Raw genomic sequence first — 144,179 nt, 5'->3', positions numbered from 1 at the left:
GGACAACAAAGATGGTGGGGAAGGGCAAGTTGAGGCAGTGGAGGCTGGCGAGGATGCATGGTTGGTGATGATGGTGGTGCAATAGGCTTGATAGTGATGGAAAATCTTTGATCCCTCATAGAAGAATGTGACTGGGCCATCAAGGCCACACAGCTGGGACAAAGAAGCCAGGTTAGACTTATACTACCCTGCTAGGGCTGGGGAGCCAAATCCACGATGAGAAGCTTTATTCCAAGTAAAGGGCAAGCTGTGCACTGTAAAGTTAGTTATTCTGGTGAAGTGGATTGAGGCGCAGCGTCCTCAGGATTACTCAGAAAACTCTCTGGCCAAAAATAGATGAAGAAGAGAGGCTATTCCAATGCACACTGTCTCTCTTCCTTCGTCCAATCAACCCCACGTCCTGAAGATGCTCCCTCCTCCAGCCTTCCCAATGACTCCGTCTCACTTCAGGCCCCATCTTGCTCATAATGACACCCAATTCCCTCTGCTTCACAGTCTATAGTCTTCCAGTCTGTGGCTTTCCACAGCCAGAAACCCAACTCTTTAAGTCCAGAGGCTTACAGAAAGATCTAGAGAGGGAAAGGGGCTCCTTGCGTGGGGGTCATAAGGCACTTGCTGAGGGAGAAATAGTACCTGGTGCCTATTCTGGGTCTCTCCATGAGTTACAAACCTCATAGCCCAAAGGATCTGAGCCGAAGCCTGGAGATTCTAGGGTTTGACTGGGCCTGCCCCACAAGGCCAGTGGCCTCTGAGCAAGCACACCTTCATATTAACTGAAATTGGCTCCTATGTGGCTCCCATGAACCTCTCTGGGCCACACAGAGCCAGCCTGCCTTCAGAGCATGTAGCTGCAGCTGAAAGGAACAGCAAGTTCAGTCCCAGGGCTCAATGGCTGGCGGATGTGATAACATTCTTATCATCAGGAACTGGGATTGCCAGGTTCTCCTATGGCTCAGGTCCAGGGTGGTGAGGTGCATTGGCTCTGGGGAGGCTGGGAATTCTGGGTAGGCAGAAGGCAATCAGCAGCCTCCCTTAAGGTCTAGTTATGCCTTCCCAGGAAGCTTAACCCCTAGACATTTTGGTACTGACATAGATGGAGTCATTTTGGTTTTTGTCCTCAGAAAATTGCATATTTTCAGTGGTATTTATTAAGTATTATAATGAATTTACCTCTTACCTTGAACAAGTGAGACTAAAGAGAATAGAAGCAGAAAACACCTTTATTCCTGCCTCTAGTAAAATCTTCAGTAGGTCCCATGGCTTTCTGATCACTCTTGAATAATAAAAAGCTTGTAGTCTCAAGAATCCTATAATAAATATGACCACTCCAGTGCAATAATCAAATCCTTCTCTTCACTGTCAGCTTCTCTGTCAGTGCATGGAAAACAGTGCTGGTCTGTAAGTGCTTGTGGAATAGATTCTCTGAGCCCCAGTTTCCTGATCTGTGAGAGATATTTCACACTGTGCTGCTTACCTTGTAGAGCTGAGGTGTACAATAGCAGAATAAAGTGACCCCGTGGTGTCTCTAGAACTCTGCATACCATGCTCTCTCTGGGAAGACTCCTCCTAAATCCCCCTTCCTGGCCAGCTCTACTCTTCCTCCTGACTTAGCTCCTGAGAAGCCTTAGATCCTGGGATAACCCAGGCTGAATTTGGGGTTCCTCCTTCATGTTGCCCTCTCTTGGAGCTTGATCACACTGTTTGTGCTTGTGTTTTCTTATCTCCTCTTAGATCCACCACCACAGTCTGCAGTGGTGTTTGCTGAATACACAGAAAGAGAGGGGAAGAGAGGAGTGTAAAATCCCTGATTAATGGTGATGAGAACTTAGCAATGTGAGGCTGGTATCAGATCAGATCAGTCACTCAGTCGTGTCCGACTCTTTGCGACCCCATGAATCGCAGCACGCCAGGCCTCCCTGTCCATCACCAACTCCCAGAGTTCACTCAGACTCATGTCCATCGAGTCAGTGATGCCATCCAGCAATCTCATCCTCTGTCGTCCCCTTCTCCTCTTGCCCCCAATCCCTCCCAGCATCAGAGTCTTTTCCAGTGAGTCAACTCTTCGCATGACGTGGCCAAAGTACTGGAGTTTCAGCTTTAGTATCATTCCTTCCAAAGAAATCCCAGGGCTGATCTCCTTTAGAATGGACTGGTTGGATCTCCTTGCAGTCCAAGGGACTCTCAAGAGTCTTCTCCAACACCACAATCAGCAATAAATGAGAGACAGGAGAGGTAAGGGATGAAAGCAGGAAGAAGAAAGAGGCAGGGTGGGAGAGAAAGGAGAGTGAGGACCAGAGACAGAGCAGCTACCAACTCACAGGCTTCCTGAGGTAGTTCAGGGGGCCAAGGGGTGGGGCCAGCTCATCCCCATCTCCTACTGAGCTGCTGGAGGAAGGAGAAGGTAACAGCATTAGCTGGCTGCTTCCCTTTCCCTGCTCCCCACTCTAGCCCAGCCCTTCTACAGGTGGCCTGTAGGCAGGGGGAGGGGGTAGGATTTAGAATAAGATGATCTCCAAAGAAATTCTCCCATCTTCCTTGCTCTTCCTTTGTTTTCTTGAAACAGAACATTCCTTGGACATTTTCTTTCAAGTTTTGTGTGTGATGATCTGTCTCAGACTCGGTGGAATCTGATTGTCTATCACGTTGGTGACTCAGATGAACTGAAGAGTCCCGTTTTAACACTGATTACACTAGTTTAAAAAATGGCAAAAGGAAATATAAATTACAGCACTAAGAATGGGAGAGGGGCCACCAGAAGAGTTTGAAGAAAATCATATGGGACCATCCTGATGGGCAGAGCAGAGAGGCAGCCAGAGATATAGATGCCTGGGAGGTGAGAACCGCTGCTCATGGGGACCTGGGAAAAGTCAGTGGTCAGAAGTACAGGTACAGAGGTCAGGAGACAGCAGTGAGGAGAAATCAGGGTGAGTCCTTTGCCCACCTGGAAAGAGTTGTGTCCAAGAGAACATCCACTGTATGCTTGCCCTCTGTATTGAAGGAAGAACAGTAGGCCAAGATGGTACCCACCCCAGGCCAAACCAGAGGGTGCCTTATAGAACAAATTAGAATTTTGGGAGAAGGCTGGGAGCTCCTGCAGCCAGTGCTACCATCCCAGGAAAAGGCTTCCCCATTTTATTGAGGACTGGGAGAGAAGTGGCCCTGGCCATGACCCTTAAATGGAATCTTCCCAGTTGATATGCCAAAGGTTCCAACTTGGAGGAGAGGGCTGTTGAAGAAATAGATTCTATGATGGTAGAGAAGATAAATACCAGCCACCTATATTAAAACACAAATCCTTCATTTGCAGGTATAAATGTATAGCCAAGGACCCCCAGATCTTTGAGTAAAACCAACAACCCATAAAAAAAAGAGCTGAGATAAACAAACAGAACCATGAACCCAGAAGAAACAGAGATAGTGTAGGGAATAGAAAATTTAAAAAATCTACTTGGTATCCTCAGGGAGATTTTTAGGAGGTTTTTCTTTTATAGACAAAGAAAAAAAGTCATCAGAAAATAGAAAACAATGAAAATGTTCTTGGAAATTAAAACTGGAATTTTCAAACTTAAGAAATGCAAAGAAGTAGAAGAAATACCTGCAAATGGTAGGTCTCAAAATGTGAAACCCGACTAGCAGCATCAGTATTACTGGGAAATTTTTTAACATGAAAGTTTCTGAGTTCCAGTCCAGACTTACTAAATCAGAAACTAGGGGTGGGGCCCAGCAATCTGTGTGTTTTCACAAGCCTTCCAGAAGATTGGGGTACACCTCAAGTTTGATAATCACCGTGACCTAAGACATAGGAAAAAAAAACAGAGAGGTGAGAAACATGAGAGAAAAATCAAAAGATCTAGAGAATGAATGGAGGAAGAGTCATCGAAAAAGAAAACAGATTTCTGGGGAGTACACAATCAAATACATAATTTCAGAGAATGTCCTTAAACCGAATAAAGATGTAGAACTTTAAATTTGAGAGTCTTCAGAGTTGTATCTTCTCAGAATTGCTGGGAAGATTAGAGCTAGTACATGTAAAGAATGTGTAACATCTCACAGCACAAAGCAAGCACTCAGTAGCTATTATTCCCTTCTTGTTCCTTGGTTACTTGCTATGTGCTCTTCCAGACCTCTCTCTACACCTTTATAGAGTCCTGCTTGTAGTTTATTTTTTTCATAGGTTCATCTTACTGTACATCAGATCAGATCAGTCACTCAGTCGTGTCCGACTCTTTGCGACCCCATGAATCGCAGCACACCAGGCCTCCCTGTCCATCAACAACTCCCAGAGTTCACTCAAACTCATGTCCATTGAGTCAGTGATGCCATCCAGCCATCTCATCCTCTGTCGTCCCCTTCTCCTCCTGCCCCCAATCCCTCCCAGCATCAGAGTCTTTTCCAATGAGTCAACTCTTCCCATGAGGTGGCCAAAGTACTGGAGTTTCAGCTTTAGCATTATTCCTTCCAAAGAAATCCCAGGGCTGATCTCCTTCAGAATGGACTGGTTGGATCTCCTTGCAGTCCAAGGGACTCTCAAGAGTCTTCTCCAACACCACACTTCAAAAGCATCAATTCTTGGGCGCTCAGCCTTCTTCACAGTCCAACTCTCACATCCATACATGACCACAGGAAAAACCATAGCCTTGACTAGACGGACCTTTGTTGGCAAAGTAATGTCTCTGCTTTTGAATATGCTATCTAGGTTGGTCATAACTTTCCTTCCAAGGAGTAAGCATCTTTTAATTTCATGGCTGCAGTCACCATCTGTAGTGATTTTGGAGCCCAGAAAAATAAAGTCTGACACTGTTTCCACTGTTTCCCCATCTATTTCCCATGAAGTGATGGGACCGGATGCCATGATCTTCGTTTTCTGAATGTTGAGCTTTAAGCCAACTTTTTCACTCTCCACTTTCACATTCATCAAGAGGCTTTTGAGTTCCTCTTCACTTTCTGCCATAAGGGTGGTGTCATCTGCATATCTGAGGTTATTGATATTTCTCCCGGCAATCTTGATTCCAGTTTGTGTTTCTTCCAGCCCAGCATTTCTCATGATGTATTCTGCATAGAAGTTAAATAAACAGGGTGACAATATACAGCCTTGATGAACTCTTTTTCCTATTTGGAACCAGTCTGTTGTTCCATGTCCAGTTCTAACTGTTGCTTCCTGACCTGCATACAAATTGTATTTAACAAACAAGATGTTCTCCAAGGTCAGCTCCTCCAGATTTACTTCAATGACTAGGCAGTATCCACACTCCACCTGCCTCTTGTTGATAAGTTTATGTCTACTTTTTTACAGTTATAAATAATGCTGTACTAAGTTTCAGGTCTTTCAGTGAAGGTACCAGTTTCCTTCATCAACACTTGATATTAAAAATGAGTTTAATTCTTGACACATGTTATTAAAAAGAAAAAATCCTCCTGCTGCATTTCACTGCATCTCCTTGACTTCAGAGGGGGTGACCTCTTTCTTGTGTTTGTTGAACATTTATGTTTTCTCTTCTATAAACTTTATGTTCATATTATTCATCTAGTTTTTTTTCATATCAAATTCTTGTATTTATTGTTTCATAGAGTAGGAAAATTAACTTTTTCTTCTCAGTTGGTAAAGAATCCGCCTGCAATGCAGGAGACCCCGGTTCAATTCCTGGGTTGGGAAGATCTGCTGGAGAAGGGATAGGCTACCCACTTCAGTATTCTTGGGCTTCCCTTGAGGCTCAGCTGATAAAGAATCCACCTGCAATGCGGGAGACCCGGGTTTGATCCCTGGTTTGGAAAGACTCCCTGGAGAAGGGAAAAGCTACCCATTCCAGTATTCTGGCCTGGAGATTCCATGGACTGTATATTCCATGGGGTTGCAAAGAGTTGGACACAATTGAGTGACTTTTACTTTCACTTCATGTAACATATTTAAATTTACAGCACAAGGTTAATATTAATTTTTGAGGTGATAACTTTCTAATTTTATTTTTTTTCATATAGATAATTTTTGAAAACTAGCATTTGAATAGTTTTCTTATCCTGAGAAAATGTTGTTTAAATCATTCCCCTGTTTTCACATGTAAATACGCCCATTTCAGGGCTCTCTATTCTGTTTCAGTGATACATTTTTCAAATCCTTAGTAATCTTCCCCACCCTAACCACCATCACTACTACCAATCACCATTATTCTGTATCTTTTCCAAAATATTCTTATCTCTTCTTGAACATTTTTCTCCCAAATTTTAGAATAAGCATGCCAAGTTCATTTTATTTTACACTCACTTACTACTTTTTCAACATTCTCCCTCTGTGTAGATCCAAGTTTTGGACCTATATTATTTTCCTTCCCTCTAGAAGAACTTCCTCAAATATTTCTTGTTTAAAAAGGTCTACTGGCAACAAATTTCCCGAATTTTTGTCAGAGAAAGTCTCTACTTCTCTTTCACTTTTGAAGGAAATTTTGCAAGGTAGGGAATTCTAGGTTGGTGAGTTTGTTTGTTTTTTCTCTTGATACCTTAATTTCACTCCACTGCCTTTTTGTTGAAGTCCGATGTTAATTTTTACCTTTGTTCCTCCGTAGGTAAGGTGTTTCTTCTGTCTTCTTTCAGAATTTTTTTATTTTTGATTTTCAGTACTTTTGAAATGATATGCCTAGTTTTTCTTCTGTTTTTCCTTCCTTCCTTTCCTTCTTTCTTTTTTTAGCATTTATCCTGCTTGATGTTCTCTGAGCTTCTTCCCAGTTCTGTGGTTTAGTGTCTGACAGTAACTTACAAACAAAAATTTTTGTAACACAAACAAAATTTTTCAGTAATTATTGCTTCAAGTATTTCTTCTGTTCCTTACTTTCTCTTCCGCTGGTCCTCCCATTACACGTATACTACACATTATTGTTGTCTCGCAGATCTTGAATACTCTGCTCATTTTTGATTGTTTGCTTTGTCTTTTAGTCTTCGTTCTCTTTGCTTTTCAGTTTTGGAGGTTTCTATTGAGATATTCTCTAGCTCAGATTCTTTCCTCAGTTGCTCCAGTCTACTAATAAGTACACCAAAGGAATTCTTTATTTCTGTCATGCTTCTTATCTCTAGAATTGGTTCCTCTGCTTACATTGCTCATCTGTTTTTGCATGTTGATAATCTATCCATTAGTTTCCTTAGCATATTTGTTGCTCTGAATTTATGGTCTCATAATTCTAATATCCTCCCCACTCCATGTCCAGTTCTGATGTTTGTTCTGTCATTTCAAGCTGTTTTTTGTCTTTTAGTAATGTTTAGTAATGTTTCTTATAATGTTTCTCTTGAAATATCCAACTCTGGTCAGCTCTAGTCTTCCACAAGGGAGAAGGGAAATTCCAAACTCCAGCCCCCTCTACCCATTCTGTCCCACTAGAAGTGCCCCCCCACCCCGCCCAATTCATTTAAAAAGCCCTTGTTTATAACTGCATTGAACCTATTAGTTAATTTGGGAAGAATTGACATGTTTATAATTCTGCATCTCTGTACCCAGGAACATGTTTAACATCTCCTTTTATTCAGGGTTGCTTTTTAAAAAGTTCAGTAACTTCTATAATTCTTGATAGATTTTTATATAAGTCTTGCACATTTTAAGACTTGCTTGTTCCTATTTTGTATAATTGTTTATAAAGCTATTTTTATAAAACTCTTTTTAAAAAGTCAAGTACCCTGTTAATGGTTTTAGTAAGCTATTCTTTACTAGGCCTTTTTTTGGGGGGGGGGGTTGTTTTTGCTTTTTTTCTTACTTCTAATAGTTTGTCTAATAGCTTTATTAGTTCTAATTGTCAGCTGAGTCTCCTGCATTTTCTAGCTACTTGATGAAAAAACCTGGTGATGATTTTTGTCACCCTTCCTGCACCACCACCTGCCTTCCTATATTATTTCTTATTCATGTCTTACTGTATCATGAGATTTTGACAAATAAGGCCTGCAAGAACATGAAGTCACAATCCAAATTTATGGACCACATGAGAAAAGAAACCACCACAAATGAAAGTCAGCAAAAACATGAGCAGCTTGAGACTAAGAAATGTAAGAAATGGAATTAATAGATCCAGATTATTAAAAAGGAATGTGTAAAATGATTAAAGAAACAAAAGGTGTAGTGAAAAACATAAGCAACTACTTACGTAAAAAGAGATTTTTTTTTTCAAAAAAAAAAAAGGATAACTTTGGGAAATGAAAAAAAAGAGACACTGAACTTTAAAACTCAAATTCCATTAGAGAGCAGAACAACTATAATTGAAAAAAAGCTGGTAAATCAGAAGCTAGGTTACAAAAATCTACCCAGAATGCAGTGCAGAAAATTAAAACGAGGAAAAATTTTAAAGAGAGGTTAAGAGACATGAAAAGGGGAATGGGTAGGTAGGCAGGTTTGGTAGCTCAGTCATGTCCGACTCTTGTGACCCCATGGACTGTAGACTGCCCAGCAGCTCCTCTGTCCATGGGAGTCTCCAGGCAAGAATACTGGAGTGGGTTGCCTTTTCCTTCTCCAGGGGATCTTCCCAACCCAGAGATTGAACCTGGGTCTCCTGCATTGCAGGCAGACTCTTCATTGACTAAGCCACCAGGAAAGGGCAATAGGAAAAGACAAAATTAGACTTCAAGATATTTTTTTCCCCTCTTATTGTTAAGGATTAATCTAACACTATACTCTAGTCCTGTATCCACAACTTGGCATTTCCTCCCAGATAACAGGAAGTTAATCAAATGCTTACTGTAGCAAGTGCATTTACACACAAACATATTTTCCTTAGATCTTCTAAAACAATTTCAAGGCTGCTTCCTGGTATCCTGTGCCTAGATGAGAAAGTATATTTGTAACAAAGGTACTGTGTGCTTTCAAATTTTGCTGCATAAATTTTTAAAAAATAAAAAAATAGATCAAGGAATCTAATTCCTGGGTATGAAGGAGTGAGGGAAGGCATTTGTCATGAAGTCACCATGGTGATTGCTGGTGCCTCTCTTCCATGGTAGGTCAGCCAACCATGTCAACTCTTCAGGATGACATTCTAAGTGATGTTTGTGCTGGTGAATTAGAGCAGAGAGTGACGATGTCTAGGTCATGGGTCATTTCCTTAGTGGCTCACTACCACAGGCAGCAGCCCAACCCCAGTAGGCGCCTTGTGGTCTCAAGTCTGGGTCCAGAAGTCAGGGCCATTGGGCCGAGGTTGCTATCACTACTAGAAAAGCAGCTCCAGGGACTCTACCTGGACTGCGCACATGCTTAAATATAGGTTGAGTGAATGCATAAACATATGAGCCAGCACGATGCTATGCAGTGGAAAAGGGACCCCATCAGTGGGTCTCATGCAAAAACTTCGTACACATGACCATCTCGCCCAGTAGATTGCACTAAGTGCATTCCATTCTTCTGTTTCTTTCAGGAGGGTGTGTCTTAGAAAACAACCTTGTCTCTCACATACCTTCCTCCAAGGCTTTTGAATACATTTAGATTTTTTTCTGCCAGTAGGAACTCTTAGAATAATGAATTCCATATGTGCATATTTCTCAGTGGGAAGATTACCTTTATTTGGTCAGTAAAAATTTACTCTTTGCTCCAATAAATCATTATATTTCATAAGCCCTAAGTGCTAGAAGAAGTTGCAGACAAGAGGGTGGAGTGATCCTTCATCACTTAGGAAGCTTACAATGTAACAGACTCCAAAATATATATCTTTGCTATGCATCCATATTTGTTATCGGAAAACATTTCTCATACCAGTTTTTCAGAATGCTTGAAATAAATGCTTGAGTGATTTTCAAAAAAAAGAAAAAGAAGGTTAACTCTGGCAGCCAAGGTAACAGTGGGAAGGAAATGGAGGGGGAGGGAGCAGAAGGTACAGGAGAGGTTGGCCTACAGACAAGACACTCTTAGGAGGATGGGGGCTGGAGCAGGCTTGGTCAGAGAGATCCAAAATTCTGCCCCTGGTTGACTCAGTAAGAACCACAAGAGAAGGAGTGAAAGTGGCTCCCTGGTCATGCCCTGATGGAGGACCGAAAATGAGGATGAGTTTTGTGTTGTCTGTGTTGGTTTGAGGTAGTTGAGTAACATCCAGGTGGGAATGCCCAGGAAGAGATATTCAAAAAGGCCTAGACCAGAGCTCCAGGTGGGGGCAGGGGGTGGCTTGGCATGGAGCAGTTATCTGAGGATAGATGGAACCACAGAGTAAGACAATGGAGAGAGAAGGCTGGGCTAGGAGCCTCAGGAAGTTCCACATTTAAGTGAATGGGAGAGAAAGGAGCCTGAGTAGAAGGCTAAAGAAAGAGGAAGAAAGGGCCCAAGAGAGAAGCACTGAGGGAACAGTGTTTTGAGCAGGGTGATGTGGCTGAGGGGTCAGGAGGAGGACACTGAGTCTTGCTGCTTCAGGAGCATTGGAACCTGCTGAGGGAGGCATCCCAGAGAATAGACACTGGTCACAGGTTGGGGTGCTGACACCTGAGCAAGCCAAGAGATGGCCCAGGGGTGCTTGAGCCGCCTCTTCCTGTGATGCTACCCAGCAGGGGGCACTGAACGGAGAGCAGAGGGACGTCTGGACAGAGGAGGGGCCATTAGAGACGGGAGAATCACAGGGGATGAAGACCACCCTGAGAGAGGACCCAGGGCGGGAGGGGACAGTAGTGTTGGGAAGAGCGAGAGATGAGAAAGCTCTTCTGAGAAAGGGGAGGGGCATCCGAGAAACACGAGAAGGATTTTCTCCTAGGGCTAAGTCAGGGAGCTGCCGGGAAGGGTCAGCAGGAGGGAGAAGGTAAGATGAGATGGGAAGACAAGCAGGGCCAGAGGGAAGGAGAGGACAGTCGTGGGACACCAGCTGGACAGACCATACACAAAGTGGGTCCAGACAAGTGAGGGAGAGCTAGACTTCTGAGAGGTGCCCTGGCCTAGCCTGCAGCTTTGAAAAGGAGCCCAAAGTCATGCCATGGTCAGTCTTCCTTTTTCCTGAGCCCCAGGGAACTCAAGGCTTCCAGGTGACCACCCAGACAGTGGTGGCTTCTTTTCTGGGAGCACTCCAGCCCAAAGGTCCTCTGTCTAGTATAACCTGGCCTTGCTGTGTTTCTGTGGTTTCCTCCCTTCACTCACAGCTTCCAGGGGAAGGAGGTGATACTTCCTGTGCTATTCCTTCTGGAAATCCAACCCAGGCTTTTGGGGCCCAGAGATGTTCTGGAGAATCAAGTTGTGCCATACTTGCCCACTGGGATGATCCAATGGGCCTTCAGCTCAGACAGCTGGGAGGACTATGGCCTGAAGTAAGGGAGGCTGGAGGGCAGCTTCGTTAGGAAGGGGTTGAAGTGTTCCAGCAGGAGTAATGGAGGCCCGGACAACAAGGTTGGTGAAGGAGTGGAGAAGTGGTGGCGGCAGAGTCGGGGGTGGGGGGTGGGCATGGAGGGTGCAGGGGCACATTTTAGAAGGAGTAGATTGAATACGGGGGTGAGAAAAAGAGAGGAACCAAGGCTGGTCTCTCAAACTAAGTGGCACTGAATGTTGTCATCTGACCAGCAGACTTCCTAGCAAGAAAGGTACTAACGACTGCATGGCAGCCCAGAGGGTTTTCCACAAAAGAGCAGGGGTCTGTTTTCCTGAGAGGGCCAGAGGGTGGGCAGGGCCCATCGCTGAGGGCTTGAGAGGGGCCACTTCTCCTGCACAGTCATGCAGGGACTTCCCTGAAAGGTTCAGGATCAAAGTTTCTGAGCCAACTCTGGGGAGGCTGGGGGAGGTCCAGCCTCGTGGGACCACCTCAGGCCTGTGCCCTCAACTTCTCCCAGTTCCTGCCCTGGGTGCAAACATGCTGTGTGGGCTGGGAGGCCAGGCTAGACTCCGCTCACCATCCTAGGAAGAGAACTGACCTAACGTGATACAGCTTCCTACAAGATGGACATTTTTGGTTTTTATCTCTGGGAAATGGAACATTTGTTTCGCAACAAACAGATTTTTGTATAGAAAGAACTGGATTTGCAAATAAAAGTTTTAATAAAAATGGGGGGAGTGGGGGAGGAGGTCAGCCAGACCATTTCTAGCTGATGCCATAAATGATCTCCTTACCGTGAGGATGAGGCTCAGCCTCAGGGTGTGTGTGCAAAACTGCAGTCAGACTCTGGGACCTCAGTGGTCTGAGCTACTGGGTTTAGAATATAGGCTCTCCTCACACCAGTCAGAAAACCAAACTCCAGGACAGAACTGATGGCCACTCAGACGGACAAGGGCCATGCATGTCCATGTAACCCACACACTAGCCCTTAGCAGCATTCCAATCCCACAGGAGTGGCTTGAGCAGTTCTCTCTTAGAACAGGAGCCACTGCCCCTCCAGGGATCACCCCACAACTCTGGAGATGCTGGCGATGCCCTCCCCTAGAGTTCAGGCTTTACTGGTTTTACTGGGCCCTGGGGTAAGGCTCTGTGGGGCTGGAAACCTGGGGGTGCCTCAGCTTCAGAGCCTTTCCTCTCATATACACTGTACCATAACTGGCTGGTTATCTGCCCTGCACCCCCTCTTCTGTCCTCCCCTGCCACCCACACCAGACTGTGAGAACAAGATGTCTTCCTAGCTTTCTCCATTCCCAGGGACTGGCAGAGCTCCTCAGTGTTCTTGTGGAAGGAACAGACCAACAACCCAATACTCAGCCAGCTCATCCCATCCCTTTGGTACAATAAAAACTTTATTCCTAAGGTGAGGACAAACAACTTGTATCTCCCTAAAAGCCCCTCTTACACCCAAGGCCTGGCAAGACAACAAGGCAATGAGGAGCTTGCCTTTCTTCCCATTACTGTGCCCATGGCCACAGCCGCAGCACTGAGCCCAGCACGAGAAGCAGCCGGGCTAGCTGTGGGTCTCCTTCTGTTCTCCTGCACATGACTGGTTGGCTGATGGCAGGTAGCACACAAGTTAGCTATGCTGTGGCATGCAAAGATGAGATGGGCAGGGCCAAGCAGATGGCCTGTCTTCGAAATTTGACATGAACATAAGCAAAGAAACTGCCAGTTAGTTACAGATGTGCGGTGTGTACACAGAGGGCTGGAATGGCCAAACTGGCCATATGCAAGCTTCAGTTATAAACTATAAATAAGAGAGGAGGAAGCTAGCTGGTACCCAGACAGAAGCCAAGAGGAGGCTTTAAAATTCTAGGGTTCAAGAACAGCCTCTTGGATAAGGGAAACAAAAGCAAAAATAAAGAAATTGGACTACGTCGAACTAAAAGCTTTTGCACAGCAAAGATTATGATTAACAAAACAAAAAGGCAGCCTGTGAATGGGAGAGGATATTTGTAAACCATAAGTATGATAAGGGGTTAATATCCAAAATATAAAAAGAACTCATACAAGTCAACATCCAAAAAACAACCCAATTACAAAATGGGCAGAGAACCTGAATAGACATTTTTCCAAAGACATAGAAATGGTCAACAGAGACAAGAAAAGATGCTCAGCATCATTAACTGTCAGGGAGATGCAAACCAAAACTACAATGAGATAGTACCTCACATCTGTCAGAATGGCTATAATAAAAAAGATCACAAATAACAAGTGTCGGCAAGGATGCAGAAAAAAGGGACCCTTCATGCACTGCTGGTGGGAATGTAAATTGGTGCAGCAGCTACTACGGAAAAGAGTACAGAGGTTCCTCAAAAAATTAAAATTGAACTACCATACAACCCAGCCATTCTACTTCTGGTATTTTTCCAAAGGAAACAGAAACACTAATTTGAAAACATATATGCATCCCTGTGTTCACTGCAGCATTATTCACAATAGCCAAGATATGGACGCAACTGAAATGTCCATCCATAGATGAATAAAGATGTGGTGCATACACACACACACGAATATTGTCCAGACATAAAAAAGAATATCTTGCCATTGCAGCAACATGGATTATACTATGTGAAAAAAGTCAGAAAAAGATAAATACTATGTGAATTCACTTACATGTGGAACCTGAAAAACAAACAAACGAACAAGAGAAACAAACTACAGATACAGAGGACAAACAGATGGTTGCCAGAGGGGTGGGCAGTGGGAGTGGTGAAAAAAAAAGGTGACTGAAATAATGCATGTTAAGCCGCTTGACTGTGGTGATCATTTCAAAATGTATATTTATATGACACCATCACATGTATACCTTAATCATATACAACTTTTGTCAACAAAACTAAAGAAAATTTTTTTAAATTAAATTTTAAAAGGACAGTCTCTTGGGAGAGATGAAATGTGTGGTGGTTTCTGCAGGTGAGGCTTTACCTAGATGGAAGGGAAGTATGGTGCGGTGCACATTTACAGGAAGGGAGAGAATGGGAGAAGTCACATAAAGGGTGTATGTGTCAGAACAACTGGCTTCGTGTGGTGGGTAGAAAGCAAGGGAAGGGAAGAAGGTGCATGTGAGCAGAGGGCAAGCCCAGATGGTGGAGGGTCCTGTGTGCTGGTTGCTGTGCAGGGTTGAATATGCTCTGGGTGGCCTCACCTCTGGGCACCACCATGTCACCATGTCCCCCTCCCAAAGCCATGGCTCCCCCATCCCCCAGAACTAAGCCACTTCTAGACCCAACATCAAGCCTACTCAACCCACAAAACACCAACTCCTATTCCAACCACTTACTACTTAATCTCACATCTACTCTGCAGCCTCTTTGATGCAAGCCTCCAGGCCCTTAATATCCTGGCCTAACTACTTTGCCCAGCTGGGACTCAGCTGACCATGTGAAATAGATCTCACCAACACCTGAAGCTTTCTCACACTGCTGCCCTTACGCCTGTCCAGAAAAACTACAATCCTTCATCAACCCCACATTCAGCCTTCATTCCTATGGTGGGCTCCGAGCTGGCCCCTAAATCTATTCTCTTCTCCCACAATAGTGGAGTTTCATTTGGGAATGGTGGAGTTTAGTTTAACTAGACCCATTTCCCAGAATTCCTTGCAGCCGGGTGTCTAAGGTCCCACCAATGGAATGTAAACAGAAGTGATGTGCACAACTTCCCTCTCTCTTACCTGAAAGGAAACTATTTGCTTTCCACTTCTGCTCTCAGGAGCTGGAACACTGATGTGGCCGAGACCTGGCTGTGGCTACACTAGCAGTCGATGGAATGGTGGAACAAGACAGAAGGACTGAGGACCCTGAGAGGTTCTGGAAAATGAGTCACTCCACTCTCCTCCCTTTGGATTGCAACATGAGAGAAAATCAATGTTTATCGTATTTAACCCACTCCTTGTTATACAGATTCAAGTACAGTCAAAAGTGTGCAGAACAATGCTGTAACCGATCAGGGCAGTCCTGTCTCCAGGCCTCAGCTAAGATCCACCTTCACTTGATTCTGATCGGCTCCCTTGCGAATTTCCCGTAGTAAAAGCTTCCAGCTCTCATGTTTATCAGGCCCCCATCTGACTTTCACTCTCAACAATCCTGTCCCTTATGCACGACAAATGTGGAGATGAGCAAGCAGGGTCCACCATGTCCCACGCACCCATGCAATACTCTCCTCTATCCCAGTGGGTGGAGTCCTTTTCCCTGGGCTCCGATCAGACTCCCTGGATGGAATTCACAGCTCCACCACATACTACTTGTGCAACCCACCTCAGCATTCCTTTCCTCCACTGCAAAATGGAGATGACGGTACTACTTAATAGGAGATAACTGAGATAATGCCCCGTGTTAGTCAGCAATGGCCACCAGCCACTAAAACAAATGTGACCACACCACCTTTGATGGAGGCCTTTCACTGAATCTCCATCACCTACAAAACTCAGTCTAAACCTTGCAATAAATGAAGTCCTTCATGACACAGTGGCCATTTACCCCAGAAATCTTTCTTGCCATTTTTCCTTGAATGTTATGTTCCAAAAATACCAAAACTGCCCACAGATCTAAAAAAATAAAACATTCACTAACTAGACAGACAGATATTAAAATGCCCACTTTTGGAATATTAGTGACTACTCCAATATTAGTGTCTACTCCCCTTGCTGGAAAAAAAAAACCACCCAATCCCTAAAAATCACCATGAGAAAAAGCCTATTTTTTATCCTGTGTCTGGGAAGTGATACTGAATTCAGTTTCCTAAAATAGAAGTTAGGATATTCATTTTTCAGCTCTAAAGTGTGATGATATCATCAGCTCTACGCTAAGATGACTTGGGGAGGGGAAGCAATCTTTCCATCTACTTTTAAATCTTATTCTATTGTTTACATACATTTGAAATGTTGCCTCCTGTGGAAAGGGAAGGATGTTCCTTTCAGAGGGACATGACACATGCATCTGATGTTGAGGCTGGCAGTAAGATGGCCAAGGTGGCCAGCAAGCGCTGTGGGGACGGGGCAGGCCCTCAGGGCAGAGCCAGCCCCAGGTTTCCACAAAGCCCAGCGGTGCCTGGCTGCAGCCTTCTGTCTCTTCCTCTTCCTGCCTTCCCAGAAGAGGCTGGAAGGACCCCCTAGGGAGTACTTATCCCGAGACAAGAGTCTGATGAACTGACCAAGAATGCCTGGCAGGTCAAATAAAGCTGCCCTCCTTTCAGTCAGGTCATCTTGTGGGTATCTAAGAGGCGGGGAAAGATCAAAGGCCAGAGGGACACTGCCTAGAGATTCCAACACAAAACTTAAAACACAGTTTTATCAAGACACTGCACTTGCTGATGAAGAGATTACGGTCAAGTCAAACCTATTTTGGCCTGAGCAGGTAAGAGTTAGATGAGCTTCATTCAGAATATGAAGTCCAGCACTTTTCTGGGGCCAGGGCCTATGACCAATTCCTCCTCGAGTCCACCAGTGTCCAGAATGTCCTGTTCTCTGAGTTATGCAGACAACATCTAAGATGTTCTTTAGATGTATATTAAGTAACACTGTCACCAAATACTTTCAATTCAAAATTAACAAACCTTACATGAATGCAAATAGTCTTTAAAAAGCATATAAAATATAGTCCAATAAATTCACATGATATTTCATTAAATGAATAAACAAATGTTTAAGCTCTTTTACTAAGAATTTTTATGGACAGACAGCTAATCCCAAAGGCTCTAGGTAGTGAGACTGAAGCTAGAGGAAAGGCACCTGGTGGGAAATACTGCAGGCCAAACACTGAGAACAAAAATATCCCTGCAAGGCCAAACCTATAAAGTGGCGGCAGAATTATGGACTGGTGGAAAATAGTAGGGCTGAGGCCAAAGGAACAGCAGTCATGATGGAATAGTAGGGTTTTCTGTATATAGAGGCTCAAATGTTAGGCAGTTGTCCGGATCTGGCTTTCTCAAGTAACAGCAGCACTCACCAACCCAAAAACAAGCTGACTGGGCCGTCCTTACACTGGGCAAGGCTTTACAACCACTGTACTTCCTCTCATACTGACAGAACTCTGAAGCAGTGATACTGCTGCTAAAGGAGCCCAGGGACCAGCCCCCTTACCCCATTTCTGCACAGGGGCAGACATTGCTAGCTGCCCACCAACAGCCATCCCTACTTTCTTACCAATGGAAGGTAAATCTTGTTCAATATATGTGCTCAAATGTGCATAAATTGATGAATAGTATATGTTTACATACATGCACGCATACATACACACATATACATACATATATATTCATTACAATGAAAAATTTTGCATAAAATTTTGCATAAAAAGAAAGTGAATATGCTAACATACGCATGAACCCCAAAATGTTATGCTACATGAAAGAAGTTAGACGTAAAAAGTTAAATGTTATATGATACCATTTCCATCAGAGGTCTAGGACAGGCAAATCTAAAGAGACGGAAAACACACTTGTGGTTGCCGAGGGCAGGGTAGGAATGGAATTAGGAGTAACTGCTGATGGGTATGTGGTTTCTTTCTTTTCGCATTGGTAAAAATCAATTCAATTGTGGTGATCACACAAGTCTATGAATATACTGAAAATCAGGGTTGTACACTGGAAGGGTGATATGTGAATTAAATCTCAATAAATCTTTGAAAAAAATCCAACAAAACTTTATTTCCCAAGATGGTGGACTGCTGGGGTGTCCATGTGCTACAGCTCTGGCCAGTAAGATGCTGGTCGAAGTATACTACGGGTAAGTTGTCTCCTCAAGAAAAAGACTCAACTAACTCATGCCTTTTGCCTTTCATCCTTCTCTCATCTTTCTGCCTACTACAAATCTAGGCCTCGGGGGTCTCTCACAACAAAAACATGTTGAAGCTGACAGAGTAGCCAAAACGGAGGTAGTGGGTAACGGGTGATATCCTGGGATCCCTGCACCAGCTCTGGCTTCTCTCTCTAGTTGTTATGTGAGAGAAATAAGCCTGTATTTCGTTAAGTGATTATAATCGTGTTTCGATCACTTGCAGCCAAATACTATTCCTAATGATGCATGCTAGCTAACATCAGCAGGACTGATTCGTGGAGCCAAGAAGGCAAGGAAAAAAAAAAAAGTTCAGAAAGACACAAAAAAGTGGATTCCAAATGGAACGTTCAGATGCCATGCAGTGGGCCTTAATTTCTTTTAAAAGGGTAAATAGCTATTTTATTTTCAAACTATATGTGTTTTTCCCAGTTTTATATATCCCCATAAAGAAAAGGGTTAGGGTTAGGGTTAGGTGCTTATCCCTCTCCAAAAACAAATTGCTAAAAAATGTTTTAGTTTTGAAATATAATTGATAAACCAAATATGAACAAATGGCATACTACTATTTGCTTAGAGGAATAATTTCAAATATAATCAATTTCCATCTTTTAAAAAAAAAATAATTTTACTTATTATTTTGGCTGTACTGGGTCTTCATTGCTGCAAGGACTTTTCTCCAGTTGCAGTGAGCGGGGCTCCTCTCCAGCTGTTGTGTGCAGGCTTCTCAATGCAGTGGCTCCTCTTGTTGCAGAACACAGGCTCTAGGGCATGTGGGCTCAGGTTTTCACGTGATGGAAATGTTAAAGTTCTGTGCACCACTTCCCTTCACCCTCACATTCTTGCTGCCCCCCTGCCCCCCAGTAAAAACATAACCTTTACCATAAGGAAAGAGATTGGTGGCTAGAGAGGTTTTCATGCTTGCAGATCAAACAATAAGAATGAAGAGGACTCCACACCCAAGGGATTTTTCCTCCCTCTGCTTAGTCATTCCCACGAACAGGGAAACGTTTCCTGATACTGTATCTTCACCTGGAAAACAAACATGCCCGTGCCACTCCCCGCATCCCCTTACCCCAATACTCCTCTGATCTCCTCTAATTACAGCGCCATTTCCCTTCACAGCAAAACATTCAAGTAAGGTCTCCACTTTCCCTCCTAGTATTTACACTTCAACTTGCTCCAAGCCCTACTGCTTCTGCCAGTAATTCCATACTGCCAAATCCCACACAGGTTTCTTCCTCCATTTTGAAACACTCTCCTTTTTCCTTTTGTTGTTGTTGTTGCTTTTTCCAAGTACAGTGGTTTCTTCTCAGTCTTTTGTTATTTTTTCTTCTTTCGCTAGACCATTACAAGTTGGAGTGCTCAGGACTCAGTCCCAGGATCTTCCCTCCATCTGTAACTGCTCCCAAAGCAAGTTCATCCAATGCCGTGGCTTTAACTATGATGCACATGTTACACTGCTACATTTACATGTTCGCTAAGACCTCCTCCCGGAGCTGCAGGTTCTCTAACTCCTTAACAATCTCCACTTAGATTACCAATCGGCATCTCAAACATGGCTTACACAAAGTTACTGATTTCCCCTGCCAAAGCATAATCCTGTTCTGAGGTTTTGGTGTTTTTCTCCATCTCAGTGTATAGTTTGGCCATACAGATTCAACTATACATTCAAGTGTCAAATTATCATTCCTGATTATGCTCTTTCTTTCTTCACCCTACCCTCCAACATCTAACAAATCAGGTCCAGTCTTTCCCTCCTGATTTCCTGCACTACTCAGATTAGTCCCAAACCACTATCTTGTCTCTCCTAAACTATGCAACACTTTCTTACAGTCTCATTACCTTCACCCTTGCCTCCCTACAGTCTAATCTTCACAAAAAGTTGGCATAATATTCTGTAAAAGCCAAGCAGACCATGTCACACCCTTATTTAAACACTCCTTGAATGAAATTCCATTGTATTAGAATATAAATGTGTCGCCCGGCTTACAATCTACCCTCCCCACACAGGTCTGTCTCTGCATCTCCTCTGCAGCCCTCTTCCCTAACAACATTCTGGCCACACTGGCCTTTACTCTCTTCTTCCAGTGGCAGCAGCTGGAGAATGAACAGGGATGGCTGACACTGGCGGTCAGCTCGTTCCTGCTTTAAGGCTTCTAAGGATGTCCCTTCTGTCTGGATTGTCTCATAGCTGGCTTTTTGTCATTCAGATCTCAACTCAAATGCCAGCTGCCCAGAGAGGCCTGACTAAAGACATTTAAAGTTACTCTCTATGATACCACCCTGTATTTTTTTCTTTTATAACACTTAACAAAATCTTGCTTGCCAAGGTCCAGCCCTGGTGGAGTCAGGGGTTAATATTGTTGCTAAATCCCCTTACCATTCTGCTTGGACATAAGAGAAACATTTTTTATTTGTAGAATCATTTTCTATTACCATTATTTTTCTTTCCTTTTTTTCTTTTTCCTTTTTTTCACTTTTTTTTTCTTTTTTCTTTTTATTTTTCTCTCTCTTTTTTTTTGCTTGGGTGAGCCCCACCCTCCCCCCAGGGGGTTTTCTGCAAGGAGCAGGCTCTGTATATTGTGTATTCTTTAAAAGCTACTTTAAAAGAAAACTTTATCTTTTTTAGCCTTAGGCAATGCTCTGGGAGGCTTTGGATGTAAACTGGGGAATTCCTAGGCCCTGGGAGGTGCAAGTGGAGGTGGGGTAGTCGCCTTAAATAAGAAATTGTTGGATAAATTTTTAAAGGTTTGTGTAGAGGGGGAGGGGGCTCGCCAGGGCGCCCAGGCGCAGCGTCCTGTAAGCCCTCTCCTTCCTCGGGAGGTAGAGCACAGTCTCCCTCCTTTCCTTCATGAATGGCAGAAAATATGATCTGTGCAGAAAGTGGAGACCCACTACCATTAACCGCTATAGCCTCTCCCATAGGCTATCCAACAGCCTCATGACAGGGGTCCAGAACATTTTTAATCATATTTGTAGGATAAGTTTTTAGTTGTTGTGGTTTTTTTTTTTTTTTTTTTACCTTCACCCAAGTATCTAAATTAACAGTACCCTCTTCTGGAAACCAAGGACACTATTCTTGTACAAATGAAAAAAATGATTGAATGGTAGATTTTTTAACTTTGATTCCTCTCTTACTTAATAACTGCAAAATTACTCCTATAAAGAGCTGTCTTTCATTTGATTCAGTGTTACCCATGTCAGAAAATTAAGTATAGCAGAAGATATAGTTTTAGTTTTCAAAGATCAGGTTTTCCTTCAACCTTTTAACTCTAGAAACCGGGTTTTCTCTCTAACCCGTTAACACTTTCAATACTTTCCACTCCTACTCGCCCTGTCTATCCTACAGGGGGGTCCGTGGCACCCTGAGTGGGGTCCTAGCCGTCCCGAAAACTCAACACTGGGGGAACACTAGGGCTGATGACCCTAATTGTTCCGAGCAGGGAGCAACAGGGCTGATGACCCTAACTGCTCTGAGGGGGGAGCAATAGGGCTGACGACCCTAATTGCTCTGAGGGACCTACCTTTGAAAAGCCTGTTCAGGCGCCACTTGCCAGGGTCCAGCCCCGGTGGAGTCAGGGGTTAATAGTGTTGCTAAATCCCCTTACTGTTCTGCTTGGTCATAAGAGAAACATTTTCTTTTTGTAGAATCCTTTTCTATTACGATTTTTCTTTCCTTTTTTCTTTTTCCTTTTTCTTTTTCACTTTTTTTTTCTTTTTTTCGGTGAACCTGCGCGGGGTTCACCCAGAGTTCCCAGAGAGACTGCTTGAGAGATTGTGCATTCTTGCTTTCACTGCCCCACTGTTTATAATAGTCTACCTATGGGAGTTAACCCTTGCGGTCTCAAACCTAACGTACTCTGGCAAATGGATGTAACTCATGTCTCATTTGGAAAACTGTCCTTTGTTCATGTAACTGTAGATACCTTTTCTCATGTTATTATTGCAACTGCTCATACCGGAGAGGCAGTTAAAGATGTGATACAACATCTCTTTACTTGTTTTTCATATTTGGACCTGCCAAAAGTTCTGAAAACTGACAATGCTTCTGCTTACATTTCTAAGTCTTTTCAGGAATTTTGTATAAAGTTTCAAATTAAACATAATACAGGCATCCCTTATAATCCCCAGGGACAAGCCATTGTGGAAAGAGCACATCAAACATTAAAAATCCAAATTCAAAAAATTAAAGGAAGGGGAATTTAAGTATAGTTCTCCCCATCAAATCTTGGAACATGCTCTTTTCGTAATAAATATTTTAAATACTGATTCAGCCGGAACTACTGCAATGCTTCGCCACTGGTGCCCGGAGCAATTGAATGCAAAACCATTAGTCAGATGGAAGGACCTCATTTCCGGACAATGGAAGGGTCTTGATCCATTATTAACTAGCGGTCGAGGATGTGCTTGTACTTTTCCACAGGACGCAGATTCTCCAATTTAGATCCCCGACAGGCTGATTCACCATACTGCAGTCCCCCAGACATATGGTTCCCCCATTGCTTCGATCACAAAAGAGGAGCCCACCGGAAGGGTAGGCAAGATAAACATCGAGATCCTGGCGAGACTGACGGGGCTGCTGCAGCGCGAACTCCAACCAGAAAATAATTCTACTTATTCTGTTTTGGCTTCTCTACCCTCTCCTTATGTTTTCCTCTTTACCAACGATTCTGGAAAACTTAGTATACATATGACTTTCACTGGTGGACCCAATGTAGTGACTTGTGAACAATGTATGCTCTCATCTTGTTTAAACCCTCAATATAATGTTTGCTCCTTTGTAGTGTTACAATGTCCACCTTATCTTATGATGTAACCACTTATTGACAACTACAGGATTTAATGTGATCGTGATGGTTTGTGGGCTTGCTTATCCTGGGAATAGCAGCTTTAATAGCAGCAATTGCTTCTGTTACTGTGGCAGCAATATCATTGACTCAACAAGTGCATACTGCCCAATATGTTGATACCATGTCTAAAAATATTTCTTTAACTCTAGCAACACAGGAAGTTTTAGATAGAAAACTGGAGATGAGAGTAGATGCCTTAGAAGAGGCAATAATGCATATTGGGACTGAGTTACAGGCTTTAAAAGTGAAAATGGCTCTGTCATGCCACGCTGATTACCGGTGGATATGCGTGACATCTTTAAAGGTAAATGAGACAGATTATGAATGGGAAAAAAATAAAAAATCATATCTCAGGTGTTTGGAACAGCTCTGACATTGGCCTGGACTTAGGGAAACTTCATAATCAAATACAGACCTTGGAACACTCTCGACTGGATTTTACCGCAGCTGGAGCAGCTAATGACTTTTTTCACACCTTCTCTAACTTTATTTCTGGAAAAAACATTCTGTCTAATCTTCTCATAATCATTCTTCCTTGTATTGTCAGGATTCTTCGACAGAACATTCAGAAGCTCACAACTGAGCTGCATCTGTCTGTTTTAAGAAATAAAAAAGGGGGAGATGCCGGAAGCCAGCGTGAGGAACTCCGCCCGTGGCAAAGCTCATGAGGAAGGAGGTCCGGCATATGCAAAGGCGGGATCGAGCCTCAGGAGTCCCCCTGGAAATTCTCGAGCATCTACCCCCAAAACCAGAGTCTGCCTATTTTCTGCTTTGTGCTCTCACCTACACCTCTGACTTTACATGGGGCTGTCCCCCACCACCATCTCTCTCCTGAAAAGGTTCTTCCGGCCACATGTGATTGTTCAGAGCCTCTCAACCATGAGAGGGATGAGATGTTCTAAACTGTCTAAATACAGATTCCTTTGAGCAGTTAAAAGATAGATTAGAAATTGTATTGGTGAAGGGTTTTTCACTTGTTGGGCCAACGTTTGCTGCTAAGTTTCCATATCCCTTACCTGCTGTGTCCCTGGCAGTGTATTAATATAATTGGTGTAAGTAGTAGCTTTAATGTTTGTAACCTTGGACCCTTGAGTTAATTCTTTTTCTTGTTATAGCCCACCACACCTTTGCCCTATAGGAATGCAAATTTATCTAATGCTTTTGGAGGGTGGCCCCTGAATAACCACCTTTAGAGAAAAATAAGTTTTCTGAAGAAAGGGTTTTAAAATGTTAACAGGCCTCTGGGCCAGAAGATGATGCAAATCACCTAAACTTTTGCATATGATAAGTTTGCAGGAAGAAAGCCTGGTTTACTGCATGACTCTACCCCTTCGCCAATTATCCTCTATGCATAACTTAAGGTATAAAAACTACTTTGAAAAATAAAGTGCAGGCCTTGTTCACCAAAGCTTGGTCTCCCCATGTCATTCTTTCCCTCACCTTCTGGCTGAATTATTCAGCCTCTTTTCTCCACTGAATTTTCCTGCTGAGCTATCCTTATTTAACCACTCTTTATATCCTTAATTAACATTTAATTAAGCAATTGTTTCCTGATCCTCGCCGACGCCGTCCCCGCTTCGAATTCCCTGGATCCACCGGGGCTGGACCCCAGCACTTGCTTATGTTCATTATCTGAGTCTTCTAAATAGAATGTGATACCTAAAATGGGAGGGACATCAAAGTCTTATTCCCTGCATATCTTGAAGGCCAGATGTATAGTGGGCTCTCAATAAATATAAACTGAATGAATAACCCAAACTTCCTTACTTTTAGAAAGAAAATTTTCTTACAATGGGGTTGTTACAAGAAAGGAGAGAATGTAACAGCGCTCTTGGTCACTAGAGTCAGCTTATACCACATCAGCGCTTTGCCAATTTGCTTCTTTCCTATAAAAATTACATTTTCTACAAAATCTATTCAGTAATATCCACAAACCACTGGAACGAGACCAGCCATGGAAATCTTATAACTGCTGTTTGCGTTGAAGCCAATGACTCCAAGCAGTTCGGCAAGAAAAACCTATCTAAGTCTTAAACCACCTCTAAAACAAATATACATACATAAAATAACCTATAAACAGAGATACGGTTAAAGGCACTGCACATCCAAGCAAACTGAGAGCACCTCTTACTACATGCCAACTTAGGGTAGAAGTCAATGACAGCACTTTTTTCTCTGAACTGATCTTGTGTACCGAACTGTGATATCTAAACAACATACTATCCCGAACACTTAAAAACATGCACTGAATGTTAGAAGTGATGCCAGAGCTTAACCACTCACTTCATGTGCATAATAATATACAGTAAATGCTGTAAATATTTGTTGACTGACTGCCTTCTAAGATTGCAGGTTGTGAACCCAAACTTCTATGACTTACAAAGTTCAAAGAGCTTTAAAAGAGCTGGCCCTTTAGGGGACTGAGTATTTCGTAAAACCGAAGAACCAGTATTAAAAAGAAGCACACGGAGAGACCATGATTTTGGCTGCTTATAGCAGAGCACAAATCATGTGAGCTATTTTCCCAAATGAACTGCTGATTCATAAAGCTCCTTTTAACAACAGCAAAAGCCTTCACCTGCTACATACTCTCTCTACTCTCTTTCGTGAGGATGGGAGCAGAGGCAGGCACCTGCAGGCCTAGCTATTAACATTTAAGAGGCCCATTCACCTCTGCCTTAGGCCAACTATAGCCAAGCATAAACACATATACCCTGAATTTAATGGCTCTGGAGAAAAGCTTTAGCATTTTAATACTGTCCTGTAATAATAATCTCAACTTTTTATTAGAACCTGGTGGCTGAGTACAGTCAACTGCACTTGTGTTGGGAGCCTGAGTGAGACATGCATGAAACGAAACAGGGTATCCAGCTGTTGTGTGTTCAGAGACTTATCAGACACAAACAATCATTCATTATGAAGAACATTTTCAATACTGTCATAATATAAAACAAATATTTTAATTTTTCAAGTGTTTTCTTTAAAAAAAAAAAAAAATTTTATACTTAAGTCAGCCTTGAAAATAAGCACAAAATCTACCTGTTTACATTTTTTAACTCACAACAACTCAAGCACCCATTCTGTGCATAGCACTATTCTAGGTGCAAGAAAAGGGAGTCTTAACTATAAAAACAGGATTTCACTTTCTGGAATTTTGTTATCTCCTTTTCCAAAGAGTAAAAATAAATAAAATCACCACTGTTTACTGTTGACCTGCCCCCAAGCCCACTCTTGGTTCTCAGAAATGCTAGGTTCTGCCAAATTTAAGATGTTTCAATGAACTCAGTTCCTACTTCCCCCAAAATAAGAAAGCAGAACCCTTTTTCATTAAAAAAAAAAATTAAAAAAGAAACAATTTTCCATGAAAGGCCAGTTACTATTTCTAGTAAGTATTGTTCTTTTTTCCTCTCTAGCTTTTCTTTAAGTCTTCTTCCTCCAACATTAGCTTTTCCTGTACAAGGCAAACCAACATCTTTTTGTGTTTTTCTTTTCCTAAGAAAAAGTACTGCATCTTGAAGACAAACCATTCCCAAGACTGGTGATATTAAAACAAACAAACAAAAAACTTTAAAGGTGAATCACCTACATTGATGAAGTAAAAAAATAAAAAGCAGTTGGCACTAAGATAGCTATTCCAAATATCCATGTTTAAACAATTTTAAAAACTGTTTATTTATTTTGTAACAATGTACCCTAGTCCAAAGTTAACTATGTTTAAAAAAAAATTTGGCCAAAAAATTTACACAAACATTTTCAGTTCAATCTAATAAAAGTGATATCTAGAAAATATTCCGTATCATTAAGTCTGTCTTATAAAGTTCAAATTCTAAAGCATTCCTAAGGCACGGTGTTCTGGAAGACAAATGTGCTTCTGTGGCACTGCGTGACGTATGTGGCATCCAAGATTGGCTCCAAGCAGGCCCGGCAGGCACCTTCCTCCTGACGCTGTGAGACTGTGACAGCAGAGTCAGACATAGGCCCCCAGGGCTGCATGGAACTCTGTGAGACACTGGACCAGCTGCTGGAACTTGGGCCTCTCCTCCGGATCTAAGGCCCAGCAACAAGCCATCACGGCAAATCTGCAGTGACAAAACCAGAAAATTTGCCTATTGACGATATACTGGGTTGGCCAAAAAGTTTGGGTTTTTCCACAAGGTGTTACTCTTAACCTTTTGATCAATATGATACCAGCTACGTTTTCAGTCTAAATGTGGGTGTGGAGAGGAAGACATATTAAAAATCAATCTCTTTGCAGAGCAAAAATGAGTTATCTGGACATTACATGTGGATTTCAATTCTGAAACATGTCAAAATATACTAGCAAGTAGAGATTTTATGTAACTATTTAAAACACAGTCAAAATAATAATCTGCTTTATCCTGCACAGTTGATTCTTGAAGAACACAGGGGTGAGGGGAGCTGACCCTCTGCACAAGTCAAAAATCTGCATATAACTATAGTCAGCCTCATATCCCCAGTTCCTCCACATCCACAGACTCAACCAGCCAGAGGCTGTGTGACACTGCAACATTTATCACTGAAAAAAAGATCTACATGGAAGTGGACCTGCAGAGCTCAAACCCACACTGTTCAAGGGTCAACTGTACGTAAGTTGTGAGAGAAAAAACTTGGAGGAAGAGGAAGCTGTAACTAAGCTGTAAGAATCCTGGATCTATAGTAAAATCTGTACAAAGCTGCCCCCTCACCACAGTATAAAAACCTCAGGGGATTCTGGAACTGAGACTTAATCAGTGTGCACTGCATCACCCCTGAAGAGCCTCCTGCCCACTCTGATCCCATTATATGGGAAGACTAGCTATGTGGTAAAAGCGGGAGACAGGAGGTATTTCACGCACTAGACCAGAATTTCTTCCTTACACGTATATCAATTCACACCAGCTGTCAAGGCCAGATGGCAAAGGGAAAGGCTCTATATAGAAGCAGAAGAGGGCGTCAGATGATGAGATGGTGGGACAGCATCACCAATGCAAAGGACGTGAACTTGGGCAAACTTCAGGAGATGGTGAAGGACAAAGAGTTCTGGCACGCTGCAGTCCATGGGGTTGCAAAGAGTTGGACATGACCAGGCGTCTGAATAACTAACAGCATGTTCAGTGTTTTCTCACTATGCAAATGAGTATCTTGGATTAATCACTACAAATATGAGACAAAAAAGTCCTAATGTCAAACGCACTCAAGAGTGAATGAGTCTGGCTGACGTTGTGGTTTCTCTGTGTGTATGCTCACTCAGTTGTGTCCAACTCTTTCTGACCCTTTGGACTGGAGCCCACCAGGCTCCTCTGTCTACGGGATTTTTCAGGCAAGAATACTGGAGTGGGTTATCATGTCCTCCTCTTCCTCACTGAAGGATTGAACCCGCATCTCCTGCATTGCAGATGGATTCTTTACCACTGAGCCATCAGGAAAGCTTACGGTTTCTCTACAGGAGTATAATTCAAGTCCAAATAGGCATGATTCTCAGAAGAGTAGTCTCTGTATTAGTATGGATACCTGTTCTTATTGCTTTCATCCAATCATTGTAAATGGAATCTAACCCATGTCTTCAAGCCCAGAAAGAAACTTACAGTTCATCAGGACAGTTGATTGGCTGGGCTATCCGGTAACCATCTTTCAAGTATGCGGCCATCTCAAACGGGTCGATGTCCACGTAGGGTGTCTGGCCCAGAGTCATGAGTTCCCACAGCGTCACTCCAAAGGCCCACTGAGAAGAAGGGCAGCAACACCATGAGGGGGTATTTAATACAGTTGTCAGAATGCTGCTACTTGTGGCCAGGTACGGATAAAAAATACCAATCAACTCTTGACACATCCAGTTAGATTCTCTTGTTGAACAGAAAAGAACACTTCAATGAATGCATCCTTTAATATGAATATATTATTATTGTATATTCTAAAGTAATTAGAACCACTGGAAAGAATTATTGTTGATTACAAGCCCCACCACTCAAAATCATTAATTATTTTTAAAATTTTCCTAATATTTAAATGTGTTACTTTAAATACCATGGCTAGCCTGCATAGTTGATAAGTGGAAATGTAAATCGTGTAAAATACAATGTCATGGATTTTTACTCTATTCAAATAATTTAAATTAACAGAAATTCAGGAAATTTTAGTATCCGGAAAGAATATCTTTCAACCTTGCTTGCGTAAAAGACCAGATTCATTTAAAATCAACACGTAAACTATTGGTAGGAGCAGAAATCATAAGCAGTGGCAACAGTGCTTAGTCATGGTCCAACCGGGCTCCTCAGTTCAGCTGCGGCTTCTGGGGAGGATGGCAGGAATGTGGGGAGTGCTGGCAGGAATATGTCTACATGCAGCTGCTGCCATGAGGCAGGGAAGGACTCAGACTGGGATACCCACTCATCTGCTACTACGCGTGAGCCTTGAGGTCAGGGGAGCTGAAGCTGCATAAGGAGGATGATATCTGTGTACCATGCTATCATGTTTATGAATCCCTTCAAGTTCTAGACTTTCTTTTTTTCATTTTTTCTCATTTTTTCATTTTTCCTTCACAACAAACCTATAAGCATCATTGGTAGCCTGACATTACAGATGAGGAAACAGGCTCAAAGAAATAACTTGCCACAAAATACACTTTTTATAAGTGATGGGGGGAAAAAAGGAAAGGAAAAAAGAGGAGAGGAAAACACAAGAACTGATCTGTTTAAAACATTTAAGCACAATGCATTAAATTTTAAGCTATTTTTTAAAAAATAATAAAATCTAGAAATATTCTAAAGTATACAGATTTTTTAAAGATGTATTAGTGAACAATAGCTTTATTTTTTATTATAATCTAGACAAACAAGAAAACAGTAGAATGGTATCTTTTAGATTATTTTTAAATTGTCGAAGAATTCTATACTAAGCAAAAATATACTTGAAACATGAAGACAGAATACAGGTTTTCAAAAAAAAGCTGAGAGAATATGTCACTGGCAGAACTACACTGTGAGACACATGAGAATAGTTCTTCATGTGGAAAGAAAAAACACCAATGGGAATTTGGATCTAGTCAAAGCATGAAGAATGCCGAAAACATATGAACTAGGTATTTTTTCCTCATTTAAAAATTTCCTTAATAGACTGTTTAAAGCAAAATCTCATGTACTGTGGGGTTTATAATATAAATGGAAGTTTTAGGTTGATGCAAAAGTAACTGCGGTTTTTGCATTGTTGAAATTTACCATTTGATACTGGAATACACTGTTAAATAAATGTCGTTATGTTATACATCATTTTAATGTACATTTATTTTTTTTTTGCTAATGACTTATTACTTGCTGTTTCATATTTATTTTAGACTAGGGAAATGATGTTAGATAAAAAGCAAATTCGAGTAGTTTTCTTATCCAAGTTCAAAATGGGTTGTAAAGTGGGTAGAGCAGTAGAGATAACTCGCAACATCAACAACACAATTGGCCCAGGAACTGCTAACAAATGTGCAGTGAAGAAGTGGTTCAAGAAGTTTTGCAAAGGAGATGAGAGGCTTGAAAATGAGAAGTGTAGTGGCCGGTCATCGTCAGTTGACAACTACATGAGAAGCTGCTGAAGAACTCAACATGGACCATTCTACAGTTATTTGGTATTTGAAGTAAATTGGAAAGGTGGAAAACTTGTTAAGTGGGTACCTTGTGAGCTGACCAAAAATCAAAATAACTGTCATTTTGAAGTGTCATCTTCTCTTCCTCTATGCAACAATGAACTATTTCTCGATTAGATTGTGACATGCAATATAAAGTGGATTTTAGACAAGAACCAGCAACGATCAACTCAGTGGTTGGACTAAGAAGCTCCAAAGCACTTCTCAAAGCCAAACTTGCACCAAAAGGTCACAGACATTGTTTGCTGGTCTGCTGCCTGTTTGATCCACTACAGCTTTCTGAATCCCAGCAAAACCATTACATCTGAGAAGCATGCTCAGCAAATCAATGAGATGCACCAAAAACTGCAATGCCTGCTGCTGGCATTGGTCAACACAAAGGGCCCAATTCTTCTCCATGACAACGCCAGACCTCACGTCACACCATCAATGCTTCAAAAGTTGAACAAATTAGGCTACAAAGTTTTGCCTCATTTGCCATATTCACCTGACCTCTCACCAACCAACTACCACTTCTTCAAGCATCTCTACAACTTTTTGCAGGGAAAATGCTTCCATAACCAGGAGGAGGCAGAAAATGCTTTCCTGAGAGTTTGCTGAATCCCAAGGAATGGATTTTTACATTACAGGAATATACAAACTTATTTCTCACTGGCAAAAATGTGTTGATTGTAATGCTTCCTATTTTGATTAATAAAGATGTGTTTGAGTCTAGTTATAATGATTTAAAATTCATGGTCCAAAACCACAATTATGTTTGCATCAACCTAATAAAATGTATGTCGAGAACAGCATAAAGGATGGGTAGGGATGAGTGTAAACAATGTATTGTAAGCTGCTTATATTAAATATGAAGTGGCATAATATTTGAAAGCAGGATGTGTACACTGTAAATCCTAGAACAGGTTTCTTAACCTCAGCACTACTGACGTTATGGAGTGACTGAATTTCTGTTGCTAGAGGCTGCCTTGTGCATGGCAGGATGTTTAGTTCAGCAGCATCCCTGGCCTTCAGCCACTAGATGCCCCAAGTAGTGATAACTGAAAATGCCTCCAGAGACTGCCAAATGCCCAAACCCCCAGGACAGAGGGTACAAAATTGCCCCCAAGTGAGGAAACCCTAAGCTAGACTGACCAAAGAAAACAAAAAGACAACCAAAATCAGGAATAAAAAAGGAAACATCATTACAGACCCTACAGACATCAAAAAATATTACAAGTAGCTCAACTTTATGCCAATAAATTCAACAACTTAGATTAAATGAACAAATTCCTTGATATACACAAATTACCAAAACAGACACCAAAAAAGAAAATATATATAGCTCAGTAATGTTTTTTAGAGAAACTGAATTCACAATTTAAAATGTTTCCACAAAGAAAACTCTATATCCAAACAATTTCACTGGGTGAGTTCTATTAAGCTTGAAAGAAAAGAATAATACAAGCCTATTATTCGTTTGCTGCTGCTGCTACTGCTGCTAAGTCGCTTCAGTCATGTCTGACTCTGTGCGACCCCATAGACGGCAGCCCAACAGGCTCCCCCATCCCTGGGATTGTCCAGGCAAGAACACCGGAGTGGGTTGCCATTTCCTTCTCCAATGCATGAAAGTGAGAAGTGAAAGTGAAGTCGTTTGCTAGGGATGCCATAAAAAGCACCACAAACCAGGTAACTTGAACAATGGTATTTATCTCACAGCTCTGGAGGCTAGAAGTCCAAAATCAGGGTGTCAGCAGGGCTATTCTCCCTCTGAAGCCTGTAGGGGTGAATCCTTCCTTGCCTCTTCCTCGCATCTGGTGGTTTGCCAGCAATCCTTAAGTGTTCCTCAGTTTGCTGCTGTAGTACTTCAATTTCTACCTCTATTTCACATATCATTCTCCCTTTGCAGGCCAGTGTCTCTTCTTATAATAACATCAGTCATACTGGATTAAGGTTTACCTTAATTATGACTTCATTTCAACATTTTATCTCTAACAATTCCAAAAAGTCACTTTTTGAGATAAAGGGGTTAAGAGCTTCCATGTATCTTTTGGGGGAACACAACAGAAACCACAGCACCATCATATACAAACTCTTTCAGAAAACAGGGGAGGATGAAACACTTCTCAATTCTTTTTTAGACCAGAGTTATCCTAAATAACCAAACCAAAGTGTTAAACTTTTCGGAACTTAATATCTTTTTCATTAATTATTACCACTAGGTAGAGCATGGCCATCCTTGAGGTCTATACTTTGGGAGGAGGGAAAAGAACAGGATCAGATGCAGATGGGTCTGTATTTTTAAAATCTCCACAGAGACAGAGTCTATTGAAATTTCCATAAACTTACCAGTTTAAGAGTAATATTCTATTCTGCTTAAAAATGGAAAAATGATTTCAAATTAATAAAGTTAAAAGAAAGTACCTGCTTACACACAGGTATTTTCTACCTTTAAACTTTATATGGCAAATACATGGGGAAACAGTGGAAACAATGGCTGACTTTATTTTTCTGGGCTCCAAAATCACTGCAGATGGTGATTGCAGCCATGAAATTAAAAGATGCTTACTCCTTGGAAGGCAAGTTATGACCAACCTAGACAGCATATTAAAAAGCAGAGACATTACTTTGCCAACAAAGGTCCATCTAGTCAACACTATGGTTTTTCCAGTGGTCATGTATGGATGTGAAAGTTGGACTGTGAAGAAAGCTGAGCGCCGAAGAATTGATGCTTTTGAACTGTGGTGTTGGAGAAGACTCTTGAGAGTCCCTTGCACTGCAAGGAGATCCAACCAGTCCATCTTAAAGGAGATCAGTCCTGGGTGTTCATTGGAAGGACTGACGTTGAAGCTGAAACTCCAATACTTTGGCCACCTGATGCGAAGAGCTGACTCATTGGAAAAGACTCTGATGCTGGGAAAGATTGACGGCAGGAGGAGAAGGGGACGACGGAGGATGAGATGGTTGGATGGCATCACCGACTCGATGGACATGAGTTTGAGTGAACTCCGGGAGTTGGTGATGGACAGGGAGGCCTGTGTGCTGTGGTTCATGGGGTCGCAAAGAGTCAGACACGACTGAGCAACTGAACTGAACTGAACTGAAACTTTATATAAACTCTTAATAATGACAGTAATTAGTCAATGCAATGATTAATTTTTAAAGTAGTGTCCTATTTCCACAGGGAAAGTAGTTCACTACACAGATGGAGCAGAGCCTTTACAAGATGAGACGGATCTGTTATTCACTCATTGGGGCAGCAGCTGTGGGGAAGGAATAATCAATCCAAACAATCTTGGAGGAAGAAACAATGAGAATTGGTAAGAAGTGGATGCTGCCACTTCAGTAACCCCATCCACTGACAAAAGAAGTTCTAACAACTTCTGACTCTAAAACAGTAATGCTGGTGGTATCTGTGACCTGGAGTGTACACAAGTATCATAACAGTATAACATGTATAAGCTGACTTTTAAAAAGTACTTCTTTCACATTGTTTTGTCCACATTATCACTAAGCACCATCTACGGTTCCTGTATTACAAACTGCAGCACTAATAAACACCAAAAAAGAACAATAAAGCCAAATGGAAAGTTGCAGTTTCATTTCCTTAGAAGCTAACAACAACACAAAAACTGATTAATTACATGTTGGCTCACCAACCCTCTTTTAAAAAAAAATCAAGAGCAAATAGCACAAGGATGATTTGTGGAAAACTTGTTCTCTCAAGTCTTCTGACAACTGAACTACTTTAAATTTAGACAGACATTCTATAATTTTCACTTGTTTGATGTTGTTGGAAAGGGCACAGTAAGAAGGCCAGGCTGTTTTGCCCAGAGTTTTATGTAAAATGTATTGCTATGTCCATTTAAGGAACATGTAGAGAGCAACAATGTTCTTCTATTTCTCTTAATCCTCTTCTCCAACTTGTGTTATTTTATAGCTTAATACACAAAAGATATAAAATACCTTTTTTCACTAATAACATGTGATGTTCACTAACACACTGATGTGACTTGTCAACAGGTATATAAATAAAATTCTTTTTTACTCTTTGATGGAATGTTTACTAATGCTGGGACTATTCAGAGATTTTCACTTTGTTACTTCAGGTATTTATAATGCAAGGCTGATCTCAATATATTATATATGATGAAAAAAAAATTTGTCCAATTCTGAATGATCTCATCTGACCACAGTAGAGCATCATCAAGTGTTCTATGGCTAGAAAATCTGTTAACACTAGAAACTTAACATCCTTTTTTCATATATGGAAATAGGTTCAGATGACCAAAGTAGCATTAATTTAATCTGGGACAAGTGCTTTCCAAGCTTGAGTAATAAGAAGAGTCACCTGGAGTGTTTGTTAAAAATACAGATTCCCCAGCCCCATCTTAATAGTTTGGAGGCCTAGAAGTCAACATTCTTAACAGATATTTAGACCCATCTATCTTTAGACCTAGCTGGGTCTAAAGATCCTGCAAATTTAGGAAATAGTCTCAGATGAGGTAGCAGTGATGGTCAGACAGCAAAGACAGATGACAGTTTTTATTTTTACTGTAGTATGGCCAACATATAATAAACTGATTTGCTATAGTCTCCCACATGTATATACCTCCAAAACAAGTCCCATAATCAAGACAATAAACAAATCCATCACTTCCAAAAGATTCTTACAGCTCTAATCCTTTTCCCCTAGTCCTCTCTACCACCACCCCTACTATTTCCAAATAACAATTAATCTGCTTCCTGTCATTAATATTTGTTTGCATTTTCTACTGCGTGCATGCTAAGTCACTTTAGTAGTGTCCAACTCTTTGCAACCCTATGGACTGTAGCCTGCCAGGCTCCTCTGTCCATGGGATTCTTCAGGCAAGAATACTGGAGTCGGTTGTCATGCCCTCCTCCAGGTGATCTTCTTGACCCAAGGACTACAGAATTTTACATAAATGGAATTATTCAAACTGTACACCTTTCCTAGCTTCTTTCACTCAGAATAACAATTCTGAGATTCATTCATGATGTTGCATGTATCAACTTTTCATTGTTGAATAGGATATGAATAAAGCTGTTTTTACCTGTTGATAGACATTTGGATTATTTCCTGGTTTAGCTACAAAAACAAAGCTGCTATGGACATCTATGTACAAGTATTGGCAAGGACACATGCTTTCATTTACCTAGGAGCAAAATGACTAGATGTGGTATATATATGTTTAATTTTTTAAGTAACTGCCAAACTGCCTTCCAAAGTGAATGGACCATATTACATTCCCATCAGCAGTGTAAGAGAGCTACCATTTTTCCATATCTTTGCAAACACTTTGGTCTTCAATGCTAGCCACAGTTAACGGGTGTATAATAGTATTTCATTGTAGTTTTAGTTTGCATTTTCCTAATGACTAATGATGTTAATCATATTTTCGTATGCTTATTTGTCATCTATGTATCTTCACCGGTGAAGCATCTGAGATATTTTGCTCCCCTCCCTTTTTTTTTTACATTGAGTTGCTTTTTTTTCCTTTTATATTTACTTATTTGGTCCTCCAGCCAGCATGTGAGATCTTAGTTCCCCAATCAGGGATCAAACCCAAAACCCCTGCACTAGAAGCACAGAATCTTAACCACTGGCACATACACAATATAAATCAAGATAAATCACAGATGTTCACAAACACAGTTAAAAGCTATGGTGGCTAGATGCTGATATGCTAAGTGTAGTGCCTGGGTAAGAAGCTTGGCAAGGCCACTCTTGGTTACGGTAGTTAGGGTGAGAGATGCCTCTATAATCACTGCTGCAAAACACTTGAAAGCTACTTTGATTTTTACCTTTTTTTGTAAAACCAAAATCCTCTTTGGATTTCTCTTGGTTTGTGAAAATCAGTATACTAACAAAGGTCTTTTGTAAAAGCAAAGTCACATAAAGCAAACTTCTGAAAAGTAGGGAATGCCTGTACTGAATTTCTAGAGTTCTTTATATATTCTACAAATTTGTCCTTTACCATAGATATACGATTTGCAAACATATTCTAAGTGTGACTTGTCTTCTCATTCTCTCAACACAATTTCAAAGAGAACAAGTTTCAAATTTTTATAAAGTCTAATTTGTTCTTTTACAGATCTTTACTTGGTGTCTTATCTAAGAAATCTTTGCTTAATGCAAAGCCCCAAAGATTTTCTTCTACTGTTCTCTTCTAGGAGTTTTATAGTTTTAGGTCATGCACTTAGGTCTGTGATTTACTTTGGGGTAACTTTCGAACATGGAACAAGTTATTCATTGACGTTCATTTTTTTTTTTCCTGGTAGCTGGATATCCAGTTGCTCTAGGACCATTTACTTAAAAGATAATCCTTTCTTCACTGACTTGCCTTAGCACTTCTGTTGCAAATTAACTGTCCATACATATGTAGGTCAAGTTTTAGACACTCTATTCTACTCCACTGAACTACCTATCTTAGTGCCAATACAACTGTTCTGATTACTGTAATTTGAAATCAAACCCATAATGTCCTTTTTTCAAAGTGTTTTGTGAAGTGAAAAGTTATCTTTTCATATCAATCTTACCAACTTCTACAGAAAACATTTAAAGTCTGCAAATATTTTCTTTGAAAATGTGTTGAATCTATAGATCAACTTGGAGAACATCTCAATATTGAGTTTTCTGGCCAAAAAACAAGGTACAGCATTCCATTTATGTAGGGTGTTAATTTCTCTCAACAATGTTTCCTAGTGTTCATCATAAAAATCTTTCCCAATTTTTGTCATATTTCTAAGAATTTCATACATTATGCTATTTTTTTCCCAAAAAACTCTAATATCTGATTTTTATTAGTATATAGAAATACAACTGATTTTTGAACACTGATCTTGTATTTTTCTAAACTTTTCTAAACTCATTTACTCAATTTTCTTCATAGACAATTAAGTTGTCCACAAATAAAGTTACTTTTTCTATCCAGTCTTTTCTTGCCTTTCGTTTCCTTTTCTTGCCTCAGTACACCGGCTAGAACCTTGAGAACAATACTGATGAGAGTAGGTGTCCTTGTCTTGTTCCTGGTATTAGGTAAAACGAATTCAGCCTTTAAGCATTAAGTACAGTAATAGCTATAGTGTTTTGTTTTGCGTAGATGCCCTTTACCAGACTGAGGAATTTCTGTGTCTATTCCTAGACTGCTAGAAATTTTTATTAGAAATGAATTTTGGATTTTTTTTCTAATACTTTTTCTGCATCTACTGAGATGATCATGTGTTTTTCTTTTTTAGTATGTTAATATGGTATATTGCACTGCTTGATTTTTCAAACGATAAAAAAGCTTGTATTCTTGGGATAAAGTCTATGTGGTCATAATATTATTTTAAAATATACTTATGGAGTCTAAACTTTCAATTTTTTACATTTGTGACCATGATAATGATATGTAGTCTTCTTCGGTGATGTTTCAAGGTATTGCTGAAGTCAGAGAATGAGTTATTAGTGTTGCTCAGTTGTGTCCAACTCTTTGTGACCTCATGGACTATACAGTCCATGGAATTCTCCAGGCCAGAATACTGGAGTGGGTACCCTTTCCCTTCTCCAGGGGATGTTCCCAACCCAAGGATCAAACCCAGGTCTCCCGCAGTGCAGGTGGATTCTTTACCAGCTGAGTGACAAGGGAAGCCCCAGCATGAATAGTAAGTATTCTCTCAACTTTCTGAAGGAAATTGTATAGAATTTGTATTATTTCTTCCTTAAACATTTCAAGGCATTCACCACTGCCCCAGTTTAATACAAACCTAAAGTTTTCTTTTGGGGCAGGCTTTTAGCTAAAAATTAAATTTTGGGGAAATTCCCTAGCAATCTAGTGGGTAGGACTCTTGAGCTTTCACTGTTGAGGGCCTAGGTTCAAGACAGTGCAAGCCACACGGCGTGGCCTAAAAAAAAAAAAAAAATCAACTTTTAAATAGATATGGGGTATTCAGATTATCATCTTTTAGGATTTTAAATAGCTCTGCTGGAATTCCATCACCTACACTGGCAGTGGGGGAACTCTGTTTTAATTATTCTCCTTTAGCAGGTATTCCATATTTACAGGATTGAAGTTGATAACATGTGTTTGTGCACACACATGGGCATGTGCCTTCTGCGGCATTTATTTTAAGATCACTCACACCCAGCAGTGTTAGTCTTATCCTTGGAGAGCCGCATAGTTGACTCTATAAAAGGATCTCAGAGGGCCTCACACTGTCCTCTTCTACCCTCTATTTCCACGTTGAATCTTCCTCTTTCTCTTTGTATCACTCCCTTTGTCAGACTTCCCTTCAGAGATCCCATCTGCTCCCTCAACTACAGTTGTTATTTATGAGTAAATGATTTATTAATTGACCTCTGTGGCCTAAGGTGTCCCTCTTAACTATTAGATACATTGCATAGATATCTACTGTGCTTTTGTACCCAGGGCCCATGTTTCTGAAAATGTCAGTATAATATTTGTATTGTGAAGATGCAACTCAACTGAGGACAACAAGTAGACTGTCTGGTTTTGGGAGAAAACATGATTGATTTGCTATGGGGCATGTTGAGTTCAAGATACTGATGGGTGGAGTGTAGGTCTGGACTTCTAGAAAGACACAGAAGCAAGATATTATAAATTGGACATCAGCTTCATGAAAGTGGTGATTGAATAAACAGAGAGCTTATGGTTCTCAGAGGTATAAAGAAGCAAATAGAAAGAGAAGAAAGCCAAGAGAAGAACATAGGGAATGTTGACTTTTAGTTAGTGAGAAAGGAAAGATGAACAGTGAAATAAAGCAGAAAATTAAGAAGAGAATCCAGAGAATGCTGTGTCTCAGAAACCAAAGAGGGAAATAATTTCAAGGAGATTCTAGTCTCTAAACATACCTGCAATGGTCAGAAAGGATGAAGAAATCATTGGGGGCTTTTAAACAAGCAGGTTTAATAAATCAATAAAGATAGATACGATTGTCATGGCCCTGTGGGGATGAGAAAGTGGAGACAATAAGTAGATTACACTTTGAAGAAGTTCAGTTATGAGGAAGGGTGGAAGGATTGTACCTTAATGGGCTGGTAAGAGAAAGAGAGGTTTTATTGTGTTTTCTTTTATTGACTTTGTTCGGGTTTTAGGCAAGGAAGCAATAGAGACAAAGAAACTGGACATATGATTACTTGAAGAGAGGTCCAAGCAATGATAGGTGAATGGGCCCAGAAGTCCAGGTAAAGGTATAGTTTGGCATAGGAGGAGGTATACCTCGTCTGAGATGGGATTAGAGCAAGAGATAGGACAGAGAAGATACGGAAAATTCTTAAAGAAGGATCTCTCATTGACCTGTGGGACAACTTTAGGTTGCTGAATATATTTGTAAGTGGGGTCCTTAAAAGCATGCAGTGGAGATATGGGGCAGGGGACAGTGGACAGAAAGAATGATGAAGAAATAGCAACTGAAATGTTTCCAAATTTGATTAAAATTATAAAGCAACAGATCTAAGAGCTCAACAAACCTCAAACACTATAAGCATGAATAAATTTACGGAATATATCAAACTGTTCAAAACTACTGATAAACAGAAAATCTTAAAAGCTGCCAGAAAAAACAATGCTAATATACAGAGGAACCAAGATACTTTCTCAAAGGAAGTCATTCAAGGGGGAAGACAGTGAAGCAACATCTTTAAAAATCTTCAACATCTACTGTATGAAAAATACCCAGCTAAAATATCTTTCAAAAAATGGAGAAATAAAGACTTTTCCAGAAATAAAAAAGCTGAAAGAATTTATCACAAGCAGATACACACTGTAAGAAATGGTAAAGGAAGTCCGATAGGAACCAATAATGTCAAATGGAAATATGGCTCTAACAGAGGAACAAAGAGTACCAGACATGGTAACTGCATGGGTAAATATGTGCAACTTTTTTTTTCATTGCTTAAATCCTTTAAAAGGATCATTGAACATATCCCCATGCCCTTTTTGCAGTAATTGATAAAACAGAAAATCAGTATAGATTTGAAAGACAGTATCGACCATCTCGATCTAACTAACAATTATAGAACATTCCATCCAACAACAAAAGAATGTGTATTTTCAGGTCCACATGGAATATTTACTACTAAGGTGGACCATTTTCTTGACCATGATGAAGTCAATAAATTTAAAGGATTTAATTCATGCAAAGTAGGGTTTTGTGAACACAATGGAATTAAATTTAGAAATCAAAAACAGAAATCTAGAAAATCTTCAAATATTTAGAAACTAAATAATACATGTCATCCAAATAGCTCACATGTCAAAGAAGTAATCAAAAGGAAAATTACAAAGTACTTAGAACTGAATGAAAATAAAAACACATTTCAAAATTTGTGGGATGCTGCATGTATACTATTAAACATAAATATTAGAAAAGAAGAAAAGTCTTAAATTAGTGACTTTCATTTTCACCTTAAGAAACTAGAAAAAGAAAAAATTAAACTCCAAGTAAGTCGGTGAAAGGAAATAATGAAGATTAGATGGAAGTCAATGAAACATGAAACAGAAAAATTAGTGAAAACAATTCTTAACTCTGAGAATATCATTAATGATAAATCTTTTGCCAGATTAAAGGAAATAAATGTTATAAATTAACAATATAATGAATGAGAAAGGTGATATCATTAAAGGTTCTTACAGGTGTTAAGCAGTAAGAGAATATTATGAACTTTTTCTCAGTAAGTTTAGACACTTGGATGAAATGGACAAATTCTTTGGAAGATAAGATTCTCAAAGCTCAGTCAAGAAGTAGATAATCCGAATGTTATTCAGCTGTCAAGTCATGTCCCCAAAGACTGCAGCATGCCAGGCTTCCTTATCCCTCACCATCTTCTGGAGTTTGCCCCAGTTCATGTCCATTGCATTGGTGATGCCATCCAGCCATCTCATCCACTGTCGCCCTCTTGTCCTTCTGCCTTCAATCTTTCCCAGCGTCAGGGTCTTTTCCAATGAGTCAGCTCTTCGCATCAGGTGGCCAAAGTATTGGAGCTTCAGCTTCAGCATCAGTCCTTCTAATGAACATTCAGGGCTGATTTCCTTTAGGATTGACTGGTTTGATCTCCTTGCAGTTCAAGGGACTCTCAAGAGTCTTCTACCGCACCACAGTTTGAAAGCATCAATTCTTCGGTGCTGAGCCTTCTTTATGGTCCAGCTCTCACAACTGTACGTGACTACTAGAAAGACCAGAGCCTTGACTATATGGATGTTTTCGGCAAAGTGATGTCTTTGCTTTTTAACATGCTGTCTAGGCTTGTCATAGCTTTCCTGCCAAGAAGCAGTCATCATCTAATTTCATGACTGCGTTCACCATACGCGGGAGACCCAGGTTTGATCCCTGGGTTGAGAAGATCCCCCGGAGAAGGAAATGGCAGCCCACTCCAGTATTCTTGCCTGGAAAATTCCATGGACGGAGGAACCTAGCAGGCGACAGTCCACGGGGTTGCCAAGAGTCAGACACGACTGAACAACTGAACTTCACTTCACTCACCATATGCAGTGATTTTAAAGCCCAAGAAGAGGAAATCTGTCACCAATTCTGCCTTTTCCCCCTTCTATTTGCCATGAGTGATGGGACTGGATGCCGTGATCTTAGCTTTTTAATACTGAGGTTTAAGCCAGCTCTTTCACTCTCCTCTTTCACTTTCACCAAGAGGCTCTTCAGATCCTCTTTGCTTTCTAACCATTAGAATCGGTATATCTGAGGTTGTTGGTATTTCTCCTGGCAAACTTGATTCCAGTTTGTAACTCATCCAGTCTGGCATTTCTCAGAATGTGCTCTGTGTACAAGTTAAATAAACAGGGTAACAATAAACAGTCTTGTACTCCTTTCTCAATCCTCAACCAGTTGTCCCATACAAGGTTCTCTAACTGTTGCTTCTTGTCTGGCATACAGGTTTCTCAGGAGAAAGGTAAGATGATCTGGTATTCCTATCTCTTTAAGAGTTTTCTACAGTTTGCTATGATCCACACAGTCAAAGGCTTTTAGCGTAGTTGATGAAACAAGAAGTAGATGTTATTCAGGAATTCCCTTGCTTTCTCTATGATTCAGCCAATGTAGGCAATCTTGACACCTGGTCCCTCTGCCTTATCTAAACCCAACTTAGACATCTGGAAGTTCTCAGTTCACATAATGCTGAAGCCTAGCATGCAGCATTCTGAGCATAACCTTACTGGCATGAGAGATGAGTGAAACCGTCCAGAGGTTTAAACATTCTTTAGCACTGCCCTTCTTGGGAACTGGGATGAGGATGGACCTTTTCAGTTCTGTGGCCACTACTGGGTTTTCCAAATTTGGAAAGCCTTTCAAAGGAGGCTTTACAAATAGCTGAAGAAAGGAGAGAACTGAAAGCAAGGGAGAAAGGGTAAGGTATACACAACTAAAGGCAGAGTTCCAGAGAATAGCAAGGAAAGACAAGAAGGCCTTCTTCAGTGAACAATGCAAAGAAATAGAGGAAAACAACGGATCTCTTCAAGAAAATTGGAAATATCACAGGAACATTTCATCCAAAGATGGGCACAATAAAGGACAGCAACAGTAAAGACCTAATAGAAGTAGAAGAGATCAAGAAGAGATGGAAAGAATACACAGAAGTACTGTACAAAGATCAATATGCCAGCAGATTTGGAAAACTCAGCAGTGACAATCTGGAAAAGTTCAGTTTTCACTACAATCCCAACGAAGGACAATGTCAAAGAATGTTCAAACTTCCACATTATAGGGCTCATTTCACAGGCTAGCAAGGTAATGCTCAAAATCATTCAAGCCAACCTTCGTCAGTATATGAACTGAGACCTTCCAGATGTATAAGCTGGATTTAGAAAAGGTAGAGGAACCAGAAATCAAATTGCCAACATCTGTTGGATCATAGGAAAAACAAGGGAATTCCAGAAAATATCTACTTGTGTTTCATTGACTAACAACTTTGTGTGGATCACAAAAAACTGTGGAAAATTCTAAACAGATGGGAATACCAGACCACCTTACCTGCCTCCTGAGAAACCCGTATGCAAGTCAAGAAGCAACAGTTAGAACCAGACATGGAATAACAGACTGGTTCCAAGTTGGGAAAGGAGTACGTCAAGGCTATATACTGTCACCCTGCTTATTTAACTTATATGCAGAATACATCATGAGAAATGCCAGGTTAGATGAATCACAAGCTGGAATCAAGACTGCCAGGAGAAATATCAATAACCTCAGATATGCTGGGCTTCCCTGGTGGCTCAGATGGTAAAGAGGAAAGAGTTCACCTGTGATGTGGGAGACCTGGGTTCCATCCCTGGGTTGGGAAGATCCCCTGGAGAAGGGAATGGCTACCACCTCCAGTATTCTGGCCTGGAGAATTCCATGGACAGAGGAGATAGGCAGGCTACAGTCCATGGGGTCACACATGACTGAGCAACTTTCACCTTCACCTTCAGATATGTAGATGACATCACCCTAATGGCAGAAAGTGAAGAGGAACTAAAGAGCCTCTGGATAAGGGTGAAAGAGCAGAATGGAAAAGCTGGCTTAAAAGTCAACATTCAAAAAATGAAGATCATGGCCTCTGGTCCCATCATTTCATAGCAAATAGATGGGGAAAAAATAGAAACAGTGACAGACTTTATTTTCTTGGGCTCCAAATCACTGTGGATGGTGACTACAGCCAAGAAATTAAAAGACACTTGCTCCTGGGAAGAAAAAGTACAACAAACCTAAACAGCATATTTAAAAAGAGAGATATCATTTTGCCAACAAAGGTGCATATAGTCAAACCTATGGTTTTTCTAGTAGTCATGTACAGATGTGAGAGTTGGACCATAAAGAAGGCTGAGTGCCAAAGAATTGATGTTTTCAAACTGTGGTGCTGGAGAAGACTCTTGAGAGTCCCTTGGACAGCAACAAGATCAAACTGGTCAATCCTAAAAAAGGTCAACCCTGAACATTCATTGGAAGGACTGATGCTGAAGCTGAACCTTCGATACTATGGCCACCTGATGCAAAGAGCAGACTCACGGGCAAAGACCTTGATGCTGGGGAAGACTGAGGGCAGAAGGAGAAGGGCTGACAGAAAATGAGATGACTGGATGGCCTCATCAACTCAATGGACTCAAGTTTGAGCAAACTCTGGGAGGTAGAGGACAGGGAAGCCTGGCATGCTGCAATTCATGGGGTTACAAAGAGTGGGACACAACTGGGGGACTGAACAACAACAGATAAAACAAGAAGATAAGGGACAGGAAGTTCTGAAAACCACAGGAAAGGAGTTTGGATCTCGCTTTACCAGTTCTTTTACGAGTTCACTCTGAAGATCAAAATAACATGAAGTAACATTCCTGGAAGTGGAGGCTTGAGTTAACTCAATTTTCATAGACATTAACTAAACAATTTTCACAAATTTCCAAAACTAACACTATGCTGTTTTCAAGGTATAGGTTTTATTAATATATACCTTTTTGAATATCCAATTTTTGAAGTTATAATATTCTACCAAGTTTAATTTTTCAGACATATTTTTAACCCCTTTCCAACTAACCACAGCTGAAATATGTATCTATAGCATTGTGTTACTTTAAAAAAGCTTTACTGGCAGCAGCATGGCAGCCATGGAGGATGAGCGGCTGGATCTCCTATGGGACCAACACGTGCAGTTCTTCCAGCGTTGCCTGCAGGAGGTAACTGGTGGCCACAGTGAGTGTGCGACATAGGCTGGTCCTGTGGAAAGGTGCTGTGGAGCCAGGCAGCACCCTCAGGGGGCTGCACAGCCACCCACCTGGCACTGTCTCTACTCCCTGCCAGCCTGTGGTCACCCACGTTCCTATGAGGTAAGGTGCAAGGGCTGAGGTGAGCAACTGACTATTGCATTTTTTGCAATAGTTTGCATTTTGTTGTTGCAAAAATGCAAAAATATTGCATTTTTGCTCTCCATGCTTGAAACGTTGGACGCCTTGCATGTGGTGAACAAGGATGATATAATTGACTGGATTTACTCCCTGCAGGTCTTTCCCACAGAAGACACATCAAATCTAAATCACTGTGGTTTCTGAGGCTCTTCGTATCTGGGTATTCATTCAATCCATCAAAGAATCCTTGAACAGTTCACCCTCATGATAGTGGCCACATAGCAATGACCTACATTGATCTTTCATTCCTAGTTACTCTTGGAGACTGACTTAAGCCAAGTAAATAAAGATGCTTGCTTAGCAGGTTAGAGAACTTCAGCTAAAAGATGAAAGTTTTTACCTGAAGGCAGTAAAAATGACATGTAATTTGTATACCCAGGCTTCAACAATACGTGAACCGAAAACTTCCAGGTGTTCAAGCTGGATTTAGAAAAGGCAGAGAAACCAGAGATCAAATTGTCAACATCTGTTGAATCATAGAAAAAGCAAGAGAGTTCCAGAAAAACATCTATATCTGCTTCACTGACTACACCAAAGCCTTCAACTGTGTGGACCACCACAAACTGTGGAAAATTATTAAAGAGAAGGGAATACCAGACCACCTTACCTGCCTCCTGAGAAATCTGTATGCAGGTCAAGAAGCAACAGTTAGAACCAGACATGGAACAATGCACTGGTTCAAAATTGTGAAAGGAGTACATCAAGGCTGAATATTGTCATCCTGCTTATTTAACTTATATGCAGAGTATACCATGCGAAATGCCAGGCTGGATGAAGCAGAAGGTGGAATCAAGATTGCAGGAAGAAATATCAATAACCTCAGATACGCAGATGATGCCACGCTAATGGCAGAAAGTGAAGAGGAACTAAAAAGCCTCTTGATGAAAGTGAAAGAGGAGAGTGAAAAAGCTGGCTTAAAACTCAACATTCAAAAAACTAAAATCATGGTTTCTGGTCCTATCACTTCATGGCAAATACATGGGGAAACAATGGAAACAGTGAGAGACTTTAGTGAGAGACTTTATTTTCTTGGGCTCCAAAATCACTGCAGATGGTGACTGCAGCCATGAAATTAAAAGACACTTGCTCTTTGGAAGAAAAGGTATGACAAGCCTAGACAGTATATTGAAAAGCAGAGACATTTCTTTGCTGACAAAGGTCTGTATAAGTCAAAGGTATGGTTTTTCCAGTAGTTATGTACAGATATGAGAGTTGGACTATAAAGAAAGCTGAGTACCAAAGCATTGATGCTTTTGGACTGTTGGAGAAGGCTCTGGCAAGTTTCTTGGACTGCAAGGAGATCAAATCAGTCAATTCTAAAAGAAATCAAACCTTAATATTCATTGGAAGAACTGATGCTGAAGCTGAAGCTCCATTACTTTGGCTACCTGATACAAAGAACTGACTCACTGGAAAAGACTCTGATGCTGGGAAAGACTGAAGGCAGGAGAAGAAGGAGACAACAGAGGATGACGTGGTTGGATGGCATCACTGACTCGATGGACATGAGTTTGAGCAAACTCCAGGAGATGGTGATGGACAGGGAGGCCTGGTGTGCTGTAGTCCATGAGGTCACAAAGTGTCAGACACAACTGAGTAACTGAACTTAACTGTGCTTCTTGTATTTGCCATATACTCAACAACTGGTCTGGCATGGATATGAAAAAAGCCATCAACTATACTGAAAGTATGTCCTATGCAATGAGTTTGCACAGGGAGCCGGACTTAAATCTCATGGAGGGTCAACTTTTTGTGGCATTGCATCACTGTGCCTGATGGGTAAACTAGAAGCTTTTCCAGAAATAGCACTGAACAGGATGAAGAGGTGGTGTATAATGAGACAACAAAATGGTTATCATGAAAGACCTAATAAGCCAAAAGATACCTTATTTTATTTTATTTTATTTTTTTGAGTGGGAGCAACTCAACTCTAAATTTCCAGTATTCTAACTTTGAGGTAAACAAAAAGTACATCTCATCAACTCAAGATTGACTCATAGGGGGATTTGTCAAGTGGCCAGATAATCATTTAGATGCTTTGCATGTACACTTTGGAATCTGTGGCCTGTCACTAATGGAGGAAAGTGGCATTCATAAAGTTCATCCTGGTCTGAATGTAAGCACACGGACTTCTGAGCGCCTTTGAGATCTCCATCAGAGCTAGAAAACCAAGGACTGTCTGAAGAGTGCTCAGAGAATGTACACATCTCCACTTGACTAACTTTGATTGGGAAATTGCTCAGAGAATGTACACATCTCCACATGACTAACTTTGATTGGGAAACTGCTCAGAGAATGTACACATTTCCACATGACTAACTTTGTGAAACAGTGCTCAGAGAATGTACACATCTCCACATGATTAACTCTGATTGGGGAACAGCGCTCAGAGAATGTACACATCTCCACATGACTAACTTTGATTGGGAAACAGTTCTCAGAGAATGTACACATCTCCACGTGACTAACTTTGGGGAACAGTGCTCAGAGAATGTACACATCTCCACATGATTAACTCTGATTGGGAAACAGTGCTCAGAGAATGTACACATCTCCACATGACTAGCTTTGATTGGGAAACTGCTCAGAGAATGTATACATCTCCACATGACTAACTTTGATTGGGGAACAGTGCTCAGAGAATGTACATATCTCCACATGACTAACTTTGATTGAGTATCAGTGCTCAGAGAAGGTACACATCTCCACATGACCAACTTTGACTGGGAAACAGTTCTCAGAGAATGTACACATCTCCACATGACTAACTCTGATTGGGGAACAGTGCTCAGAGAATGTACACATCTCCACATGACTAACTCTGATTGGGGAACAGTGCTCACAGAATGTACACATCTCCACATGACTAACTCTGATTGGGGAACAGTGCTCACAGAATGTACACATCTCCACATGACTAACTCTGATTGGGGAACAGTGCTCACAGAATGTACACATCTCCACATGACTAACTCTGATTGGGGAACAGTGCTCAGAGAAGGTACACATCTCCACATGACTAGCTTCAATTGGGAGGGTAGGAAGGATTTGTAGCATAACTGTAGCTCAAGGCTAAAAGCCATGTATAACCAAGTGTAGGGCTTCCCTGGTGGCTCAGTGGTAAGGAATCCACCTGCCATTGCAAGAGATGCACTTTCAATTCCCGGGTTAGGCAGATCTGTTGGAGAAGGAAACGATAACCCACTCCAGTATTCTTGCCTGGGAAATCCCATGGACAGAGAAGCCTGGTGGGCAACAGTCCAAAGGGTCGCAGAAGAGTTGGACGTGAGTTAGCAACTGAGTAACAACATAACCAAGTGTGCTCTTTTTTAAAGAAGTAGAGTCTTACACCAGAATCTTGTGCTGATGTCACTCTGGAATATGGTCTTGAACCAGTAACCTCTCTACTAGGTTCAAGAAAATCTCCATTCAAGTTTGAACCACAGTGGACTCTGTTGTGGTTCTTAAATGTTTATACTGTATCTCTAAATTCTGTGAGGCAAATTAACTATATGTACTGTAGGTTATCTTTTTTAAAAAAATTCTTCAGTACAAAATTGTATCATATTAAAAATGTACACAAATCTTCAAAAGAAGTTAACAGCTTACACAGTATTGATGAACTTCAGGTATTTGAATACTTAGTGATCATTTAAAAAGCCTGGCTGCTTATGGTAGAACACTAATATAATGAACAAAGTATCTGGGATTGTTCTTTGAAAATGGAATATCCCATAATTTTTAAAAAGAAGAATGACTTACTTTGTCTTATTCTTACGTAAAATGTGCCAATTAAACTTTTGTGGCCTATACAAATGAAACTAACTTCACAGCAAGAATAAACAGCTTAACTAATACAATAATTTTCTAAAGGGAGATTTTTGTGCTGTGTGGTTCATGTATTTTTAGATGCTGCTGGGGTAAATAATAGTTATATTGGATTATAGTTGCAAATCATTAGTTGCTTTTTTTTTTTTCCTTTCTGCAGAGAAAACAGTCTTATCTAGAAGACATTTAGTGGTTTTGTTTCTTGTACTGAGATAAATGATACTGTAAATTGTACTTTTATAACTGAGTTATTTTTAGCCATTTGATTTTTTTTTTAGTTTGTTGCCCCTTTGTGTTAACTGCTCTAATTCAAACTGATGGTTCTTTAATTTTTTCTAATTAGATAAGTAAACATTTAAGTAAGAAAAAAATAAAACTACTCAAGTAAATTTAATGGTACAGCTCCATACACAGTCATTCGTATATTTGTATATTCAGGAAGCTGGAAGGAAATGTAACATTTAGAGGTTAAGTACTGGGGATTTGCTTTGCTTTGCTTTGCTTTCTTCATTCTGTGACCTACTTGAATTGTAAGGAAGTTAGTATAAAACTTACTTTTATTAGTGATCAGTTTATCAATAAATCACATCCATCACTGTTAAAACAAAAAATAAAAAAGCTTTACTGGATGCACAGTGGTGGCATGTTGAACAGAGAGAGAGAGGCAAAGGACAGAGGCAGGGATCTGATTAATAAATTTATACAAGTGAGCTTTAAAGGGATCTTTTTAATAACTCTTCAGTGTAAACTATCACCTAAAAATTTTAATAATCTTTATATTAATGCCACAATATTTTATATTATGGCAATATTATTCTACCACAGTTAAAAAAAAATGTCCCCAAGTGTACAATGACCGTATATAAAATGCATTGACAAAAAATACACACTGACTGCAACAAATCACATTTAGTACATGTCGTTAACTCAGCTTCAAAAGTCAGCAATCTTTGGGCACACAGTGTCACACATGACTGAAAAGAGACCAAGTCTACCATAAATCTGTCCTCAGATCTAATATTGGATGCCTACCAAGCCATCACATATATCTGCTATAGACAGTACTTTCCTCCATGGTATCAGATGCTTTGACATTGCTCCATCAGAACAATGGGGCCATTTGAAGGGAATATTAAATAGAACAATAAGGATAAGGCAGGAGAGGAAACAGACGTTCACAAGATCTCTTAAGGAAAATATCTATTCTCAGCTCAGTTCAGTCGCTCAGTCATGTCTGACTCTTGTGATCCCATGAGCTGCAGCACGCTAGGCCGCCCTGCCCAACACCTACTCCCAGAGCCTACCCAAACTCATGTCCATCAAGTCCGTGATGCCATCCAACCATCTCATCCTCTGTCGTCCCCTTCTCCTCCTGCCCTCAATCTTTCCCAGCATCAGAGTCTTTTCCAATGAGTCAGCTCTTCACATGAGGTGGCCAAAGTACTGGAGTTTCAGCTTCAACATCAGACCCTCCAATGAACACCCAGGACTGATCTACTTCATGATGGACTGGTTGGATCTCCTTGCAGTCCAAGAGACTCTCAAGAGTCTTCTCCAACACCACAGTTCAAAAGCATCAATTCTTTGGCGCTCAGCTTTCTTCACAGTCCAACTCTCACATTCATATATAACCACTGGAAAAACCACAGCATTGACTAGATTGACCTTTGTTGGCAAAGTAATGTCTCTGCTTTTTAATATGCTGTCTAGGTTGGTCATAACTTGCCTTCCAAGGAGTAAGCATCTTTTAATTTCATGGCTGCAATCACCATCTGCAGTGATTTTGGAGCCCATAAAAATAAAGTCTCTCACTGTTTCCACTGTTTCCCCATCTATTTCCCATGAGGTGATGGGACCAGATGCCATATTCTTAGTTTACTGAATATTGAGCTTTAAGCCAACTTTTTCACTCTCCTCTTTCACTTTCATCAAGAGGCTCTTTAGTTCCTCTTCACTTTCTGCCATAAGGGTGGTGTCATCTACATATCTGAGCTTATTGTATTTCTCCCAGCAATTTTGATTCCAGCTTGTGCTTCCTCCAGCCCAGAGTTTCTCATGATGTACTCTGCAAGTAAGTTAAATAAACAGGGTGACAATATACAGCCTTGATGTACTCCTTTTCCTATTTGGAACCAGTCTGTTGTTCCATGTCCAGTTCTAACTGTTGCTTCCTGACCTGCATACAGATTTTTCAAGAGGCAGGTCAGGTGGTCTGGTATTCCCATCTCTTTCAGAATTTTCCACAGTTTATTGTGATCCACACAGTCAAAGGCTTTGGCATAGTCAATAAAGCAGAAATAGATGTTCTTCTGGAACTCTCTTGCTTTTTCCTTGATCCAGCGGATGTTGGCAATTTGATCTCTGGTTTCTCTGCCTTTTCTAAAACCAGCTTGAACACCTGGAGTTCATGGTTCACATATTGCTGAAGCCTGGCTTGGAGAATTATGAGCATTACTTGACTAGCATGTGAGATGAGTGCAATTGTGCGGTAGTTTGAGCATTCTTTGGCATTGCCTTTCTTTGGGATTGGAATGAAAACTGACCTTTTCCAGTCCTGTGGCCACTGCTGAGTTTCCCAAATTTGCTGGCATATTGAGTGCAGCACTTTCACAGCATCATCTTTCAGGATTTGAAATAGCTCAACTGGAATTCCATCACCTCCACTAGCTTTGTTCATAGAGATGCTTCCTAAGGCCCACTTGACTTCACATTCCAGGATGTCTGGCTCTAGGTGATGATCACACCATCGTGATTAACTGGGTCGTGAAGATCTTTTTTGTATAGTTCTTTTGTGTTTTCTTGCCACCTCTTCTTAATATCTTCTGCTTCTGTTAGGTCCATATCATTTCTGTCCTTTATCGAGCCCATCTTTGCATGAAATGTTCCCTCGGTATCTCTAATTTTCTTGAAGAGAGATCCAGTCTTTTCCATTCTATTGTTTTCCTCGATTTCTTTGCATTGATCGCTGAGATAGGCTTTCTTATCTCTCCTTGCTATTCTTTGGAACTCTGCATTCAGATGCTTATACCTTTCCTTTTCTCCTTTGCTTTTCACTTCTCTTCTTTTCACAGCTATTTGTAAGGCCTCCCCAGACAGCCATTTTGCTTTTTTGTATTTCTTTTTCCTGGGGATGGTTTTGATCCCTGTCTCCTGTACAATGTCACGAACCTCTGTCCATAGTTCATCAGGCACTCCGTCTATCAGATCTAGTCCTTTAAATCTATTTGTCACTTTCACTGTATAATCATAAGGGATTTGATTTAGGTCATACCTGAATGGATCAGTGGAGAAATAACTTAAGAAAGAATGAAGGGATGGTGCCAAAGCAAAAACAACACCCGATTGTGGATGTGACTGGTGATAGAAGCAAGGTCCGATGCTGTAAAGAGCAATATTGCATAGGAACCTGGAATGTTAGGTCCATGAATCAAGGCAAATTGGAAGTGGTCAAACAGGTAATGGCAAGAGTGAAAGTGGACATTCTAGGAATCAGCAAACTAAAATGGACTGGAATGGGTGAATTTAACTCAGATGACCATTTTATCTACTATTGTGGGCAGGAATCCCTTAGAAGAAATAGAGTAGCCATTATAGTCAACAAAAGAGTCTGAAATGCAGTACTTGGATGCAATCTCAAAAATGACAGAATGATCTCTGTTCATTTCCAAGGCAAACCATTCAATATCACAGTAATCCAAGTCTATGCCCTGACCAGTAACGCTGAAGAAGCTGAAGTTGAATGGTTCTATGAAGACCTACAAAACCTTTTAGAACTAACACCCAAAAAAGATGTCCTTTTCATTATAGGGGACTGGAATGCCAAAGTAGGAAGTCAGGAAACACCTGGAGTAAAAGGCAAATTCGGCCTTGGAGTACAGAATGAAGCAGGGCAAAGGCTAATAGAGTTTTGCCAAGAGAATGCACTTATCATAGCAAACACCCTCCTCCAACAACACAAGAGAAGACTCTACACATGGACATCACCAGATGGCCAACATCGAAATCAGACTGATTATATTCTTTTCAGCCAAAGATGGAGAAGCTCTATACAGTCAGCAAAAACAAGACCAGGAGCTGACTGTGAATCAGATCATGAACTCCTTATTGCCAAATTCAGCCTTAAATTGAAGAAAGTGGGGAAAACCACTAAACCATTCAGGTATGACCTAAATCAAATCTAGTCTCAAGGAGAACCAAATACAAAAAATGTATTGAGGGTAACTACTTGATCACAAGACAAGAACTGGTCACTTTAAAACTATATTAACTGTTCCAAAAGTAAATCCACTTATTCCTCTTTCTCAGGAAATATCAGAACTATTTCATAAAACTAAACAATATTTTTCGTAATGTTAATATTAAACTTTAAATCCTTATTTCCTACTGTCTCAAAGATCTTTTCATTTCTCCAGCTTTTTCCTAACATCTTTTAACCAATTCATCTTAATATAAATTTAATATTTAAATAATAAGTCCAGGATTTCCCTGGTGGTACAGTGGTTAAGAATCCACCTGCCAAAGCAGAGGACACAGCTGCCATCCCTGGTCTGGAAAGATTTCACATGCCACAGAGCAACTAAACTCGTGCGCCACAACTACTGAGCCCGTGTGCTGCAACTGCTAAAGACCATGCATCCTAGAGCCTGTTGTCTGCAACAAGAAGAGCCATCTCGGTGAGAAGCTTACACGGTGTGACTAGAGAACAGCCCCTGCTCACTGCAACTAAAGAAAACCTGTGCAGAGCAACGAAGATCCAGTGCAACCAAAAATAAATGAAAAACACATCTGTAAGATTGTTGATGTATAAAATGTCAACCATAATGGAAACAAAATAAGTAATGGGACTCTTAAGTATTATTTAAAAATTAATAATGAAGGAATAGCATAAAATGGAACATTTTCTGTTCTTTTAAAAATAATAAGCCTTCTCTGAAAACTACAGCTCTCTCTCTGATACCACAGTATCACAGCAGTTCAGAAGACCACTCTTCCTGGGCATATTACAAACATGAGTTTCTCCTGCTTGAGTCTGTTCAGGATTGTGGCAGTGACTTTCCATGGCACTGGGCAAACAGGAGTAATAAGAAGCACTCTGCACCAAACAGAATATCTGGATAACTTAACAGATTTCTCTTCTTCTTCTAGAAATAATCTCTAACGTTCACAAAAAAAATTATGTCAATGAATACATTTTCATGTGTAAAAAGTGAAAGTGTTAGTCACTCAGTCGTGTCCAGCTCTTTGCAACCCCATGGACTGTAGTCTGCCAGGCTCCTCTGGCCATGGGATTTTCCTGGCAAGAATACTGTTCCCTTTTCCAGAGGATCTTCCCAACCCAGGGATCAAAGTCAGGTCTCTCATACTGCAGGCAGATTATTTACCATCTGAGCCACCAGGGAAGCCCACTTTTCATATGCCCTGCACCCTAAAAACTGTTCAAATACCTTAAAGGATCTCCTCATTGCCACAAACTACACTGCTAAGACTAGCAAGGAAATCATTTCCTTGATTTGTTTTTTTCCAAGAAAATGCTTTTTAAACACTATGTAATACCACAAAGACAAGAAAACTACCATGAAAAACTCTTAATTGTGCATTCCTAATTGCATTTGTCTCTTAATAGAAGGTAGCCTCTTAGAAGAATTATGTTAGCTACTATAATTAGCTAAATAATTCAAAGAAGATATAAATCAAGAAATCTGTTTTCAAATAAAGGAAAAGAAAGTCACCAAAAAAAAAAAAAAACTATGGCAGTACCACATCTGATGAAAACAGAATAAAAACAATATCCAGAAATTCTTAAGAATGGTTAGGATGACATCATATCTTAGAATAATATTAGAGATTTATAACTAGTCAAATCTAATTGTGCATATTTCCTACATTCAACAGTTAAAAGCTTATATTAACATTCTAAGAATGTCGACATAGTGAAATATTGAATCCTTCCAGTAAAAACTGTTAAAACACAAGCCAGAAATGCAATGTATTATTTTTAAGATGGAAAACATTAATGTATTTACAAGGAGAACTTTTAAATATAAAGGAACGCAAAAATATTAAGGGTCTTTTAAAGGGCAGAGAAAATGTCCCTTCCAAGGCAGTAATATCATTTGTTTGATGTTACATTAATAGCTAAAACAGGTATTTTACACGCATAGATATTCTGGTGGGAATGGAGGTTACACTACTTATTTTGCATTTGACTCTGAATGAAGTTTTACAGCCCAAAAGTAGACTGTTAAATGTAGTTTTTTAAAATCCCAACTCCAGGAAAATGGACACATGTATATGTATGGCTGAGTCCTTTTGCTGTCCACCTGAAATTATCACAACATTATTAAATGGCTATATGCCAATATAAAATAAAAAATTTCAAAATTAAAAAAAAAAAAAAAAAACCAACTCCGTCCTTAAAGGATAAGTGGGATCAGAATACATGATTATACATTTTCAATACCAAAGTTAAAAGGCAATTTAATACGTGTGCTTTAATATAAGAATTCAAAAAATATTCAATCTCACCAAACTGAAAGGCGGGATTTTTACACTAAATAAGTCCCATCAGAGTCACAGGAAACGGAAAGGTATTTTCATTCCTTTCAATCTCAATTATCCAAGACAAAAGATACTTAAGGGAAAATATATCTATCTTAAAAGAAATGACATTATAAGAATCTAAAGAAGACAAATCTGAACCTTTTAGGATCTGACCATGTTAAATGTAAATCGACGGGTATGTTCACTATCATGTTCTAAATACTGCTCCGAAGAACTTGGGTCACACAGATATTTCAAGTTTATGCTGACACACTCAAAGTAGAGATGATTTTAAAGTAATCTTCCTGTTAAGCTTCTTACCAGTAAGACTGTGGTGATTTTTAAAAATAAAGCCATCAAGTGATCAAGTAACAGGGTATTTGGTATGACTATATCCTGACAGAAGGCAAGTTCTTATATATGAACTCTTGTAAAATTTGTAAAATATAGTAACAGTAAGAATAACTGATCCTAACTATGACTGCAAGGAGATCTAACCAGTCCATTCTGAAGGAGATCAGCCCTGGGATTTCTTTGGAGGGAATGATGCTGAAGCTGAAAACTCCAGTACTTTGGCTACCTCATGCAAAGAGCTGACTCATTGGAAAAGACTGATGCTGGGAGGGATTGGTGGCAGGAGGAGAAGGGGACGACAGAGGATGAGATGGCTGGATGGCATCAATGACTCGATGGACGTGAGTCTGAGTGAACTCTGGGAGTTGGTGATGGACAGGGAGGCCTAGCGTGCTGCGATTCATGGGATCGCAAAGAATTGGACACGACTGAGCGACTGAACTGAACTGAACTTAACTGAACTATGATTTTGAAATATTTGCTTAACTAAGCAATGTATGCTCTACATGGACTCTGCCAGCTAATACAGCACAGTCTACCAAGCTGAAGAGATGTAGATCATATTGCTTAGAAATATATTATTAACTGAAACCTCATTAGTGGAAGTGTATCATCTAATTTTTGCTCTGGAGTTCCTGTGAAATATGTGATAAGTGTTACTAAAAATATCTCCTTAAAAAATTTCCTAATACGGCTTAAATATACAATGGAATACTTAAACAGAAATAAGCAGATGCATTAAGTTAAGCATGCATATTTGGGGATTTTCATTGTACAACCAAACAGTACCATCATGCATACCCTCTGAAAATTTTTCTAAGAGAATAATCAAACAATCCCCAATCCCTTGAAGTTATATGGCATTCCTGAAGACTGTAATCTCAGAAATATGTCCAGGTTTCCTGCCTGTTAGACTAGTTTTGAGTTCACCATGACTGCCACCTCATGTCTGCTAAGGCAACTATGCTATATTTCAATGAGTAATAAAATCATAAAATTTTAACATCAACCACTGAAAAGAATATTAACATCCAAAAGAGATGAATAAATTAATCTTTTAAATCAACTATGGAATGATATTTTCAAAGAAAATGTAAGGAAAGTTTCTTTTACTTTTCTACATTCAAAGTGTTCATATGTAGGCTTTCCTACTACAGGGGTGAATTTGAAAACCATACAGCTGTAATTCAACCGATATTATGTTTTAGAATTATGTTCTAATACCAAAGTTAAACTCAATTTTCGCGCCCATGAGAACAGTTTTGCTTGGTGTAGAAACTGGTATTTCATTTCAGAACTTCTGAACATGGGTTTTGCAACCTGAAAAACAAGCACTTGAATATAACCGGTCTTTACTGTCATTCAAGGTAGCAGCTGTGTGCTGGCCTAAATTCTACCTTCCTTTTTAAAAATATCATTTGAGAAACATAAACATAAAAAACAAAAAAGCCACCCCTCCTTCCCTGCAAAGAAGTCCAGGTTCTCTTTACGTAACTATGGAATTATGTAAGCTGCTTTGTGTATCTGTACTGCTTTACTTGGAATTTTAACTCTGTGACATTAATGTTAGAGAAGTTTTATTATCACAGCTCTGGAAGAACAGACTAGACCTAGTTCCCCGCTGCATACAAGCTGAACCCTCAGGGCTCTGTATCTAAGAATCAACATTTATTTCTCCCACTTCCACCCATTCTCCAGCAGAACCCACGCCTCTGGCAGGCAAAGACTGTCGCAACATGAAGCTAGTTTCTATCCACTATTAACCTTAGCAGCTGCTCCAAGAAGCAGAAAACATCCTTCTTATCATCATCCATATATTTTTTTAATATTCATTTTTATTTGGCTGCACTGGGTCTTAGTTGCATCATGTGGGATCTTGAGTTGTAGCCTTCGAACTGTTAGTTTCGCCATGTCGGATCTAGCTCCCTGACCAGGGATCGAAACTGGGCCCCTGCATTGGGAGCACAGAGTCTTAGCCACTGGACAACCAGGGAAGTCCCCATGATCAATATTTACTCTGCCCATCTGACAAGTGTCAGATAAGCTGTTTTACTTTATTTTTCCAGAGAGTAGCTGACTTTAAATTAAATTAAAACAGAATTTTGTAGATATGCATAATGAAAGACCTTCATTTACAGGAAAAAAAAAAAAACCTTTAAAAAGTACATATGTAAATTGTTCATTCACATCAAGTGAGTACATTTTATCAAGACACCTGGTTTGCAGAAAGGCACAATATATCAAATAGCCAACCTAATTTCTGACAAAGAAAAAACAAATTTTAAGTAAAAGATTATAATAACAAGAGAGGGTTTCTCCCCAAATAAATTATTCTCATTTCAAAGGGTTTAAACTGGAATACCTGCTTTCAACAAGGAAATATTAAATAACTTCAATTACTGAGGGGTGGATTGAATGGTGGCAACAAAGATATGTCCACATTCTAATCCCTGAAATCTATAAATATCACCTTATATGACAAAAGATGTGATTAAATTAAGGACCTTGAGAGTAGTAACTTCTGGATTTTGAGGTAAGTCCTAAATGCAATCATACATATCACTGTAAGAGAGGTAGAGGGAGTTTTGAGAGACAAGCACATGGAGGATAAGATGATATGAACATGGAGCAGAGAGATGTAACCACAAGCCAAGGAATGCCAACAGCCACCAGAAGCTGGAAGAGGCAAGGAAAGTTTCTCCCTTAGGAGCTCTGGAGGGAGCATGGTCCTGCCTACACCCTGATTTCAAACATGTGACTTCCGGAATTCAATTGTGAGAGAATAAATCTCTGCTGTTTTACCACCAAAGGTGTAAACAACAGCAAGCACAGGACACTAATACACTGAAAAAAAGTGTGTATTAAATGAGAAGTCCTTAAACGACACAAACTTAGTAAAAGGGTAACCCTATATTATAAATAAATCGCTGAGACCCAGGATACAATGATATGGTAAGTCCAATTTGTACAGCTGAAACTTTGAAGCAAATTACCCTACAAAATTTTACATGCAACACTAACAGATCCTGGTTGATACAGGGGACTTGGAAGCAGAAGTTTTACCTAGTCTCTAAATATTCAGCTATAATAATAAAGCACAGTAAGGGAGAGACAGAAAAATAATTTTCTAAATCAAACTAAAATGTGACAGAAATTAAAAACAATTAAAATATCTGCAAAATACACACCAATAAATGTGGCTTCTGAAACTATACATTGCTAAGTTTAAAGGATCCCACTATATGATCTCCTTGAATAAACAGAACCACCTAGACACTGACAAGGGGGAAGAGAGTGACATCTGGGGAATTATAAATTATACAGGCCATAAAACCTGGAAGAGGTCATTTGAAAAAAAAAGAAAACAATAAATCTTTACTATCTGACAGCCACTTGCTCACTCTGAGACTTAAATAGCCTATCTTCAATATCATTACCTTTAAAACTGGGATGGTGTCTACCTCTCTCTCACAGGTTATTGTGAGGATGGAATGAGATTACACACAGTGATGGTCCATGGTTTGGGTTGCAGCTCGTCTCCACAAATTAGCTGACAGGGAGCTAACTACACTTGTTTCTGAGTAAAAAATTTGGGGGAACAGATACTAGATTAAAAAAAGTGGAAAACACTCAAAGTGTTCAGAGCCTCTTCTACATTTTGTTGCTATATGGGCGTCTCAGCACTTACCACATCACTAGCGCTGGAGAACTCATTATTAACCAGACTTTCAAGAGCCATCCACCTAACCGGCCTGTTTTCGTTGTCTCCCAAACAATGATAGTCCATGGGGAACAAGTCTCTAGAGAGGGCATTGTCTGTGATCTTAACTTGAAGAGTGTCATCAATGCTGAAAAGGAAAGACATGAACATCAAATACAATCAGCATACTGAAAAAAAATAAGGAGCACAGTCACTCTTAAATACAACACAATCCCCACTGTGACTCCTCGAGAGAACCCCAAATCCAGGGAGCGCTGAACATCAAACCACAGTGACAAGTCATGGCACCTACACGCAGTTCCTAGCAGCCAGGTCTTTGTGGATGACTTCCCTTCTGGCCAGATAGCTCATTCCACAGGCAATCTGAATAGCCATGTGGACCAGGTCTTGTTGAGAAATTGCCTGAGGTAACAGAAAATGACAATGCTTGTGGTTAGCACAAAAACATTAATGGTAGTTGTTTATTTTATCCCACATCTTACTCCATCCCCAAATACTTTCTTTATACCTGCACACTGAGTTTTAAAAAGCTACTTCTTGACTAAGAATATGTCCCCATAGCTTCTTATATCTACTATAGTCCTTATAGTTGACCATTTAGTTTACTATCTCTCATTTGTTAGGCGTATCACCCCAAAATCCAGAATATACAGTAGTGGCTCAATAAACAACTGATCAATGAATGCTGAATTCTCCATATTTCTAATGTTTATAATTCAATAATTTGTTATTTTATAGGAGGTTATCCCCTAGAGACCATTTTCAAACTAATGCAAGTTTACAGCTAACTCTGATGTGCTCTCTGAAGCCAGTGTGCCTGAATTGTAGGTTAAGGAATGAAATTTTTCCCCAGATGATGCTGAGGGACACAGCCTCCAACAACTTGTTGGAAATCCTGGTTATCACCTTATTCCCCACAATGTATACCTCTGGCTATCACCAGATTTTGGGGGGAGTACGACCTCTGTAAGGTCTATTTTCATTTCTAAAAGGAAGATCTAGTGCAAGTACCTTCAAAGAATTATCAGGAAAATGACTGAGATGGTGTTACAGAGGGTCTGAGGTGGTTATGAATAACACACAATGGGAAACCTTCAGCACCAGCCTCAAGACAAGAATCACAAACCATCTTCCTCTAAATCAACAGGTTAGCAACACCTTCTGGTTCAGTGTGAGTTTCTTTTTGCAGTCTTCTAAACAGTTTGTATGTTAACATCTACTTTCAAAGATATTTAGAAGCTACTGGCAAATAATTGGTATTTGGGCAAATTTTTCTCACCTGCGGATTATTGGCCTCTACTAATTTGCACTGCCGTAAAAACAATTTAAGATTCCCCCAATTCATGTAAGGCAATATCACCATGGGCTTTTCTCCTTCTTCTATACACACATTGGTAATAGGAAGAAGATTTCTATAAAATAATAAGAAATCAGGAGAACACAAGTGAAATCTGAAACTTCAGGGGGCTATTTTTAATTAAAAGTAGTAAAATAAAGATAACCTAAAAGAAAACAAGAAAATCTCAAACTTATTTAAAAATATATAACCATTTAAATTGTAAAATTATAAAGCTCTTTTGGAATAGACTTTAATGCTTCCCATGTATCCACTTTCTTGATAGGGAAAAAACTCAAAAGCTATTTCCTGTGGACTAGATTCTTCTAAGATACTACTCTAGCCAGACTAAATCGTTATTCTAAAGGGTAATCAGAGAGAGACCCAAAAAATGACTTGATCATGAGCATATGATAATAGCTTAGTTGGTTCATTAGCAACACTTAAAAAAAAAAAGGGCCCCAATGCAGTCTACAGAAAAGAATGATAATCAAGAGCCTAAAACTATCTCACAAAGCCAAAGAGTTCTTAGCAGTTCACATGAGATTTCTAAATCCTAAATTTACCATTTACTGTCTGTGTGATCATCTTTCTTGGCCTTAGTTTCCACATCTCTAACATAGGGACACCCCCAACCATACAAAGTTGCTGTGATATGCAAAAAGCCAAGCATGTAATTAAAAAAAAAAAAACAAAAAACTTGTTCCTTTTAAAATCTCCAGGGCAGACATAAATACATACATCCTATGCCTAGTGACATCTCTTCCACTGGTACTGGAAATAATTTTTCCCAAAGTTACATAACTTTTTACATAATTATTAATACTTCATTTCCCCCACTAAGCTGAAAATTCCTAGATGGCAAAAACGAAAGTGAATTTTTTAAAATACCCAATGCTTTGTATTCTGTGTCACAGAAATAAGCATTTAATAAATATCTAAAAAATAACACCAAATGACAACCTTAAAAACACTTCTCCTCCTTAACTTAGAAAATTGTCTCTAAGCATATAAATAAGGAAACATTATTTAACATAAAGCTATATGAACAAGGATTGTTAATGCAGGATTATTACTAAAAAGTTGCAAACAACATGACTGTCCAAAAGTAAGAAAGTACAGCCAAATAATAGGCTAGTATACAAAACAAGTAGTCACAAAGAGATGCTATGAGAATATGAGTAAAAGCTTACATTATAGGAAAGCAAGATACAAAATTCACACGTTTGCAGGATAATTACAAATATAGTAGAGAAATAACAAAACTCTGCACAGAAATGTGCTAAGAGTTGTTGTCTGAGTTGTGGGACTTTAGATTATTCCTACCTTGCTTTTCTGTATTTCCTAAGTTGTTTCAATTGAGTATATATTTATTAAAACCGCAGTCACACAATTTTGGCCTAACAGTGCACAAGTGAAAGCTATGGGCCCCCCTTCTGCTGTGCAGGAGCTACTAAGACGGAAAGCACTGATCCTGAGGAACCAGGAAAATGAAGACTAGATCAGTAAACTTGTATGTGGTAACCTCTCTGTAAGGCTTCTTGCTTGTATTACAGCCTGGGAGTGGCAGCGATGATTAGTTCCACTTTACAGAGGAGGTAATCCATGCAGGGGTAAGTGATAAGGTTATCTGCCAAGAACAACTGCAAGCACATGAAGGAAAAAGTCAAGTCTTCATCTGATTCTAAAACCCTGTTTTCCCCTGGATCACTGGATATTCCCTACCAGGGAAGCAAGACAGAGATTCTTTTCACACCAAGTCCCATACATCCTAAAATAACTGCAGCAGGAGGATTGGAGAGAGGTGATCCAAAGGCAAGGACTTCTCATTATAAGTACTGAAGTGAAGTCACTCAGTCGTGTCCGACTCTTTGCGACCCCGTGGACTGTATCCCACTAGGCTCCTCTGTCCATGGGATTCTCCAGGCAAGAATACTGGAGTGGGTTACCATTTCCTTCTCCAGGGGATCTTCCCAACCCAGGGATTGAACTCGGGTCTCCTGCATTGCAGGCAGACACTTTACCCTCTGAGCCAACCTGATGACTACAGCTAACACTGCTGTAGAAATGTACAGGAAAGTGGTTAAGAGAGTAAACCTAAGAGCTCTCATCACAAGGAGGAAACTTTTTTCCTTTATTCTTACTTTCCCTTTTATTGTATCTATATAAGAAGATAATGTTAGCTGAATGTACTGCAGTAATCATTTCACAATATATATAAATCAAACCATCATGCTTTATGTTTGAAACTTATACAGTGATATGTCAATTATTTATCAATAAAAGTGGAAAAAATGATGAACAGGTGTGCACTCAGGTTTAAGTGAACCTACTATGACTTCAGAGGTATGTGAAGAGCTGTTCAATCTCTTTAACTTTCAAAATTATTTTTCTGCTCCTTTGCTCATGACTGAAATTCACTAAGCAGAGTTAAAGGAATCTGACTCAAGCACAGTAAGTTTGCTGGATGAGATCAAAGCATTTATTCTTGATTTAAAAGCCCTCCAGGAGAAATAACACGCTGCACAAAATTCTTTCAAACAACAGATGGCTGCTCTTCATTTTTCCCAGTTTATAAAGGGAAGGATGATAAAGAGGAAGGTCTGGGATCTATAAAAAGAGTGGATGGGAGCAGAAGCAGGTGTATAACGGAAAGGTAGGTTCCGGGGGGAGTAGAGACAAGAACTAGTACAATTCTCCGTCTTGCCGAGTGGGCCTGCAGCGTGAGAGTCGAGAGGCATTCAGCAAAGTGCCTACCATCAGGCACTCTTGGGCCAATGGAGGGTCAAACCACAAGAAAAATAGCTCAAGTACTTTTTATGAAGCAGTCCTAATGGAATTTAAGTAAACTGATAGCTATCTTTTATTTATACAGCTATTTTAACTTACAATAAAAATTATTCTCAAAAATTCCACTGGAAAAAGGAGTGAACAGAATTTCAAAATGCTTTAAAATATTTCAGTCCTTTACAACTCTTAATCATAGAAGGTAAATAATGAAGTAAATATGATGAATTACACATCTAGTTTTTTAAAAAAGGTAAAATCAGAAACCAGGCGTCATTTGTTGCTGAGTATATTGAATTTGCTTGATAAATTCTATAATCTGATTACTGAAGATCATTATCTCATTTTTAACCCTCATGCCTGGCAGTGTTCCAAGTGCAAAATGGGCACTTAATACAGGAGAACAAAACAATGAATAAACAAATGCACACACATAGCCACGAGCAGTCTAGACAGTTCAGTTCAGTCGCTCAGGTGTGTCTGACTCTTTGCAACGCTATGGACTGCAGCACACCAAGATTCCCTGTCCATCACCAACTCCTGGAGTGCTCAAACTCATGTCCATCAAGTTGGTGATGCCATCCGACCATCTCATCCTCTGTCATCCCCTTCTCCTCCTGCCTTCAACCTTTCCCAGCATCAGGGTCTTTTCCAATGAGTCAGTCCTTCACATCAGGTGGCCAAAGTATTGGAGCTTCAGCCTCAGCATCAGTCCTTCCAATGAAGAACCAGGACTGATCTTCTTCAGGATGGACAGGACTGATCTCCTTCAGGATGGACTGGTTTGATCTTCTTGCAGTCCAAGGGACTCTCAAGAGTCTTCTACAACACCATAGTTTAAAAGCAACAATTCTTCGGTGCTCAGCTTTCTTTATAGTCCAACTCTCACATCCATACATGACTGCTAGAAAAACCATAGCTTTGCTAGACAGACCTTTGTCAGCAAGGTAATGTCTCTGCTTTTTAATATGCTGTCTAGGTTGGTGACAGCTTCTCCCAAGGAGCAAGTCTTTTAATTTCATGGCTGCAGTCACCATCTGCAGTGATATTGGAGCCCAAGAAAATAAAGTCTGCCGCTGTTTCCATTGTTTCTCCATCTATTTGCCATGAAGTGATGGGACCAGATGCCATGATCTTCGTTTTCTGAATGCTGAGTTTCAAGCCAGCTTTTCCACTCTCCTCTTTCACTTTCATCAAGAGGCTCTTTAGTTCTTCTTCACTTTCTGCCATAAGGGTGGTGTCATTTCTATATCTGAGGTTATTGATATTTCTCCCAGCAATCTTGATTCCAGCTTGTGCTTCATTCAGCCCAGCATTTCGCATGATGTACTCTGCGTATAAGTTAAATAAGCAGGGTGACAATATACAGCCTTGACGTACTCCTTTTCCTATTTGGAACCAGTCTATTGTTCCATGTCTGGTTCTAACTGTTGCTTCTTTACCTGCATACAGATTTCTCAGGAGGCAGGTCAGGTGGTCTGGTATTCCCATCTCTTGAAGAATTCTCCCAAGCTTGTTGTGATCTACACAGTCAAAGGCTTTGGTTTAATCAATGAAGCAAAAGTAGATGTTTTTCTGGAACTCTCTTGCTTTTTCGATGATCCAATGGATCTTGGCAATTTGATCTCTAGTTCCTCTGACTTTTCTAAATCCAGCCTGAACATCTGGAAGTTTACGGTTCATGTACTGTTGATGACTGGCTTGGAGAATTTTGAGCATCACTTTGCTAGCATGTGAGATGACTGCAATCGTGCAGTAGTTTGAACATTCTTTGGCATTGCCGTTCTTTGTGACCAGAATGAAAACTGACCTTACCCAGTCCTGTGGCCACTGCTGAGTTTTCTCAGCATTCTCAGCATTTGACTTCACATTCCAAGATGTCTGGCTCTAGGTGAGTGATCACACCTTTGTGGTTATCTGAGTCATGAAGATCTTTTTTGTATAGTTCTTCTATGTATTCTTGCCACCTCTTAATATCTTCTGCTTCTGTTAGGTCCATGACATTTCTGTCCTTTATTGTGCCCATCTTTGCATGAAATGTTCCCTTGGTACCTCTAATTTAGGGGTCAAAAAGAAATGTAGACCCTAGTCCCCTTATAAATGAAATAAATTCCTACAATGAGCAGAAAGAACCATATACATTCTACATATTAACAATGAGTTTTGCTAATTTAAAACCTAGGAGTCCTGGTATCACTTTATGACTGGAAAGAAAAATTAATCAGGATCAAACCATAACCTATCTTTAGAAGACTGTTCCTAATCACTGAATGTTCAGTAACAAATATCACTAATTCAGTAAGTCATCCCATTCCACCATCTAAGGGTATCTTGCTAAGTCACTTCAATCATGTCCGACTCTGTGTGACCCCATGAACAGCAGCCCACCAGGCTCCTCTGTCCACAGGATTCTCCAGGCAAGAATACTGGAATGGGGTGCCACTTCCTTCTCCAGAGGGTATCTTGTGGCTACTAATTCATCCTAGTTGGATGCTGGAAAATCCTGTAGCTTAAAGCTGCCTGAGAAAATGCTACAAATGCTTGCTCTGAACATTTTTCAGCCAAAGCATTTTTGGGCTACCATGGATATAAAACTGCTTCATGAGAAAATTCTAGCTTTGTCTATTTTTATCCCTGCCACCCACTTTTGTGCTGATGTGGTGTAGATCTTTCATCAGGGTAAGAATACTAGCTAAGCACCTAAGTATTAGGTTAATATTATACACTAGTATTTAACATTTTGCTTCTTCCTCCGAGGGTCAGCATGATAAATCAAGTACTCCCAACACTGTCAACAAGAACATTTCCCGGGTCATCATTACCCAGTTCTTATCTTGTTACTCAGAGGAAATAAAATGTAGCTTTTTTCAGAAAATATAATCTAAGGAATGAGTTATCTATCCATTCCTCTTCAAATGAGTTCTATTCTTAGACTAAATCAGTGAATCAGGCCAATGGAAGTTAATATTCTTAAAAGTACACGACTTTTAATCCTTCAAAAGGACATTTTTAGCCCTCCATTACTGTGTGGTCAATTTTTCTCAAAAGTCTCTGGCTGCTTTATTTTCAATGTTCATTAACTTAATCAATGTCCAAAATATATGATAAACCTAATGAGACATTTGTCTCAGAGTATGAAGCCAGAAAATCTTTTCTCCACCAGGAAACATATACATTTCCTTCTCTTCTAATACTGAGATTTAACAAATTTTAATACTTCCTTCAGCCTTGCTTGCCCAGAAGCTAAGAGTTGCTTTGTCTCCTTATTGTTGGCTTTTCCAGCATCACAATGCCAAAAACCTCAGTTTCGTTTTCATTACCATTTTTTTGATCTTACTATAGCTGCCTTTTTAGGTCCTCAAATTCTTTTGAATATGAATTGAAGTATAAATAAAATTCAAAAATAAAACTGCACAGTCATTTTTTTTGCAGATCAAGTAACTGCTCAAAGTACACAAAAATTACACTGTATAATGCCTTTTACATATATTACTTTATTTTTTCCTAGAAGTCTATAAATATCTTCCAATAAGGATGGTCACCCTCCCATTTTTCAAACATATGTGACCAAACTTCCAGTAGGCACACAAATTAAACTGACTCTGTACAGTGCTTTAAAACAACAAACACCTTGCCCAAACACTGATACCACTACATAATGTGATACTATAATTATGCCCTTTTTGGCTCAGAAGTTAGAATATCTTGTTATAGCTCTTGAAAAGGACTGCTATCAAGCTTTTAAAAAAAGTTCTTCATATAATAGAACTATATGTATCTTTTAAAAAAATCATACTGAAAACTAATGATAAGAGTCTGGTTAAATAAAATTTGATGCACCATTTAATGAACTATAAGTAGTCTTTTTAAATATGGATATGAATCTATAGTTACTTACATGAAAAGTTAGACACATTGTTTTGCTATAAAGAAGGATGCTAACCTTATTAAAGATAATAGTATTGTGATTTTGTAGGAAAATATTCTCAACGTTTTGGAAAAATGCATGCTGGAAATGCATTAGAAGTGCTGAGATATCCAATTTAGTTTAAAATATTTCCACAATCACAACTACCTATCTAGCTATATGTATCTAAATAAATGAATGATACATACACATGCACAGCACAAACGGCAAAATGTAAACTATCAATGAATGTAAGCTGCGGGCTTACTGGTGTTTATATTCTGGTCTTTGGTACTCTACATTGGAGGTCCCCAACCTGTTTGGTACCAGGGACTGGATTTGTAAAAGACAATTTATCCACAGATGCGGCAGGGGCGGGGGGATTCAGGTGGTAAACCGAGCAACGGGGAGCGGGAGATGAAGCTTTGCTAGATCACCCACCATTCACTTCCTGCTGTGCAGCCCAGTTCCTAACAGGCCTGGGGACCCCTGCTCTATATGCGCAAAATTTCCTAACAAATATGTTTTTAGCATACGTATATCATTAGCCTACTTTTTAAAGGGAGATATACACATAAATATAAGCCTTTTCCTGAAAGCTCAGCTATAATTATCTAGATGTGGGCTTATATACTTTTCTTTACATTTTATTATGTTTTTAAATTTTGTGCAATGAGCATGCATTTCATTTTTATATTTAGGAATAAAATTAAGCTATTCCAAAAAGGCTTTCAATTAAGAAAACATTACAACATTTTTTAAAAACGTAGCATACTATGTTATAATATATTAAGTGTATTTAATACTTAAATGCTGAGTGGTTTCTCCTCTCACCTGTGATGAAGACCTCGGAGCTTACAACTTTCGGTGAGCATCATTGTCACCTGAATTTCAGAAGCTTGATCTGTATATAAAGAAAAAAATATTGTCATATATGGTATGATAATATTACACTTATGACACCAATATTTTCTGATATTAATAAGGAACTATCTCAAAGAAGGCTGAGAGCCAAAGAACTGATGCTTTTGAATTGTGGTGCTAAAGAGGACTCTTGAGAGTCCCTTGGACTTCAAGGAGATCAAACCAGTCAATCCTAAAGGAAATTAACTCTGAATAATCACTGGAAGGACTGTTGCTGAAGCTGAAGCTCCAATACTTTGGCCACCTGATATGAAGAGCTGACTGACTGGAAAAGATCTTGATGCTGGGAAAGATTAAAGGCAAGAGAAGAAGGGGGCTGCAGAAGATGAGACGGTTGGATGGGATCACTGACCCAATGGACATGAATTTGAGCAAACTCTGGAAGATAATGAAGGACAGGGAAGCCTGTCGTGCTGCATTTCATGGTGTTGCAGAGTGTCAGACACAACAGAGCAACTGAACTGAACTGAATCTGTTCCATCGATCTTGTCTATATAACACTTCTCTTGATTACTGTAGCTTTCTACTATATCTGAAAATCAAATATAGTGTAAATTCTCCAAATTTGTTTTCTTTCAAGATTATTCTGGCTGTTTTTTTATCTTTAACATTTCCACATTAATTTTAGCATCAGTTTTTCTATTTCTATGAGAAAAACCTGCTGGAATTTTGATCAAGATGAATTTGAGCCAACTCCAGGAGAGAGTGGTACACAGAGGAGCCTGGAGCGCTATAGTCCATGGGGTCACAAAAAGTCAGATGTGACTTACTGACTGAATAACAGACTATATGGTAAATTTCCATTAAAAGTTTTAGGTAAATCTAAACAGGTCTAGCCTAAAATTCTATTGTAGTACATAGAATCTCACTGACAAGGTTAATATTTACAAATGCCAGTAAGGATAAGCTTGACTACATAAAGCTGAAATTAAATAAGGTTTCACAAACAAAGTAGAGAAAGTAATAGGCTGGATAAATATCTGTAACACATAAGGCATGCTGCTGCTGCTGCTGCTGCTAAGTCACTCCAGTCGTGTCTGACTCTGTGCCAATTTCCTCCCCTTAGAGTTCATACAACAGGGAAAAAAAAAATTGAAAAATAGGCAAAGGATATAAACAGTTTACTTAAAAAAGAAACATAAAGAATCAGCAAAATTAAAAAAGGATTTTGTGCCTCATTCCTAAATAAAGAAATGCAAATTAAACTGTGAAAGTCACTCAGTTGTGTGACTCTTTGCGATCCCACAGACTGTAGCCCGCCAGGCTCCTCTGTCCATGGAAATTCTCAAGGCAAGAATTCTCAAGGGAGTGGGTAGCCATTCCCTTCTCCAGGGGATCTGCCCAACCTAGGGATTGAACCCGGGTCTCCTGTATTGCAGGGGGATTCTTTATGGTCTGAGTCATCAGCAAATTAAACTAGGAGATGCCATTTTCCTCTTAAGATTGGAAGAGACAAAAAAGTCAGCTACCTGCCAGTTTGGGCAAGAGTGTAAGGAAACAGGCACAAGATGAACAGCATCTTGGTTAGGTAGAGGAAGCAACATCTTAACAAAATTTTTAAATACATATACTATGTACCATCATCAATCCCACTGCTAAAAGTCTACTCACAAAAACTCATCTATACATAACTTAACAAGAATACTGTTCAGTTGTAACAGCAAAAAACTCAAAACAACCAAAAACCAAAGTGCCCATCAACAGAGACCTAGTTACATGTTAGCATGCAAGAACATTAGGCAGATATCTTAATTTTAAAAATCAGACTTACATGCACTGACACAGGAATATTTACAAGATACATTAAATTTTAAAAGCAAGGTAAAAAACTATGTTTATGGGATCAGCTATATTACAAAATCAAATTTATTTGGATGTCCATCAACAGAGGAATGGATAAAGATGTGGTACATATATACATGGAATATTACTCAGCCATAAAAAAGTATGAAATAACACCATTTGCAGCAATGAAGACGGACCTAGAGTCAGTCATACAGAGTGAATTAAGTCAGACAGAGAAAGGCTAATATCACATGATAAGGTGGAATCTAAAAAAAATCATACAAATAAACCTCTTTACAAAACAGAAATAGAGTCACAGACGTAGAAAACAAACTTATGGTTACTAAGGGGGGAAGGGAAAGAGGGATAAACCATTGACTTACACACACTATTATATATAAAATAACTAACAGAAACTTACTGTATAGCACAGGGAACTCAAATCAGTACTGTGTAATGACCTACATATATGGGAAAAGAAGCGAAAACGGTGGACATATGTGTATGTATAACTAACTCACTCTGCTACACAGCAGAAACTAACACAACACTGTGAATCATCTATACTCCAATAAAAATTATTATAAAAAATGGTTTTTGAAAATTAGATATATTTGGATGTTTTTCTTCTTACTGGTAAAGAGTCATAAGAAATTCTTTAGGGTGGCTACTTTTAGAGGTAGGAGAGCTATATTTTGTACTTTTCTGTCCCGTTTAAATTTTCTAACTTTACAAACAAACTAGAAAAGAATGCCCACAAGAGACTGTGGTGCATTTTATTGTTTCCTTCTTACCTCTATGTAGCTAGACAAACAAAAAGAACTACCACTACATTAGTATAAAAAGATTTAATTTTCATATACTAGTCAAAATTAGTAGGATTATTCCATTTTATTTTTAGCTTCTGAACTCATGGTTTTCTCTCCAGGTAACAAAAAGAACTAAAATTGGCTTTTAGTTCAATGTTTTAGAAATAAAACACAATAATGCAATTTATTAATACCTTTCACCTTCAAAAGAATCCAAAGCCATCAAATATTTGTACAAATCTATAAGGATTCCTCTATCTTAATAGAATAGAGGATGTTCTTTCCTGTTTGAAAAGAACATTTCCATTAAGTGAATAGTATATTTTCATTATGTAACTGAAAATGAATTTTAATTTTTTAAAATGGTTTTTAGATACTAAAAACAAAGTCAAGAGTATATCTTTAAAAATAATTTCAAAGAAACCAATAATGTATGTCAACAGTAAAAAAAAAAAAATAATTTACACATCTTATGATCAATCCAGTAGGAGGGAGAAGAAGATACAAAGACTGGAAAAGCCAACATCCAGCTCCCAGTCCTACCTAGGAAAATGTTGAACCATCAGTAAAATCCAGACCACTAAACACAAGCACCGTGATTACATACACATTCCTTAAAAGTGGAGCTGGCAAAGCTGAGAAATTATTAATTTCACTTACTTCCAAGACTAACCCATGGAATCACTCCAGATGGCTTCACTTAAAACTTCTGTAGGTATACAAAATGGGTAGACACAAACCCAAGGACTTGAAACACTTGCTACTTTGGAAAAATCACTTTACCCCAATGTCTGTTGAAATAAATTTTAGTTGTTTAGAAACTGTTTAAAATTTAGGATCATTCAGTAAATGGCAGGATATGTCTTTTTTACTCTTTTTGTAATATAAATAATTTTTAATGAAATTATGGTCAGAACTATCAGTATTTGGGGGCTGGAAGGATTTTTTAGAATTTAAAACTAGTAATAGTTGGAGGTCTGCACCTAATTGGTAAGAGTTTATCTTCCTGCCAGCTAGTACAGAGATCCAAGTAAAATAAGAAGTAAATTTCACAGTGTCATGTTTTGCATAATTTTTCAAGTTCTTAACTTTGATAAGCATTCTATTAAGCAAGGGACACTTGAGCTGGATAATGAGCTAAGAAAACTTTGAGGGAAAATAATTTTATACATTTAGTAAGGAAAAACCACTTTCCTGGATTCTTTACCTAGTTTGGCCCTAGCCTTTTAACTTTAAATACTGAAAGGTCTAACTCAAAATGAATGTATTTGAAAAGAAGACTACACAATAATTTACATTCTAAAAGTTTCAAGAAAGAACAAAATGATTTTTAAAAAGCCTACTTATTTCTAAGAAGTTACAAAAGAAAATAAGAACTTAATTAACCTCAAATTAATTAATTTATTTTATGGAATTCAATTTCACAATATTCAATGTGTGAAATTCAGATTCCTAATTTCAATCTCTGGAAATTTATATTAGCATATCCATTAAGTTTCTGTGAAAAACTATGAACTTTTTAAGAAGCCAAACTCCAATTTTGTGCTTATGCCTAAAGGAAAGGTCACTGATCTTTTAAAAACTTATTTTTGTATTTTTAGCTGTACTTCTAATTATACAGCATGTAACAAAGCACACAGATTTGTGAGAGAACTTTGTCAGCTCTATGCGGCTTCAATTAAAAAATAATAACATTCCAAAAGAATAAATCTCAGAGACAATCATGTGGAGCTATAAAACAATTTTAAAGCAAATACTGTCGTCAGTACACTTCCTCTGTGTTTCCCACACAAACCATGACCGTATCTTGGCTAAGGACTCACTGTGCTTTCTCTGGTTTCCGTATAACTCAGAGAGAACATTATAATTACAGTGGTAAGATACAGAAACAAGCAAGTGACTACAATGCAAATGTATACAGACAGAGAAATCTTATCTTGTGAAACAGTCCCAGTATCTGCATTGTGTTTTCTTATCACTATTATTTCCTTCTCTCCCCTATTCCAATCCTAAATCAACCCAATTCTATATAGAAACCTCTTTAGTTAATTTTACATTTATTCAGAACAAATTAATATTAGCTCAGTTCTAAATTATCCATAGAATATTTACAAACCTCAGAAGAAATATTAGAATTAAGGGGAAATGTTTCCTTTAACAAGTGGAGAAAGTGTAACAAAAGACAGATGTTATTAAAATTAGGGCTCAAATTTTACATTTACAAAGAGTAATATGTAAAGTATCCTTCAACACTAGTCAGAAAACCTAGTGGGACCAAATTTAAATATCCATTTTTAAAAGTGTTTTTCGGTTAGGAGAAGTGAATGAATAAATATCGAACGCAGTGTTAAATCATTCATTTAGAAAAGAAAAGCGTAAGTTTGTGCTTGTAGCATCCTTAAACAATTTTGCTAAATTAAAAGAAAGTAAATTCCTAAGATTTTTTTGGTTAGATTAGTACAATCCAACTTTTTAGAAATGATAAACATAATAAGCCCTTCATACTTTCCAAGAATTCCTTTAAGTAAATTTAGAAACATAAATTCTTATAAATTAACATTAAACCTAAGTTCTTATAAGTTAACGTTGTCAACTTCGTAAAATTGTCACTTCCTACTCATGAAACTGAATTTAGTTTTACCTTCAATTTATGCATTTGAAATGCTAAATTTGTTTTTCTAAAATATTCTAGTTATCTCACCTTAGATCAGACACTGTCAGGCATTAAGCACTCTTTAAATTACCACATTTTTTCCTTCTCTTAAAATTAACAAATAGACTCAACTAAGCATTATTTTAGTTCAGTTCAGTTGCTCAGTCGTGTCTGACTCTTTGAGACCACATGGACTGCAGCACGCCAGGCCGCCCTGTCCATCACCAACTCGAGTTTACCCAAACTCATGTCCAGCAAGTCGGTGATGCCATCCAACCATCTCATCCTCTGTCGTCCCCTTCTTCTCCTGCCCTCAATCTTTCCCAGCATCAGGGTCTTTTCAAATGAGTCAGCTCTTTGCATCAGGTGGCCAAAGTATTGGAGTTTCAGCTTCAACGTCAGTCCTTCCAATGAACACCCAGGACTGATCTCCTTTAGGATGGACTGGTTGGATCTCCTTGCAGTCCAAGGGACTTTTAAGCTTTTATAAATACCAATCATAAAGCATTAAAATTTTAATATCATAAAAAGGTTTGCTAATTTACCAGTATTAGGCAATAAACCATATTAAAAATATTCTAGTACATTTTTATAGGGAATCTCTAACTGAAAATTTTATATAAATCAGTAAGTGAAAATCTAAGCAATATATTTCTCCAAAAGGTGAACATATGAAAATAGGTATTCTGTTTATGAAAATATAAACTAAGCACTACCTTTTAGAAAACAATCTGGCAACTATCAAAATTTTCAATGTAAATACCTCATGGGGCAGCAATTCTAACTATGGCTGTATCTGTAAAACTCTACCAAGAAAGAACACACACAAATGTATACTTTTTGCAAATTATATGTAAGAGCAAAAAAAGGGGGTACCAGGAGTGAGAGGAAGGCAAATAACAGCTATTCACATAAGGTACAGTGGTTCATCTTTTTCTTTACAATTCCTCAGTACTGAGGATAGGGGGTGCTGAGATGTTTTTTAAGAAGGAAAAACCAAATAATTGGAACCTAGGAAAAACATAATATTAGATATAGGAAAAAAGAAGTTAATTGGATGCAGTTTAACTGGAAGCCTGAGTACTATCTGGGGTTCCCCTAGTGATTCAGCTGGTAAAGAATCCGCCTGCAATGCGGGAGACCTGGGTTAGATCCCGGGATTGGGAAGATCCCCTGGAGAAGGGAAAGGCTACCCACTCCAGTATTCTGGCCTGGAGAATTCCATGGACTCTATAGTCCATGGGGTCTCAAAGAGTCGGACATGACTGAATGACTTTTACTTCTGAGTACCATCTAACAAATGCATAATGTCTCAACTATTAGCTTCTATTTTCTATACCTTAATAAGAACAACACAAATCTCCTAAAAGTTAGCCTGTATGAGCTAAATTAACATGGACTGATTGAAAGGTATGTCACACTTTGAAAATCTGAAACAATTTCACTGGCATAAGCCACCTTAGACAGAAAAGTATTATGGAGACAGGATGGGAACAAATCCTACCTTTAACTGTTTTCACAAATGCTTGTTTTTCTTTATTTGGATCTTTTTCATCTACTAAAATCCCATGGAAAATACGCCCAAAAGTACCTAGAAGGAAAAACAATAATTACTGAGATCATATGATAATGCTTATAAAATTATAAGTACAAAATTTTCTGGCACAATACAACTTAAATATAACAAGGCCAAATGTGATCAACATTACTCCAGCCCTAGCAGAGAAAGACTCAAATCTTTATTTTTCTTCTTTTTAAACTACAAAACATCTTAACTTGCTTTTAGAAAAGATGTATTTAAACTGTCTATGAGAATTCATTCTGAAATAGCCTAAACAAACTAACGATACAGCTAGGAGCACTAGAGCTCAGTAATGGGCTATCCACAGAGACATTTATGAGTTTTGAGCCTCAGAGCAATGACAAAGGAGAAAAATGGACTCTCCTTATACATTCAAAAACACACAATAAAAACCTGCTTCCGTTAATGACTATTTGCCTCTGGGACAGTTCAAGCCCCTCCCTTAGCTGTGACTGACAAACAAGCATCTCTAACTGACAGATGAATTCAGAATGACTCACAGGCATCTAAAACACTTCAAACTGAGTTATGGAAGGGGAAAGTTACTGTCTATTGAACAACTTGAAGAGTTCAGTAAAGCATTTTATTATTAATTTCTGTCCTCTTCTTTCAGCATTGTCCCCAGTCAATACCCTGAAACTCAGAAAAGAAAGCAAGGACCAGCAAACAGGGAAGGGCAGGGTCTTATCTCTCAAACACTTATCATGTGTTACTTCATGTAATGTACATCAGTTCATCTAATCTTCGTGTCTAAAGTAGAAAACATAAGCCCATATTTACAGACAAGGAAACTGGCTATGGAAGACAGGAAATGATTTCTCTAAGGTCATCTAGGTAATAAACTGTGGGACTGAGACTGGAATTTGGGCATAACTCCAATACCGATGCATCTCCTTCTGCTGGAACCCCTGTACTTTCCATCACAGAGAAAATTACTTAGACTGTTTCAAAAAGGCCTGTGAGCAAGTGATCATCTTTGGACAAGAACTAAACAGGAAATATCCTTTTAAAGGTGATAAACACTAATAATCATGCTTTAATATACTTGAATATCAAAATCGTTTCAAAGCTTAATAAGGCAAGTTAAAAATCTAAAGAAAGGGAAAATAAAGATCAGTTTTATACAGGAAATAAATTGTGCACTGCTTTCTACCTGACCTGTCCCTTGAGAAACCTGTATGCAGGTCAGGAAGCAACAGTTAGAACTGGACATGGAACAACAGACTGGTTCCAAATAGGAAAAGGAGTACGTCAAGGCTGCTTATTTAACTTATATGCAGAGTACATCCTAAGAAACGCTGGGCTGGAAGAAGCACAAGCTGGAATCAAGATTGCTGGGAGAAATATCAATAACCTAAGATATGCAGATGACACCATCCTTATGGCAGAAAGTAAAGAAGGACTAAAGAGCTTCTTGATGAAAGTGAAAGGAGAGTGAAAAAGCTGGCTTACAACTCAACATTCAGAAAACTAAGATCATGGCATCTGGTCCCATCACTTCATGGGAAATAGATGGGGAAACAGTGGCTGACTTTATTTTGGGGGGCTCCAAAATCCCTGCAGATGGTGACTGCAGCCATGAAATTAAAAGACACTTTCTCCTTGGAAGGAAAGTTATGACCAACCTAGACAGCATATTAAAAAGCAGAGACATTACTTTGCCAACAAAGGTCCGTCTCGTCAAGGCTATGGTTTTTCCAGTGGTCATGTATGGATGTGAGAGTTGGACTATAAAGAAAGCTGAGTGCCAAAGAATTGATACTTTTGAACTGTGGTGTTGTAGAAGACTCTCGAGAGTCCCTTGGACTGCAAGGAGATCCAACCAGTCCATCCTAAAGGAGATCAGTCCTGGGTGTTCATCGGAGGGTCTGATGTTGAAGCTGAAACTCCAATACTTTGGCCATCTGATGTGAAGAGCTGACTCATTTGAAAAGACCCTGATGCTGGGAAAGATTGAGGGCAGGAAGAGAAGGGGATGACAGAGGATGAAATGGTTGGATAGCATCACTGACTCGATGGACATGGGTTTGGGTAGACTCCGGGAGTTGGTGATGGACAGGGAGGCCTGGAATGCTGAAGTTCATGGGGTCTCTAAGAGTCGGACATGACTAAGCGACTGAACTGAACTGAACTGAACTGAACTGCTTTCTATCCTTAGGGATGAAATGAGATGAAATTCTTAAAATGTGAAACAAAAAAATATTTATACTAACAGTAAATCTTCCTTGAAAACCTGATTTTGAGAGAATAGGTACCTTCTTGGAGTACATCTTTTAGAGTTATCCTCTCCCTGGATATTGCGATATCCTTCACCTTAGCTTTCGCCTCCAAAAGAGTGACACTTCTCAGGTCATTCTTCTCTATCCGCAAGGTAGGATAACCTGAGGAGCCAACAAAGCCAAACCAAGAAATATAAATACCTTCTTATGGCATCAGGATCAACTAGTTCAGTTAGAACCCCAGGAGTCAAGTCACAGGAACAAATGAAGGTAAGAATCAAAAAGGAAAAAGGCACATACAGGGAGAATTATTTATGAAGGCCATACTAAATTTTAAAGAAACACTTTCCCACCTACCCCAAAACCTTTAAATGCAGAATTAAAACAAGAAATACTAAAAATAATATTTTATTAATACCACTTCAATTGCTTTTCTGCCAAATGAAACAAGCTTTGACTCATGGAATTAATCTAATCCCTTGAATGAACTGCTTTTTTCTCCAAAGATTTTCTAATATAGTCTCCTAACAAAAAAACTTCAAATGAAGAGATGTTTGTAAAAATAGCTTTTCTTAAAAAAAAAAAAAAAAAATATATATATATATATATATATATAATTGGTTTAATCATTCTAGCATCCATACAGCCAGTCATATCTTTGTGAGATTCATATTCGTTTTTCAGTTCCCTTGATTCATATTCATTCTTAATATGATGATAGCAAAACAAAATTTCTGGCCATAAATTAAAATTCTCATTGCAACAAAAAAAAAGTTAGAATAAAAGGAAGATCTAGTGTTATTAGCAAGCAGAAATTGGAATGGTATTTTAGGGGAGAAAAATCCCGAAAGAAAGGGTGGACTCAGACAATGATTATTGGTGGCTGCTGGAAGAACTACATGAAAAGCTTTGAAAAACTTTATTATAAAAGGATGCATTAGGATGACAAAACCTGATCCCACTGATCAGCAATTTGACCACGATATGTCTAGGTGTGTGTGTATGTCTAGTATATATGAGTGTTTAATCCTTCCTGGAGTTCTCTGAGTTTCTTCCATTTGTATACTATTGTGTTTTGTTATTTTTGAAAACTCTTGACTCCTTTATCTTCAAGTGTTTTTTTCTGCTCCTTTCACTTTTTTTTATTTACAGGCAAATATATTTCTGTTGGTTTTTTTAAAAAACACTATTTATTTTGTATCATACGAAGTATCTATCTCCTTAAGGTAATGTCTACAAAAACAAGTAAACTTATTGGTGGTAAACTTATAAATCTGTCAAAAAATAATTGTACTTCCACTGACTTTTTAAAATGCATTTTGCTTTTAGCATATATAATAATTTGCTTATCTAGCTCTTTAAGGTTATATCCACAATCAAGAATGACTCTAATGAGCAAAGCTAAACATTTAAAGCAATGATGTGTTTCTTAGGAATAGTCTGAACTACCCTCACATCTATCATTTTATATCCTGAGGGACATACATCTTTCTTTCCTTGGTGGAGATGTTAACTGCTGCTATGATTTCTCTCAGATTTCTCTCAGATTAAGCTACAATGCCCACTTCTTTCCCCTTTCGTTTTTCTTGCCACATCGTACTAAAGAAACTAGATCAACTATCCTGGAGAAAGTCCAGCATCTGACTCTTCCAGTGTCATCTAACTCATTCCTCTATCCCTGTAAACTGAAAGTCAGCCTTATAGCCTCAATTAGATCCAAGTTAACTCTCTGTGGGGGAAGAAGACAAGAATATTCCACCTGGGAATACAAACTACCTAGCTATCCTACTTTTAATGATGCTAAGTTCCAGGAGTGGATTCAGGCAGTAACACTATGATCCCTCAAATGGTAAAGCTCCCTACCTCCCTTTGTTCGTATAGTTTAAAACATGGACAATCCTTTCCTGAATCAAGTATTTTATTAGGGGATACAAGTATGATATTCTGATTCTACTATTCCTTCTGCATTTATTAGCTGGGATTTTTCTGTTAAAAAAAAAAAAAAGTTCCCTTCGTAAGCCAGCACTATCTGGTTACTGCAAAATAGTTCATGCTCAGCTGTCACAGTAAGGTATTATTGGTGCCTCAGTTAACTCCCATAATAAACTTTTTTTAAAAAAAGTATCACTACAAATTTGTGGATTTTTACACATTTCTACATTTCACTTTTATATCATTTCAATCTATTGCAGTCATTATTCTTTTTGATGCTCAATGGTTCCAATTTGGAAAGCTCTTGTCTTTAGTAGTTTCCTTGATTTTTGGCTCAACAAATGTCCCAGGTTATCTTACTTATTCCTGACCCAGTCCTGATATCATCCATTTCTCCAAAGAATCCTGATTCTTCTTAATGAGAAACAATACTGAAAGACCATAGGAGGGCACTGGGTGAAGAACAGATATTCTTATTTTTTAAATAATGTTGTTTATCATTTTTTTAAATTGACTGTACATTTTGCATTCCCTCCTAGGATCATGTGTTTATTTGGGGGCTGTGCTGGGTCTTGATTGCTGTGCCTGGCCTTGTCTCTAGTTGTGGTGTGTGGGAGCTGCTCTCTAGATGCAGTGCATGGCTTCTCACTGTGGGGGCTTCTCTGGTTGCGGAGCACAGGCTCTAAGGCACGGGGGCTTCAGTATTTTGCAGCATGCAGATTCAGTAGCTGTGGTCCACCGGCTTAGTCGCTTTGTAGCCTGTAGGATCTTCCCAGTCCAGGGATCTAACCTGTGTCCCCTGTACTGGCAAGCAGATTCTTAACCACTGGACCACAAGGGAAGTCCAAAAACAGATATTCTTAACTTTAGTTTATTAGAAAGTAAATGTCAGTCCAAGGGAGATAAAGGTATCTTGCCTACAAGAACCTAATTAATCAATGGCACCAATGAGTTGAGTCCTGACTTGTGGCCCACTGTGTATCCTGATGATTGTGTTGTTTCTTGTTTGGTGAATGATGTTTCTCAATCCTCATTATGTCTAAATTATACTCCAAAAATGTTTATTTTCCCCTGAACAGCTACAGTATAAAAACTTTAATTAAAATCCTGTTCAAAATAAAGGAAATTAGATCTCCAATGGCAGCTAGTTTACCATCATGATCAGAAAACAATGTAAAGTCCTTACCACAGCCCATGAGACCATCAAATAATTCATTAAAATCCAAGTCTCTGTCTTCATACAGCTCAGGAGCTTATTCTAACTACTTGAAAATCCTCCTTTTGAATTTGTACAGAAGTGATTCAGTAGCCTTTTTAACATAATCTATAGAAACCTCCCTAAAACTAATTCTAACAACTAAACCTAAAATTTTAATACTATAATTTTGGAATGTTTCATTCAATGTTCTAGAAAATAAAAGTTTAAGCCTAATTCGTACATGTTAGATTCTATCAATATAGCGTGGCATATGTCCCATACGTAATTAACCAAGGACAAGACAGACAGGACCAAGGACAGACAGACCATAAACAATTTTAGTAAATCATCTTTAACTTTTAGAATTAAATTAACTCTTACTGGTAATAGGAGTTGCATTGTTGGGTGTGTCGGCTCTCAGATACTGAGTCGTCTGGGTAGATGGCTGAGACAGCCCTTGGGAACTACTGCTGGCACTGATGCTGCAAATAATTTTTAAAAGAGAAATACTTGGCAAGTCAGCTTCAATGAGAAATTTCCTTTTTCAATACCTACAAAATGCATGGAGCCATTATAACCAGCTTAAAACCTTAAGAGAGATCACAATAATGCATGGATCTCCATCACAAATGTTTCATACCGAAATTTTACTCTATCTCATAATGCAGAGCTCTATTCTTTTTCTTTCCTATCTCCACAATTATCAGGTGATTCATCATATCAAAGTCACTCACAAAATGTAGCATTCTTCAAATACCATAGATAGCAGTCTTGAACCTCATACAATATGTTAGGGAACTGTGGACCAACACTTAGTCAAGAACTCATGCCACTCAATTTAGATTGCTTTTAAGAAAAGGAGTATAAAGACAGGATTCTTTTAATGATGGTCCATAACCACATGGCCTACAGATGACGGCATATGAAAGCAAATCAAACATGCTCAAAGCTTGGGAAGGGATATCCTACCTGGTTCAAGTCTGTTTAATCGAATACATTTTGCTTCTTCTACATCCCTAATCCCACCTTTTGGGAATTTATAGAATTTATTAGAAATTGTTAGCACTTGAAGCATTTTATTATCCCACATTTTTTAAGTAATCAAGAGACCCAGAAGATGCTAGGCTCAAATAACTTCATACTCAAGATAACTACAAGTCAATGTCCTTTCATTTTGTCAGTGCACAACCACCTTATCCCAGGTCACCCTCGACCACATTCTAATTACACTGCCTCAAGTCTAGTAATTCTGAAGCAGTGGAAAAGTAAAGCATAGAAATTCAGCATGAAGTGTGAAATCAAAGGCAAGATGTCATACCCTCAAGAAGAAAGGGCTACCTTCCATGTCTCCCTTAGCTGCAGAATCAGCAGAGTCCAATCAGAGACTCCAAACTTTCCTAAATATGAAAATCTTTTGAATGACCACACCCCACACAATAGTTCTGTATTTTCAAAGCCCAGTGATTAAAAATACACATAATGACAAAAAGCTGCTACTCAAACAGTGATCTATATAGGTCTACATGTATAGTAGGTACAGGATAGCACAGTGAAGAGATGGAAAGTATAACCCTGAAATCCAAACTGCCAGCACAACCATTTATTAACTAGCTGCACGACCTTAGGCAAAATAGTGCTTTTGGAGCCTCAAATTCCTGATGGATAAAATGACTATAATACTACCTCCTGAAAAGGTTGCTAAAATAATTACATGAAAAATATAATCCTTTTAGGTCAGTGCCCTGCCCTCAAATATACATTTATAAATTATTATTACTATTTATGTTCATTATTACTAATATTACCATCCCTAATCCTTAGAACCACAGAGCACCCGTTTTTGGAGTTCTGAGCACGACTCAAAGATCACATCAGAAATTAAAACTGTAGAAGTCCAGGATTCAATAATGGGGAGGGAAGAGAAGCATTATCATTCTCAAAGATGGAGAAAATAATAGAATACAAATACTTACCCATAAAATGGGATTAAGAAAACCCACATCCCAGGATCTAGGGGAGGCTCAAGTTACATAATATATGTGGAAAGTACAATTTAAATATTCCCTGCAACCAGCACTGATGACTGAATAAATACGCACAGATCCCAAAGTATTTACTAGTTCCTGTTTCTCTTCAGCAATTCAACAGTAGGTGGCACTCTTGTACCACCTCAGAATTCTTGAAAAGCCTGGGCATGCAACATTATGAGCATGTACGTATTTAGTGGCTGAAAGTTATGACCAACCTAGATAGCATATTCAAAAGCAGAGACATGACTTTGCCCACAAAGGTCGGTCTAGTCAAGGCTATGGTTTTTCCAGTGGTCACGTATGGATGTGAGAGTTGGACTGTAAAGAAAGCTGAGCACCGAAGAATTGATGCTTTTGAACTGTGGTGTTGGAGAAGACTCTTGAGAGTCCCTTGGACTGCAAGGAGATCCAACCAGTCCATTCTGAAGATCAGTCCTGGGTGTTTTTTGGAAGGAATGATGCTAAAGCTGAAACTCCAGTACTTTGACCACCTCATGCGAAGAGCTGACTCATTGTAAAGACTCTGATGCTGGGAGGGATTGGGGGCAGGAGGACAAGGGGACGACAGAGGATGAGATGGATGGATGGCATCACTGACTCGATGGACATGAGTTTGAGTGAACTCTGGGAGATGGTGATGGACAGGGAGGCCTGGCGTGCTGCGATTCACGGGGTCGCAAAGAGTCGGACACGACTGAGCGACTGAACTGAACTGAATAATGAGCAAAGCACTATGTCAAGGGGTCAGAACAAACCTTTGAAATCCCAGATTTATGAGAGAAAGATAGAGCATTTGAGGATCAACCCTTGTTACCTATTAAAATCAATATTTACATAGCTATAGCACATGAGGTAAAAAGTGAGATAAAAATTGTACACTTGCTTGCACTTAATAGTTTAATACCAGTCTAAATTAATTATCTCATTTAACTTTCATAAGCAAGTAAGATTAGCAGATATTAACTCTGCTATAGAGTTAAAGTTAGAATTTAGGGCAAAGATCATCATTTTCCTTCAGAGCACTTGTTATAATTTATATTTATATATCTAATTCATTTATTCATTCAACACTATTTACTAAGCGTATATTATATGCCAGATACTGTGCCAAGTGCTAGCGATACAGCAGTGAACACAATAAACAAAGGTCCCTACTTTCATGAAGCCTACATTCTAGCAGGGGTTTCTGGTTTAATATCTGGTTTAATATCTGTTACAGCAGACTATAAACTCCACGAAAGCAGGAAAAATACATGTTTTTTTATATATTTTTTATGAGAGCCTCCCACCACTCCTTCCTCCCCAACACTAAAGCCAGGGCCTGGCCCAAGAGGCCTCAAGTGGGCCCAACTGAGCCTCAGTGAGAGCTCAATTAACACTTATTGGATCAGTCAATAAATAAACAGAGAAAAACACACTTTCTTCATATAGAAGGCTATATAAAGCACACAGAATGGTTGCTTCTGATATGAGCTATTGATATGTATCAAAAGAGGCAAAGAACTACTGCTCTAACAGAATGGCTTCCTGCCTCTCTCCAGTCATTCTTTCTTCAAGAAATTCTTCATGCAATATTCATTCAACGATAGCTATTAGACACCAGACACAGAAATGAATACAGGGAAATAAAACGGCCTTGTCGCCAGTAATGAGACAATGGAAAATGAAGATATTGTCAAACAAGTTCAAGCACCCCACAAAGGAATGAGTTCTCCTATATTCAAGAGCCAACAGAGACAGACTATGGGGCAGACAGGGCAGAGGCCAGTCCCTCTGTGCAAAGACTTCACAGAAGCTCTGATTTTCCAGAACACACTCCCCCAGCACAGCAGAGACAGAAAAGATGAGCCTGTACTGTCACGACAGGGCAAGTCACACACGTGGGCTCCAACTGCCCCTGGCATGAGCACCCCCTTAGGCAGTTTTGGTCGCTGCCTCTAAAGAAGCTGTGTAGAACAGGACTCTGGCTCCTGAGTGTCAGGAATGGAAGAACTCCCTATCATCTCTGTGCAAGGAATTCTGTGGAGCCATGGGTTCCATCAAACCTCACCAGGCTGTTGTCAAGACTAAGGGAATTAATGGATATAAAGCACGTGGAACAGTGCCTGGCATGTAACAAGTGAAAAAAGAAGTGAAAGTGTTAATTGCTCAGTTGTGTCTGACCCTTTGTGATCCCACAGACTGTAGTCTGCCAGGCTCCTCTGTTCATGCAGTTCTCCAGGCAAGAATACTGGAGTGGGTAGCCATTCCCTTCTCCAGGGAATCTTCCCAACCCGGGGATTGAACCCGGATCTCCTGCATTGCAGGCAGCTTCTTTACCATCTGAGCCATCAGGGAAACCAAATATAAGTGCTTTATACAATTACAATACTGAGTTATTACAATACATCTATTACAACAATTGGCCTTCCCTTATGGCTCAGACAGTAAAGAATCTGCCTGCAATGCAGGAGACCAGAGTTTGATCCCCAGGTTGGGAAGATCCCCTGGAGGAGGAAATGGCAACTCACTCCAGTATTCTTGCCTGGAGAATTCCATGGACAGAGGAGCCTGGAGGGCTGCAGCCATGGGGTCGCAAAGACTCAGACACGGCTGAGCGACTAACACTTTCACTTTCATTACAACAACGAGTCCTTCCTGTTGCTCTGCTCTGGTTCTAGCAGCACAACCCTGAAGAAGTTATTTAATCTCTTTAAGTCTGTTTCTTCATCTTTAAAACAAGGACAGCATCATATCCATTAAGTGGCTGTGAGCATCAAATAAAATACTACACATACAGAGCCTGGTGCAGTACTAGCAGACAGCCCCTGATGAAGCGGTAGTCACTGTTATCTCACAGGCCCCAGTGCAAAGAGAAGAAGCAAGCGCCTCAAACACTATTAGATTATTACATGGGAACTTTCTAGTCCCCACTATTAGCTTGCTGTCAAGTAGTAAGTAAAAGCTAGTAGAAAAGGCAGAGAAGGCAATGGCACCCCACTCCAGTACTCTTGCCTGGAAAATCCCATGGATGGAGGAGCCTGGTAGGCCGCAGTCCATGGGGTCGCTAGGAGTTGGACACGACTGAGCAACTTCACTTTCATGCATTGGAGAAGGAAATGGCAACCCACTCCAGTATTCTTGCCTGGAGAATCCCAGGGACGGGGGAGCCTGGTGGGCTGCCGTCTATGGGGTCGCACAGAGTCGGACACGACTGAAGCAACTTAGCAGCAGCAGTAGAACAGGCAAGAGTTGAAGAAGAAATCAATCCATTACTACCAGCACTGCAACTTTCTGAAAAGAAAAAGCCTAATAATGGCACTTACCATAATGCAGGGCTTGTTCTAAGAGCCTACAGTTTTATTTCACTAGAACTTAACAACATGCTTACTAAGTATGTGCCATGATCATCTCTGCTTTAGAGATAAGGAGAACCAAGACATAAAGAGGCTACAAAACCTCCTCTGGGCCACAAAGTTAGCAAGCAGCACAACCAGAATTCAGAGGTGTGCTAGCTCCAGTCCGTGCTCTTAACCACTAGGCTATACCCTGAAAACAAGTGATGATGAAAGATGCTTCTCATCAGGCATCGTTTGGAAATCTTTGTCAAAAAACTAGAGAGAACTGGAACACCAATTAATGGGTGGTAACGAATTATTTCAGCAGCAAAGGTATAAGCCCCACAAATTCTTAAGTTTTTGTACAACTCTGACCTGATTGTACATGGTTCAGAGCCCTCACACACAAGCAAACCCTCAAAAACAATGTGTTTGTCAAGACTAACTCTGAAATGCTATGCCTCCCAGTCACCTTTAACTCTGCCATATCCTCTCGAGAGAGTTCCATCAAAATGTTCCTGTTACCTCACGACCTCCTTAGCTCTTCTCTACAAAACCCAAATCTAATGAACACAATCCTACACACAAAACATATTCTGAAACACCTCACCCATGTGTTTCTTTTCTTACTCTGACCTCCTTTCTCTTCTTTCTCTGCTCAGATAAAAAAAGTGTAACAGAGGGGACAGAGAATACTTAGGGGCAGGAATTAATCCAACCAGCCTCCCTCATTCCCTTGTGCTGTTTCTGCCGGACATATGCTTACCCACTATATGTGTGACACCACATAGGACTGGGCAGTCAGCAGTAAGATGCAATGCTTCCCAACTGGAAAAAGCTTACATTCGAGCAGGAAAGACAAGTACATAAGAAAAGGTACAGTAATTGCTACCAAACAGAGAGAAAAGAGACAGGGAAGGAGAGAGAGACAAAAAGAGGAGGGAGAAACTGATGGCTGGGGGGCTTAAAAAAGACTTCATGAAAGAGATGGCAACGGAGTTGAGGTGTGAAGAATGGAGAGGGTTTGAATCCATGGCAAATATAGGGAACAAAAGAAGGCATGAACAAAAGTCCTGGAGGGCAAAGAGTAGAGCAAAGGTGAGGAACAAGTAATTATTTGACTGGAGCATAAGAGGCAAGTTCAAAGAGGAAGGGGTGCTTATCTCTACACTTTAAAGGAAGACACCTTGAAAGCCAAGTCACGAAGCTGAGAATGTCTTCAGTCAGCAAGCGGGAATCACTAAGGAGGGAAACGAGAACTGTGGGCTAGGAAAATAAACTCATCTATCATTTCATCTCCACCTCTCACCCTATCCTGTCTACAATGTACTTCTAGTCATCCTGACTCACCCAGGCTGGGACAAGCTGCTATATTCCCACACTATAATACATATCATCAAATTTATAAACTTTTATAAATATGGTAAATGTCAAAGATTAAATACGAAGCTATGATAGTACATCATTATTTTTTTATTCCTAGCACTTAGCATATCTACCAGTGTATCTCAAAGGCTACACATTAGAGTCACCATGGAAGCTTTAATAAAAAAAAATACTGAATGCCCAAACACCACCCTAGACCAATAACATCAGAATTTTTGGAAGGGGTATTGATATATTTTAAAAGTTTACCCATGACTCTAATAGGCAACCAGGTTGAGAACTAATTATTTAAATCATAGCAGGTTCTCAATAAATGTTAATAAACTGGATTGATGAATGGATGAATGGACCGATAACGATGGAGGGACAAGCGAGGAGGAAAAAGCAGGGCTATTTCAAAAAGGCACTAGAAGTCTAGAAGACAATCATGTCAAAGGGGATAGAAAAAAAACTGATCTCTACTTTTTCACCAAATAATAAAACTGTAATTTATGACTTCACAAATTTTTTAAAAATAAAACTACAGAGAAACACAAAGATGGTGTTTTTCATTTGGCCAGGGTTTAATCACTCTCCCCTTCTTCCCCTGCACCACTGTGCACCGCCGAGCATGGGTGTGGGTAGGCTCCCATGTATATGCAAATAACTGCTTTTATTTTTTTCCTTTCCCCAAAGATGTACGATACCTGTCATCCAGTTCAATCCTTTTCATACTATGAAGGTGCAAAACAGCTAATATTATTGCTACAAGAAATATTACTGCACAGCAAACCCCTACGCTGATATAAAACACACGCGTAGAAGTGGTTGGAGCTGCATGTACAGGATCATCTGAAATAAAAATGAATAGCACATTAAGCTTTTGAAACAAATGTCATCAATTGCTTTGTAACCCAATATACACAATGAGTATCCTGTTCTTTGTAAAAGAGATCTTCATTTCACGTGTCCTTTTTTTGATAAGATCGGTTACCAGTAGTGTGTTGCTATAAATTCATACAATTTAAGAAGGGTTTTTGTGTAGTTTAAAAAAGTGTCTTTAAATAGAACTTTTGGTTAATTAGTACAATTCACAAGTGGCATACACATAATAAACCATCTATCTATAGTCATGCTGTCCAACAGGGAAATGCTCTGCAGCATGCCATGCAGTACAGTAGCCACTGGCCACCTGTGGCTATTAAGCACTTGAAACGTAGCTAGTACAATGAAAGAACTGAAGTTTTAATTCTATTTCATTTTCATTAATTTAAATAGTCACATATGGCTAGTAATTACCATACTGGACAGCAAGCTCTACAGACCCTTCCTCAACAGTGGCTTCTGGTGTGAGAGATAAGACATCTATTTTGCCAATCACCACTCCCCAAAGGGGGAGGAATATACAGCAGAGCAACCCATGAGGTAAAACAAACATTTTTCATCGTTTTCTCTTGAGAGTTAAAAGAAATTATTTTGCTTATCTGTTTTTAAAAATAAAAGCAGGAAAACAAGACTCTACTCATGAAATAATATTCATCTTAATGTTACTCAAAAAGAAAGCCTCAGCAACAGAGAAATAATTTAAAGACACAGAGATACATGTGCACACATACACACAGGAGCAACAGAGAAAGACACAGAACCAAAGATCCACACGATAAGAGCAAGCAGAATGGAAGACAGAGAAACAGAAATACAAACGATGTAACTGGAACTGGTGTAACTGAAGATTAATGAGTACTCACATCAGCATTCTACTGAAGAATCTGAGTTTTATCCTAATGATACGGGAAGTCACTGCAAGCCTTCAAGCAAAGGAATGGCACACATAACAATACTCGAAAAAAAAAACACCAAAGATGACTGCGCATGCTATAAAGAACACTGTGGGGAGGAGCAAGAGCAGAAGTAAGAACACGCCAAGAAAGAAACAGCCATGGCTTGGACAAGGATGTTATGGGGAAGGTAAGAAGTTCATGGACTGGGAAGCAGAGTCAACAGAGTTTGCTAAAGGGATTATGCCAGAATAGGAAGAAAAAGAGGAATCAAAGCTTTGGCTTAAAGAATTAGGTGGAAAAGGTACCTTTATAAAGAGGAAAAAGAAGCAGGTTGGGGAAAGAGAGAATTAAGAGTTTTGTTTTGTCCAAGAGCACCTGTACATGTCTATGTGGAGATGTAAAACTGACAGATATGCAAATGCAGAGTTATGGGAATACATCAGGACAAAAGATATAAAAGCGACAGCTTTCAAAAACTTTTTTTAAGATTGCTTTCTAAAATTTAAACTTTGAATCAACAAATAATGAACCAGCACAGACTGATGTAGAGAGACCAAATGGCTTCTAGAACAGCTATACTTGACCTGCAGCCTGAATGAAAGCAGGACTTTCCTTAAGAATGCTAGGGGTCATTCAACTTCAAGGGCTGGGAAAGGAAGATCCCAAAGGTTGATGTTGGCAGCATCCATCTCAGCACATTCCAGGGCAGAGGAGAGGACACCGCTCTGCTGGGCACATGCCCAGATGCACCCTGCCTGATTACCTTTAATTCCAGACTAGTGTATGCACTGTTCCCATTCCCTCATTGACATGTCACCTGCTACCACCTGGTTACCCTTCGGTCTCAGATGAGATGCCACTTTTCCTCAGGAAGCTGCCCCGCATTTCCTCACAGGAGGTTACATACCCTTCTCCTCAGGGTCCCAAAGCACCTGGGCTTGCCATGCCACAGCTTGCCACAGGATATTGTTATCACTGCTTATGCCTATCCATTTCCTCTGGTGCATTAGAAGCCCCAGGGGGCTTACAAAGTCTGTTTCATTCAAGGTTTAATCTTCTGCCTCAATCATACCACCTCGCGTGTCATAGTGTAAATGTTAGGTAGGTGAAAACAAAGAAAGGGAAGGGAGGAGAGAGGGAGCAAGGAAGAGACCAAGGATAATCAACACTCTATTCTCCTTGTCAGAAATAATAATCCTAAGCATAAAAGGAATGGATAAAATCACCAGAATTTTAAAAGTAAGCTTGGGGAGCAGTGATATTTTAAAAAATAGTTTAATTTCTTCTCAAAGACAAATTCAAATGAAATATTTTTAAAAGGCAGATAAATCTCATATTATTTTCTCTTTAAAAAAGGTATACTTTGAAATACCCAGAACTATTCAATTTAACCAAGTACAAAATCTAACTACCAGTTTAGAAGAGAGAAAAACATGTTAAATGGCACCATTAAAATGCAGATGTGGAAAATTCTATGAGACAAATGAGTCAATTTCTTCAACAAATAAATGACAGTGAAGGGAAAGGGGTGGTTTCTGATTAATACATGCCAACCACATACAGTGTAAGTTTGCTTCATTTGGATCCTGATTCAGGGAAGAAACTATACACAGACAGCTTTGAGACAATCAGGTTAATGGGAACATGGAATCGCTATTAGAAGACATTAAGGAGTTAGTTTTGTTACATGTGATAAATCAAATACAAGTAAAGAGGTGTTGGATGATTGTGGCTTGTTTACTAATGACTTCTAAAAAGTTCTTTACACTGAAACATTTATAGGTGAAATGGCATGATGCCTAGGATGTGCTTTAAAAAATTCTACCCTTCCCTACCTACCACCTGTCTGAAAGAGGAAGGCATCAACAGTACAGGACTGGTAAATGTTGATGATTCCTAAGGAGGGTGATGGTCACATGGGGGTTGATCAAAACATTCCCTTCATTTCTCTATTTTTGAATTTCTCTTCCCCAATTTTTTTTTAGTTTACTTCCATAAAGAGAATCTAATAACATTTTAAGATGCTGCCATTAAAACGGCTTCAGGAAGAGTAAGACTTAATGATGCATCCGTATCAGAAAAGGAAAAAGAAGTCTAAGTTATACAATCTTACAGAACCATTACCAAAAAATAAAAACCTATGTTGAGTTTCTGCTCTGTAGGTTTAAACAACAGAAAACAACAAAGCTGTGGATCTTTCAGCTTGTATTTTCAGCTGAATGAAACTAGCCAAGAGCTGCATCCAGGCCATGAATTAGATTTTCTAACTTTCTGTTAAACAGATGAAGATCTTACACATATTTCACATTTATACTTTAATTATGGCCACTTGAAATGATAATATAAATTCTTGCTTATAAAAGTTTTTTAGAATTTTACTTTACAAAATTTTCAATATTCAAATAGTTTCATCTAAATATACCATTCTACAAAACATCAGTTAAATAAGTAGCATGGCATCACTTAATCTTTTGGAAAATTGGAAACCACAAAACCTCTAAGCTTCATGAAATCAAGTCTATTTGCAATCAATTATTTTTCATCCCTAATGATGGAAAAAGATAATACAGTAACACTTACAAATAGTTCTGCTAGTGTTTTTGTCCAAGGCTGAAGTTTTTACTTCTTCAAGTTCTGAATTTAAAAGGAGATAAAAGATGCTTTAAAAATTATTTTCCATGAAAATCCTTATATATTGTAATTAAATTTTCTGAATTTTTTCTAACAGTTTTATATTCTAAAAGAACACTGCCTAAACTAAGTAACAAGGTATGTGTTGCAAAATGGTAAATGCTACATTACTATTCTGATAATCATCACTATACTCATCAATCAACAGTCTATGCCTATATTAGCCAATTACAGTTACTCACTCAAAAAGGGTTTCTGTGGTCAAGAAGTCTAGGAAAACCTACATACTATAACCTCTGTGGAGGCTAACAGTACACATTAGCAGAGTATAAAGGCACTGAGGAGTTTCAGACTGATGAAACTTGACTGAACCAATAGTTTCCATCCTCGTATGATAAAGGACACTTTTCTTGCCCGTACCACCAATTAATATTCAATACAGTACATGCATGTTTTCTGTTGCAGACACTTTTCATACAGTACTAAGCTTGAAAACCATATAAATAAATATATTAAGATCACATACTAAAGAATCATGAATGTGAACTGGAAGATTAGGGTGGCCAGAAGTACAACCACCAAAAAAAGAGACTGGTTCAATATTAAGTCTAAAACAGAATAGAAAACTACATCAACGGTCAGTTTTCATGTACATAATAAAGCAAATGGAGAGGGTATGAGATCATTCTGAACATCAGCTGAGCATTAAACCTCAGTGGGCACTAGCAGTGGTGTGCTCCGCAGACTCCATCACACTTGGCCGTCATTCCGCCTTTAAGCACTAACAGTTGAAGCGCCATTGTACAGGCAGCGCCACCTCCTTAGGGACCAGGAGCCACCTGCTCTGCACTCTGTATCTAAAGTCCACTTTGGCTTTAAAATTACATGAAAGTAAGTGTGTAACTGGATATGCAAGAACTGACAAATGTACCAAAACACTAAAGCTAAAATGGGGCTAACTTTTCATTACAAAAACGTCTATTCTGGATAAAGAAGTGGTGAAAATACACGCACACACACAATAAAATAAAAAAATAAGAAAATCCTACCATTTGTAGCAACCAGGTAGACTTTGGGGCCTTATGCTAAGTGAAATACGTCAGACAAAGAAAGACTATGAGATACTCCATGATCTCACTTATGTTTTCAGAATCCAAGAATAAATTTCTTTTTTAATCATAAGAGAAGAGATTAGATTTGATATTATCAGAGGCCAGGTATGAGGAAAGAGGAGGACCCAGAGGAGGTAGTCAAATGGTACAAACTTCCAGTTACAAGATAATTACTACAGATAAAATGTATGCATGGCATACATTATGTGTTATTCAACACTATATGTTAACTGTATGATTATGTGAGAGTTGTTGAGAGAGTAAATCCTAATTTATTAAATTCTCATCTCATGGAAAAAATTTCTTTTTTTGCTTTCTCTGTCTGTTGTTAACTACATGAAATGATGAAGTAAAGTCGCTCAGTTGTGTTTGCAACCCCATGGACTATAGCCTGCCAGGTTCCTCCGTCCAAGGGATTTTCCAAGCAAGGATACTGGAGTGGGTTGCCATTTCCTTCTCCAAGGATCCTCCTGACCCAGGGATCGAACCTGGGTCTCCTGTATTGCAGGCAGATTCTTTACCATCTGAGCCACTGGGGAAGCCCACATGAAATGATGGCTGCTAAGTAAACTTATTGTGATAATCATTTCACAATGTATGAAAATCAAACCATTACACTGTCACCTTAAACTTATACAGTGATATGTGTCATTTATATCTCAATAAAACTGGGGAAAATATATAGAGAGAGCAATTGTTTACTCTTAATTAAAAGATTAAATGAGAGCTAAAAAAAATGCCCATTCTAATGCAGTACCACTTTTTTGCTGGCACATATCTGGACATTAGCCATTTTAATGCTGGCCTCAGGTGTTCTCATAACACTCAGCAGTAACCCTGACTAGGAAATGTGTTAAGAGACAGTTTGACAATGAAGCAAAAGCACAGGTTTGCAACCCAGCTCCACCACTTAGTTATCCGGCCTTGGCAAGTTGGTTGAACTCTCTGAGCCTCAGCTTTCTCCTTAGAAACTGGATATAATGAGAGAAGCTACTGCCTCAGGCTGCTATAAGCATTAAATGGGTTTAAATGTGTTTGTAAAGCACTTGGAACATGGCTGTCACTCAGCAAAACCCAAACTCAGCAAGTTTTCTTTAGTATTTTTTTTTTCTACCTTACATACTAACCAGCTCCACCACTGTGATGGGTAAATTCCGGCCACTTTAATCTCTATGGAACTTAAAGTGAGTGGGTTGGATTAGATAACCTTTAAGAAGAATTCTAAAATTCTTGCTCTATGAACTCGTGTGCTGAAGCTCTTTCACATCTGCTGCAATTTCTTGAGTAACAGATTATTCAAAGCCAAAACTACCAAATATTAGTAAGTATCCACATATAGTATTTTAAGTTTCATGATAGTAGATTAATCTAAAATCAACCCACCTACCTCTTAAAACAGGTTATTAGACCATTTTATAGATGAAAAAAAAAAAAAAAAAACACCTGAAACTTAGGTTAATAAAAGGAAACCTATTCCAATACTCCACCAAGAGTAGAGTTATAACACATTTTTCTGGGACCAGGGCAACGTTTCTATATAAAAGTAATTCATAAAGGAAACAGTTAACACCCCATTACTCAGGGGCCCCTATCTAAAGTCTGTGATTTCTTTACCTCTTCGGCCTGATCGGCCATCAGTGCTATTTCACATTCTAAGGGAAAACATTCTTACCAATTCTGACAAAAATTTTGAGAAAGCAGGGACTGAGTGGGGCCTAAATAAGATTCCTAGCTAGAAGCTATCATGGTGATTATTTCAGAATTTCATCAGTTAGTGCTCTTTTCATACTTGCAACTATAGTCAAGACTGGAACACAAATCTGTAAAAAGATGACAAAATCTATTTTTGATCTTCTCACATCTATATAAAATACATACTTTAGTAAATAAATTTCTTACTTTTATAGCACATTTTCCTTCGTTTAAAATTTAAGACTGTAAAGTTTTTTGAAGAATTTACTGTCAAGTTGAGCTGCATGAGTATCATAACCTCAGAATCTACTTTGCCAGTACAGGAAAGCTCGACCCGAAACACTGTTAAAAAAAAATAAATAAGAAAAAATATTTAAATGTTCTAAAAATCAACATTAATGTCCCATAATTTAGAATTTATTTCTATTGCAATAAAACTAAAAAATAATACATTTACATAAAATACTAAGCAAAAACTTTCAGAGAATTTATTTTTAGACTACACAGCTTTAAATATAAAGTACTATAAAAGTCAGCATTAAAGAACAAATCAAGACAAAGGAAGAGAATTATTTTCAAATTTGCTCATGATTTTTAATACACCAATCTGTCTCCTAAATTCTCTTATTACCATATAGTAAAGATACAAAACCATAAGGCAAACTCCACTATCTTACCAGGCACAATCACCAACAGTAACAACAAAAATTACTTGATAAAAAGGAAAGACAATTTCACCATCAAAAAGCAATTGTGCATTGTTGTTAAGGAAGAGATTAAATATAAAGCTGTAAAGGAAACTGATAAATTCTCACCTATGCATTAAAAAAAAAAAAAACCTTTCCAAGCAAAAACTGTTTTAATTAATTACTGCAGCAATGGGATAACAGACTTTCATGCATTTTTTTTTTCAATCTTTCAGTTTAAGACTCTTTCTACAAATTTAGAATGCATCATTCTACCATCGGTATCAGCGTATGAACAATATGGGCATTTCTGAATTTCTTTACTAGCCCATAAAAAGTAATCAGCCTTCTCATATTTTCTTAAAGCTTAGATTAACATATGCTACTAGTAACAGTGAGTTAAGAAAGTTTCATAACACTGGGGCTTATACTTTCAAGTTTTAAAACTTTTCACTTTCTTTATATCTCACATCTTCAGGAGGCCTTCTCAAAAGACTGGCTCAAAACAAACTGGTATAAACATGATACATATCATTTACTAAGACGTGTCCTGAGAGCCCATCCTATTCAGACGTTACTAGGCACCAAGGGTAGACAGCTGAAACAGACAGCTCCTGCCCTCAGGTGGCCACAGGCTAGCAGTACAGACAAGGACAAAGAATTACAAAATAATGTGATCAATTTTAAACAGTTAAATAAAAGATCTTACAGGGCAGGAAGAATACAAAGAGATAACACATGGAGGGAGAGGAGGCAGAAAAAAAAGAGTAAAGACTTTGAGTCTTGCAGAATATTTAATATGAACAGAAATTCAGATGCAGGAAAGATGAAAAGATGGTTTAAACACAGAGATCAGCATGGGCAAGGCTTGGCTCAGAATCACATGCAGCCTGGCACTGCTGGAGCACAGGGGCAGATCTAGCAACAGGCTAGACAGATAGGCAGGGGCAGACGCTAAACACAGCACACCAGCTGGAGAACCCGGAAGGTACTCAACAGATGAAGGTGGGGCACTGAGGAAGTGATCATCCAGGCTGCAGTGTGGGAACTAATGGAAGAAAAACAGGAGCAGACAAAGGGACTCGAGTCAGGGCCAACAATGCATAAAAGGAGACAAAAGAGCTGAGTGCACATCATTCTAGAGGGGATGGAAAAGAAGAAACTGTTTAAAAAGTCCAAATAATCCTTATTTACAAAAATCACTTGTTAAAGAACTTCTGCATCTTATACCTATGTTCTTTAAAGGTATGGGTGTGTGCGTTCGTGCTAGGTTCGTGCTAGTCGTATCCAATTCTTGTGTGACCCCATGGACTGTAGCCTGCTAGGCTCCTCTGTTCATGACATTCTCCAAGCAAGAATGCTGGAGTGGATTGCCACGCCCTTCTCCAGGTACAGGGGATACAGTTAAAAACAGCATATTAAACTCTGTCACTGAGACTCACCTGATAAAGTGCGTGGAACTTCCCCCTGAGCAGAAATGTTGACCTGGGGCATGTCCATAGCCACAAAATTGTCTACTTGGAATCCCAGCTTATATTCAACCTATAATATGGAGAAATAAACAAACTGGACCTGTGATAACAGACAGGGCTTAGTATAGCTTGACCACACTGATTTTGGTCATTAACAAATAATCTAGCTATATTTTTAAAAGTCCAAGTTGTCAGAAACAGTCTTAGGAATGTTCCTTTATTTTAACAGTCAAAGACACCAAGCCAGGGAAGTCTAATATACACAAAGCAGCCAGAGTGAGAATCCAGATCTGCTGGGTCTAAGACTTTTCCCCACCAAACTGTGCTGCTTCTTAAATGACTTATTAGATGACTGCCGAGGGGATGTGTTTTATTTGTTTATTCCAGTTTTATTGAGATATAATTGACATATATCACTGTATAAAATGGTTTCAGCATAATGACTTACATACATGATGAAATGCTTCAGGTTTAGTGAATATCTATCATCTCATATAGATACAAAATTAAAGAAATAGAAAAAAATTTTTCCTTGTGATGAGAACTCAGGATTTACTCTCTTAACAACATTCATACATAGCATACAGCAGTTGATTATATTTATCAGCTTGTACATTGTATTCCTATCTTATAACTGGAAATCTGTAGTATCTTTTCATTATTTTCATCCAATTCCCCTCCTCCCCCTCCTCTGGTAACCAAATCTGATCTCATCTCTTTTTCTATGAGTTTGTTTGTACGTTTGTTTGTTTTTGAAGTATAACTGACCTACAACACTATGTTAGTTCCTGTTAATACAACAGTGATTTTTTTCTATACATTTCAAAATGATCACAATAAGTAGTTATGATATGTCATCACAAAGATCATATTATTTAGTTATTGATTATACTCTCCACCCTGTAAATTTCATACCCTTGACTCTTTAATTTTGCTACTAAAGTTTGCACCTCTTAATTTCCCTCACCTATCTCTTTCCCCAACCCCTCCTCTGGTATGCACCTACTTGTTCTCTATATTTATGACTCTGTTTCTGTTTTGTTATGCTTGTTCATTTGTTCCTGGGAATTTTCAATTGAATAAACATTCAGTCCAGTGAGCCACCCTCTATTTCATGCCCAGAACAGTACCACCACTCTCCTATACAACCTGCCATCTAGGATTCAGAATTCTGCTGAGGATCACAGTCACTGACAGAGAAGCCCTAGAGAGGCAGATAGATATGAAGAGCCAAGGAGTTGAGATGTATAATTTACAGACCATGACTAGTCACCAATGTCTTCTCTAGCTGATAAAAGCCAAGCTCTGAGGGCCTGTATGTGCTGGCAGATGAAGGTCTGATCTACATCAGATCCACTCACCTCACAAGTAGATTCCAAAGTACAAATTTCTCATAAAATATCTATGCTACATTCTCTGGTCCGGCTTTCACCACTAACAGAGTTAATGTTTGGATGTCCATCTAACCTCTGGATCTCAAGTGATTCAGAATCCAGAAAGGAAGAAAGATGACTAGAAAAATGTCCCTGGAACACCAATATTCTCTATCAATACCTGGCCTCTATAGGTGGCTTAATAGAACCAATCAGCATCAATCAATATCAAACATCAAACACACCCCTTTTGCTAGCAAGATGTTCATGAAAGAAACAGCTCAACCTGCTAAGTAATATCTGAAATTCAGAATGGATGCCATCTTCAAGACCCTCAACAAGGCCTTATATTTCCCGGTATTCTTTGTCCTGTCCTTGGGACTCAATGAGAAGGGCACCCCTCTCCCATTCAGTGGTCACAAGGCCTTCCAGCGAAGGCTGGGATTGGCAGAAGCCAAAGGGCAGAGGGTTAGGAAAACAGTAGTGGGAAAGAGGTTCAAGAAACAATTCTTCAAGAAACTTAACTAGAAAGAATGTAACTAGGTAATGGCAGAATAGACTTCAAAGCCTATCTTTCTTCTTTTTTCAATGGGAGATACTCAAATGTTGTACACGCTAATGGAAAAAACCAACAAATAGGACACAACAAAGATGAAAGAAAACAGGGACAGAGGAGCATCCCAGAGTGTAAGAGAAAGGGTGGACACCTGGGCACTGACTGAGTCAGGAGGTGTTTAACCCACAGATGAGAAGGGATCAATCCAATGACTATAGCTCCCTCTCTCGGTTCCCCTTTTCACACTTTACTTGAAAGTTCCAGAACACTATTGTTGCTGTTGTTCAGTTGCTCAGTCGTGTCCAGCTCTTTGTGACCCCATGGACTGCAGCATGCCAAGCTTCCCTGTCCTTCACCATCTCCCAGAGCTTGCTCAAACTCATGTCCACTGAGTTAGTGATGCCATCCAACCATCTTGTCCTCTGCTGTCCCCTTCTCCTCCTGCCTTCTTTCCCAGCATCAGGGTACTGGGCCATTCAGGTGTACCCCGAACGCTATAGGGATATGCAAGTATTAAAGCACTGCTTTACAGTTAAGATAGATATACAAACAATTGTTAAAAGTTGCATTTGTTAAGTGCCATGTTCATAACAAAGGAAATGCTCTGGCTGCTGCACATCAGTGACTTGGTGGTTCCTTGGCTAGAAGTGTTCCCTCTCACCTTAGCATGCTGCAACACTTAGTCACTGCCACCAGGGGGTGTGAGAGAGCCACAGCCCAGCAACTGTGGGCCAAGAATGAGCAGGCTTTCCAGCAATACTTACTAATATTAAGAAAATGCATTGACTATATTCCTATATCCATGCTATCTCTAAACAAAGCAATACATGAAAGGCAACTGCCTGAAAAAAAAATTCAGCACAGTCAGCAAGAACTGGATTGGAACCATGAGACTGTGTGACCATCAGATAATTTACTAACTTTTCCCAAGTTTCAGTTTTTATAAAATGCTGCTACTGCTGAGGATCAAGTAAAATAATTAACTGACACACCTAACTGTCAGTCGGGTACAGGTCCCCTCTGATAAACGCCGACCCCAGTAGCATCAGCAGTCATTCCAGGGTCGCCACACTATGCCCCACTGCACTTCCCCATACTGGCCAGCCTGCTCCTGACCTCCAAGATTCTGACACAAGCCTTCCTGTGCCCTGCCAAGACAATCCTGCAGCCCTCTCTATTGTCCCCTATTGGGAACCCCACTAGACTAAATAGACTCTCACACTGTCGGCCTCTTCCCAAGTGTCTTCCCTGCCTTTTCCTCCAGCCCGGCTTTTCTATCATTTGGTCCCTGTAACCCTCAACCCTCAGGGCACAGCAGGGTCAGCATTCCTTCAGGATCTTCAGGTCCTTTCTCTTCTTCCCCTCCTCATGCAAAAGCCCCTGTACTCTGAAGCTCACAGCTTCTACTCACAATGGCTATTTCTCACGCCGTCATCATCAGTGTCACACAAGGACTTTACAGAGCCCGTGGCACTCGGCTCGCTTTGTCTCCTGCCATCTTCCTGGTGGCTTTGATATTAATATTCAGCATTCCTATGTACTGAAGAATTACTTCATAACCAAAACAAATGTAAAAATCCCACTCTATCAAAGATCCCATTACCACCTCTGATTCCTACAAAACCAGTTCTTTGTTTCCAACACTTTGACTCAACCACCATTTATGAAGCACATTTGTAAACCAAGGGCTGTGCTCATAGCTGGGATGTAATGGCCAGTGACGCTATTTCCATTCTCTCCAGCCTATCCATCCAGGGACCTGGTTTCACTTTCCACACTGTGCCCCAGAGAAGACTAGCTACCAACACCGTCTTTTTGCCATCAGAACGCTGACCACCTCTCACGCCACCCCTGCTGCCCAGCACAACCGGGGGAAACCACAGACCAGAAGAGAAAGCTGCTCTTACACAATGATGATCCCCATGTTCAGGGTAAGCCGTTAATCCTGGTCAGCAGTCCCTTCCCTACTCAGCCCCTTCTCCCTAGTCTTCTCACTCCAAACCTCATGGGATTCACAGCTTCACCACCTGCTGCCCACCCCACTTTCCTACTCTCAGACAATGCTCCTGTCCCCTTCACCTGGCACACAAGAACCTGCCACCCCCCCCAACTTTCTCCCTTTCTTTTCAGCTCCAGGCAGATTTGGTGGCTCAGATGGTAAAGCGTCTGCCTACAATGTAGGAAGATCTCCTGGAGAAGGCATTGGCAACCCACTCCAGTAGTCTTGCCTGGAAAATCCCATGGACGGAGGAACCTGGTAGGCCACAGTCCATGGGGTCGAAAAACATCAGACACGACTGAGCGACTTCACTTTTCACTTTCCAGGCAGATCTGTTAGAGCGCTCTTCCTTTGCACTCCACTCCCAAGGAGAGATTTATTCTCCTCTCCAAATGATAAACCCTTCTCTCAGCATACTAGTCTTAGCCCACTAGACCACTAATGGGATCCTGTATCATCAACTCGTCTCTCTCACTCTCCTACATCTTCATTCTCTCCCATATGCCCAATAACTTACTAGACATATGTGCCTAATAATCTTACAGCTCTCAAACATAGCAGATTCAAAGCCAAATTTACTATGCTTCCCCAAACTTGCTGTCTCCTTTACTCTAGGTCTCAATAATTGCAAGCAGAGGCACAGCCAGCCAGGGACCAGAACCCCTGGGGCAGTATACAGAGCGAACTGCAAATAAGGTTAAAGGCCCTAATTGTAGTCTGAGGGCAGGGACCAGACCAGCACTGGAGAGCCTCAGTGTGGCAGGGGGTGAGGGCAGAAGGTAGAGAAATGGGCTTGTGAATGGAGCTGGGTAGCATCAGAGGCATGTGGTGAAGGGGTTGAGCAGGATTTCTGAGAAGCCCAACCCTTTGGCCAGCAGCAGCCTGGAACACTAAAAAGTGTGAAGGCACGACGCCTGCCCTCTGCTGCCTCCCTTTTTGAGGGACTGCCTAAACATGAAAGGCATTCCAAAGCAGTTCTCTTCTCCCTCAGGAATCTTCAGAATATAAAATTTTAAATTGTAGTTTCTGGGGTTAGAAACTGCTTATTATTAAAGGGCAGTTTTTTATATTTTGGCATGCCATCAATCTATATGGACTCTCACTAACCAATAATCCTTTGAAGAAACAGATCTGCTCTAAAGCTAACATTTATAATCTACTGGAACAAAGAAAATCTGAAAATCAGTTGTTTATCAGAACAAAGAATGAGCCAAAATACTTCATAAAAGAAATGAGAAAAAAATATAAATATTTGAATAAGCTAAGAAATAAACATTTTTGGTAATCTTCCCTTACTTGGAAACAAATGGTAATTGCATATAAGCAACTGCTGAGTAAAGCCACTTCCTCTTGGAACCCAGTACAGATTTAAAGTGAGTGCACTTTGCCTGAAGCCCAACAGCCTTTCAATTTCTCTGAAATTATCAGAAGTGCTGCCTTTCTCACAGAAATCCCACCCTGCAGGGGATACAGCAGGCTGGCCCCCAGGGCTGCTGTAGGAACTCTGGACAAGTTCCCTGCAGATCCTCCTGACAATGATGAATTCCTGAAACCAGAGAACAGCTTATAGGATGGGACTGAGTAGTGTAAGTATTCTGCTACCTTTTGGTATATTTTTGCCTTTCAGCTATCTAAAATATCTGACACTTAACAGATACAACTGCAAGTTTTTTCCTGGATACTGGAGAACGTTCTGGAATGCAGAAGAAACTTATTATCTGTTAAAACCACCAGTAAGGGGACTGTGAAAGAAAAGCAACACCAGAGTTCTTACCCCATCTGGAAATGCAATTAACCCATTATATTTACCAACCACTGTCTAAGGCAGTGTGATACAATGTCAAGAGTAAGACACAGCTCCAGTCTCTGAGAAGACCACAAACCTATTTGGCAAGATAAAACACAGTCACTGCAGAACACTATTATCAGAAGCTTTGATAATGTTAAAATATCTTCAATGAAGTGACATACCAAGAAGACTGAAGATCTTTGGAAGCAAGTATCTCATCCTCTGGTAATTCTTAAAAAGCAATAATTGCAAAGTGTTGGAGCCGAGGAGCCATGACCCTCCTTCTGAAAGTTCCTAACTGCATCCCAGAGCTAACAAGATCAGGTGAAGAACTCTTCATCATGTCTCTCCTGCCCCCTTGATGACTATCATTTCAAATATATATATATATATATATATATATATATACACACACACACACACACACATATACACACACACACACACACACACACACACACACACACACTCACATATCTAGATGCTTATCCATGTACAGACTATCTTTAGAAGGGGAGATCAGAATCAGGTAACAGTGGTTGCCAATGGAAGGGGAGTTAGGTGGCTAGATTGCTTGGGGATGATACTAGAAAGGGCTAGGGGATTTATTTTTCACTATATACCCCTATGCCTTTCGCATTTTGTACCATATGCATAAACAAAATACTCAAAAGATTAACTTTTAAAATAGACAAACTTCAATTAAACAACTGTGCTAAAATCACAAAAGAAATTATGACCTAAAACTGGAACTAGGAGTTGCAATGGAGGTCAAACCTGACATTAGATTTAACATATACACATTCCTTCACTTTTTTACTATAAAACATTTTAAGACATAGCATGACTAGTACTTTCCTCTAAACTCTTATACCTTCTACAGATGAACTGTGAAATAGGCTTAGCTATATGTTCAAACTGAATTCAACTCATTCAAAAATGAATGAGTTACATTCATTTTTTTCAAATTTAAAACTATATTTTTTCAAATTTACTTTATTCACAGTAAAGTATCTGCAACATCCCAGGTGTGCAACTAGTTTACCAAACAGTTTGTCAAGTATAGCCAACCCATGTTTTCACACTTCTAGATACAGGAATCCACTGCCTCTAAAGCAGCACATCCGAACTCTGAAAAGCTCCAACTGCTCAGAAGTTGCCCCTTTGCGGAGCTGTGCCTTGTGCCTCTCTTCCATAGTCAGTTAAGGAGCACACCTGTATCTAAGTAGCAGGTGCTATACCAGGCATGAGGGACCCAGAGAAAGATGAAAAGAGGTCCCTACCCTTGACATGCTCAGCGCCTCAAAGGGAGAGAGAAGAAGATCAACTACAAAAATATCCTTAAGAGCATGATAAGGGTGTGAAAGGAAAGGGCACCTGACACAGATGAAAAAGAGGTGACACCAGGTCTAAGTTTCATTAGATAAACAAGAGTTAATGAAGTAAAGAATGGGGAAAGGGTATTTCTAGCACAGCCAGCACAGTAACAGAGTCCAGGGCATTCAAGAAATAAAAAAAGACATTAAACAATTAGCTGGAGGGCGGGCAGAAAACGAGGACGAGATTATGAAGGCTCCCTATGAAATAGAATTTTATTCTGGTGGCAACCGAGAGCCTTAGAGCAGTTTTGCAGGGGGTGCAGCAAGAAGTCAGTCCAGAGGCCAGGAGACCAGTTACTACTACTACTACTAAGTCGCTTCAGTCGTGTCCGATTCTGTGCGACCCACAGACAGCAGCCCACCAGTTAGAAGGCTGCTATTTTTCCATAATCGAGTTAAGAAACATGAAAGCCTAAGTTAAGGAGGAGGCATTAGATCTCAAGAGAGATAAGAAACGAATTTAAGGTATAGTTATAAGAGAGAATCATCTGTATCATCTGGACCTGGAAGGTGTAGGAGGCGTCTAGGATCCTTTCTAGGCTTCTGCCCGAGACGAGTAAATAAATGGTGATGGCCTCCGGCAAGTCAGGGAACTTCTGACTTACAATGACCACCACACCAGTAAGGGCAGCCCAAATGTACACTAAGGATGGTGTTTAACACCTGCCACAGAAGTATCTTAGAAATTATGCTCTACAAGATAATGTGAAGAATGCAGAAGTACAGCAGAGCTATACCAAGGCTCCTCCTCACCCAACATGTACCCAGACCAACACTGCTTCCCATTCAAACATATACATTCACCTGAGCCCCTTCTATCTATTCTCTCCCACTCCAATTTCCTCCTTGTCTACAGGTTTCTAAAACTCCTCAGGTACCCATAAGCAGCCAGATCCCTGAAACTCACTCAAAAAAAAAAAAAAAATTAGTGTATGTATATTTTTAAAAACAAATGAATAAGAGGTTTAATTCTGTTCAATTCTAACTGTCACATCCTACATTGCCTTTTTATTCCTAAATCACTATCCATACTCTTGCCTGGGAAATATTCTCACGGTGGATATATACATATACATCTTTTTTCCCAAGTGGGCCCCAAAACAATCACATCCTGTTCAAAGTCAGTAGTTCACTCAGAATAGAATGTCTATTTCATTAGATTTTTCACAACTTTAAAATATATGTATTATTTGTTTTTATATTCATCAACATTACAGATGGGAAAAGTAACAAAGGACTAACTGTCAATTTTTTGGAGAATATAAAAAGCTTCTCTACTTGAAACAATGGATCTCAGAGTTGCAAGGGAACCTAAAATTCAAGACCACCATTCCACAAATGTTTAAATTCCTTCTACAACATGCCCACCAAATGGTTACCCAGTGCAGATCTGACCTCTTTCAGTGAGAGGAACAATCACAATGGCTAAAACTGAAACCGAGTTTTAAACACAGGTGCAAAAACTAGTGTTTGAAAGGCTGTTGATACAGAATTTTAATATATAACTTCAAATTGTGCATGCTAAGTCACTTCAGTCATGTCTGACTCTTTGCAACCCTATGGACTATTGCCCACCAGGCTCCTCTGTCCCAGGGATTCTCCAGGCAAGAATACTGGAGTGGGTTGCCATGCCCTCCTACAGGGGATCTTCCCAACCCAGGGATCAAATCTGCATCTCTTATGTCTCCTGCATTAGCAGGTGAGTTTTTTTTTTACCACTGGCACCACCTAGGAAGCCCTAATTTCAAATTATGTCCCCACAATTACTTGTTCATTATAAAGGAGAGAACCTTACAGTGGAGAAACCTGGTGAACTGAGCGATCACAGTAACATCCACAGTAAAAGGACAAGCTGACATCACGTGCAGAGGGGAGGACAGCTCTGCTGCGGTGCTACCACCACCGAAACACTCGTGAGCCCAGTCACGAGGAAGCCTCAGGCGACTCAAACTGAGGCGGCAGTCCACCGGCCTATGTTCCTAAATGTCAAAGTCAAGAAACACAGAGAAAGGCCACAGGAGGGGGAAAAAGAGCCACAAAAAACATGATTGTGATTAACTGGTGAAGTGTGAGTTCTGGAGATTAGATAACAGTCTTGTGTCAGTGTTAAGTTTCCTGATTTTGACCGCTGTACTTTGGTTATATAAAGAATACTCCTATCCTTAGAAAATATAGACCGATGTACTCAGGGGTAAAAGGGCATGAAACATGCCATCACTTGCACACAGTTCAAGAGGAAAAAAGTCTGTGTGCATGAGAGTAGGGAGAATGAGAGAATGAATCATAAAATAAATGGGGCAGAACAGTAACAATTTGTGAATCTGGGTGAAGGATAAATGAGAAGTCTTTGCACTGTTTTTGTAATTTTCTGTCTGAAATTACATAAAAATTAAAGGTTACTCCCCCAAATAATGATAAGGTCACCCAAGTAATAATAAAGTCACACATTACTGAAAAATGAATTAGGTTTGTCTCCTTGAAGAGTCCAGGTGCCTACTCATTCAAACTAACAAGACCTCAGATTAAAATGTCTCAAGTGAACCTATTCTGAGTGACCTATGTCATTTATGCTGGCACTTCAGCATATCCAAGTTATCATCTACTAAATGTTGTTAGATCACATGAATCTTCTCCCTCTGTTTTTGCAGATTTCATCCTAAAGAGATCTAACCACTCCTAAAAGAACATCCCCTATTTGGATACCCCAAGGCAATAATGTTGGACTTAGGTGTTCTAGACAGCAAGGCACATACACTTTACCCAGGATCCAAGCTAACTGAACTTTAATCCAAACATTCCTGCAGGCGTATTTTAATGCACGTATATGTGTACATTTCTCTAATATACGTGTGAGCATATATAAAAATGTGGATATATGCATATTTACATAATCATTTCTACTTACCTAACTGACAAACAAATATACTTAAAATATTTAGCATTAAGCAGTGAACTGAAATAAGCACCTTATTCACTTTGTAAGGAGTGTTGGCTTATTGGTACCATCTTGGGAGAGGGATGGGAGAAAGAATTTGGCAACAGCAGTCAAAATTTTAATCATGAACATTCTCTGACCCAGTCATTTCACTTTCTGATCACAACGTACCATTCAGAAATAATGCCAAAAGTACACAAAAATTTCTGAACAAATTTAGACATTCTTAATATATATACACACACACATATACCTATATACATACATACACATTCACACACATATTTTTTCTATGATTCTATATTCATTAATAATAATGCTAGAAACAGCAACAAAAGATGACTACCAATTGTTTTTACCATCCCTTTACCATAAAATTTTTCTGCCAAATGAATGAAACTATTTGTAACAGGGAAGAGAAATGTTACTAAAAATCCATACGTCAATGAAGCACTTAACCATACATCATACATCCATACAATATCATATTATAAAGCCATTAAAGAGACTGAGTTAAATCTGTAATTAGAGAAGTGTAAAGTTGCCAAGACATAGTATCAGGTAGGGAAAAAATACTGTACAACACATGTATCAGATAATCCCCTTTTTGTTTAAAAAGGAAAAAGAAGTATGGTTTCAAGTATACCAAATTATAAACAATAATTATTTTTCTTGGTTCAGATGTACAAAGTCTGAAGAGTTCTTAAAACAACTCTGTAATAGTTGAATTTTCCCAATAACCATTATTGTTTTCTAAGAAGATAAAAAGATCTATATTAAAGGGGTCAGATTTAAATGACTTGCTTAAGAACGAACACCTCTTTGTAATACTTTTTAAAAAATAAACTCTACAATAGGTATTCTTATTTTAGTATAGCAAAAACTATTTTTCTTTCCCAAATAAAATCCTACTCAGAAGCTTATACATGAGGCTGACAAAAGAAACTGAAGTTGACCAGGGAAGGTGGACTCTACACTCAGCCTCTCATTCTTTGACTTAAGAGAAAACTTACCATGATAGAGGAGCCCAAACAGAGGAAATCTAAAGAATTCAGCAACATGTAAACCAGGCAAGAAGTTTGTTACAGTTAAAGAAGCTTAGCCAGCGCCAACACGAGTGCTTACACCTCCTGCACTTTACTTTCACTGCTTCTCCATAACTGGGAGAACTGTATCCAAGACCTCAAACATGTCTAAACCACCTATCTTACCAATTCCCAACCCCTCATTCATCTCTCTTCATCATAACAGCACAGTCATTAGCAGGTCCACCTGTCCCCTCTTCCAGCTAGAGCTACATCCTTGTTTGAAAAGCCTGAAAATAAGTGTTCGGTCATAAGCTAGTCACATATATGACTAGCTTTCTTTTCATTTTCAAATGAAAGGCTACTTTCATTTTCAAGGATTTGAAAGTCTAGAGGAATGGGCTCAAGATTTAAAACACAATCTGAAAAGACCCAGTACTGCTACAGCCCACCCGCCACTGACCCTCTTGTGCAGCTGGCAGCCCACCCCTCAGATCCAGCCTCTGCCTCAGCCTCTGGGCCTGGGTGGTCCTGTCTTGGCCTCTTTGGTGGACCGCTCTCTTACCTTGGACTTTGCATGCCAAGTGAAGTGCAGGAAATTTGTCTCGCTGGGTACTAACAGGTTAAAGGATAGAGCGTAGTGACTAATAAGGTCATTTCTCACATAATAAAGTTCTGCATCAAGACCTAGGGAAAAAAAAAAGAGAAAAAATTAAATGCCCCAAATACCCTCAAAAGCATTAACCATCAATACTTGAAATACTGATCATAACAGAGTAAAAGCACATCCCACCTGTGCTGCCTTATGAAGCAGGAAGAAGACTGGATTTTATCATTGCCAACAAAGATGAAGAAACTGAGACTCGGGACAATTAAGCACAGGGGTGCTGGAGCCAGAACCCTGGTTCTGAGAACCACCAATGCGACACATTTCCTTTTGGACAAAGACTTCTCAGATAAGTGCCTACAGACAAAAGCCCCTTTACCCTGCAAAACTGATGAGGATTTAGGAAAAGAGACAGGCACCTGGGGGGAAACATGAGTGTGAGTCAAGGCCCTAGCCAGAGATGATCTTGGCTTCCTTCAGTATGACGTGCTGGCCACTTGAACAGCATGTTACCAAGGTACACTCACCCCACTGCCACACAGACACACATCCTCTTCCAAATCTAAACTGCAAAGCAGAGAACACTACACTTTTCATATTCTCAGGACAGTCCTCTACACAAAGCAGATGCTCGGTAAACTCCTGTTAGACAAGTTAGCACCACAGATAAAAGGAGAAAATATCAAGATGCCTAAGAAATGCTAGAGATTTCAAATTTCAATCATTTCCACACCACTTTCTTGGCCAAGGTTACATCCAACCTCTAACATATATCACATTACTCAATTTTGTGATAACCCCTTCATCCTACTTGTATTAAATATTTTCTTTAAAATTAATTCAACTTTTAAATAAAAATTTAAAATAAAGATTTAATCACCATCTTAAGTAGAAACCCAGTAATTACTGAGAACAAAATACAACGTAACCAAAAAAAAAAATCAATTAAAAGGGGAAAAAACCTACCTACTAAATGCTAGCTAAACACTATTGCCTACACCAAGGCAGTGAGCCTAAGCGCAGCTCACTGTTTACAAAAAGGGAAGAAGAGGGTAACAGCAAGTGCTTGAGAGGGGTAAAAATATTAGAAGTTTTCTCCACAATATAATCCAAAAGAACTGAAAGAATAAAAGCAGGGAATCAGAGCTCTCAGTTGATTTACTATTATTTATAGTTGTGGCTAGGTGTCCCTCCAGTAACGGACGACACAGAGCCCACACATGGGAGGAAAATCCCATGGCCTCCTACAGGGAAGGCCAACCGGAATGTAAGTTCCCTATTGACTGGGCCTCATACCATGAGTTTAAAACACCTTGTGGTGTGCAGAGAGGTCCAGGTGGGGCTCTCATACCTCCTAAGATACCCACTCCGGATTCTTGCCTGGGAAACCCCATGGACAAAGAAGCCTGGCAGCTACAGTCCATGCGGTCAAAGAGTCTGACATGACTGAGCAACACTTTCACTTTTCACAACCTAGGTTAAACAAACATCTCTTGGACTGGCCATGCAAACCATGAATCCAAAGAGAAAAACTGATGAAGTGGTCATCATTAAAATTAAAAACTTTGCTCCTCAAAAGATATTAAGAAAATAAAATTCAAGTCACAAACTGGGAGAAAATATTCACAACACATCTACCAAAAGGACTTATTTTTAGAATATGTCAAGATCTCTTATGAACCAAAAATTAAAAGACAACACAATTAAATAAAAAGGGCAAAAGATGTGAACATACATTTTGTAAGAAAAGATATGTAAATAGACGATACGCATATAAAAAGGTGCGTACCTTTTTATATGCGTATAAAAAGGTGCTAACATTATTAGTCATCAGTGAAATACACATTAAAACCACAATGAGATATCATTTCCACCCAGAAGAATGACTAAATGTTGGCAAGGATGTGGAGCAAATGCAGCTCTCACACATTGCTAAGAATGGGACAACTTTGGAAAACTGGCAGTTTTCTTATAAAGCAAAGTGTACGTCTACTCAGATTCAGTCATTCCACTCCTAGATAATTAACCAAAAGAAATTAAAACATATGATTCCACAAAAAAACTCGTATGTTAACTTTGAGAGCACTCTTATTCAGAACAGCAAAAACTGAAAACAACAGAAATATCCCTCGGCAGATAGATAAATAACCAATTGTGTTATATTCATTCACACAATGGAATACTACTCAGCAATGAGAACAAACTGTTGAGACTTTGTAACAAGGGGTGACTCTAACAGACCACGAATCAAAGAAGCTGTACATCCTATATTAATTATTACTATAAAACGTTCTGTTGCTGCTGCTAAATCGCTTCAGTCGTGCCCGACTCTGTGCGACCCCAGAGACGGCAGGCCACCAGGCTCCTCCGTCCCTGGGATTCTCCAGGCAAGAACACTGGAGTGGGTTGCCATTTCCTTCTCCAACGCATGTAAGTGAAAAGTGAAAGTGAAGTCGCTCAGTTGTGTCCGACCCTCAGTGACCCCATGGACTGCAGCCTACCAAGCTCCTCTGTCCATGGGATTTTCCAGGCAAGAGTACTGGAGCGGGGTGCCATTTAGGAGCAGGCAAAACTAATTTGTGATGATAGAAATCAAATCACTGTGTTATTAAGGGAATTTCCTGGGGTGATGGAAATGTTCTGTATCTAACTAGGGTTATGATTACATAGGTGTATGTATTTTTCAAAACTCAACCAACGGTACATTTAAGATCTGCATGTTTCATTATATACAAAGTTCATCTAAACTTTTTTAAAGACGGAGAAAAAAAGACTCAACAATAGTTTTTACCTCTCTTTTCTAATCTCAAAAAGTCTTCATACCATAGAAAGTTACTAGCACCAACATAAAGTTTTAGAAAAAAATAATCATAAGTGATCAACAACTTCCAAATTTAAATTCCAAACATCATTCACAGGGAAATAAAGAAATCTGTTCCTAACAAATAACAGTTATAATTACTGGTAATAATAACAATGATGCGTAAATATTTGCGTTTTCCAGACACAGTTTAAAATGTTAAGAGCATCTAGTAAATTCAACTCCACACAAAGCTCCTTCCCAGTATCTTAGCTACCTCATTCACTGAGATACTGGAACCAGTTAATGAAATTTCTAAACACCCTTCTCCTGTGACTTATAATGCCAGACTCCCAATGTACGTGAGACTAACCCATTCTCAACGTGTTCTTCAATGTTCCTTTTATTCCCCAATTCCAATAACCTTTATCCATACCAAAGTAACCCATCTCTATGGACAGTGGAAATATATAAATTGCTTTACCTCCAAAATCTTGAACTGTAATTATCTCAATACTTCAGTAGCTCTTCAGTTCCTTCCCTTTATTGTTACAACAGCTGTTCTCTGGGCTCATAATACCTCCAGGGTCCATAATCCTCTTGTTTCTCCCACTTGATTATAGCAATCATTTCCTTGTTTTTTTCTTACTGACCTCAACCCCAATTACTGCCATTACTTTCTTACCAGTACCCTCAACTTTCTCCCACAGCTAAGACATGCATACCCCATCCTGCAAACACCCAATCCTGAACTGTTTTGACTCCCCTGTCCCTTGTCTTCTCTGGTGCTATAACTGAATGCTGCATAATCCTGGATGAAGGAATGCCCACCAATGAGAGTCACTATAAAACCATGCTTCTATGTTCAACAAATAAATATTTATAAGCTGTTGACAGTTTGGAGCCCTGTGATCCATATCTATAAACAATGGCCATCAAAATAAAAACTGAAATGTTAAAATTCACTACCCTAGATTTAGGTACTGAAACTGTAATACACTAATACTGTAAAACTGTAATACAACTGCAAACAGAGTTGCTGTTTCCTGATTCGATTTTGACAATTTGTTTTGAAATAGCCATTCTTTACTAAGGCAGTTATTCCTAGTTTGAAAGGATTTGAATTTCTTCAAAGAAGCCATTAAAATGAAGTTCAAATTTTCACCCATCAAATTAGTAAATCTAATTCTGTCATAAAACATATTCCTAAACATCAATTAGCATATCAGTGGTTAGGAAATTAAAATACCAGTACAACATATTAATAGAAACTGCGTCAGTTAACATTTGTATCTTCCCAGACATGGGGAACTAGAATAGCAGGTAAAGAACTATAACTTTCAGTGGAAAAGGAAAAGACCCTCACTCAGTTCAGCTACTGCCAGGCAGGAGTCCCGCTCGGCCCTATTTTAAGAAAGCTAAAACAGTGAAAAAGGGAACTAAAAATAAGCATCCGCACAAAAGGTTCTCTCCTCAGAGGAGCACCAGCAGTCTCTGTGTGGTTCCTAGGCCCAGGAAGCTGCACGCTCTCTTAGGCCCAACTTGATGGCAGCACCACCAGCTTAGAAAGCAGCTCTCATCTGCACTACCTCAAAACCATGCAAGCCAGTGATTTCCATCCTATTATTTTTTATCATCTTTAACTCTCTTCTGAAACTGCCTCAGCCACCCTAAGTGGTTTGACCAAGCTGTTCAAGTTATCCCATAAGGTACCAATTATGCTTTTATTAGTACTTGGTTTGAAAATTGCAGAGGTCTTGAATGGTTTACCCTTAACCTTATTTTTCCCATAATTCCTGTTATTTTTAATGATTTCAAAATCTTAAAGGTTTTTGTTTGTTTGTTAGGAATGCATTTGATGTTGGAAGAGAAATGCTTATATTCTTTCAATACAATACTGAATGTTAGATAGGGTGTGCAAGCAAGCAATTTGTGAACATTTATCAATGATTTATAAATGTTTATACTTTAACCCAGTAAATCCAATTCTAAAAACTCATCCTTAGAAGACCAAATATAGACACAAACATTTATGCACATATATTAATCAAAATTATATTTAAAACTGAAGAAAAGTAACAATATAAATTACCACTAACAGAGCAATGATCAATAAACTATAATCCATCCCTAACAGAGAACAACAGTTTTCAACAATTTCTCTTTCTTTGGAGGAGAGAGATGGTGTTCCAAGCCACTGTACCCTTTAGTCAAATCTCTCCCTGCTCACCCACGAGACATACTGAAATTCCCCTTTGAAGACAGGTTTTAACGACTAAAAAAATTACTGGAAAGGACTATGAAGGCATCAATAAGACTATATAAATAAATTTTAACAAATTGAGTTTTGCTTATAATCACATTAAATAAGGACAGGACTATGATTTACTATACATAGTAAATTTTAAATATGTCTGTCATTTATAATGGGTCTCCATTATGTGTGTTCCATTTTCTCAAAAAAGAAAATAAATACCAAAAAATATGAACAGTAATTGATTTTAAATGGTAAATTATGGGTTATGCTTTTATCCTTTTTCTTTTATTTTTCATAGGAGTTAAACTGGGAAAATTAAAAATTAGTTTTCAAAATCAGGTTTAAAGAAATATTCATTCAGCTGCAGCAATTCACTAAACAAAAACCCAATTACTGTCTAAAATAATATATGAAGGCCAGTAAAAGCTAGAGGAAAAAGCCCTCAAATGACAAAATTCAATTAAAAAATCACATTGGTAGAGATAATATCTTTGATATATTAAGATTAACATAGTAATAACAAATTGCTGCTGCTGCTGCTAAGTCACTTCAGTCGTGTCCGACTCTGTGCGACCCCAGAGACGGCAGCCCACCAGGCTCCCCCGTCCCTGGGATTCTCCAGGCAAGAACACTGGAGTGGGTTGCCATTTCCTTCTCCAATGCATGAAAGTGAAAAGTCAAAGTGAAGTCGCTCAGTCATGTCCCACTCTTCATGACCCCATGGACTGCAGCCCACCAGGCTCCTCCATCCATGGGATTCTCCAGGCAAGAGTACTGGAGTGGGTTGCCATTGCCTTCTCCAATAACAAATTACTAATGACTAAAACACCTTTCCGTCAACTTTCCCTTAAAATACCCAACCAAAAGGTTGTCATTGTTGTTGTTTAGTCACTAAGTCGTGTCTAACTCTTTGTGACCCATAGACTGTAGCCCACCAGGCTCCCCTGTCCATGGGATTTCCCAGGCAAGAATACTGAAGTGGGTTGCCATTTCCTTCTCCAAGGGATCTCCCAACTCAGGGATCAAACCCACATCTCCTGCATTGGCAGGCAGATTCTTTACCATTGAGCCACCAGCGAAGCCCCAACCAAAAGGTAAAATTTGGAAAAGCATTACAAACTGAAAAATATCAAAGCTCAGAATTTCACCATTCAACAGTGACAATGAGGCTGAAATGAGAAGAAAATCCTTGAACCACCCAGGCTCACTGTCTGAATAAGGGTAACCCAGGAAATCCCAAGATGATAGGTTTCAGGGGAATCAGAAATGCGCCAAGAATTATATTCCCAGAGAAATTCTCATCATGTGCAAAGACAACAGATTCTCAAAAAAATACCAATTACGTATCCTTCTCCATAAAAGTCACTCCAAAACATACTGAAAAGTTAATAACACTTTTATTTTTAACATAAGATAATCATTTTATACTGAGAAAAGGTTTATCATGAGTAATAATTCTAGTATAATAATTATGAATGTAGCTCTAAATCAAAATGTAGAATCCAAAAAATCCCTAAATATTAGAAATTCAAAAAGAACCCAATGTAATCAATTTCCCCAAAATAACAGAAATATGAGGAGAATCCAATATATGTTTAATCATGTTACGAAACTATCAGCCTATGACTGATCTTAGCATGTAGATATGTGTATCTCCATCCACAATTAATATGGGGGAGTGGACACATAGACACATCAAGACCATACTTTTAAAGGAAATTCAATTCTTCCAAAGCAACCATAGGAGATTTAGAAAAAAGTGATCAGCTATAAGGAAAAGCACAGTTTGTAAAGTAGAAAACATATAGTCCACAACCTGACTACAGGCAAGGACACAGAGAGGGAGAGAAAATATAACATTATAGATTCTGATGTACCATCTATCTCAAAGAGTTACCTATATTCTAAGATTTCAACTGCATAAAGAAAAATGAGAACATGGAAAAATGCTGGAAAGATATTTACCAAAGACTCCCAATGCATAGTTAAATAATGTGTACTTTTCTTCTTTTTTATAGTTCTGTATACTTTCCAAATGGCGTATGTTTTTATTCAGATAATCAGGCAATAGTTAGAAAAATAAAAAGAATTTTAAACAAACTGATTTTTAGAAAAAGATGAAATCTGTAAAGACTATCATACATGTATTCCTGAATGTAATCTTTATTCCTTCCTTCTCCATCATGCTCAAAACAATTTTTAAGAAAGAGAAAAGTAATAGACAACTGAAGACAGGATCTAGATAATCTACTCCTTTCTAATTGCTACTGCTAATCGCTAGTGTTTCAAGAATGACATAACAATTAAATGCAGTCTCAAAGCAGGGCCAGCAGATGGCAGGATTTATCATTATCTGGGAGTGGTGCTGTAGGTTCTGCAGAGAAGTGGGCAGTGAAGAATGGTTAGAGAGGCAGTGAAGGAAACCATTTATTCAGTGATGCTTTACTCAGCCAGCTGTGCACAAGCCAGGGAAAGGGCAACTTTAAGAGACCAGGAAACAGCTTGGTTCCAGTAGAAGGGATTGACTACAGCAATCCCTTCAACACCCTGATCACAGCAAGGATGCTCCAAGGGCTGAGAAAAGAACCAAGTCCAAATTGGCCATTTCAATGAGTGCCTATTTAGAAAAGCACCAGCACAGTCACAAGTAATAAGTGAGGGAAAAAAAAATCATAGTAATGTTAATATCCTCTGGGATAAAGGGAGGGAAGTAATGAAAACAAGTCACTGAGGATCATCTTACAACTCAGTGACTCCAACAACCCTAACGGGTCAAAGGTCCTATAAGTAAATCTCATTGATATAAAAAGAGAAGAGGATGCTGAGTCACTGTCCCAGGGCAAAACAATCAAAAATCAAAGTAACAAATGAAGGATATAATGCATGATAAAAGCTGGTCCCCTAATGAACAACCCAGAAAGGAAATTAAGAAAACAACTCCAATCAATTAAATTAGGAGATGAAAGTTTTATACACTGAAAACTACAAAACTACTGAAATTAAAGAAGACCTAAATAAATGGAAAGACATCCCATCTTCATGCACTGAAAGACTTATTATTACTATTTTTAAGGTAGCAATACTACCCAAAGGGATATATCAGTGCAATCCCTATCAAAGTCGTAACTGCCCTTTTTGCAGAAAACAGAAAAGCAGATTCTCAAATTAATATGGAAATGTAAGTGGCCTCAAACAGCCAAAAGAGTCTTGAAAAAGAACACAGTTGAGTTACGTTTTCCAACTGCAAAACTTACAACAAAGCCAGAGAAACCTAAACAGTGTGGTAATAACGTAATGACAGATATCTAGACTGATGGAAGAAAACTGAGAGTCCAGAAATAAGCCTATATATTTCTAGCCAATTGACTTTTTTCCTTAGTTTTTTTTTTTTTTAATGGATTATAGTTGACTTACAATGCTTTGTTAGTTTCAGGTATATGGCAGTAATTCAGTTATACATTCATTCTTTTTTAGATTCTTTTCTCATATAGATTATCTGAGAATATTGAGTAGAATTCCCTGTGCTATACAGTAGGTCCTTGTTGCTTATCTATCTTTTTGATTAATTTTTACACAGCTTAAGTGCAATAGTTAAAATGTTTAAAGTTTTACACAATGGAGTACTACTCAGCCATTAAAAAGAATACATTTGAATCAGTTCTAATGAGGTGGATGAAACTGGAGCCTATTATACAGAGTGAAGTGAGCCAGAAGGAAAAACACCAAAACAGTATACTAAGGCATATGTATGGAATTTAGAAAGATGGTAACAATAACCCTGTGTACGAGACAGCAAAAGAGACACTGATGTATAGAACAGTCTTATGGAGTCTGTGGGAGAGGGAGAGGCTGGGAAGATTTGGGAGAATGGCATTGAAACATGTAAAATATCATGTATGAAACGAGTTTCCAGTCCAGGTTCAATGCACGATACTGGATGCTTGGGGCCAGTGCACTGGGACGACCCAGAGGGATGGTATGGGGAGGGAGGAGGGAAGAGGGTTCAGGATAGGGAACACATATATACCTGTGGCGGATTCATTTTGATATTTGGCAAAACTAATACAATTTTGTAAAGTTTAAAAATAAAATAAAATTGTAGTTGGAGAAAAAATAAATAAATAAATAAAGTTTTAAAGTTTTACACAATTGATGCAGGTATAATCAGGCCTTTGATACAAAATATTGTGCAACCAGAGATATCGGTCACTTAGCAGTTATTGCTTCTTCCCAATCAGCATAAAAGACTTAGCCAATTAATGTAGAATTTAAGGAACCAGTAAAACACTAATTTTAAACAAACTACAAAAATATCTTCCAATGAAATTGGCAATGTTTCTCTATGCAACTTTTAAAAGGGAAAATGTGTTCTGTAGGGTAAATTTAGGTTTCTTGGCGCAGTGTTTCAATCATGTATAAACATTGGCTCCATTAGCTAGTACTAGAACAGAACAAAACCCATAGTTATTTTAACCATCATCAAAAGTGGTACTCAGTTCCTCAGGAACTATATGGTAAAGGATGTGTTATGATGCATGGCAAAGAAACAACAGACAGGAGGGAGTGGGGCACAAGGGCAGACCTGGGAAACCTTGCAAGGCCAAGGCTGTTCATGACCTCAACATCCACCTGATGTCCAAGTAGACATCTAGCCTACTGATTATTGTTAAGTGTGCCAAGACCACTTAATGGGGAAAGAAGAGCCTCTTTAACAGATGCTGCTGCGACAACTGGATATCCATATGCAAAAAGAATGAAATTACCTCATCCATATATAAAGACTAACTCAAAATAAATCAACAACCTAAATATAACACCTAACCGCTGGATCATGGAAAAAGCAAGAGAGTTCCAGAAAAACATCTATTTCTGCTTTATTGACTATGCCAAAGCCTTTGACTGTGTGGATCACAATAAATTGTGGAAAATTCTTCAAGAGATGGGACTACCAGACCACCTGACCTGCCTCTTGAGGTCTGTATGCAGGTCAGGAAGCAACAGTTAGAACTGGACACGGAACAACAGACTGGTTCCAAATAGGAAAAGGAGTACGTCAAGGCTGTATACTGTCACCCTGCTTATTTAACTTATATACAGAGTACATCATGAGAAACACTGGACTGGAAGAAGCACAAGCTGGAATCAAGATTGCCAGGAGAAATATCAATAACCTCAGATATGCAGATGACACCACCCTTATGGCAGAAAGTGAAGAGGAACTAAAAAGCCTCTTGATGAAAGTGAAAGTGGAGAGTGAACAAGTTGGCTTAAAGCTCAACATTCAGAAAAAGAAGATCATGGCATCCGGTCCCATCACTTCATGGGAAATAGATGGGGAAACAGTGGAAACAGTGTCAGACTTTATTTTTCTGGGCTCCAAAATCACTGCAGATGGTGACTGCAGCCATGAAATTAAAAGACACTTACTCCTTGGAAGGAAAGTTATGACCAACCTAGATAGCATATTCAAAAGCAGACACATTACTTTGCCAACAAAGGTTCGTCTAGTGAAGGCTATGGTTTTTCCTGTGGTCATGTATGGATGTGAGTTGGACTGTGAAGAAGGCTGAGCGCCGAAGAATTGATGCTTTTGAACTGTGGTGTTGGAGAAGACTCTTGAGAGTCCCTTGGACTGCAAGGAGATCCAACCAGTCCATTCTGAAGGAGATCAGCCCTGGGATTTCTTTGGAAGGAATGATGCTAAAGCTGAAACTCCAGTACTTTGGCCACCTCATGTGAAGAGTTGACTCACTGGAAAAGACTCTGATGCTGGGAGGGATTGGGGGCAGGAGGAGAAGGGGACGACAGAGGATGAGATGGCTAGATGGCACCACAGACTCGATGGACGTGAGTCTGAGTGAATTCCAGGAATTGGTGATGGATAGGGAGGCCTGGTGTGCTGTGATTCATGGGGTCGCAAAGAGTCTCGGACATGACTGAGTGACTGAACTGAACTGAACTGAAAACTATAAAACTCTTAGAAAAAAATATAGGGATAAAATTTTATGACCTTGGATTTAGCAATGGATTCTTAAATATGGCACTAAAAGCAAGACTAACAGAAGAAAAATAGATAAATTGGACTTCATAAAACCCTCTGTACATCCAAAGCCATTATCAAGGTGAAGACAACCTAGAAAATGGAGGAAAATGTTGCAAATCATATATCTGATAAGGGTCTAGTGTCCACAATATATAAAGAACTCTTACAACCCAACAACAAAAAGACAATTTAAAAATGGGCAAGGGGGACTTCCCTGGTAGTCCAGTGGTTGAGAATCCACCTTCTAACCAGAGGACGCTGGGTCGATTCCCAGTCGGTGAATTAAGATCCCACATAGGGTGGAACAGGCTTCCCTGGTGGCTCAGAGGGTGAAGCGTCTGCCTACAATGCAGGAGAACCACGCTCAATCCCTGGGTTGGGAAGATCCCCTGGAGAAGGAGATGGCACCCCACTCCAGTACTCTTGCCTGGAAAATCCCATAGACTGAGAAGCCTGGTAGGCTACAGTCCACGGGGTCGCAAAGAGTCGGACACGACTGAGCAACTTCAATTCATGGGGTGGGACAACTAAGCCCACACACCACAACTAGAGAGAAGCCTGCATGCCACAACGAAGATCCCGTGCCCCGCAACACAGATCCTGTGTGCTGCAACTGAGACTCCATGAAGCCAAATAAATAAATATTTTTTTTAAATGGGCAGAGGACCTGAATAGACATTTCTCCAAAGAAAACACACAAACAGCCAACAAACATATGAATATCATTTGTCATGAGGGAAATACAGATCAAAACTACAATGAGGTATCCCTTTACACTCACTAGGATAGCTTTAATTACAAAACAAACAGAAAACTGCAAGCGTTAGCAAGGATATGGAGAAGTTGGAACTTTTGTACACTGTGATGGGACCACAAAAAGGCTCAGTCACTGTAAAAAAAAAAAAAAGTTTGGTGGTTCTTCCAAAAGTTAAAACAGAATTACCACATGACCCACTCTCAGGTATACACCCAAAATTGAAAACAGATAATCAAGTACTTAACACACACGTTCATAGCAGCACTGTTCACAAAAGTAAAGATGTGGCGACAGCCCAAATGTCCATCAAAATATGAATGAATAAACAAATTTTGGTATAGACACAGAATGGGATACTATTTGGTCGTGGAAACGAATGAAGGACTCACACATGCTACAATGTGAATGAACTCCCAAAACACAGTGCCAAAAAGAAGCCAGAGAGAAAATGCCTCGTATTTTATTAGTCCATTTATATGAAACACCCAGCATAGATAAATCCACATAGATAAATGGAACACAAATTGGTGGCTGCAAGAGGCTGAAGAGAGAGGAAGATGGGAAAAGACTGCTTAATGGGTAAGGAGTTTTACTCTGGAGCAATGGGAATGTTTAGAAACTAGACAGGGTTGGTGGCTGCACAATATGACATATAAACTAAATGTCACTGAATTCTTTCTTCACTTTACAAAGGTGAATTTTATGTCATGTGAACGTCACCCAATAAATTATTATTTTTAAAAAAGAAAAGAAAAAAAGCTGACCCTTACCCCATAAATGCAAAGGGAATGTACTAAAACTGTTTTCCAGCAACTGGAAAGGATTCTGAGGAAAATTTCACTCACAATTAGGTTTCAGTTAGGCTGAAGAGAAAAAGCAGCACTATGAAAGAGTCAGAGGAGACCTCAAAACAAAACTTGAGTTCCACAAGGTAAAAATGAAAGGGCCAACAGAAAAGAGGACAGAGCAGGGCAACAAGCAGATGGAAAGTGGAAAGAGACTGCCGGAAGGCTGACAGGAACAAGGGGGGACAGTCATGGACTGAACAGGGAGCATGCTATTCTTAAAATGTACAGGACTGTTCTCCTCTAAGCTGAAGAACATTTCAGTTCTTCAACTATCATAACCAGACTTAAATTTCTCACCGCCAATTCTAGCACACTAGGAATGTTACTCTCTTGTTAGAAAATATGACATTTATTCATAAGTTATTTTTAGATAACCCAAATTCCAAGCTGAAAAACCAAAGTTATTTCTGCAAAACGCTCAACATCCATCAAGGAAAATTCACTTTCCCCTAAACAATTTTAAGCTCAAGCTTAATTCAAGGCTTATGTTCTACATGACCTGGCCTGTGCAGCTTAAGTTCAAATAACATAACAGTTTAAAAATTATTCTAAATGATTTTAAAAGTTAACTACTGGTTTCCTAAGACCACAACAATGGTCGAACATTAGTGCCAGTGACCAAACCATCTGTCTTCCCTGCTACCTCGCACACCTCTCAAGCAAGGCCGGAGTGTTAGTGTGCTTGTAGGCACTCAAATGTTAGATGCATGAATGGCTGGCTATTGATAGAAATCAACTACATCAAAGACGAACATGAGGAATCAGTTAAGGCAAAAAGCAAAAGTAATGTAGGAACAGAACTAAAGTGGAGTTTTTGCTAATGAGTAGCTGAGTGACCTTTGGCAATCCATTACTTAACCACCTTCTCCAGGCATCAATTTCCTCAACTATAAAACAAGGGAGTTAAACCAGACAAAGTTAAAGTCCCTCCTCAGCCACAAAATTCTATTATTCTATGATATCATGATGGTTTCAAAAAGTCAGCCAAAACTCTATTATTCTATGATATCATCCATGGTTTCCAAATGTTAGTCAAACTAAAGTTGAAAATTTAGTCAAGATACCCTTCTAGGTTCTGAGGACAGTATGGTATGCGAGCCAGAGGAAAAAAAGGCTAAATCGTTTACTATGTCTGAAGCCACTAAATAGTCTGTATTTTAATCAATGTTCAAATTAAATAAATACAGAGCTCTTGTTTCAAATTTTCCCAGTTTATGGAAACTAACAAACTGAAATGGATACAATAAAGTAATAATTTGTCCACCAGAAGCTCATAAATCTAGCTATAGTCAAATTATACCTAGAAAATTAGCTGAGGCCTAATATTTAACTACATCATAAGAAGAGAATTTACAATGTTACACTGTAGGAAAGGGGCATCTTTTCTTCAGCTCCTATCTAAGGATAGTGAGTAACAAAAACATAACCCATAATCTCTAGCACTGTAACATAAAATACGAAGCATGCCCTGCCATAGTGCCAGAACGTTCTATCTGGTAAAATGATACTCTGAAAAACAATTTATCATTGACTCCTGCACTATTTAAAGAAGAAAATTATCTTACCAAGCTCATGCATGTATTGCGAGCACAGCTCTACAGTAGAGGTGAAGTAATTCACTCACAGTCTTGACATAACCACCTTTCACTCTCTTTCAAGCCAATCCCTAACAGGAGCACACACACTCTTTCAGTCAGCTGTGCAGCCATTAGTAGCTCAGAGTCGGCTGTTACAGCCAGGAAATCAAAGACACAACAGAGAATTCACAAACATTATTCCTCCCTGCAAGCAACTCCAAGTGCAAATTTGGAGCCCTGTCCCAAAGTTGCCTGAATTTTTTTTGCCCCAGGCAAGTCACTCGTCTCTCTGCTAAAAGTTAGTTGTATGAGGACAGGGATCTTTAGCTGTTTTATTTCACCAAAACATGTCAAGCTTCTAAAATAACGTCTAGTGTAAACTCAGTAATTATTCAATGAGTGATAAATGTTGCTACCGAAGGCAATCAATCAAGCAGGTGATATCTAAATAACCCCTTTAACATTCTATGATTTGAGTTTTTATCCAAAAACATACAAATCCCCCACCAATAACCAAAATAAATTATTCTGAGGATTATATGGCACTTTCATATACAGCAACTATGCAACAGACATCCTGTTATACACTGAAAAGCATCTCATATATGAGGAAACCAACACTCAGAAACATTAATTACTTGCCTGCCCACATATAACAGAAGGAGGAGATAGATTTAAAACTCAAATATGCAGATTTCAAATCCAATATTATCCCACACCATATTATCTACTATAAACCCACATTTTTGCACATGTGCATACATGCACACATACACAAACTTTAGAATTTTTCTTGAAATTGGACTGAATTATCTTAACAAATAATCTAAGGAGTTAAACAATTTTTGAAAAAACGCAAACAATCAAAAAGATAATCCTCGGACATTTCCACTTCTGGGCGAGACCAAGTAACAGGACCAGATAAACTCTCTTGTCTGAAATAACCAAAACCAGACAAAATACATGAGTTCAGAAAGGCAAAGACAGCTAGAGTATGTAGGACAAATTTCCAGAGAAGAGAGAGCTGCATGGAGAGAGAACTTCCAAGATCTGCAGAGGGCTGCCCCTCCAGCCTTTGGCTGAGTACTGCTCAGAGCATGCATAAAGAAGCTACACAGAACAGAGCAAAAATAAAAGGTTAACAGAGGGTAACACTTCACAGGTTCTGGAATATCACCTACTCACATCTGCCAGAGTCACAGGAGCAAGTACAAAGAAAGGTCTTGACTCAGAAATACTTAGACCTACACTGAGCCTGCTCCTGTCCTATCTAACAAGTCTAAATACCTAGACCTGAAAAGATCAAACTGTTTCCAAGTAACTTAACTGAGTACCAGAATAAAACCTAAAAATATTTACAGAAATATAAAAATATCCAGGACCCAACAGGATAAAATTCATAATGCCTGTGTCTATTCATAACTATCAGGCATGCAAAAAAGCAAAATAGATCAACTGAAACCAACGCAGAACTGGCAGATGTTAGAATCAGCTGACATGAAAACGACTGTAACTGTGCCCCCACAAAAAGTCAAGAAGAGACATGGAAGACATGAAAAGACCCAAATCAAATTTCTAGAGATGAAAAAATACACTGGCTAGGGTTAACAGCAGATTAGCATTTCAGAAGATTAGAAATCTGTTTTCCAGCTTTTAATTATTTTGCCAGAATCTCTGTTGAATATTTTATATCCTTCAGCTGTAGTGTGGACCAGCAGTCTGCTGAGAGACAGCTGCGTGCCAAGCCACAAGGTAGCCTTAGTGAAGCAGGGCACTAGAGAATGTGATGGGCACAGTGACCACATGGTTTATACATGGCATAGAGCTATGGAAGCCAAGACGGGGACATCTCACCCAGGGAGCAGGGTTCAGGGGAGAGAGAGTTGGGAAAATTAGGCGACTTCAAAGGAAGCCATTATAACTAATTTATTTAAACGTCCATTTGCAAGTTGACTCCAATATCCTTTTGGATAATAACTAAGTGGGCAAAGGGAAATGATCAAAAGAATGAGAACTCCAGTAAGGCACAAGATGGTGAAGTAAAAAAAAAAAGTATGATTCATTCACTAACTCATTCACTGAATTTTAACTGAACAGTACCTGACTATGTGCCAGGTACTGTTTCAGGTGCTGGGGATATAGAGTAAAACAGTATAAAAGGGTCGCCTGGTGGGCTGCCGTCTATGGGGTCGCACAGAGTCGGATACGACTGAAGCGACTCAGCAGAGGCAGCAGCAGCTATTCAAACAGAATTAAGTTTCCTACAGAGGGAGATAGAAACAACAAAAGTCAAAGTGTTAGCCTCTCAGTCGTGTCTGAGTCTTTGGGACCCCCTGGGCTGTAGCTCGCAGGCTCCTCTGTCCATGGAATTCTCCAGGCAAGAATATTGGAATGGGTAGTCCCTTCTCTAGAGGATCTTCCTGACCCAGGGATTCAACCCAGATCTCTGGCACTGCAAGCAGACTCTTCACCATCTGAGCCACCAGAGAATCCCACCTAAAAGAAAACAAAGTGACAGAACCGAGTGGCACTGAGGGTCAGCCCTAGAGAGGCAAAGCTCTCTGAGGAAGGAACACTAAGCTGAGATACAGAAGGCTCCAGCCCCGAAAAGATCTGCGATAAGTACATAAGGCAGAGCAAGAGTTGACTGCAGACCCTAGGGTGAGAAGAGCTTGGCACCAAAGGAACTAAACGGTGGTGTGGTGGGGAGCAGCGACAAGAGAAGAAACAGGTGGCAGGCAAGAGTCTCCATATAAACATTAATTTATAAAGCAGGACGACGGAAGCCTAGATACATGATATTTATGAATCACTGTTAATTTCTTAGGTGTGATCTTGGTTATTATAAATTTTTAAGAGTCCTTATCTCTTAGACACACACACCAAAAAATATTTTATGCAATTTTCTGAGTTTGCTTCAAAATAATCCAAGCAGAAGACGGGGGGAAGTGATAACAAGGGAGTGGATTGCGAGTGGAGAGGTACAGACCAAACAAAACTGACTCTGAGATGATAACTGTTGAAACTGGATAATGGATACATAGAATTTCACTATACTAGTCTGTCTACTCCTGAATGTTTGAAATTCTCCATAATAAATACATTTTTTAAAAGCAAACTTACTTAAAATATAAGTAATGGTATTAATAAACATAAATGCCCCCTTCACAGGGGAATTTTCAGGGCTGCAAAATTATTCTGTGTGATACTACAGTGGATGCATTTGTCAAAAGCCACGTAATTACAACAGAATAAGCCTTAATGTCTGCAAACTTTTTACAAATTCAGGGGGCAGGAGGAGTTGATGAAGGTAGTCAAAAAGCACAAACTTGCAGTTATAAGACAAATAAGTACTAGGGGTATAATGTATAACACGATAATTAACACTGCTATATGCTATATATGAATGCTGTTAAGTGAGTAAATCGAAGAATTCTCACCACAAGGAAAAGAACTTTTTTTCTATTTCTTTAATATTGCATCTACATGAGATAATAGTGTTCACTAAACCTACTATGGTAGTTATTTCATGATGTATGTAAGTCAAATCATTATGCTGGCCATGTTAAACTTACACAGTGCTGTATGTCAATTATATCTGAATAAAACTGGAAGAAAAAAAATCACGTAGGAGGTCAGAGAATCTGACCTGATGATATACGGAATGTAATAGATGCTCCCTTCCAGAAGCAGCTTTTAAGGGGTTCAGATGTACCCATAAGCTTTCATCAAGAGACCCTGCAAAACCCTCAAAGTCTAAGAACCCCCATCAGAGTACACAAAACTTAGTATATGTGGGATCCATACCCTTGTCTAGGGAAAGGCTCTAAGGCTTTCACAAAATAAGTTGAGAACCACTGATAATTCTCTTGACAGCAACTTCCTAGCCAAAAAGCACGTTTCCATTGTTTTTAAATCTAATGCCATTTTGGCCTTCCCTGCAAGGACATTACTACACAGCCATTACCACAAATACGTTATCACCAGTGAATTTTACAATTCTGAAAGAAAGTTGTGACAGATACCCAAAAAACAAGAAAGGTGGCAAATTATGTCTAAGTCTCCTTTACAATTTCATCTTGTTAAAATACTGTATTTCATTTAGTCTAAATGCACCGTTATTTCTTGTGCCATTAAGAAAGAAAAAAGGCTGTCAATTACCTGATGACTCACCACTGATTGTAAAATGATTCCAATTTCAGAGATGTTCAAATGTGAAAAAGCCGTACATCTGATAATTCATGAGACATACTGTTCAAAAACCCCATTGGCTGGACCCCATCTCAGATCTCCTAAACAAATTGCTCAGAGTAGGTCTTTGAATCTGTATTTTGTTTAAGCCCCTCAGATGACTCTGGTTAGATAAAGACTATGTAAACTGTTAACTTTCAGAGGCAGCACAGTAGAGAAAGCACGCACTTTAGAGTCATACAGCCCCAGACATCTCTGTGACCTCCAGCAAACTGTGTAATTTCCCAGAGTCTCAGCTTTATCTATTAAAAAATGCCAATGCCATCTACTGCCAACGGTTGATAAATAAAAGAAATTAAGTGAAACTGATGACCTAGAGCAAGACATATTTATAAAAGAACACGTTCATTATTTATGAACAAGATACAACATATTCGTCTTAAGAACAAGAATGGGACGTCTGAAATTTCTTTTCAAAAATAGTCTGCCACTCGGCACTATTACTTGCTGAACACAATTGAGAATTTTCAGTAAATGGTTTATTATGTAATTCAGCAATACACACATTTGTTTTGGCACATCACATTTTTAGAGGTCCTACATAAATCAAAGTTGTTTAATAACATCTTGATTAGAAAATATTATACTTGATATACATCAACAATAACACAGGAAAAAACATACTTTTAAGCATAATACAATTTCAGAGTAGGTAATGGCTCTATTTCATGTCAAGTTTTTGTTTTGTTTTAGTATATATAGCTGGCAAGTCTTTTCAGAACACTGGCATAATTGTGTTAAAACCCCAAAAGTAGTCATGTGGAATTTCTCAATTCAGGATGCTCAAAAAAAAAAAAAAATACCCACATTTCATTTGTTTCTAAAGTGACCCTTAAAGTCCAAACAGTATTTCAGGCAGCACCTTCAGAACAGACGAGTCACTCAGGATGTGACTCATAGGAGACAGGTTTAGCCATAACTGGACAGTTCTCCCACGTGTGTAGAATGAAGACCGGGAAAAAAAAAAATTTCAAAACCCACAACTGCACAATGTCTCAGTCTAGCTCTCTCAATGAAGAACACATGGATTCAAATTAACATTGTATCAATACCACCAACCCCACCCAAAACATCCAGGCTTCGGAGCATGCTGCAGCGTGCTAACCCACCTCCACCAGCACCACCTCCTCAGAGTCTGAGCAGCGGGAGGACAGGCCCCGCAGCAGCAGAAAGAACACGCTCACTGCTCCCCCACCCCCAAACACTTGGCTTGAGGTTGAAAAGGAAGAGAGGTGCTGGGAGAAAAATGGCTCATCTCATTTTTCTTTTCCTTCAACCATTTTCAATAAGAAAAAGCTGCTCAAATCTGAAACTTTGATTCCTCTCTGCCTCCTCCCTTTTCTTTAGCCCTCGGTTCTCCCCACTAAGTCTCTCCAAACTCCCTGCAAATTCCTCATAAACCCATGCCACACCCTCAACTGCCCTAGCTGATCCCCTAGTGGCTGAGATGGTAAAGAATTTGCCTCCAACATGGGAAACCTGGGTTCAATCCCTAGGTTGGGAAGATCCCCTGGAGGAGGGCATGGCAACCCACTCCAGTATTCTTGCCTGGAGAATCCCCATGGACTGAGGAGCCTGGCAGGCTACAGTCCACGGGGTGGCAGAGTCAGACACGACTGAGCGACTAAGCACAGCACAACAAGGCTAACTCTCTTCCATTCCCCAATCCATCTTTCCAGTCTGCAAGCCACCCTTTCACTGGAGCCGAAGCTGTCTTCTCTATAACCCCTCTGTGTACTCTCCTTTCCTAAATTCAACAGTTTCGCATTACCTATAAAATAAAATTCAAATTCCTAATCTAATTTCAACCTACCTCTCAGCTTTATATTCTGCCACTCCCTGGTTTTGCCAAATTTTCTCATCTTAGCCACATTACATTGTTCCTACTCCTTGATTTCACACATACCTGCTTCCATACGCCTATGGCTTTGTACTATTTATTTTGCCTAACATGAAACGCTCCTCTTTACTGTCTTTCAAGCTCACCTTTGGAGATGAGACTCAAATGTCCCCTTTCCTAGAAAAACCTTCCCTAAACCCAAGACTCTCCACCCTTCTACAGTCAAAAGCAATCATTCCCACGATAACTTACATCAATCATAAGTATAACTCTTATCTTAATGTGAGAGTTGTAGCTACAACTGTTAGTCTCTCTTATGAAATTTTGAGTTCCTTAAGAGAAGGACTTTAGTAACTTTGAATTGCCATTTTCTACCACAGTATGTGGTACTTGGTTGGGCTTCAAAAATTTTTACTGGACTAATTCGAGAAGCAATGATCTCAACTAGTGTTAAACTGATTTTAAATAAGATGTTAACAATGCTTAACTCTTCCAGAGAGTACTTTGTTTTAATGGAGAGGCGGTTATCCAGAGTGAATTCCTAATTGGTGGGAGGCGGAGTCTATTCTCGGAAGTTCCCTAGACTCCTACGGATGCCCTAGCGCCAGCAACTCTGCTATCATGAACAGTTCATACCATACCCACCGTCCATCAGCAACTTTTCCCCACACCCTAGCTCTGCCCCAGCCACAGACAATTTTCACCCAGCTCTGGACTTCCAGGGAACTCAACTATCAGAATTACCAATTAGACAGTGAACAGGAGAGAACGTGGATAATAGTGAAGACAGATGAGCACATGTGGCAGCACGCTTGTCAATTCTACTCCTTAAGAATTTCAGTTAATCACAGCTCCCCCAGAGCTGACATAGAGGCAATATGGATTCTGGACTGAGTTAAGACCTGGCCCTCTACTCACTGCCCAAAGGGCCCCAAATCAGAGTCCTCATTAGTAAAATGGGGAATCGAATGCCAACACTGCAGCCTAAGCAGGGCCTGGAGCAAACAAACGGATTCCACATAAAGCTTCTGAGGCTTTTGGAGTCTCTATACCAATAGACTTAAATCAAGACTGCATGCCCTACTACCAGGGAAGGAGCTGGTTACATACTTCCTTCAAATCTATAACAATATGCACCCAAAACAGGGATTATTTTGTACCTGACATAGGGAAAAGGTTGCAACATGTCAGCAGCACTCTATAAAGTGTCAACGATTACTGTGACCACCACCACTACTCTTCCTAATATTGTTATTACCAAAAAACTACACGTCACCAGCTCTTCAACAGTCAAAGCCCAACCCACTTTACAGTGTGCCATTTACACACTGTGAAGTGATCACTAGCCTTTAACCCCATCTTCCTAGGACTCCTCTAAAATGACAGTAATGAAATCACAAAGATACTAAACTACAAACAAAGGGAAAGTAGACAACAACACATCAGATATTTCAACAAACTTTTGCATGATGTGCTCGTGTGTGCTTAGTCGTGTCCAACTCTTTGTGACTCTATATGCAAGATGGGACACGGCTGAAGGAGTGGTCAGTGCTTCTCAGGACCCCTGGAGGGACTCAGCCCTGGATGCACCAAGAGCCACCAGCCTGAGGCTCTAGCCTGCCAAAGGGGGAGCCACTGGTGAGGGGCATTCAGAGCTGTTGGGCCCCCAGGTCTGGCAGTTAACCCCAAGTTTTTCTCTGAAGAAACTGAACCACAAAAACAAGAGAGTTGTAAACAGAAGCCAAAGTCTACAGCCTGAATACCGGCACCCTCCATCCCTCCCCAGCCAGATAATTCAAACCCAGGCAGCTGATGTTTCACCAAGCACATCTGAGGCAGCAGAGTGGAGGTGTCTTCTCCACAGATGCTGACCAGTCCTAAAGAAGAGGTGAAGGCGCTGATATATGGGAGGAGGCTCCCAATGAAAAGTCCACTCGCACCCCACGCGAGGCCAGGAGACCTCTCACACACATACACACAGGCTTGCTCTCCCCTAATCAACTTTTCAGAATCTCATTCTTAATTAATTACAGACATGGGAGGATCAACCGATATAATTTAAATGAACAGAAAAAGAACTCTGAAATAAACAGGCACATTGAAGGAAGCAGAAGAAGTATTTTTAAAATATTAAACATACAGAAAAAATTAAAAACATACGCCTGAAAGATAAATGAAGATAATATATCCATAAAATTAGAATAAAATGAAATTTAAACAGGGAACAGAAGGAGTTCTAAAATTTAAAATAATCATTAAAATTTTAAAAATACAAGAGCTTAGAAGACAAAATTGAGAAAATTTCCCCCTCCTTCCACCTCCAAATATGAAGATATAAATAAGAGGCAACATAAGTTAAGGGTATCTGAAGATCAATTACAGGAGATTCAACAACCAAACCAATAGACATTTCGGAAGCAAACAAAAAGTGATGGACAGGAAATTATCAGAAGTAACAGGCATTCTTTAAAACTGAAGGATATGAGTCTCTAGATTGAAAGGCCTCACTAAGACAAGAGGAACCACAGACAGGAGAAGGGGCCACAGAGCAGCTTATAAAATTACAGATTTCTTAAAGACAAAGACCTTAAGCTCAAACAACAAGGAAAAAAAGCATCAGAATGCCTTTGGATTTTTCATCAGAAACCCTTAAAGCCAGGTAACTGTGAAAAATGCCACCAAAAGTAGCAAAAATATATGTATTTTTTTCTAATATGTAAATTCTGTCAAATCACCTAAAAGCATGAGGATAGGATAGACATCTCCAGACATACAAGGCCTGAAATAATTTACCTCCCATGCAACTCTTCTCAGGAGGCTACTGAGGATACACTTCAGTAACATGACGCAAACCAAAAAAAAGAAGGCAGGAGATCCAGGATCAGAGGAAAAGGGGACAGAAGACAGAAGAGAAGGGTACAGAATCTGCAGAGAAAACAAGCCTACCGTTTTCTCCCTCCAAAACAAGGAGGCTCTAAGAGGAAAACAAGTGGAACTGATAGATGATTTGATGTGTTACTTGAAAAAAAATATCAAAAGGCATTTAATATATTTCTTGGAGTGTATGAGAGAATGTAGCCATAGATACAGAATAGACTTATCAAAAAGTTTAAGTCTCTTATTTGCTCCAGGAAAAACAAAAGCGTTTTGGAAAAGAAAACATAACCATTTATGGGTCAACATTTAACTCAGAAGTGAATTTATATTTATGTGTGTGTCTGTATACATACAGTAATGTATAATAAAAATTTATAATATAAATATATGCACAATAATGTAAATACAGACTGCTGGTTTTACTAAAAATGATGTAACTAAACAGGGGGGTTTGGGCATGAGAAGAGGGCAACTGCTCAGTTATTATACTAGGATATCTACACTGATTTCAAAATATGAAAAGTTAAAAAACAGGGAGGAAAAAAAGAGCTAGCTTGGGAAAGCAGCTTCCACTGGAAAGTAGGGCCTGGAAGATGAAAGGCCAAAAGCAGAAGACTATTGCTTTTTAAGTCTTTTAGCGTTATTGATTTTTTAAAAATATGTGCATGTATGAACTGCATTAAAAAAAATTATTCTCATGTCAAAAACAATTAGTTCAATTTATGAAGTCACTACCAACTTCACTTATAAGTTTTGCACTTGGCAATGCAAATTCGTTGTCTTAGAAATATTATAGTGATGGTTAGTTTCTCAAATTAGCTTTTAGAAGGCACTTAAAAAACCATAAAGATACAAAAACACGACACAAGCAGTCTTAATAAGAGTTCCTATGGGAAACTGCATTCTGAGAACCCAGTACGCCTGGTACACATCAGCCCCACCCACTTGCTCTTTCCCAGCCAGGAGTAGCCAAGGAATACTTTCAAGTTAGAAGAATAGATAAAGGAAGAAGAGGGCCTGGATCTGTGCAGGATGGAGAGTCAAGAGACCCACTCTAACAGGTCAACTCTTTCTGTATTAAAGAAAATACTACAGGTCTCCCCTGTCCCAGAGGTGACTGAGGTTTTGATCAGCAAGGAAATTCTCTCTCCCTTCTTCCCAATGGCTCATTCCTGGGCATATATTGGATGTTTATCAGTCAGGTAACAAATACAACATTTCAAGTATTAAATAGCAATTATTCTTTTCCACCACACCATAATCAAACTTCTATTATAAATATCTTCATTTCATTCAATGAAACTTTGTGGTCTATGTCAACACTACGTTTGATTTTTTAAAAAAAGATTATTAAATGTGTAGCCTTGAACAAGTTACTTAGAAGTCTCACTTTCTTCATCTTTAAAATGGGAATAATAATATTCACCTCACTGGGTCACAAGAAAATTAAAGAAAATAACATGTATAAAACATGGAGGAGCAAGTATATGGCAGGCACTCCATGTCAGCCTCTGGTTGTCCCCTGTCCCTTCCCTCAATCCAGTTCAGTTGCTCAGTCGAGTCCAACTCTTTGGGTCCCCATGACTGCAGCATGCCAAGCTTCCCTGTCCTTCTCCTGGAGACGATTTCTTACATATAAACAAAGCCACAAATTATATACACATTTTTAACCAAAAAATCTTTACAAAATCATGCACAATACATAGTATTTTTAAAATGAGTAAATTACTATTTTTAAAATATTATTTAATTAATGTGATGGGTTAATTCATAAACAATATTTTTCCTAAACTTTAGTCTTGTTTCAAGCACTAATCCAATTTGCAATTTTCATTCAGCTAAACTAAATTCCGCTAATTCTGCTAGACTGCAAAGAGGATTTAGAATGGCAGGACATTACAAAAACACAGCATTCTTCTTTGGTTAAAAACTACAAGCCCATATATGTAACAATGTCTAAATAGTCTGCTTAAAAGCAATTCCGCTTTAACACTAAGTCGACTTCAACAGGCTTCAAGAAAGTCTTATGACTTTTAAAGAACAGGATAAAATGATAGATAAAAGTAATTTTTCCCATCAAACACTCAGATGTACCACAAATCTGAGATGAAATAAAGACGGAAAAACAAACTGTGGCTCTTTGGCCCATAATACACAACAGAAAGCGAATGTCTAGGTATCTCCAAGTACCAAAGACTTCCTATTTGGGGCCACTTCTAATAGAAATTAGACCTTCCTCTAAGGGGTTACTTCCAGAATCCACAAAGTCCTATTTTTCAAATTAATTCCCCAATAACAAAACTAATTAGGTAGAACAGAACCACCAGCTGACCCAAAGCCAAGTTCTCCTTTCCTTAGAAGGTATCAACGTAGAAGAGGGGCCCTGAAATACGGACCAGTCCAAACTCCAACATATCCAAGACAAAAACCAAGGTACTGAAGAAGCTAAAAGGTCTGGTACCTGGAGATTCATTCACTATTATAAAATACGCTTATCGTCCCTGATCTGGAGACTGCCTCGAACACGTAGCGCCCTTATAACCAACTTCTTTCATTTAAAGAAAATATAAACCTATGATAGCAGCAAAGTATCAGCACAGTAGTGTTGCCTCTACCAGGGCATCAGAATCACTGCAGTTCCTAAATAAAACGTGGATTTCGAGTACCCGAAGTCCAGGGCCCTAGAGCGACACGTATAGAGGAAGGGTCAAAGAAACTTGGAGCGGCGGGGAAGAGTGCCTCTAAGGAATAAGGCGAAAGGCCGAAGAGGCTGTAAGCAAGCCGGAATGGAGAAGCTCGCCGGCGGCCGAGGGGTCCCCGGGTCTTTAGGCGGCTTGGGGAGTAGGCCGGAAGGCTGGCCCGGCGTTGGGGGGAGGCGGGCAGGGACCACACCTCCCGGCCAACACAGCAAGCAAACGCCGGGGCCCGGAGGCGACCCTGGAGCTGGGACCGACCCGCCGGCGGTCCAGCGCGCGCGGACTGGGCCGGAAGCACCCGGGCCCGGGCCGACCTGCCCGCCCTGGCGCAGGCGTCCCCACTCACCGATGAGCCGGCGCACCTCATCCTCGCTCAGGTAGAGGCTCACGCTGGGCCCCGCGGCCGCGGGCGGCAGCGCCGGGGGCCGCGAGGCCGGGGCGGCAGCGGCGCCAGGCGTGGGCAGCAGCGGCAATAGCGCGAGCAGGAGCAGCAGCGGCGGCGGCGGGGCCTTCAGGCCGCGGGTCCCCGGGAGGCGGCCCTGGCCCGGCGGCCCCGGTCCCGCCGTCCCGCGCATGGCCACCGCCGCCGCCGCTGAAGAGAAGCGTGGGCCGCCCGCTGCGCCGCCGCCGCCCACCCCCGGCCCCGAGCCCCTCACAGCCCCGAGCCGGGGGCGGCCGCCCAGCTCATCGCGCCGCCGGCCCGTGGCAGCCGGCCGCCGCTTCAGACCGCCGGAGCGCGCCGCCGCCGCCGCCGCCTCCTCCTCGGCGGCATCGTCCGCTGCGGGGAGCGGGTCGCGGCAGCGCGCGCGCGCGCCGCCGCTGCCGCCCTGAGAGCGCGCACGCACGCACCGCCTCCTCTGTGCGGACCCCGAACCTCGCGAGGAGCCCTTTGCTTTTCGAGTAGCATTGCTGGCCTAGGACTCTCCGGTCACCCTCTAAAGGAGCCAGCCGTCGTCCCACGTTGTTACCAGCCTGATGTTTGCTTGCCTATTGTCTGTAACACACACACACCCGCCCAGGATGGAGGGTCGTGGCAGGCAGGCCCAGGCCGCGCCTGCAGCAGACCGGGCTCCCAAATCCAGGGAATTGCGTGGATGCAGCCGCGAATTGCAAAAGAGAAACATGCTTTTCGTTTGGAGAGAAGATGGAGACAAATAGAAATCACCTTTTATCCTACCAACAGAGGTCAACATTAACATTTCTGTGTCTGTCTTCATGGGTATATACTATATACTTTTATTTTCCGAGATCTTGTTCAGCAAACTTTTTAACCTTATTTCTACATGTGACAAATTTTTATTTTTTATAATCGTTCTGCATCTCTATAATCAACGTGCATTTGGGGTCGTTAATATATGGTCCATGCTGGACTTTGACAGCTCTCCGCCCGCCTCCCCCCCACCCCCCCGCCCCCACCGCCCCGTATGAAATTGTGTGCAAAAGTGTGTTCTGCGTGTAGGCTTGAGCATACACAGAAGTGATAGGGACATCTCAATTGTTGTAGGGAGTCCCTGTCCCTCAAAGAGGTTAAGAATCACAGATACACCTGGTCTCTTTTTAAAGGCGATCCAGCGAGCTGGTGCACCTTGTGATGTACTGACATGTCGCAGTGAAATCTGCTCCACATGCTGCCTCTCTTCTGGAGGCTTCCAAGCATACATGCCGGTCTGGGTCACCTAGTCCTTGTAGGCAGGTCTCTGCCTTGACCCCTCATGCTTCCCACCAGGCCTGTGCCCCTAACAAACAGCTGCTCCTTGCCAGGCCCAGCTTCAATGAGCAGTTGCTGCACCAGTGGTGACCCCTGAGAAGCTGCTATTTTTATCCTCTGGGGAGGGTGGGGGAAGTCCTGGAACTTGGTATTCTTCTCTATGGAGAGGGATGGATTCCAATTAAACTGGCCTTGATAAAGGGTTTCCCAGATGGCCCTAGTGGTAAAGAACCCACCTACCAATGCAGGAGATGGGAGAGACATAGGTTCAATTCCTGGGTTGGGAAGGTCCCCTGGAAGAGGGCATGGCAACTCCCTCCAATACTCTTTCCTGGAGAATCCCATGGACAGAGGAGCTGTGCAGGCTACAGTCCATGGAGTCGCACAGAGTTGGGCACCACTCAAGTGACTTTAGCACGCACGTACACGCGTGGCCTCAATTTGTCGAGCCTCAGCTCCCCAGCACAGAATACTGTGCCCGAGGAGGCTGGGCAGAGGGTGGGGGTTGAGGAAGATCGCTCCACCAGGAAACAATAAAGCCACAAAGGTCAGAAAAAATACTTCTCTTGGGGCAGCCACTGCTACCTGTTAAGGCACCAGGGCTGTGTCAAGAATGGTTTGGGGCTGGGAATGTTTTGTGTGAACAGGCTCTCAAATCAGATAGGCAAAGTTTTCTTAAAGGATGGCGTCTTCCCAGCATTTTTGAAAATGATTCACAGTCCCCAAGTAAGGAAGCTCCAGTTCTCAAAACAGACTCCTCTTATCAGTGACTTCTTGAGGTAGGGTGTGATGTAAACAAAGCACAGAACTCTCTGGCAGTCAGGCTTGGTTGGATTCTGGTACTTGACCTTGGGAAAATTACTTAAATTCGCTGAGCCTCTGGTTTCCTCATTCATAAAATAGAAGTGATAATGCCACACTCACAGGGCTTTTACACGATTTAATTGGCCAAGATGTCAATAAAACACTTAAGCAGACACTGGAGTCGGTGGGTGTCACATCCATTGTTAGTGTTATTATAATTAATCTCTTTGCTCTAATGACCACTTCCTGGAAAGTTTCATCAACAGTTACCTTCAGCTATTCAAACCAGGGATCCTCAAGACCATTCAGTGTAACACCACACCTACCCCAGAGCCAAGTTCAAGACATTAATGCCAGGCATCACGCTTGGCCCTAGGACACCAGGGTGAGAAGGAGCTTCCTTGAGGATGTATTAGGTTGATGCAAAAGTAGTTGTGGTTTTGGATGGTGAATTTTAAATCATTATTACTAGACTCAAGCATAGCTTTATTAATCAAAACAGGAACCATCACAATCAACACATTATTGCCAATGAGAAATAAGTTTTTTATTCCTCAGTTCAGTTCGGTTCAGTCAGTTGTGTCCGACTCTTTGCAACCCCATGAACCAAAGCACGCCAGGCCTCCCTGTCCATCACCAACTCCCAGAGTTCACTCAAAGCCATGTCCATTTAGTCAGTGATGCCATCTAACCATCTCATCCTCTGTCGTCCCCTTCTCCTCCTGCCCTCAATCTTTCTCAGCATCAGGGTCTTTTCCAATGAGTCAGCTCTTCCCATCAGGTGGCCAAAGTAGTGGACTTTCAGCTTCAGCATCAGTCCTTCCAACAAACACCCAGGACTGATCTCCTTTAGGATGGACTGGTTGGATCTCCTTGCTGTCCAAGGGACTCTCAAGAGTCTTCTCCAACACCACAGTTCAAAAGCATCAATTCTTTGGCACTCAGCTTTCTTTATAGTCCAACTCTCACATCCATACATGACCACTGGAAAAACCATAGCCTTGACTAGACGGACCTTTGTTGGCAAAGTAATGTCTCTGCTTTTCAATATGCTATCTAGGTTGGTCATAACTTGCCTTCGAAGGAGTAAGCATCTTTTAACTTCATGACTACAATCACCATCCGCAGTGATTTTGGAGCCCAAAATAATAAATTCCGCCACTGTTTCCATTGTTTCCCCATCTATGTGCCATGAAGTAATGGGACTGGATGCCGTGATCTTAATTTTCTGAATGTTGAGCTTTAAGCCAACTTTTTCACTGTCTTCTTTCACTTTCATCAAGAGGCTCTTTAGTTCTTCTTCACTTTCTGCCATAAGGGTGGTGTCATCTACATATCTGAGGTTATTGATATTTCTCCTGGCAATCTTGATTCCAGCTTGTGCTTCCTCCAGCCCAGCGTTTCTCATGATGTACTCTTCATATAAGTTAAATAAGTAGGGTGACAGTATACAACCTTGATGTACTCCTTTTTCTATTTGGAACCATTCTGTTGTACCATGTCCAGTTCTAACTGTTGCTTCCTGACCTGCATACAGGTTTCTCAAGAGGCAGGTCAGGTGGTCTGGTATGGCCATCGCTTTCAGAATTTTCCACAGTTTATTATGATCCACACAGTCAAAGGCTTTGGCATAATCAATAAAGCAGAAATAGATGTTTTTCTGAAACTCTCTTGCTTTTTCGATGATCCATCGGATGTTGGCAATTTGATCTCTTGAAATGGCAACCCACTCCAGTGTTCTTGCCTTGAGAATCCCAGGGACGGGGGAGCCTGGTGGGCTGCTGTCTATGGGGTCGCACATAGTTGGACACGACTGAAGCAATTTAGCAGCAGCAGCAGCAGCAGTGTAAAAAATCTGTGCTTCACGATTCGATGAACTCTTGCAAAGCATTTTCTGCCTCATACTGGTTGTGGAAGCATTTTTCCTGCAAAAAGTTTCTGAGTTTCTTTAAGAAGTGGTAGTCAGATGACAAGAGGTCAGATGAATATGGCAGATGAGGCAAAACTTCACAGCCCAGTTTGTTCAACTTTTGAAGTGTTGGCTGTGCAACACGTGGTTGGGTGTTGTCCTGGCAAAGAATTGGGCCCTTTCTTTTGACCAATATCAGTTGCAGGCATTGCAGTTTTTGGTACATCACATCGATTTGCTGGGCATATTTCTCAGATGTAATGGTTTCACCAGGATTCAGAAAGCTGTAGTGGGTCAGATATGGGCAGCAGACCACCAAACAGTGACCATGACCTTTTCTCAGTGCAAATTAGGTTTTGGGAAGTACTCTGGAGCTTCGTCTCAATCCAGCCACTGAGCTGGTATAACTGGTTGTCATATAAAATCCACTTTTCATCACATATCACAATCCAACTGAGAAATGGTTCATTGTTGTTGAATAGGATAAGAGAAAACAACACTTCAAAACAATGATTTTTTGGGGGGGCAGGGGGTCAGCTCCTGAGGTACCCACTTATGGAGCTTTTTCAGCTTTCCAATTTGCTTCTAATGCCAAATAACCATAGAATGGTCGACATTGAGTTTTCAGCAACTTCTTTGTAGTTGTAAGAGTATCAGCTTCCATGATGGCTCTCAATTAGTCTTTGTCAACTTTGGATGGCTGGTCAATCTCAAGGCTCTTGTCTCCTTTGCAAAACTTCCTGAACCACTGTACTGTAAGTTCATTAACAGTTCCTAGGCCAAATGCATTGTTGATGTTGTGAGTTGTCTCCACTGCCTTATGACACATTTTGCACTTGAATGAAAAAAAGCAGTCCAGTTTGCTTTTTGTTTAACATCATTTTTATAATCTAAAATAAATATTAAATAAACAGCAAGTGATGTCATTAGCAAAAAACATAAAATGAGAAATGCACATTAAAATGTTGTATCACATAGCCCACATTTATTTAAGAATGTGTTCCAGTATCAAATGGCAAATTCAGCAATGCAAAACCCCAATTACTTTTGCACCAACCTAATATGATAAACATTTATTACACATTTTCATCAGCGCAAGGAAGAAAAAGCTAGTGGTTGTCAAAGTGTGGTTCCTAAACCAGTAGTTTCCATTTGGGACCTAGGGAAAGTGCTCATCCCTCGGCCCCACCCCAAACTAACTGAAGAAACAACTTCAGAGGGTAGCAACACAGAAGGAAGTGGTATATACATCTCATCAGCAGCTGGGAGCGCTGCTCTGTCCTACTGTGGAGCAGCTGGCTTCTTAAACCTTCTCCCTCCATTTCCGTGTGAGTAAGTCATGTGGCACTGAGGTCCTCAGAGGGAAATACGAACATCCTCCTTGACACAAAAGTCATCACCTCTCTCCATCACCTCCCAGTTTGGTGTATGTTCTTAGAGCCCTTTCTCTAGACACTTAGCTACATATATTAGACACACAACTATATGTGTGTGTGATTTCTTTCAGTTTTACAGAAATGGAGTATTGTTGACACTATTTGCTTTTTTCCCTGCTCAAAATGGACTGAGGTCTTGAGGGTGCTTGCTTGACAGGACACAGAAGCATTTTAGTTGCAACGATTGTCGTTGTTCAGTTGCCCATTTGTGTCTGATTCTTTGTGACCCCGTGGGCTGCAGCATGCCAGGCCTCCGTGTCCCTCACCATCTTCAGGAGTTTGCCCAAGTTCATGTCCATTGCATTGGTAATGCCATCCATGAATGCAATCTAGCATGCGATGGACCATGCTAGATTTCGTAGCTCTGGTGATGGACCATATATCCTTTTATGTGCAACTCTGTGCACATATTCAGAAGGGAAGAGTCTCAGAAGTGGATGTGCTGAGTTAAAGGAGAGTTACCTTTTATTGTTGATAGATTCCACTGAATTGCCCTCCAAAAGGCTTTATCAGGGTATACTTCCACCAGTAGCATAAATGAAAGAGAAAACACAATATGTCAGTTTTTTTTTTAATGAGTTTATTCAAGATCAACAAAGAATTTTTATAATTTATTTATTAGTTTGTTTCTTTTTGGCTTCCTGGGTCTTTGTCACTTTGCAATGGCTTTCTGTAGTTGCGGGGAGCAGGTGCCACTCTTCCTTGTGCGGTGCGGGCTTCTCATTGCGGTGGCTTCTCTTGTGGAGCACAGTCTCAAGGCACATGAGTCCCAGTAGTTGCGGCATGCAGGCTCAGTACTTGTGGTGCACCGGCTGAGCTGCCCTGAGGCACGTGAAATCTCCCCCGATCACGGATTAAACCTGTATCCCCTGCACTGGCAGGCCAGTTCTTATCCACTGTGCCATCAGGGAAGTCCTGCTTTGCTTTTGACAGGCTGGTGAAAGAAAAAATAACTCCTTTACTCTGCGTTTCCCTCATTACCAGTGAGGCTGAGCATCATCTCATAGGTATTTGTTGACCGTTCAGTTTACAGCTTTGGCCTGTTTTTCTAGTTGGTGATTTTCCTTTTTTTTGTTGACTTGTACATATTTTCTTTTACTGTATCCCTTGTCATTTAAATTTGCTTATGACGTCTTTTACTTGATTTAAATTTTTTATTTTTAATTTTAGATAACTCTCACAATGTATTCTTTTATGGCTTCTACTTTTGTGTCTTGCTTAAGAAAAACCCCACAATGAATAATTTTTGTGTATTTTTTTATGCTTTTGTACCTGCAAAAGAGTTAGACCCTTAATCCATCTGTATTAGGGTTCTCCAGAGAAACAGAACCAATAGGATATAAATAGCAATAAACAAGTAAATATATTTATCAGTTCAGTTCAATCAGTTCAGTCACTCAGTCATGTCTGATTCTTTGTGACCCCATGAATTGTGGCACGCCAGGCCTCCCTGTCCATCACCAACTCCTGGAGTTTACCCAAACTCACGTCCATCAAGTCGATGATGCCATCCAGCCGTCTCATCCTCTGTCATCCCCTTCTCCTCCTGCCCCCAATCCCTCCCACCATCAGAGTCTTTTTCATTGAGTCAACTCTTCGCATGAGGTGGCCAAAGTATTGGAGTTTCAGCTTCAGCATCAGTCCTTCCAATGACCACCCAGGACTGATCTCCTTTAGGATGGACTGGTTGGATCTCCTTGCTGTCCAAGGGACTCAAGAGTTTTCTCCAGCACCACAGTTCAAAAGCATCAATTGTTCAGCGCTCAGCCTTCTTCACAGTCCAACTCTCACATCCATACATGACCACTGGAAAAACCATAGCCTTGACTAGGCAGACCTTTGTTGGCAAAGTAATGTCTCTGCTTTTTAATATGCTATCTAGGTTGGTCATAACTTTCCTTCCAAGGAGTAAGCATCTTTTAATTTCATGGCTGCAATCACCATCTGCAGTGATTTTAGAGCCCCCCAAAATTATATATATAGAGAGAGAGAGAGAGAAAGAGAGAGGGGAGAGATAAGAGGAGATTTATTTTGGGAATTGGTTCACATGATTATGGAGGCTCAGAAGTACCAGGATCTGCTCTCTGCAAGCTGGTGACCCAAGAAAGCCTGCAGTGAAATTCACTCTGAATCCAAAGGCCCAAGAAAGGAGTGGGGCAATAGTGTAATTTAAATCCCAGGCTAAAGCCTGAGAACCAGGAGAGCTAAAACAGTCAGAAAGGCAGAAGAAGATGGGGAATTCATCCTTCCTCCACCTTTCTGTTCCTTTCCAGTCCTAACTGAATTGGATGATGGAACCCTCATTGATGAAGGTGATCTTCTTTACTCAATCTACAGATTCAGATACTAATCTCTTCCAGAGACACCCCCACAGACATATCCAGAAATAATATGTGGTCAGCTATCTGAGCATCCCTTATCCTAGTAGAGTTGACACATAAAATTGACCATCACAAGTCCACTCCTTGTAAGCTTGACACCCCTATACATCTCCTTAAACTATATTTAATCTCTAAATACAAACAATAATGAGATCATAAATCTGCCAACATGATAAAACTATTCTACGTGCAACTGAAAACACACTCATTTCTTCCCCAGAAGTGGAAATAAAATCCTTGAGTGATGTTTATTCTTCTCATGATAACCTATGATTCAAATACTGTGATGTAAATTAATAATACTGGCCACCTGATGCAAATCACTGACTCATTTGAAAAGACCCTGATACTGGGAAAGATTGAGGGCAGGAGGAGAAGGGGACAGAGAATTAGATGATTGGATGGCATCATTGACTCAATGGCGATGAGTTTGAGTAAACTCTGGGATTTGGTGATGGACAGGGAGGCCTGGCGTGCTGCGGTTCATGGGGTCACAAAGAGTGGGACACGACTGAACGACTGAACTGACTGACTGACTGATGTAAAGTTAATACAGTAAGTCCTCTACATATGAACCTTCAAGTTGTGAACTTTCAAAGATGCAAATGTGCAGGTGCCAGCAAGGAACCAGAAGCTGTGCCATCAACGTCAGGTGTGAGTGAAATTGCAGCTTGCCGTCCAGCTCCTACCGTTGAAGACTGTTCAGCTCTACCATCTCCTACCTCCTCTCCCTCCTCCCGTCAGTAACTCTTCTTGCCTGTTCACTCGATGCCTGTCCTTGGATGCCAATTGTTGTACTGTACTGTTGCACTTTTCCAGGTACTGTACTGTAAGATTAAAATTGTTTTCTTTATTTTTTGTGTGTTTTTTTAAATATATTGTTTGTGTGAAAAGTATTACAAACCTATTACAGTACAGTACTATATAACCCGTTGTGTTAGTTGGGTATTTGTTGGCTAACTTTGTTGGACTTATGAACAAATTGGACTTACAAATGCACTCTTAGAATGGAACTCATTCATAGGTTGGGAACTTATTGCATATCTTATGTTACATGATGAAGGGAATACAAGTGAAAAGAAAACAAAGATATCTGTGTAATATATGCATATATACGTATATTATATGTATATTATACATAACAAAATAAAATCTTTTCATAATAAAGTAGGCATCTGGGATAAATGGTTTCTATATGGAAAAATTAAATGTAACAAAATTTGTGATAGTTATAGCCCTC

General features: G+C 39.7%; 1 protein-coding gene and 1 pseudogene across 2 annotated transcripts; one reads left to right on the top strand and one right to left on the bottom strand.

Moving 5' to 3' along the window:
• Window positions 1-26,560: 26,560 nt before the first annotated feature.
• On the bottom strand, window positions 26,561-135,423 carry RYK (receptor like tyrosine kinase). 2 transcript variants are annotated; one of them, XM_070794608.1, is made up of 15 exons: window positions 135,048-135,423; window positions 108,714-108,835; window positions 97,063-97,162; window positions 95,142-95,276; window positions 92,080-92,133; window positions 88,426-88,570; window positions 81,388-81,488; window positions 77,913-78,047; window positions 75,580-75,666; window positions 68,739-68,808; window positions 61,154-61,286; window positions 60,167-60,276; window positions 59,842-60,001; window positions 28,505-28,641; window positions 26,561-26,998 (listed from the first exon to the last, which is right to left on the bottom strand). In XM_070794608.1, exons 1-15 carry the CDS (start codon window positions 135,274-135,276, stop codon window positions 26,887-26,889), a joined length of 1,830 nt encoding a protein of 609 aa, XP_070650709.1. In that variant the 5' UTR covers window positions 135,277-135,423; the 3' UTR covers window positions 26,561-26,886. The 2 variants fall into 2 exon arrangements, with proteins under 2 accessions (XP_070650709.1, XP_070650714.1); XM_070794613.1 differs by having other exon boundaries at window positions 77,913-78,038; window positions 135,048-135,422.
• LOC139182210 (geranylgeranyl transferase type-1 subunit beta pseudogene) lies at window positions 45,126-49,272 on the top strand (annotated as a pseudogene).
• Window positions 135,424-144,179: the final 8,756 nt, after the last annotated feature.

The sequence above is a fragment of the Bos indicus genome, chromosome 1 (genome assembly GCF_029378745.1).
Source record: "Bos indicus isolate NIAB-ARS_2022 breed Sahiwal x Tharparkar chromosome 1, NIAB-ARS_B.indTharparkar_mat_pri_1.0, whole genome shotgun sequence".
NCBI classification, from domain to species: Eukaryota; Metazoa; Chordata; class Mammalia; order Artiodactyla; family Bovidae; genus Bos; species Bos indicus.
Note: the sequence above shows the minus strand (reverse complement) of the source record. Positions and strands in the feature narration are given on the sequence as shown.

Excerpts from the sequence above, each read along its gene's own strand:
- RYK (XM_070794608.1), bottom strand. The coding sequence starts at position 135,276 with ATGCGCGGGACGGCGGGACCGGGGCCGCCGGGCCAGGGCCGCCTCCCG. Across the intron at positions 108,836-135,047 it reads TGAGGTGCGCCGGCTCATCG|GTCTTGATGCAGAACTTTAT; the intron begins GTGAGTGGGGAC and ends TTTTTTCCCTAG. Across the intron at positions 78,048-81,387 it reads CAATGCAACTCCTATTACCA|GCTCCTCAGGTTATCCTACC; the intron begins GTAAGAGTTAAT and ends TTGGCTTTGTTG.